Source organism: Erythrolamprus reginae, chromosome 3 (assembly GCF_031021105.1).
Source record: "Erythrolamprus reginae isolate rEryReg1 chromosome 3, rEryReg1.hap1, whole genome shotgun sequence".
Lineage (NCBI taxonomy): Eukaryota > Metazoa > Chordata > Lepidosauria > Squamata > Dipsadidae > Erythrolamprus > Erythrolamprus reginae.
Genome location: NC_091952.1, coordinates 116,547,003 through 116,691,181, shown reverse-complemented (window position 1 = coordinate 116,691,181; position 144,179 = coordinate 116,547,003). Strand labels below are relative to the sequence as shown.

Genomic DNA, 144,179 nt, shown 5'->3' with positions numbered 1-144,179 from the left:
TACTGGTTCTGTGGGCGTGACTTGGTGGGTGTGGCTTGGTGGTCATGTGATCAGGTGTGTTGCTAAGCAATACTCTTGCTTAGCAACCAAAATTTTGGGATCAATTGTGATCATAAGCTTCCTTCCTTCCTTCTTTCCTTCCTTCCTTCCTTCCTTCTTTCCCTCCCTCCCTCCCTCTTTCTTTCTTTCTTTCTTTCTTTCTCTTTTTCTCTTGGCAGCGGGAAAAGAAAGAATGTGCTCTGGGAGGGTGGCCTGACCTAGCAGCAGCACGTCTTCTGTCATGGGCTGGTTGCAGGAAGCAGAACCCAAGGCGAAGGGGAAGGCAATCAGATGTCCCAGGGCTGCACATGTGCGCATGTACAGCAGCCCCGGGACCTCTGCCTGCCGTCCCGGAGCACCGCCACTGCTGCTGCTTGCCCTTGCCTCCTCCTCCGCCTAGGGGGTGCTAAACTCCATTCTAAATCTTCCAAAGCAGACCATCATGGCTTGAGGTGAGGTCATGGCAGCCACGCCAAACAAACACAGATTCATTTATGGTTCTTGCAAGATGGACTGACTCCCCAAATGAGCTTCAAAACAATAATGTGGAGGGAGGCGTGGCTTTGGAAGGCAGCTGTAAGTCTGACAACCAATCAGGATACCTGCCCTTATACAGCAACAGGAAGCTCTAAGGTGCAGCCTTAGATAGAGGGTATCCATCTATCTATCTATCCTATCTATCTATCTATCTATCTATCTATCTATCTATCTATCTATCTATCTATCTATCTATCTATCTACCTCGAGCACTTCGCCAACAAGAAATTGTCACATTGCTGATCACAGGCTGATCGCTTGGCTGGCTGGCAATCATTCTCCCCTCCTAGGTTCTCACTCACCCACCCACCCATCTACCTTGCAACAGGGCTGGCGGACAGTCAACAATTCCCACACACTTGCGGGAGAGAAGAATGAGGGCAAAAGGAAAAAGAAAGGAGGTGGGGGAGAGAGAGAAAGGGAGAAAGAAAGTAGCCATTTAGCTGCCTTTTTAAAGCACCATGATCCATTTGAGTGAGACGGATGCACATATACACAGGGCCACCATCAGGAATTTTGGGGCCCCATACAGCCTAAGTGTCTGCCCCCCCCCCCTGCCATTTTAAAACTATTTTAAGTCGCCAAGCCACTCCATCCCCCGGGGATCATTTCCCGCTTCACGCCAAGCGAGGCGGTCCCATAGGCCAGTGTTTCCCAACCTTGGCAACTTGAAGATATCTGGACTTTAACTCTGGGGAATTCTGGGAGTTGAAGTCCAGATATCTTCAAGTTGTCATGGTTGGGAAGCACTGCCATAGGCTATTTCAGGAACTGGGTTAAGCCGATTGTGTGGACTCGTCCAGGAGAAAGAAAGAAGCGGGAGTGACAAGGGAAAGAAAGATCCTCCTGGCATCGGTCAGGCGGAGCGAGGCTTATTTATGGCTCCTTGGCACTTCTCCTTTCTTGTTGACAAAAAACCATGTGCTTTCTAGCGAGGGGAGGGGGATCCCACACCCGGCAGCCACCGGCGAGGAGCTGGAAAGGACAAGGGGAGAGAAAAAGCAGGGTACCAGCAGTCAGGCAGGTGTCTTGAGGGGGCACTCCCATCTGGAAGGAAGGGAAGAAAGGCGAGGGCGAGCTAGGAAGGAAGGAAGGAAGGAAGGAAGGAAGGAAGGAAGGAAGGAAGGAAGGAAGGGTAAAAGGGGCGAGCAAGAGAGGAATGGGTGAATGAATGGACGGAGGGTGGGAAGGAAGGAAGGAAAGAGGGAAGGGACAGGAACAGAGGAAGGGTGCAAAGGAAGCAAGGAAAGGTGAAAGGGGAGAGTAAGAGAGGAAGGACTGAAGGAAGGGAGGGAGGGAGGGAAGAAGGTAGGAAGGAAAAAGAAAAGAAGAAATAGAGGAAGGGAAGGTAAAAGAGAGAAAGAAAAAGAGCAAGCAAGAAAGAAAGAGAATGAAAGAGAAATAAAAAGCCTCCCCTTAAAACCTTAAGACGAGACAGTCTTTTGGGGGGGGGGGCAAACGCCTCTGCAATCCTGGAATAGGTCGCTCGCTTCATACCGGTCCCTCCGTCCCACCCCATCCCGAACTCCAGTGGGTGTAAGAAGCCGGGAGGTAATCGCCCCGTTAGCCATATGCGTTTGGAGAGGGCAGAGGGCTTCATCTATCAATCTATCAAATTAAACCCGATCAGAGGTGCCTATTCAAGAATCCTAACTACGCTCTCCCTCCCTCCTCATATATGGAGATTCAAAGCCTTCCCAGACCTTTTTCCATCACGTGCGGGCGGCCACCCTCGCGCAAGCTAACCCAGTTCTGAAAATGCGCCATAGCCTCGGATTTCAAAACACGCACACGATCGGGGGAGGGGGGATCCAGATCTCTCCCTCTCTTTCTCCTTCACGATCGATCCCTGGGGGGAGACACGGGACTGGCAGGCAAGCTGGGTTTTACTTCGTGACGGAATATAAGCGAGAGGCGCTGGGGCACGGGGCGAAAGGTGCCCGCCCCGCTCTCCTTTCGTCTGGACGGCCCGAGGGGAAGCGACGTGCGAGTCGCCTTCTCGAGAACGGTCCGGGTTGGGGAGTTTTTGACGGGCGCCGCCCCCCCCCCCCCCATTTTCCAATTTGGCCGGGCCCGGTACACCACTCCCAGTAGTACCGCCCTATCGGTGGCCCTGCATATACACACATATACACATTTTCACTCCACAATAGGCGCAAGCAGCATGGAATCCAAGCATCCCCCCCATGCCCAAAATCTAATTTAAAGAGTTGTAAGGAAGGAAGGACCTTTAGGGCCGGAGGGGGCTTCCAATGCAACCTCCCCATCTCCACTCTCGGGCATCATCTGGCGCCAAGAGAACCAAACAAAAAGGGACTCCATGAAGCCATCCACATATGGTTTGCTTGACGGAGTGGGAATGGGACACACAGGTGTTCATGCCCCACACTGACCATGGCCAAGCAAAGCTTCACTGGGCAGCTCAGCACAGCTTAGCGTGGCCCCTGCAGCATGCCCCAGCAAAGCAAGTGGGTGAGCAAACGGGTGGATGCTCTGTCATTGTTCGCTCTCATTTGGCCCCCCTCTCAGCTCTTCACTGCTGCTGCTGCTGCTGTTGCTGCAGTGGCTGGGGGAATGTTAGGGTGACCTTGATACAGGGGAGAGAGGAGGGGGAAAAGAGGGACTGGAGAAGAACGCCAGTTTCTTGGCCCCGGGAGGATGGCACACTGGCAGTTCAAAGCAAGAGTTGCTGCCCGGTAGAGTCGGAGCAATGCCAGTGGAAAAGGAGGGAGTATCTCTCAGTCTTGGCTGTGCCCCACTCCTGGTTTCATCCTCTGAGGTTTCCTGCAGGAGCGCTGGTTAGTGGTTAGAGGATAGGCAGGCAAGGTTGGATAGGGAAGTGGTGCAAGGCACCCAGGGAAGAGCCGAGGTTTGAAGGGGAGGGTGAGAGACAAAGCAGCCTCCAATGCTGGCACTGCACTTATCTTGACCCACCAGGCACATCAGCAAAATCCCTGCTGCAGCTGTCAAAGGTGAGTGCCTAAAGCTCTATGCTGACTGCATCCTGCCACACTCCCTGAGATTGCATGTGCAGCCCTAAGACATATGCTTCCCTCCCAGAGTGTCGCCACCCCTCTCAGTCCCAGAGCAGCAGCAGCTGCATCTCCATCCACCCACTGACCGGGCAGAGCTGGACGCCAACCTCAGAAGGCAAGTGGGCATGGGGGACCACTGGGAAGGCTGCTAGCTCCCTTCTCCATAGCTAGCCACCCCCAACATGCTTGCCTGCCTTCCATGCAACCTTCTGCTTGCCTGCCTTTGTAAACTAGCCACAGGACACCAGGAAGGCCGTGTGAAAGATAGGCAAGCATAACAGGGTTGCAAGCCATAGGGAATGGAGTAGGAAAGGCAGGCTGGAACAATTGGGGTGGGGGGACAGGGGCAGCTAAGTAGGCTGCACTTTGCAGGCTAACCTGGCAGGCAGATCAGGGTGCAGCGCTTCAGGCAGGCAAGCTGCAGAGCAGAGACTGGGTGGGGCAGGAAGAGTGAGCGATGACCAGGGGGACAAGTTTGGGAGCAAGACTAGTCAGCCATCTCTACCGGTTGAGCAAACCAGGACACATGTCTGCTAACAGTTCTCCTGAACCAGTCCGAACTAGTAGCATTTCACTCCTGGTTTGGGGATATCCTGGAAAGGAGATTGCAATAGACTGGTTGAAGAGTTGAAATGCCAAAAGTACATCTCCAAAATCCAATTTCACAAACCAAAGCAGTTTCCTGAAACTTCCCTTACAATTCACCATCTGCCAATTAGACCCTTTTAATGTAGCAGTAGTAGCAGTAGCTTGGAGTTCCTGAAGTATAAAAGAATAAGCTTTGCAGTGATCATCAGTTAAGCCCACACCATGCATCTCGTGAAGTGAATTGCAGTTTAGCAAACGTATGGTGTCTAATGGCATGTGTTAGTCTTAAAAGGTGCTATTGTGCTCTTTCTGATGTAAATTAAGCCTACCATTTCTGACAATTCAGTTGTTATAACTTCATTTTGATTCAAACAATCATTATAAGATGATTCTGTTGAGGTTATCTGAAGATCCTACCTATTATCCTACTACCCAACCTCAGTCTCTCTTCAAATATTTATTGGGGTAATCCAAGTTCCTGACTGCCCAATTATTCTCAAGATTGGACATTCCTTAAATCCCCCTTGGTTTCTCAATTTTATTTTATTTTAGGAAGATAACATTTGGCTTTGAACTTTTTTCAGGAGGCAATTGGACTTCTTTGTTTTTTTTCTTTTGAAGGCATTTTGCTTCTCATCCAAGAAACTTCTTCAGCTGTGACAGGATAGTGGGGAATGGAAGGATTTATATTCCTTACATCCTTTTAGCACTTGGAGGTCTATCTGTGTGTTCAGGGTCACCTCAGTAGTGCTCCTGGTTCATGTAGTCTGCAATATTTCCTCTGGAAAGTCATTCTTACTCCCACACTATTCAAAGGGTGTGCATTCCAAATTGTATGGTTAAAAGTCTGTAGAGATCCGCAGTCATCTCAGTCATCCAGGTCCAGGATCAGTAGTGGGTTGCTACCTCCCAGAGACCAATAAGAGCTCAGAGAGTCGGCCTCCTCTGGGTCCTGTCGACTAAGCAATGCAGGTTGGTGGGACCATGGGGGAGAGCCTTCTCTGTGGCCGCCCCGGTTCTATGGAACCAACTTCCCCCCCGATATCCGTACTGCTCCCACCGTGCTGGCCTTTTGCAAAGCTACGAAGACCTGGCTTTGCCGACAGGCCTGGGGGTCATAAATTCGCAGCTTGATTGCCAATTGTAAGAATGGTGTGTATGTATATGAGTGTGATTTTCTTTTTATAATGACTTTTTAATGGTTTTTTTTTAGTTTGTTATGTTTTAACCTCAGTTAACTGTTTGACTTCTTTTACTGTTTTGTAGTTATTCTTATTGCATTTGTACTGCTGTTGTAAGCCGCCCTGAGTCCTTCAAGATTGGGCAGCATAGAAGTCGAATAAATAAATAAAATAAAATAAATAAAATAAATAATAAAATAAAATAATAAAATATAATAAAATAATAAAATAAAATAATAAAATAAAATAATAAAATAAAATAATAAAAGTAAAGTAAAGTAAAGTAAAGTAAAGTAAAGTAAAGTAAAGTAAAGTAAAGTAAAGTAAAGTAAAGTAAAGTAAAGTAAAGTAAAGTAAAGTAAAGTAAAGTAAAGTAAAGTAAAGTAAAGTAAATAAAGTATGCCACACCGGTATTGATCGCGGTGATGTGCACGCAGCTTCGGTTATCTTGTGTGGACGCATGCACATCCCAGCGTGTTTTTGCTTCTGTGCATACGTAGAATGCGAGATTTCGATGATTTTTTACTTCTTTGCATGCATGGAAGCAAAAATAAATAAATCACTGAAATCTCTGTAGTGCGCATGTCCCCTCATGAGATTTTGCTTCCTGCATATGCGTAGAAGCAAAAACATGCTGGGATGTGCACACACACACAAGCTAACCGAAGTCCCCTGCGCAGCGCACAGCTAGCAACAGTAACATGAATCCATCCCTGTCCAGGATTTATATTACAAGCTGTCTACAAGGAATATAAATCTTTCCATTCCCCATTATCCTTTCAGAGCTGAAGAAGCTTCTTGAATGAGAAGCGAAATGTCTTCGAACAAGAAAAAAAGAAAGTTAAGTTGTCTGCTAAAAAAGTATGACCTGCATGACTCAGAATCTCTATAGACTTGTGACTTTCAATGCACAGATTCCAGAAGTCAATTCAACTCAGCGTGTTAGAGAATAAATGTAAAGGAAAGGACTTTAAAATGTGTATGTGGATATGTGTTTAATTGGATCCAATCAGGATCCTTGGATTCTGTAATTACAAGTACACCAAATAGAATCTTTTTTCCTCTGAGAATAATTTGACATTAGGAGTTTTCGCACATTGCTTGCTTATAATAAATACATGGTTTGATAGTCATTACTTGTTCTCTTTGATTTTTGTTTTATTGCAGATACTTACGGAGAATGGCAGTTGAGCATTAGTATTAATAGTGTGTCTTTTTTGTTTAGTTTTCAAATGATTCTTCACACATTCCAGGAAATTATTTAGCAAGCTGCTAGCCAAGCTGTCTAGAATAAAATATACACATGTTTTAGTGTCTTGCATCTGTTAATTCTCTGAAATCTCATACTAAAAATGTTTTTGCACTAGCTCTGTCAGAAGAAGAAAAAGGTGAACTGAATGTATTTAATCAGATCTAGGGCTCAGCTGCCTTTTTTCATAAAAAATAATGTTAATCTTAGAAACGTCAAAACCTACACTTGGGGACGAGGGTGTCTTCGTTCCTGCGATTGTGACTTCATTGCTCAAGTTGGACAAGTGTTGGTTAGTACTATGAACTTTCCACAATTTTTAAGCCATTTGGCCCCCAAATGGTTCACAATTATATGGAGCTTTGGATTCGGATTCTACAGTCTAGTCATTTTTTCTAACCACATATGAATTTGTATTCAAAATTTCCTTGCCTTTATACAGGTCCACCACATGTGATTATATGTACCAGGCAGTGATGGGCTCCTATGGGTACAATCAGGAACGCAGTACCGGTAGTAAAATTTGGAGCTTCACCCCAGAGCACCCAATTTGCACTGAAAGATGTTGAAACAAAATGCATAAGCCACGCCCAGAGTGTGGTAGCAAAATTTTTGATAACCCATCACTGGTGCCAGGTATTTGTTTACATTTCCAACAGTTTGTGGATATCTTGCTAAACATTTTGGCCAACAAAATAGGGCATTTTATTGAATTCATTGCAATTTTGATACAGCTTGAGGCTACTGTCCAGTAGAAGCTTCCTTGGACTTAATTCCCACTGAGTCAAACTCAATTTTCAAGTTAAAATGACACTGGAATGTACTGTATGTTGTGGATTTTTCCCCAGAGGGCAGGTAGAATATAAAATATTAAGAAGAATCAATACAATGAAAGGTGTTTATCATATTTTATATTTTAAACCTTTGGTTCATTACTAGCTGGAAGGTATTCCACTATTATGCATATTTGTGGGTAAAGGATCCTTGTTTACTTTGTTTCAACAGGATTACGTATATGAATTCTGTTTTCAAACAATCATCATTGTTTATAAAAAAAAAGCATACCAGTGTGCTATTCAATTTCCATTTTCTTAACCTAATTTGGATCTAAGAGCACCACCATATGAAATCTAAGTATGTGTAAATGGTACTTTCACCCTCTCCTTCCACTCAAATATTTAAGTATTTATTTCAAGGATAATATTTGTAGCTCGGGATTGAAATGAGAGATCCTTGGTGCTCTCCTAGCTTGGTTTCTTTCTTGAAAACTTTTCATTACCGAAACTGGGTAACATCATCAGTTGAAATGTATGTAAGAAAACAACCAAGCATGGAAAGCACCAAAGACCACTCCTTACTTACTTAAAATAAGTATAGTCAGAATGTCTGGGATTGATACAAGTGTTTTGAATGACTCGTCTACCTCTTTTGAAAGGGAACATGTACCGTAAGGTTTTGCTGTTTTAAAAGATGTTCAGACATCAGTGTCACTTATGAAATATATCAGTCAATTATTTAAGCTGAGTTGGTGAAAATATTTTTGAAAACTCTTTCTATTATTTGTCATTATTCTATCAGTTTTAAGAACTAGCAAAGTTTGCTTAATAGCTAAGAAAGCACATTGTCATTAAATAAACTCTTGATTCAAGTGACACTTTAGACACACAAAAACACTTATAGAATACAAAGGTAATAACTTTTACTACCATCACTGTCATAGCAACTTGATAATATTTAATAGAATATTATATAATTGTATATCAACTGTCATATAATTTACTATTTATTTTTGAATATATAGTATCAGTATTGAAAATTCAACTGAGTGGTGCCAAAGTTAAGAGTCTGTGGCTCCCAAAATCTTTTGTTATGTTCCTCATAACCCCTGCAGTTTCAACAGCAAGTCACAGAATGGATGGATGAAAAAAATTACTACTGAATTTCTGCAAGAGCAGCAGGAAAACAACATATGCCTCACTTTTAAAGAGACTTAGTATACATGTACTGGTTTTAAATCAGAAAAAAAATACTTTGCCTAAAAGGTCCCTACTCCTGCCCCTTCCAAGGCCTTCTTGACCAATAAAACATTTTAAAATAATAAAATAATAAATAAAATAAAAATAAAACTTTTACGTTCAGTTGCAAAAATCTTGCTTGTCTCTGTTATGTTATGCACAAAGATGTGTTAATGCCCTAATGTATATGTGACCTTATTTGTGTGCTTATTCCTCTTGTTTGCCGCAGGATCCAGTAATTTCAGTCTCATTGAGTGGCAGAAGCTCTGTGCTCAGTTATCCCTAAATAGAATAATTCTAAAATACACTGTAGTTGCTTTGCTATTCCAGCATATAATAATTCACCTCTTTGTAAATGATTGAGTGATGGCCAATGAGCTTTCACTTGGTTGTCTGTTTTCTTGGTTTCCCCCTTGTGGTTTCAAGCATGGTAAATGGTTGTTTGCCTCTTTATTTGTAGATCTGAACATCAGTACAAATAGCTATTACTATCGGTAGCCAGTTTAATTTAATGGTTAAGTTTAATGGTTAGTGGTTAAGGCACTAGACTAGAAACCAGGAATTTGGGAGTTCTAGTCCTGCCTTAACCATGCCAGTTGGGTTACCTTGGACCCATCACTCTTACTCAACCCAACTCACTTCACAGGGTTGCTGTTCTGGGGAAAATAGGAGGAGAGAGGTATGTTGGATATGTTCAGTGCCTTGTGTCATTTGTTTAAAAAACCCTAAAGATGGGATACAAACAAAGACATAAATAAATATTGCTTGAGCACTGAGGCTGATTTTTTAAAAAAATCAGATTTATCCAGGGTTGTTTTTATTTTCTTTTTTAAATGACAAGTTGACATTAGCAAATGAAAAGAAAACTTCTCTTCAGCCTTTCTATTGCTTACAGATACACACTTATTTCCAATAAGCATCAGAACACCCACTTTTGTTCTTACGTTCTGTGATTCACCTTCCAAGTTGACGTTTCCATGTTATCATCATTCTGATGATTAAAAAGCAGGGATAAGGTCCTTAAATATTAGAGATGAGGCCAGGGAGGCACCTATTGTCCAGCAAAGGAAATAGACATTTTGAGGTTTTCCTTGGGGAAGGCTAATTGTTGCAACTGGGAGCAATTTAGTACTAACTATAGAAAGTAGTTCTGGAAAAAGAGGTTTGGCTCTGTAACTAGGGTGGGACCATCCAGGAGTCACAGGGAAGTTGGATGTGAAGCAGGAAGGGTTTAAGTAAACTAAATGGCTAGATTTCAAGATGTGGGATTACAGGTAAAAGTGCATATTCTGGAAAGAGGTAGCAAATTCATCCCAGATCTGCTGGCTCAGGTTGAAATTTTACTAACTGTAACCATAAATGCCAAGCATTGGAAAGGAAGATCAAATAATAAAAGCTAGTTCAGGAGGGGAAAGAGAGATTTAGCTTGGAAACATGTGAGACTCCGAATTTTAGATACCACATGTTATGGTTCAGCCTGAGGCTGCTCAGGGACCAGCTGTGTCTCTGCTGGCTCCATGCCCGGAGGAGGAGGACAGCGAAGAGGAGGGGGCTGAGCAGTCAGACGGGGAAGGGGAAAGTCAGGAATGGGATGAAGGAGAACAGCATGAGAGCCCTGGGGGGGGCTCTCCCCAGCCAGTAGCTTGGAGTCATTAGGGGATGAAGCACAAGCCGTCACTGACTTGCGACAGAGACGTTCAGATCAAAGAAAGGAGCAATTAAAGAAGTATTATCAGCACTGAATTAGGAACAGCTGGGCTTGGGTGTGGTCCTCCTTAGCAGGGTTTAAAAGGCAGGCAAGCCCTTGAAGCCATGTGGAGTGTTATCAATTGGAGTTACGGTGTCCTACTTTGTTCTCGGCGTCTCTGTTCCTGGCTTGTGGCCCAGCAGTTTGGAAGACCCATGGGAGGTGTAGGTCTGCTATCTACAGCCTCGTCTTGGCAGCAAGAATCCTGTATTGCTGCATGGACTTTTGCCTTCGTGGATATATTTGAAGATACAGCGTTTTCCTGTTTGTAAGGACATTTTCTGTTACCTGTGTTTTTCTTGAATTTTATAAATTGCCTTTGCCTTTTACCGGTGTGTCTGGCTTCTCTTTTTGGGTTGGTATTGGCTTCCGGAGTGACCCAGACAGAACACCACATGGGACAGGAAAGCAGAGAAAAGAAGACAATTCACTTCTTAGAGCAGTGTTTCTCAGTCTCAGTAACTTTAAGATGTATGGACTTCAACTTCCAGAATACCCAGCCAGCATGAATTCCTCACCATGTTTGAGAAACACGCTTGAACATTCTACTGGTATCAGTGGGGGTGGAAAGATTCTACTTGTTGCAGTTTTGATGCTGATATGCAAAGTATTAAACATATTGCACAAAATTGCTCATGTTGTGCATTCTCTAGTTCCCTAGAAGATTCAGCTTGATAACTGAATTGGACATCCAGGTATGAGACCATTGTCATATCCCCGTTGAGGTTTTGTATATAATTGTCAGTTTACTTCTCTTCTGTCATGTTCCTAACATGTGCTAAATAATAAAACCAAAGAATTACAGCTGTCCCAGTGAAATAAATTACAAATTTAAAAACAGAAAGTAATACAACGGTATTAGTCAATTGGAAATATTTGAGCTAATGTAATGTCCACGTAATTTATTATAATTAAATTGAAGTTGTAACAAAAGAATCTCCCATGATGAACTTTCAACCTTGTCTTATTTCTATCTGATTAATAGATAAAAAGCTAAGTTTCTTCATTGTGGAAGAATAAAATTAGGAATTGGTTGATTGAATGAATTAGAACAGGGGTATCAAACTCGCATTGTCATGTTGTTGTGTGATGTATCATGACTCCCCCCCCTTTGCTAAAATGGGGGTGGGCATGGCCAGTGTGTGAAGCATCAAGAAGCATAAGAATTTGTTTAGTTTGTTAATTTTTATGAGAAAACTGTATATAGACATTTATACATTTCTTGTTAAAGAGTAGAAAGATTGGATGTTTTTTTAAAAAAACAAACAGAAAACCAAATGTGGGATGAATCAAAATTGATAAAACTGTTCTGGGCTTGGGAAAGATATAATTAAAATTACATGGATAATGTCAAAAGGATACCCAAAAAGGGCTCTTTGTCCCTCTGTAAAGGTTAGCTTTTTTTGGCAGAGCATATATGCACATGGTTTTATATGTACAATATGGTTTGTCATACAGCACAAGGTCTTGATTTTTATGAGAGGGGTGAGTAATGTTAAACAACATGAGTTACATCATTTCTAGCAATATTTCTTTCCTTGAAACCAAATTAGCATTCAATAGTGGATACACAGTTCATATTTATGATTTGTTTTTCTCTGCTGTGAGCCGCCCCGAGTCCTCGGAGAGGGGCGGCATACAAATCTAAATAATAAATAAATAATAAATAAATAATAAATATGATAATACCAAAAGAACTCAGATAGGAGAAAAACAGCAGAAGATATTATTTCTGGAGCAATTTTGCTTTTTAGAGTAAAACTTTAGGGTAGAGTTTTAAGTGTAAGATTTAAATTTACACTTCAAAACATAAATAATGCTGTAAGCCACACAGAATCACTGAATACCAGATGGGCGGCAAATAAATTTCAGGAATAATTAAAAAACAAACAAACAAATAAATATTCTTTTAATAAAAGGCTGTGTGCCTCATTTTAAAAATGTGAAAAGGGAAACAAATATGTTATTATAACGCAAGCTAATGCAATTCAAGGACAGATTATATATAAAAGGACTACAGGTATGATTGAAGTCTAGTGTTGATCATATCTGGAAAAGATCAAAAAGAAAATGAAAGAAAATGTATTAACAGGGCTCAATGAATAACATCGTAACTTCTTAAGGAGTGTGCAGAATAATCCTTGAGTTATCAAAGGCACAAACAGAGGAAACATGGAATTCCAGCAGATATCCAGGAGATATGAGCAATTATTCAGTCATATGAAACAGATACATTAAAGTGTATAAAGTAGTGTTTACTTTTAGCACACTCCAGTCATACACATTCAAATCAGTCAATATCTTTCAATGCAATAATAATATTACAAGTCTGTCTTTGTCTTACATATCAGACATATATTACAGCTTACAAATATATAAAAATAACAGCTTACTTCATCAGTTGCAGTGAATCAGCAGAAAGAGCAGAGAGAAGGAGAGAGAATCATGCTTTCTGGCTCCCTCTTATGGCAATTTGCAACACTACCTCTTAAAGCTATGGTACTTCAATATATATAAACATGCATTGTTAGCTTGTTTATATACAGTATTTCAAATCAAACTGTCTTGTACAGAGTACTAATGATTCTTAATTAGCAGGTAATGTAGCAGAGGTGTATTCTACCAATAAAAACATGAAAAGCTAAAGAATTACAATCTGACAGTTGCCATTTCCCTCCATGATGAAAAGTATAATCTAGATTTCCCCTTGAAATAAGATTCCACTGTTTGGAAATCAGAGGCCTTCCTAAATACAGAGAAAGCAATCTTCTTAGATATTTCTTGTATGTAATGGATGGGAACTTCTTTTTTTGAAAGGATAAAGTTAACGTTTTTAGATTATTCCAAACCTTTCTAATTATACAGTCTTCCTAATATCCCACTTTTGGCCAAATAAACCAGATGGCCAACAAATTCGAAAGATTTCTGTCTGCATCTTCATTATTAGCTTTTCCCAGCAGAGTCACCATTTACATTGTCTTATGGCACAATTAAAAAGAATAAATAATAAATGTAATAGGAACAAAAGCATTTGGTAGTGATAAGTAGGGTCTGCTCAGCACCCTTCCCATGGAACTATTGCTTTGATTTCTGTAGAAACATCTTAACCTAATGCAATGCTTCTCAAATAATGAGGCGCGGCCCCCTCAGGAGCCACAGCGTGATGCCAGGGAGGGAATGTAACCCCAGAAAACTTACTCTCTCTTATTTTTTGCTGTAGGGAGTAGGACGTGCATCCTACCTGGCACTTGTACTGGTACCTCTGTCGCATTCCTTGACATTGTGTCTAGGGAAGCCCATTCTAAAAGAAAATGTTTCATGAGTTCAGTCAAACTTCTTGAACTTGTGAGTTGTTTTCTTTTAGAATGAGCTGCCCTGGACACAACACTGAAGAATGCAACAGAGTGTCAGGTAGGACGCATGTCTCATGGTGGGGCACAATTTGGGGACTATTTTTTATTTATTTTATTTATTCATTCATTTGTCCAATACACAAATACATAGGAAGAAAAATAGACATGTGATAATATAAAAGAGGATGAAAGTGAACTTAGAGGAGAGGATATATGAAAGGAAGAGAACATATAAGATAGGTGAAAGAAAGGAAAGACAATTGGACAGGGGACAAAAGGCACACCAGTGCACTTATGTACGCCCCTTACTGGCCTTTTAGGAACCTGGAGAGGTCAATCGTGGAGAGTCTAAGGGAGAAGTGTTGGGGGTTAGGGGTTGACACAATTGAGTCCGGTAATGAGTTCCATGCTTCGATAACTCGATTGTTGAAATCATATTTTTTACAGTCAAGTTTGGCCCGGTTCGTATTAAGTTTGAATCTGTTGCGTGCTCTTGTGTTATTGCGGTTGAAACTGAATTGACTGGAAGGACATTGCAGCATATGATCTTGTGGACAATACTCAAATCGTGTTTTAGGTGCCGTAGTTCTAGGCTTTCTAGGCCCAGGATTGTTAGTCTATTTTCGTAGGATATTCTGTTTCGAGTGGAGGAGTGAAGGGCTCTTCTGGTGAAATATCTTTGGACATTTTCAAGGGTGTTAATGTCTGAGATGTGGTATGGGTTCCAGACAGATGAGCAGTAGTTTAGAATGGGTCTGGCAAAAGTTTTGTAGGCTCTTGTGAGTAGAGTGAGATTGCCTGAGCAGAAGCTGCGTAGGATCAGGTTAACAACTCTAGAGGCTTTTTTGGCGATATTGTTGCAGTGGGCTTTAGCACTTAGGTCATTCGATATTAGTATTCCAAGGTCTTTTACAGAATGTGGGTTAGCAGTGAGAGATTGTTTATTCAGTTCGTATGTACAGTTAGGATTCTTTTTGCCAATGTGGAGGGTAGAGCATTTGTTGGTTGATATTTGAAGTTGCCAGGTGTTAGACCAGTCTGAGACAAAGTCCAGGTCTTTTTGGAGAGTGAGTGTGTTGTCAGTGGTGTTGAAAAGTTTCACATCGTTGGCAAAAAGTCACTGCTGAGAGTTGGGGGCATGTGAAATATTTACTTATTCCTTGTGGGGGGACGCAACGGAAAATAATTGAGAAGCACTGCTGTTATGGAAGAGATGATCTCTAGTGATTACAAATGATCAGAAAACTGAATGGTCATGGGTAGCTTCAAGCTGTTCTTTGTCTTTTAGCTTAGACTTGGACTTGAACTGGAAATTCCTTCAAAGATCCATGCTGTACTTTTCTTTGAACATTAACATATTGGAACATAAGATTTCCCAAATGTGTTGTATGACAAGGAGTTTGTTTGCTTCACAGCCCATCAAAGCCATGTGTGTGGCCTGAAAATCTCTTCAAAAGTTGCTTCTGGGTTTAATTTTAAAAATGACAGATAAGATAAATTATTGAATATATTCTATTAACTGTTTTTTTCCATTTAATCACATGAACAGGATTTCATTTCACTCAAATGTATGTTTAAATTAAATCAAAGTCAGTTTTTGTCCTTTTCTCTATCCATTTTTTTTTTTTTGGAACAGAGCCCGAAGCATCCCGGATGGAAGGATGAGGTCGACAGATAGATAGTTACTAGGACTGAGAATAAACATGGATATATATATAAACATATAAATATGTTCTCAACCCTAGAAAATGTTGACAATCCTGTCTTTTGTCATGTGAACTTGAGAGTATTACTTAATTATGCAATATCCATAATATGGCAGAATATGATAACCCGTGCCAGTTCTAAAAATGGCAATGCATGTGTATACCTAACATTTATATCCCTATAAAGATTAAAATTTACATGTTACAGACATTCACCTCACAACACCTGTCAGGTGTTCCAATAAACACCCCCAACGAAATAAATCTCCGAGGCTAGAAGTTCCTCAAAGTTCTAATTTATTAGAAATGTTGGCAACATGTGGGAAAAATTTATCTCCTTTATCTTTTCTTCCTTTCATATATCTTCTCTATTTTTATATCTTTTCTTCTATCCCTTTCTTTATATATATTACTACATGTCTATTCTCTTCAATGTGTATTGGACAAAATAAATAAATAAAAATAAATGAAACCCCAAATCTTTTATTTATTTATTTATTTATTTGTTTGTTTGTTTATTTATTCCTTCCAATACATAATGAGGGTTTTAGTGGGTATATATCTATATACTGTATATATAGTAAAATACATGATGAAGGTTATAGAGGAGATACTCATAGTAAAATATATCTAAGAAATAATAGAAAAGAAGATATAGTAATAGAACATATCAATAGAAGAAGAGATATAGGAATAGAAGAAAGGTATAGGAGATATAGGAGAGCAATAGGACAGGGGACGGAAGGCACTCTAGTGCACTTGTACTCTGAAAGCTTGTAATCTGAAAGCTTCCAGGGTTTTTCAACCCAAACAAAAGTTCAAGTCCCTGCCCAGCACCCACGTGTCTATCACATGATCCAATCCAGCACCATCCAAAAGTGAAGATGCCTCCCCATTCACTTCTTTGCAGCTGCTGGGCACAGTGGCCTTGACTTTCTGGAAATTATGTTATTTAGACTATTACATATCACCTAATCCATATAATCCCTCCTCCCATTTTCCCACCGTAGAAAATGTGGCAGGCCTGAATACAAAAAATGTAAAAGATGGCTTGCAGGCCCGAAAACACCTTAACTTTTGATGGGCTCTTCTCTGTCTCTGGATAGATTTCCTAACTCCTTCATGGGTATGCCAACTTTTTCTCTAAGGACTTCCAACAGCTTCCTTTAGTGTGGTGCCATCATTCCCACCATTACCCTAGTTATGCAAGGTAATGCATCTCTCTCCCTCCCTCTCTCCATCTCTCTCTCACTCTTTCCATCCGTCTCTCCCCCTCCCTCCCTTATTTTGTTTACAAAGAGCTCAGGGCAGTGAACATACTGAATATGCCTTTCTCCTATTTTCTCCACAACAATCCTTGAGGTCAGTTGGGCTGACAGAGAGTGACTGGTCCAAAAGCATCCATGTGGCTTTTGTGCCTAAGGTAGAACTAGAACTCAGGGCCTTAACCACTACACCAAACAGGTTCAAACTGGTTATTAAAGTGTTGTGAAGCACTCTTTTCTTTTCTTATTACCTTCTCCCTGCCTCCAAGTCACAACTCCTAGAGTAAAATCACTTTTAAGAGGATGGGGGGGGGGCAAATTGGAAAGCCATCCTTGGAATGTCCTTCCTACTGTGTATACAGTAAGCAGAATTAATGTTATTTCTCTTATTTTTTAAGATTTTTAAAATCCCACCTTTATTACAAGTAACCCGATGCTTCAAAAACACCTAATATTCCTTCCTCATCCTATTTCTCCCGAAACAACAATTCTATGATGTGGGCCAGGCTGAGGGACAGAAATCGCCAGAAGTCATCCAAATGGCTTCCATATGCATCATTTCTTAATTATTTATGATTTGCTTTTTAGTTGTGTTCTGTCGCGCTCTCTGGCAGAATCCTCCCGAAAATTCAGATACAAATTTCAGACACACACACGTTTGAAAATTCAAAACAATGTTCTTTATAACGAAAATTCACTTAAACTAAGCCCTCTTTTTGTATAGAAAAGAGCACTTGTCTCCAAACAAACTGGTAATTGGTACAAGTCCTTTATCAGTTCTGAGATACTTAGCTTGCAGCTGTGAGGCAATTCACAGTCCTTCTTCTTTCACAAAGTGAAACACCCTTTGCTCTGCTTTAGTTTCAAAGCGGGGAAAAAGCAACACACCAAGGTCGAAGTCAGCAAGGCAGGCACGAAACACAACGATCAGATAATCCTCCACAATGGCCAAACCCACACGCTGCTCTTTATAGCAGCCTCACTAATTACCACAGCCCCACCCAACCACAGGTGGCCTCATTTTCTTTGATAATAATCTCTCAGTTGTTGCTGCCTATGAATCGCTCTCCACATGCTTGGCAGTATCATTAACTCTTGTTCTGAATCCAAGGAGGAGAGAGATAATTGATCTCCTTCTGAGCTGTCTGTCACTCTCTCCTCCTCCCTGTCACTCATGTCTTCTTGGTCAGAGGAGCCTTCATCAGCAGATTCCACCGGGAGCAAAACAGGCCTGCGGCATGTGGATGTCTCTCCCACATCCACAGTCCTTGGGGCAGGAGCTGGGCCAGAGCTAACCACAACAAGTTGTAAGTTTTAAAAAAAATCTTTGGATGTTTCTTTCCAGCGATAGTGCTATTTTTCTGTAAAGAGAGCAAAAGCCATGCTCCCCCCCCCAAGAAAAGATGTTTGAATTGTTTGTGTTGAGGTTCTTATATGGGGGATTGCAAATCCTTGTCACAGAAGAGCTTTAGAACATTTTTTTAAAGGGCCACACCTTTTTCTAGGCTGGCATGGCCACTTTGGATGCCGTTTTGGCGGGCTTTTTATTCTGAAGGAAAACATTGTGTGTGGAACAGCTAGAAGCAGCTTCCAAGGTAACTCTGCTAACTCCAAAAAAGACACAGCTGCTTTAACAATTTGGGGGGGGGAGAGAGAGATTCTTTGTATATGTTCAGGCATGTTACTATGTGTTTTGCACAGTGCCTTTATGCTTAGGAATTCTAAGCAGTATTCATTTGCTTTTGAAATTATGTATAAATTCATTTACTTAAGTGAAAATGCAATCTGCCAGCAGCAGAAATCTGATATACAGTAGCTTAAAAAAAAAGAACTATGGATTGTTCCATATTGGTTCTAAAGTCTTTCAGCTTTCACTGAGCCCAATTCTAATGTAACTGCTGGTTGGATTAAAAATAATGGGTCTTCTCTTTTTTGAGCAGTCATGTGTAAGATTGTACTGCAGGCTTCTGAAGAAGATAGGAGAGCTTGAAGAGTGACTATTGGAAATCTATTATAATATTAATTTAGGGGCTTTTAATAATTAATGCAGAAATAGTGGTATGGTCATAATTTGCTTCAAGAACTCCTGCTTGAAAAACAACAACATGCTACCAGCACTTCTTTTCTTCTTCTTCAGAGCCCTACTAACTAAAAAAAAAGAGACACATAGTTATGCAAATTGCAGGGTTTTGTTTTGTTTTTTTGAAAAAAAAAAATATAAATATGGCCGTAGTTTCTATGGGCCTTGACATCTTTTTTTCATTCCATTCAAGCAGAAATGCTGACTGAAAGGAAAGCTTTGGCTGGGTGGAGCAGTGACCTGCAAGGCAGCAGTTGTTACCATAGCCAGGGTGAGAAGCAAGAGGTCAGTAGCAACAAAAGAAGGAATGCAATCTTGCACAAGCCTTCAATCCATACAGCTGTAAGCACAAAGGCCTCTGAATGGGTAGCACAGATTTCAGGAAGCTCAATAAGACAGCTTGCCTGACATGGGGATGGGCCTCTTCCTCACCACATCAATCCTTACTCATGCATTCAGCCTATCCTTCAGCAGTTGGAGGATGCCATACTCTTTTAATTTAATTGCCCTGGGAGGGGGGGAACCATTTCCAAATATTATGTCAAACATATTTAAAGAGCAAAGCTTGAAGGTTTCGAAGGATGAACTGCCAGCCTTCGGCCTAGTGCCGGGAATGAGGGAAAGGTCCCAGTGGTGTCTCATTACTAATCTCATAATCCCTGATGAATGATCACTGGGTCTCAATACAGTATACTTTACCCTCAGAAATGGAAAGAATTCACTTGCAAGGGTGAGTACTCGGAGAGGGGTGGCATACAAATCTAATATGATAATAATAATAATAATAATAATAATAATTGTTCTGTCGAGCTCTCTGGTAGAATCCTCCCAAAAATGCACAGATACACACACACATTTGAAAATTCAAAACAATGTTCTTTATAATGAAAATTCACTTAAACCAAGCCCTCTTTTGGGATAGCAAAGAGCACTTGTCTCCAAACAAACTGGTAATTTGTACAAGTCCCTTATCAGTTCTATGATACTTAGCTTGCAGCTGTGAGGCAAGTCACAGTCCTTCTTTTTTCACAAAGTGAAACACACTTTGCCCTGGTTTAGTTTCAAAGCGGGGGAAAAATCAGCACACAAAAGGTCCAAGTCAGTAAAGCAGTCACGAAACACAACGATCAGATAATCCTCCACAATGGCCAAACCAACAGGCTGCTCTTTATAGCAGCCTCACTAATTACCACAGCCCCACCCAACTACAGGTGGCCTCATTTTCTTTGATAATAATCTCTCAGTTGTTGTTGCCTATGCATCGCTCTCCGCATGCGTGTTCGGAAACTTCAGATCGTGCAGAATGCAGCTGCGAGAGCAATTATGGGCGTCTCTAAGTATGCCCATATCACTCCAACACTCCGCAGTCTGCATTGGTTGCCGATCAGTTTCCAGTCACAATTCAAAGTGTTGGTTATGACCTATAAAGCCCTTCATGGCACCGGACCAGAATATCTTCGGGACCGCCTCCTGCCGCACGAATCCCAGCGACCGGTTAGGTCCCACAGAGTCGGCCTTCTCCGGGTCCCGTCGACCAAACAATGCCGTCTGGCGGGACCCAGGGGAAGAGCCTTCTCTGTGGGGGCCCCGACCCTCTGGAACCAGCTCCCCCCTGAGATTAGGATTGCCCCCACCCTCCCTGCCTTTCGTAAACTCCTTAAGACCCACCTCTGCCGTCAGGCATGGGGGAACTAAACATCTCCCCCTTGCCCATGTTGTTTTGCCATTGATTGATTGACTGTGTGTCTGTTTTTATATACATTGGGATTGTTTTATAAATTTATTAATTTTAAACTGTAATTAGATTGGTGGGCATTGGATTTGTTATTATGTACTGTTTTATTGTTGTTGTGAGCCGCCCCGAGTTTGCGGAGAGGGGCGGCATATAAATCCAATAAATCTAAATCTAAATCTAATTGATCTCCTTCTGAGCTGTCTGCCACACTCTCCTCCTCCCTGTCACTCATGTCTTCTTGGTTAGAGGAGCCTTTAGCAGATTCCACCGGGGCAAAACAGGCCTGCAGCATGTGGATGTCTCCCCCACATCCACAGTCCTTGGGGCAGAAGCTGGGCCAGAGCTAACCACAAATAATAATAATAATAATAATAATAATAATAATAATAATAATAATAACAACAACAACAACAACAACAACAATAACTACTCCTACTCCTACTACTCTGCATCCTCATTACCTATAAATGATGTGATGAATAAATTTTAAAAAATGAGTCAAATATGTAGTGTATCTAGATGGTTTTCTCAAGCATTGTAACATATGTTTAAGTGCCTGAGTAAGAGGACTTAAGACAAAATTGAAATAAATTGATCATGGTGGAAGGGAAAGATTGCTATATAATTTCCCCTGGTGTATCAATTGAGAAAGAGAAGGCTATAGATTCTCAATGCCCTTTTGATATTTATTTTCCCTGAAGAGTGAATACTGTGGTGAATTTTCTATTTACGTTTCTTCAATTTCTGGCACTGATTTTTTTTTTCTAATAAAAAGAGGATTGTAGCCAAGCAAAATAGAAATGTGGTGAGCTCCAGCAATCAAGTGAGAACAGCTTTCACACGTACATAGAGGCTGTCTGGCTAATTTTACTCTTAGAAACAAGGTCCTCTACTGTATTGGAGGTTTAACACCTTAACAATCTATTAAGAGAATTAATTCAGAACAATCAAAGTGAAGAGAAAGTCTTCTTATTAAAACTGTGGGACACACTTTTCAGTCTATATTGCTATTATTTGGCTTTATTATGGTTTGTAGCTAGACATTTGAAAATAATGTGGATTTACACGCCGATGAATAAATTCCACTTAATGACTGCAAGTTATTGCCAAATAGCATTATTTGGCAAGATAAAACACACATTAAGATGCTTCACACATCTACTGTCAGTTTTTGCACTTCGTATGGGCAAATTGTCTAATTCATACATTGTATCAGCAACACCAGATACTCTGGGCAGGTGTAAATGCTTCCGATACTTAATAACACTGAAACCTATGGTCTAAGTTGCATCTGTTTCACAATCTTATGGGAACATCTTTTTATTAGTATAATGAAAACCTTTCTATTACTCTATATTTTTTCCTAAATCCATTAGATAGAAAGTAAATTTGAAATACAGATATAGGGGCAAATGGACGAATGGAATCTGATGGTTCTATTAGTAGGCAGCTTCATTTGGATTTGTTCTTACCCAAATGGATGGAATCCAAAACCTTGTATATTTCTGCGCAGAGTGGTTTTATTCTGACGGCAGAGTCTCAAGTTATCACTACAAGTGAATGGCATGGGAGCTTTATGGCATAGTCCTCTGTGTATCTCTACTCAAACATAAGTGCACACAATGTCACAAGACTTAACTTCTGACAAAAAAATCTCCAAAGCTGCAGCCTCTGGCTTTTTCACATTTGAAATACCTGTACAGTTCACGGAAAATTCCCCCCACCCCAAGAAACAACAAATATAACTTGTCTGCTATAATATATTTCAATTTGAAGTTGGTCTAGGCTTGTTCTTGAGTTTTGTTCAGTACTTTGGAGCCCTCTGCTGTTGCTCCTGTTTTGTTTTGTTTTTAAAATTGCTGTAGCTTTTCTGGCGTTCTGCTCATGCTAAGGTTGTGAAGCTTACTACTACAAACAGTTAGATGTGGCATTTATTTTACACAGAGTAAATGGAGATTATGGTTAATACCTGCAAGATTTGAAGCAGTGAAATACTTTTTAATATTTTCAATTAAGTTTGGAATAGTCAAGAACTTTGACTCGGGATGGTTTCTCCTCTAATCTGTCACCCTCATCTTCTTACACAATTTTTCTTCTAAATCTAAACCAACTTCTTTTGAGAAAATGGTTGATATCGCAGGCAGTAAAACCGTGAACTCAAATTTAACATCCCATGTTTGATATATGAACTTTAGTGTTATTTTTAATCCTTCTTTTAATTATTTCCTTGTACTTCAGATGCAACTTGGCTTTTGATGCATAACTTTCATCTTGGATATATATTACAGAAGTTTAAGCCCTGTTCTGAGAATATATAAATGCAGATCTGTGTATTATAAAGCTGTACTGGAGAAAAAGACCAGGCCAGGAAAATCTCTCTCTTTCTCTCTCCCTCCCCCTCCCTGTGTATGTAGCATTATCTCTCCTCTTACTTTATCCAATTCCATTTGCTTTATTTGTTTACTTTCCCAGATATTTTCCAAGCTGCAAATCCATTTTCCGACTCTTTGTCAGTTATGCCTGATAGGCCCTGTCTTCACTTTTTAAATATTAACAGCCTTCTTTTGCGTGGGATCAAGTGACTTGCCCTGTTCTCTTCACCTGTAAAATTTCAAAACTGACATGAAAAGAGCCATTGTTTCTGGGGAATGTCAGGCCTATCTTAGGAAAAGAAAGTTTTCATTTTTTAGCAGGAATTTAGTTTCTCTGTGTGAGAAACCCCTCCTAAGTGAAGCCAATGGCATTTCTGGGCTAAACCTGGCTGTTAATAGACAGCCGTCTTGGACTGTTGTTGGTTTTATTCCTTCCCCACTTTTTTTGCACTTCAGCTGCTGGGTCGGATGGAAAGAGAAGGAAGGTTAACTGTGGCTTGACTATGATTCAGTCATTAAGACACAAGTTCCTCTGTTCTTGCTTCTGTCTTGCACATTGATGGTACTTGTGGGCACTCGTGTGAATAAGTTCCTATGTTTAGCAAGCGTTTTGAAAGAGTCTTAAGCTTTCAAGGTGGGAGTCTTCGGAGAGGGGTGGCATACAAATCTAAGTAATAATAAATAAAATAAATAAATACAAAGCAAAGACACAGTGTGTGAATTGAAGTTTGACAGAAGATGTCTATTTCCAACAAGAATTTCTGAGGCTAAAAAAAAATTGGGAGAGAGGTAGGCAAAACCTGCTTATGGCATTTTTTGATGCTTAAGTTGACACGGCAAACACAGCCATACTTTGTAAGCCACAGCCACATCCTGTAAGCCTCTGCTTATATTAACCACAGGGTGGGCTTTTTTATATATAAAATAAAGTTTTGCTGTTTCTTCAGAGGCTTAGTTTTCTTTAGAGCTTTAACTTTAGAACTGAATAATGAACAATTTTTGCCAGACTCTCTAAGAGGCATTTTTTTACCTACTCTACTCTGCCTGTGCTTTAAAATTTAATTTATATTAGACAAACTATGAAAAAAGCAGCTGTGTATGCTTTAATAAATCACAACCAGGAGCCAGCTACAGATGGGGTAAAAAAAAAATCACAATATCAAGCATGACCATGTGATCAAATCTCTGTTCCTTTTGAAATGAATTATATGTGAGATGCATGTGAAAATAGATGAGATTGTACAACCTTATGGTTAAGATTGATTTTTTTGACCTAGTTTTGTTGTGGTTAGCTCTGGCCCAGCTCCTGCCCCAAGGTGTGGATGTGGGGGAGACATCCACATGCTGCAGGCGTGTTTTGCTACCGGTGGAATCTGCTGATGAAGGCTCCCCGCTTTGAAACTAAACCAGAGCAAAGTGTGTTTCACTTTGTGAAAGAAGAAGGACTGTGAATTGCCTCACAGCTTCAAGCTAAGTATCACAGAACTGATAAGGGACTTGTACAAATTACCAGTTTGTTTGGAGACGAGTGCTCTTTGCTATACCAAAAGAGGGCTTAGTTTAAGTGAATTTTCATTATAAAGAACATTGTTTTGAATTTTCAAATGTGTGTGTGTCTGAAATTTATACCTGTGAATTTTCGGGAGGAGTCTACCAGAGAGCCCTACAGAACAAGTTTTAACAATCTGTTGGATGGCCCTGGTATTGAAGAAGAAGAAAAAATATATTTGATATCTGAATAAGCCTGATCTGATTAGGAAATAATGACACTACTGATGTTTTAAATGCATTTAAATGCATTTTATTTTTGTTTAAAACTTCTTAAATCTCTAAGCCATCCAAAAACAGGATCAAATATCCATGGTATAGTAAATGACTGATAATTATTTTCAAAAAAAGTTTATTTGTGTAAAGAAGTTTTCTAAACAATAGATCAAACCATATATCAGTTGAAATCAGTGCATTTATTGCTTTGTATTTTAGTAAGCTGTAATAAAAGCATATTTCAGGCAGATGCAATATATTAATAAGATCCAATATGGCAGGCAGTGATTGATATGGAAAATGAAGGTAGAGTCATGAGAAAGTTCATTGAAAATGTCAATATAGTCTAAAATTCATGAAAAGAAGTAGTAAATTCCATTTCTTAGTACCATTAGGAGAGGTATAAGATAAAGAAGCCATCACTGCCCAGGTCTATGTCTTTTCATAGGCCTTGGCAGTGATGGCTTCTTTATCTTATGAACTCCGAATTTCCCCTCCCCTTCTAATCGCTGGATAATCCTACCCTTGGTAAGACTTATATTGAAAACTATAGTGGAATCACATTTAGAATACTACAGATAGTGCTTGATTTACAACAGTTACTTGACTGACTATGCAAAGCACTGAAAAAAATGACTTATGCACCAGGCTATAGAAGCTTTCCTTGAGCCTCTGGGAGGGCAAAAATAGCCTCCTTCAGGAATTAGAACCTCTGTGAGAGCTCTGCACTTGCATTCAAAACAGGCCACGTGAAGACTTCTGGGAGCAGAGAGATGGGATCTGCAGGGCCATCCAGTCCTTTCAACTACCAGTTCAGCAAACCAAATGTAAAATTAGCATCCAGTTCACCCAAATCAGTCTATACCGGCTAAATCCCATCCCTGCTTAGGGCCATTTTTCAGACTTTTGATCACTGAAGCATTACCATGCTTACTTGATCAAAATTCAGATGATTGGCAACTGGTTCATATTTATTGTTCTGCATGACTGGGCTCAGGCAATGCGTAACAGTCCAAGGAAAAGAAATCAAACACGCACGTGCTCTGCTAATCAGCAAACTTGTATTAGATAAACAAAAAAGGGTTACTCAAAAACAGTTCTTAGTGTCCGAAAACAATGAGAGTGCAAGACTTACTTCAGCCGCATACAAAAACACAGGAAAAAACAAACAAAGACAACCTGGAATGAGCAAAGACGTTTCAGGAGTCCTTTTGAATCTTTGGAGCAAACAGCAAGTCCCAGAGTTTTCACCTCCCACTTGTCTGAAAAAGCTGGGTTGAAAACTCCAACGGCACAGAACAGAAACTTCAGAGCAGGAACCACAAAATAACACAGCTAAACAGCCACAGTTTGCCTTGGCCTTTGTTCCCTTTTATCCCTTTAGCCCTCATTAAGGGAACCACACCCAGCTCTCAGTATAAGAACCACACCCAGCCCAGGTGCTCCTATAATGACTTGTAATACTCCTTAAAGCGATCCCTTCTTTGCATCGCTCTTCAGCTACGCAGATCAATATATTGATCTGCAGAAGAACCCAGGGATGAAAGAGTGTCTGAGGGACTGCATGCCAAATCCCCTGGGCTGCCTGCTGAATCCTGCGTCCCAGTGGCCTCGTCCTCCTGGCTGTCTGCCACGTCTTCCTGGCTGTCTGCCACATCTTCCTGGCTGTCTGCCACATCTTCCTAGCTGTCAGCCAGGCTTTCGCATTCACTTTGTGCCGTGTCTCTCCCATCTGTGGGAGCAACGGCTGGCCCAGGCCCAAACACAACATTTATGGAGGTTGCAATGTCTGGGGGTCATGTGATCAGCTTTGACAGCTTTTTGACAAGCAAAGTCAATGGAGAAGCCAGATTCATCTAACAACCATGTTATTAACTTAACACATAAAATGATTCACTCAACAACTGTGGCAAGAAAAGTCATAAAATGGGGCAAACTCACTTAACAAATGTTTCTCTTAACAACCTAAATTTTGGGTCAATTGTGTTTGTATCTCAAAGGCTTCCTGTATCTGGTCGCTACATCTGGAAAAAAATGGTAAAGCTAGAAAAGGTACAGTAAAAAGAGAAAACAAGTATGTTAGGGGATATTGCAGGTTACAGTACATTTTTGTTAGGGCCAAAGATGTATAAAGGAATTATGATCGATATGGATCATAGGGAATCCATTTCCTATGCTCATCTCTTGGCCGAGGGTGTCCAAAGATGCTTCCATGGTCATGTGGCCAGTATGATTATATGCCAATGGTGGACAGAGCACTGTTACCTTCCTACTGTCCTACTGACGTGGTACCTATTTATCTACTCACATTTGAAAGTTTTAGAATTACAAATTTTGGGTCAAACAATGGGAGCACACAGGGATGGGTTCCAACTTACCTCGCTGCTGGTTTGCTTCCTCCAGTGCTATGTGGGCGCACCTCATGAACATGCATGTGCTTCATGCAGATACGCATGAGCAGTACTGAAAAATTCCCCCCAGAATAGCCAAAAACAAGATGGTGATTGCATGTATAGTGTTGGAAACTCAGCTTCTGTGCATGCTCAGAAGAAAAAAAATGCAATTAAAAAAAATAAAAAATATATAAAATAGATGATGGCACCTATAGACGACACTGACTAAATTGGGTCAGTGATGTCATCATGCTATCACCAACGGGTTGCTACCTGTTCAGGTGAACTGGCCTAAACTGGGAGGAACCCACCGCTGGAGCACATCCCATTGTTTCTCGAACCCAGGCTGTCAGTTTTCCACTTAACGAGCTCAGTGTCTTTAAATATAGAGCCATCACATGTCCAATAGAAACATAGAAACATAGAAGACTGACGGCAGAAAAAGACCTCATGGTCCATCTAGTCTGCCCTTATACTATTTCCTGTATTTTATCTTACAATGGATATATGTTTATCCCAGGCATGTTTAAATTCAGTTACTGTGGATTTACCAACCACATCTGCTGGAAGTTTGTTCCAAGGATCTACTACTCTTTCAGTGAAATATTTTCTCACGTTGCTTTTGATCTTTCCCCCAACTCAGATTGTGTCCCCTTGTTCTTGTGTTCACTTTCCTATTAAAAACACTTCCCTCCTGAACCTTATTTTACCCTTTAACATATTTAAATGTTTCAATCATGTCCCCCCTTTTCCTTCTGTCCTCCAGACTATACAGATTGAGTTCATTAAGTCTTTCCTGATACGTTTTATGCTTAAGACCTTCCACCATTCTTGTAGCCCGTCTTTGGACCCGTTCAATTTTGTCAATATCTTTTTATAGGTGAGGTCTCCAGAACTGAACACAGAATTCCAAATGTGGTCTCACCAGCGCTCTATATAAGGGGATCACAATCTCCCTCTTCCTGCTTGTTATACCTCTAGCTATGCAGCCAAGCATCCTACTTGCTTTTCCTACTGCCCGGCCACACTGCTCACCCATTTTGAGACTGTCAGAAATCACTACCCCTAAATCCTTCTCTTCTGAAGTTTTTGCTAACACAGAACTGCCAATGACTAAGTTTTTGTGTTAAATGTTCACCAAGCTGGAAGAGAACAAAAGTAGAATGTGGTAGAAGAGACTACTATGTCATTAGCATCTAGTGTCAGCATATTTTCCCCAACAATCGGGGTCTTCATTTTACCGGCCTTGGAAGGATGGAAGACTGGAAGACAACCTTGAGCCAGTCAGGATTGAACTCCTGACAGTGGGCAGAGTCAGTCTGCAATGCTGAATTCTAACCACTGTGGCAATATGGGGTTTATGCTGACATTGTAAACCATTCAGAGAGTGCTGTAAAGCACTATGGGGCAATATATAAGTCTAAACGCCATTGGCGTTGCTAGTATTTCCCATAAGAAATTATGGGAATTGAAGACCTGGAATGTACTAGCCAAGAATACTGCTTTATGGAACACATAATTCCTGCATAATACATCCACATATGGCAATTATTTATCTAAAAATAAAAATATATAAATATAAGTAATCTGTTAAGTTCAAGTCTGGCCCTCAAAAGCACATTCATGTGCAACCTTTCTATGGAGTCAGAAATGAGTTCCCATTGCCTTCTTTCAGACATACAGTATACATATAAACGTATATAAGGTATGGCTAGCTGATGAGGCCAAAATAAGGCCGAAATAGATCTATTCTAGTCTATCTTAATTTTCAAATTCAGCAAAAAAACATGACACACACACACACATATGACGGTCTCGGTATATTCGGGTTTCTTCCCATGTAGGATTTGGAAATTTCTGGCGATGTTTCGACGAGGTCCCACTCGTCATCTTCAGGCTGGTGTTTCTGTCCTTGTTCTAGGGCGAACACAGCGAGACCTGAGCTGCCAGCCCTCAAACGTAACCCAGCCATAAAAACTGAAACCAGACTCAGAACACACATTGCAAAACAATCAAGTAGCCTGCAAGCTCCAACTACTCAGGATATCACGCCTAATCAACAACCATTAACTAATCAGCATACCTCAGCTACATCAACGAGCCCAGGTGTTACCCCACTGACTCACCAGGAAGTTTCTACACAGCAGGCAATTGCTGAGCCATCAAACCACACCCAGCCACCAGTATTTATAGAAGGAAGGCAGCTCAGGTCTCGCTGTGTTCACCCTAGAACAAGGACAGAAACACCAGCCTGAAGATGACGAGTGGGACCTCGTCAAAACGTCGCCAGAAATTTCCAAATCCTACACGGGAAGAAATCCGAATATACCAAGACCGTCATCTTCAGGCTGGTGCTTTTGTCCTTGTGCTAGGGCAAACACAGGGACCTCGTCAAAGCATCGCCAGAAATCTCTGAAACTTACACAGGAAGTAATCCAAATATGCCAAGACCTTCATATACGTACATACATATACACATATACTCATGTACACTTACACACACACACACAAACACACACATATATTCTAATGCCTAGGCTGATCTACAACTTCATAAAAGCAAAAATATCTTATCTTGTATTAAACTAAATATAACCTTATGATAGGTCTGAAATTAAATCTTATTATGAAATAACAACAGCAATGAGTGAATGGCATCAGGTTCACAAAATTGGGAAGGCATAAATTACCCTGATAAAAATGTTATTCAAGCTCAGGAAGAATGAGATATTAACTGAAAAAAGGCACAATGAAAAGGCTCACTTCCTCAGGCACAATATACGGTGTCTACTTCTGAATATTTCTGTAGATGAATCAACTTTTTTAAAAAAATGTGCTGGAGAGCTTTTCAAATATCTGGGACAGTGTATTTTGTGTTTAAACATCTGAAGCAATACAGCCTCAAAAATGAAGATACTTATCTCGAACTTCTATTATGTCTATTAAAATTGCTTCTTATTCATTAGTCAATTGAGTAAATTGTTATGCTAGGTTTCACCAGCCTGACATTATCCAGCCTGTACAATAGCACACAGAAGTGGGGGTTGATGAGGGGGGAAGGTAAAACTGGCAAAATGGCAGAAGAAGCGTTGTGAATGTATCTTTTGTGTTGAGGCATGGATGAAAAGACTTGCATTAAAATCGCCTGGCTTTTTTCACCATATTGCCGAATTTGGCACTTCCCTTGCAGATGCCACTGGGACTCCAGAATTCCTGCCTAGCATGATTGACTGTATTAGCTGATTACATTTTACATTCTTACTGGATGCAGTCATCTGTCTCTTCATCTTACATGATATGTATTTTTTTTTTTTGAAAAACCAAACCACAGGATTTTTGATTATCTGATCAATAATAATAATGTAAATTTACAGACTAAATCGGGAAGTCATCCTTCTGCATGGGTGGATTTAAAAAGAGACAGCAAATGAATGAGCATAAAAATTAGAGCACTCAGCAGAATAGCTGATCTTTTTAATCAGAAACATTAATTTTATTTGATGGGAATTTTTCTTCTTGTTTATGTTTGAACTTACTGGCTGATGACAGCAGGAAGTTGATGAATGGTTCAGCATGGGTTTTGAATCTGTACATGGTTGTTTACAAAATGAAACAAGTTAATACAAGTTGAGGCATTCGGTCTGTTGTGACTAAATATCCAAGATAACACATTGACGAATGAAACATACACAGATAGAATCAAACATCATACAAAATGCAGGTTGCTTTAATCAGATTGGACTAAGCCACAATGACTTGGTTCATATTATACTCTCAACCAAACATAAACAAATAACATTTGTATTCATATAATGTTTGAGTCCATCCGTAATGACAGATTTCTGTTTATATTTAATGAGTGCAGCATAAAAAATAGTGTGCTGAGATTTCAAGCGCCAAGAGGATGAATTTTAATTTTATTTTCTTTCTTCTCCACCACAGCCTGATTAAAAGAATATTCTAGAGAGAAAATCCCGCTCTGGTGTCCTATTTCATGGAAATTGGTCCTTTAGCCGAGTCCAGGAGCCAGCAGCCTGCGACTCTGGAGCCGTACGTGGCTCTTTCATCCCTCTGCTGTGTCTCCCTGTCACTCAAAATATGTGTCACAACTGCCAATGTACGACCCCTGCTGGCACATAATTTATTGAGCTTTTCGACCTCTGGTAGTCCAACCATGGATAAATCCAAGAAAAGAAAAGTTTCAGAAGAAAACAGAATCTTTAATTCAATTGTAAATGCTAGTTTTGTGGCCCCTCAGGAAATAGTCAGGCACAGGAAGAGTTTTGTGGCTCCTGGTGTTATCTTTTTTGTGGGAAACGGGTCCAAATGGCTCTCTGGGTGTTTAAGGTTGACGACCCCTGGCCTAGCCCCATTCACCCTGGCAGCATACCCCAGTCGTACTTGGCATCATACTTTGGTATCCAAAGCTCAATTTCCCTGGGTTGAGCTATAGCTTTTCCTTGGAAGAGCTATAAAGTATGCATTCATTCATTCATTCATTCATTCATTTATTAGATTTGTATGCCGCCCTTCTCCGTAGAATCGGGGCGGCTAACAACAATAATAAAACAGCATATGACGAATCTAATATTTAAAATAATTAAAACACCCTTATTAAAAACCAAACATACACACAAACATACCATGCATAAATTGTATAGGCCTAGTGTTCTGTCTGGGTTTTCCCAAACCTCAACACCAACTGAAAAAACAGCCAGACACTCTGGTAAAAGCCAAAAGTATTTTATAGCTGGAAAAAATAAGCACAAAGGAAAACCTGTCTTCACAACAGACAGGCTATAATACATTACAGCAGGGTCCTGATGTCCAGTCAATACCACAAGCTTCTTGCTGGCACCCCCCCCCAAGGTTTCAATAGTCCAAGGCACAAACCAGGATTGTAAGCCACCAAAGTTCACAGACAGGTCTCACGAATCTCCAAGATAAAACTCCACAAGCCAGGAAGGGTGGGTCCGCCTTTTATCCTTTCCCAAGAGCACCACACCCAAACACAGCTGTGACCTCTAATGCTGGAAATACTTAGCCAATTGAGTCCGTCTCTGATTAGCTCTCCTTTGTCGCATATCTATGATGTCTTGAGCATTTTCCCCTAAGGAATCCAGGCTGCTTGCTGGGGAGAGCTCCCCCTGGTGGGACTCTGGCTGTCCTTCTTCTTCAGCCTGGGATTCCTCGTCAGTCTGCACCTCCTGTTCCTCAGCCTCTCCCTCTGAGCTGGAAACCGACAGAAGGTCAGCCATTCCCGGAGGGGTCCCAGACTGAACCACAACAGCCTAGGGGGAAAGGAATATCTCAATTCCCCCATGCCTGACGACAGAGGTAGGTTTTAAGGAGCTTATGAAAGGTGAGGAGGGTGGGGGCAATTCTGATCTCTGGGGGGAGCTGGTTCCAGAGGGTCGAGGCGGCCACAGAGTAGGCTCTTCCCCTGGGTCCCGTCAAATGACATTGTTTAGTCGACAGGACCCGGAGAAGGCCAACTCTGTGGGACCTAACTGGTTGCTGGGATTCGTGCGGCAGAAGGCGGTCCTGGAGATATTCTGGTCCGATGCCATGAAGGGCTTTATAGGTCATAACCAACACTTTGAATTGTGACCGGAAACTGATCGGCAACCAATGCAGACTGCGGAGTGTTGGTGTAACATGGGCATACTTAGGGAAGCCCATGATTGCTAGCGCAGCTGCATTCTGCACGATCTGAAGTTTCCGAACACTTTTCAAAGGTAGCCCCATGTAGAGAGTGTTACAGTAGTCGAGCCTCGAGGTGATGAGGGCATGAGTGACTGTGAGCAGTGACTCCCAGTCCAAATAGGGCCGCAACTGGTACACCAGGCGAACCTGGGCAAACACCCCCCTTACCACAGCTGAAAAATGTTTCTCTAATGTGAGCTGTGGATCGAGGAGGACGCCCAAGTTGCGGACCCTCTCGGGGGGGGGGGCTCAATGATCCCCCCCCCAGGGTAATGGACAGACAGATGTGATTGTCCCTAGGAGGCAAAACCCACAGCCACTCAGTCTTATCAGGGTTGAGTTTAAGTCTGTTGACACCCATCCAGACCCCAACAGCCTCCAGGCACCAGCACATCACATCCACTGCTTCGTTAACTGGACATGAGGTGGAGATGTAAAGCTGGGTATCATCCGCGTACTGATGATACCTCACCCCATGCCCTTGGATGATCTCGCCCAGCGGTTTCATGTAGATATTAAATAGCAGGGGCGAGAGGACTGACCCCTCAGGCACCCCACAAGGGAGAAGCCTAGAGGTTGACCTCTGACCCCCCACTAACATGAAAGCAAAGCAACTAGAAACATTTGAAGATAATTTATAATTAGTTTTAAATCTTTACAACTGAATAAAAGTAGGTTGCACATTAAATCTTTTGTCTTTTGTTTAGCTCCCCAGCTGATTTTCTTTAAGAAAGGTAGATTAAGATGAAGTGTGCATTGGTTTATCCTGCATTCAGATTATGATCACCAGCCACAAAATGTGATTTTCATGTAGTAATTTTAATCAAGTAACCTGAATTTATTTTAAAATGTATGTAAAAAGTGGTTCAGATAAGAAAAGAGAGAAGTTGTTCAGGCTAAGATCCAGTCTGATTCGTTGGTTTTTAAACTCCAGGAAGAAGCAAGTGACAATACACAAAATAGTGTAATTTTTGAATAGATTGTATTCTATATGTGCATGGAGGACTATTTTCCAACATGTCTACGTTTTCAAAAGAGGTGTTTGCTTGCTTGTTTGTTTGCTTATTGATTGATTGATTGACTACAGATCTCCAGCAAATCTCCAAGTGGCTTAAATAACAAAGCCAGTACATAAACAATAGCAAATAAAATCCTATTGCTTAATGATTGCAATCCTGGCAGACACCAGGAGATACCGCTGGGTGAGATCATCCGAGGGCACGGGGTGAGTTACCGTCAATATGCTGATGATACTCAGCTATACATTTCCACACTGTGTCCACTCTTTGAAGCAGTGGAAGTGATGTGCCGGTGTCTGGAGGCTATTAGGGTCTTGATGGGTATTAACAGACTCAGACTCAACCTCGATAAGACGGAGTGGCTGTGGGTTCTGCCTCCCAAGGACATGTCCATCTGTCCATCCATTACTCGGGGGAGGGGGGAGGAATTCTAAACCCCTCAGAGAGGGTCCACAACTTGGGTGTCCTCCTCAATCCACAGCTAACTTTGGACCATCATCTTGCGGCTTTGGCAAGGTGGGTGTTTGCCCAGGTTTGCCTGGTGTACCAGTTGCAGCCCTATTTGGATAGGGAGTCTCTGCTCACAGTTGCTCATGCCCTTATCACCTTGAGGTTTGACTACTGCAATGCTCTCTACATGGGGCTACCTCTGAAGAGTGTGCGGAAACTTCAAATTGTGCAAAATGCAGCTGCGAGAGCGGTCATGGGCCTCCCTAGGCATGCCCATACTCCAATACTCCGCGGACTGCATTGGTTGCCAATTGGTTTCTGGACACAATTCAAGTGTTGGTAATGACCTATAAAGTCCTACATGGCATCGGGCCAGATTACTTGCGGGACTGCCTTCTGCTGTATGAGTCCCAGCAACCGATTAGGTCCTACAGAGTTGGCCTTCTCCAGGTCCCGTCAGCCAATGTTGCTTGGTGGGGCCTAGGGGAAGAGCCTTCTCTGTGGGGGGCCCAGCCCTCTGTAATCAGCTCCCTCTGGAGATTTGCACTGCCTCCACCCTCCTTGCTTTCCGTAAGAGTCTTAAGACTCACCTATGTCACCAGGCTTGGGGCAATTAGGTCTCAGCCCCCTGGCCAACGAAATGAGATATACGTTGTATGATTGAACTGGTATGATTGTTTTTAACTATTGGATTTTTAGATTGTAATTTTAAATTTAATTAGATTTGCGTTGTACTGTATTGTTATATTATATGCTGTTAGCCGCCACAAGTCCTCGGAGAAGGGTGGCATACAAATCTAATTAATAAATAAAATATATAAATACCATTACCATTGTTAACTAAATTCTAATTGATCTTTAGGTTAGGCTCCACCCTGATCCAAGCCATTCATGGCTTGACCTCTCTCAGCTCCAAATCTCAGTAAGGTAAGGGACTGTCTCCTCTTCAACTTTCCCCATTTTCCTATCCCCCCCTCCCAGTCCTGCCTTTTGGCTGCTCTCATTTCTTTCACAGACTTTCAATATAATGTATACAGTTTTCTTTTTCAATTAAGCCCCTCCTAAGGGTAAATGAAATGGTATATTGCTCAGTATTTTTTTTAAACCCAGTAATTTCACATTCTTCATCTCATTACTATGATTTGTTTAACATATTCAAGACATGGTATGCTTTCAGCTGAGCTTCTAAGGTAACTGCCACACAGTTAGAGTTGGCAACAATTTCAGTAATGGTAGTCATAATGTAGAATTACAGCTGATTGCCATACCTTGGGCACATCACTATTGATTACAGAAGACTATTTTTAGCTGAGATTTGAAAGAACACCAAGGACCCCTCACATTACTATTGGTTGTTCACATAGGGTGGTAAGGCATGCTTTCTTTTTGTTGCTGAATAGGCCATAGTGGATTAATTCACATGCTAAGCCAAAGACTGTAGCTTATATATTATGCCAAGCAAACATCAGCCATTTTAATTATAATATCCTTAAAATCCATTCAGGGATGGGCTTCAGATGTTTTAGCAATGGGTTTGCTGCCTCGTTGCTGGGTGGGCGCGGCCATGGTGGGCATGGCTTAGTCTGCCACCTACACCATTGTTGTACATACTCTTGATCAGTTGGAGGATGATGAAGATATTGAGGACTCAGATTCAGATAGTGTTTATGAAGTAGTGGGGGGGGGGGGGGTTACAGGTAGTAGAACAGGTGGGAGGCCAGCCACAGGATGGGGCTATGAGTTCAGGATCTAGCGAGGGAGAATCAGATGCACGCTGGGTTAATCCTAAATTCAGAAGAATTCAGAAACGTAGAGAGCAAAGGTCTGGAAGAAGATATTAAGGAGAGGAATGGGTTAAATATTGTAGTGAGGTAATTGGCACGTCAGGGGGCTAGTGGAGAAGAAGGGTGGAGTTTCAATGTTGCCGTAAAGAAATATGGAGGGGTTTTTTCGCCACGCTAAAGTAAGCCAAGGTATTTTGTATTGTATTTAGTCCGAGTGGCTGTTTTTATAGCTATGTAGTTAGGAAATAAATCTTGTCTAAGTTAAGCAGGAAAAAGAATGTGAGGAATGCAGCTAGAAGAGAGATAACGGACCGATTGATGTTGGAAATGTGTTGAAGTACAAGAGAGCAGAGAAATAAAAGGAATTGCTTTATTCAGGAAATGATGCATTTAATGAGAGTTATTTGTAATTACTAAACTTCTACCAGAAACCAGAACAACCATGGTGAGAGAGGGGACATTTTTCACCCTCCTCAGGCTCCGGAGGCTTTTCTCAAGGGTCCAGGAGGGCAAGAACAACCTCCCCTGGGGTCCAGAGGCCATCTGGAGGCTGGAAACAGGCCATTTCTGGACTTCCAGAACCTACAGTAGACTCATTCCAGACCCTCTACATGGCCCTGCACTTACTTGGAATGAACGGACCGTGTGGAGACCCCTGGGAGGGGTTGGGATGGGGTGGGCATGGCCTCTATAGATGGTAATACTGACATATATTCGGCAATTCACAAAACACTAATTTACATAACCAGGCATTGGCATATCCCTAGGCATGATAGTATCAGCATCTCTGAAAAGTTCTTCCATTAGTTTATCTTGTCATCAGAACAAGTAGGCAACAATTTCTGGAGAACCAAACTCATCCTCGGTTGAGCTTCCATTCATTCAACTTAGACACGTTTTTTTCTGTTCTGCTTCAAAATTGCATGCTGTGTTTCCTTGAATGATAGAGTCCTGTGTCGGCTAGTCTATTGCACTCGTGCCCAAAGTGGCACATGAGGCCATGTTGTTTGGCAGGCGTGGCCTTGCCTGTTTGTCTTCCAGGTTTCTAGTGCACATGTGCCTGCTACAATCAGCTGTCCTTTGCGTGCATGGCAGTGCCCAATACCGATGTGTGAATGTGCACCAGTGAGCTGATTGTCAGGTGTGCAGGCACGCCAGAACCCAGAAGTTCAGCTTTTCCGCAGCGTGATCACTTTGTGTGAACGGCAGTGCCGAAAACTGGCCTGTACATGCACACTGGCCAGCTGATAGTCAGACACATATGTGCACTGCAGCCTGAAAGTTCGGCTTTTCCGGAGCAGTCCTGATGAGTGAGTGTGTGCAACATTTCCACTCAATATTTTCGACACTTGGTGCTGAAAATATTTGCCATCACTGATATAGTCTATTTGGGCTGGAACACTCCAATTGGTTTGAGTGCTCAGAAGTTCATTGGCTACTTGTAAAGGATTTAGATGCAGTCCTGACAAAGGAGAGACAAAACTGTGACTCAGCCTTGGGGAAAATAGAAAACATGTGAAATTCTCTAAAGAGGTCCTGCTTTGACTCTTTGGTTCTTAAAAAGGAGCAGTGAAACTTCTGAATAGACTTTCATAATTCGGTTAATATCCTCTACAACAGTGTTTCCCAACCTTGGCAACTTGAAGATACTGTATTTGGACTTCAACTCCCAGAATTCCCCAGCCAGCGAATGCTGGCTGGGGAATTCTGGGAGTTGAAGTCCAGATATCTTCAAGTTGCCAAGGTTGGGAAACACTGCTCTACAACATATAAAGTAGGATTCCGACAATCCATGAGGATTCCGACAATTTCCACTTGGCGTGAAAATTCTTGACCTGGTCACCTCTCATTTCTATAAAAAATGAAGATCTTTCAATTGAGACAGTGCTTATAGATTTGGGCACCCCTAGAAACATTTGAATGTTTATCTAAGTGCCTCATTTATCAATCAGAATTGGGATTGCCAGCTCAGTCATTAAGCAAAGGAATTGCTAAGTAAAGCCACTGACTGCTAATTATTCCACTTTGCTTTACAGAGTTCAAAAGGCCATAAATGCAAAGATTGGTCACAAATTTACTTTTTAAATCACCACTATAACTGCAATCCATGGTTAAATGAATCAGTCACTAAGCAAAGGCTACCTGTATATGTTCTTTTATCAGCACTAATGAAATAGCATAGTGTTCAAAATGCTGGCTTAGAATAGAGAGGATTACCAGCTCAAACAGGGCAGAAACTTTTGGCTTTGCTTTAAATCTCAATTTTTATTTTATTGAATAGATTTTCTTGAAAAACAAAATGGCATAGGGCTGCAGCTTAGTGATTTATATTTGTCTGCCCGCTTGACCACCTACAAAATAAAGGTAAAACGATGTGCTAAAATAAGCTGGAGGTTGTAATGGGACTAGACCTCATCAATTTGCCTTTTGGCACCCCTATCATGGGAGATATTTTCTGCAGGCTCACCCATAATACATCTTTAGTATTCCAAATGCGCTCTGAGTGTCCCCCTAAGACAAGGGGTTATTATATGCACCCGTGCTTCTTAGGAGGGGCCTCACATTTGTTTCCCCATCTAATATTACCATCAGCAATTATATGCAGATTGTTAAAATTGACTCAAGACCGATATCTAACTAACACAAGACTAAGATCTTTCTTAGTTATAAAAATGTACAGTCTGACAGCTGCATCCCAGGTGGTCATGACAGAGAAAATTACTCACAGAAGTCATGTCAGCATTTCTGGAAAGAAATCTACCATACAGGAAAGACTTATAAATGATCTCCCTTGCTACAGTACGTCCTTTATAAATGCTTACGGGGGCGGGGTGGGGGGGATGGGACTCAAAAGGGTTGAGTATATTTAGAGCTGAAGCTCTGTGGTTAAAGCGTTAGGAGCGAGTTGCCTCCCAGAAAGCAATCCAAAATAATTCATGTGTTAATGGACACCAGAACACTTGTTAAAATAAAGTTTGGCAGAGTATACATGCTGCAAGAACTGTATGTGGAAGGGTGCATCTTGAATCAATTCTTAGTTATAATAAGTGGTCCTACCATGTGACATGCTACGAAGGGACCTAATCAGGGGTGGTTTCCTCCTGGTTCGGACCAACTTGCCCGAATCGTTAACGACCTGCTGGGGACGTGACAATTGCATCACGGATCCAGTTCAGTTGGTGCCATTCTGTGGGTGCCACCATCTTTTCTTGGGAATTTTTGGTGAATATCTATCTATCTATCTATCTATCTATCTATCTATCTATCTATCTATCTATCTATCTATCTATCTATTGGATTTGTATGCCGCCCCTCTCCGAAGACTCGGGCGGCTAACAGCAATAATAAGACAGCATATAATAATAATCCAATACTAAAAACAATTAAAAACCCATTATAATAAAAACCAAACAGACATACCATGCATAAAATTGTAACGGCCTAGGTGGAAAGAGTATCTCAGTTCCCCCATGCCTGGCGGCAGAGGTGGGTTTTAAGTAGCTTACGAAAGGCAAGGAGGGTGGGGGCAATTCTAATCTCTGGGGGGAGTTGGTTCCAGAGGGCCGGGGCCACCACAGAGAAGGCTCTGCCCCTGGGTCCCGACCTTTATTTTCCCGTGTTTGGATGGCTTCTCCTCTTCCGCTGCTTGAAAAAGAGTCCGCCCGCCTGCCCACGGGTTAATACCGACCTTTATTTCCTTGCCCAAAGCACAGCTGATCAGCTTCTCAGCTGTGTTTTGGGCTGAATCCTGCTATTTAGCATGTGTGAAAGCGAAATTGCATGAGGGCATGCACAAGCACGAGCAAGTAAAATGTCATGATGCGAACCTGTGGCAAAGGTAAGTGGAACCCACCCCAAGACCTAATTAAATAGAATCGTGACTAATTTAAAACATTCATTTGCTTTCCTTGCTAACTTTGTTAGATAATTATTATTTTTATTTCACAAGGGAACTGGACTGAAGATAGGGCCTCAGTTCATAGCTAATGCAAAGTTACAATAAGGGTAACTTCAGTTCTACAGTTGTTAAACTGATCCTACGTAGCTTCTGCTCCGGCAATCTCACACTACTCACAAGAGCCTACAAAACCTTTGCCAGACCCATCCTTGAATACAGCTCATCTGTCTGGAACCCATACCACATCTCGGACATCAACACCCTTGAAAACGTCCAAAGATATTTCACCAGAAGAGCCCTTCACTCCTCCACTCGAAACAGAATACCCCACGAAAATAGACTAACAATCCTGGGTCTAGAAAGCTTAGAACTACGGCGCCTAAAACACGATTTAAGTATTGCCCACAAGATCATATGCTGCAACGTCCTACCAGTCAATGACTACTTCAGATTCAACCGCAACAACACAAGAGCACGCAACAGATTCAAACTTAATATTAACCGCTCCAAACTTGACTGTAAAAAATATGACTTTAACAATTGAGTTGTCGAAGCGTGGAACTCATTACTGGACTCAATAGTGTCAACCCCTAACCCCCAACATTTCTCCCTTAGACTATCCATGATTGACCTCTCCAGATTCCTAAGAGGTCAGTAAGGGGCATACATAAGTGCACTAGTGTGCCTTTCGTCCCGTCCAATTGTCTTTCCTTTATCTCATATATCATATATATTTTCTTCCTTTCATATATCTTCTCTATTTTTACATATTATCTTTATATATATTACTTCATGTCTATTCTCTTCCATATGTATTGTGTATTGGACAAATGAATAAATAAAAATAAAAATAAAGTTTGCTCGAAGTAATCCATGATTCCAGAAATTGTGCAGCAAAGTGTAGTTTGTGGCTTAATATAACATGGAACATGATGTTTATATTTATGCTATTAGTTTGATATTTATGATATCAAACCCTTTTTACCAATAATGTTGTCCCCCACTTATGATCACTATAATTTCTTTTACAATTATTGTTCTTCCTTTTGGCATTCACTTCAGTTGAACAGCAGATTGTGGTCTGATCCCTGTACCTGGAAACAGGCTAAATGAACAGAGCATCTTGCTGCAGATGAATAAAGTTTTGCAAGTATAATTTGTCTGCTTTATAATTGGTTCCCTTTTATGTTCGTGCTACCAGTGGTCTTCCCAGAAATCTTTCTCCTATTATCCAGCTGCAGGGAAAATAGCAAGGCATCTCACCAGATGTACAGGAAGGAGTGGGCAGCTGCACAAAGGAATAATGTGGCCTGCACACTTTCCTTAATAAACATGGAACTGGGGACTATGTGCTTCCTAAATAAATTTTTCAACAATGGGATCGGGCATGAAGGAATTAAGAGGAAGTAGAAAGGTCATCTGACCGCACTGTACATTTTTTAGGCATTATTTCAATTGCCAAGCGTTGGGGTGAAGTGCAGGTCTAGGAGCTTATGGTTGCAACATATTCTGTGAATTTGCATATATGACTCCCACTTTAGTTCAACGTTTTGCATCAGATGCTGCTATTTTTATGATTAGTTGCACAATCAACCAGATGTTTAGACTGGATTTGTCATTTTTATCACTTTTTGGGTCCCTCCCAAAGACTTGGGATACGCAGATGTTCTTACTAATATTAGTTCTTCCTTTTAAAAGGTATCATTATGCACTGAATTTGATCCCTGTGTCTTAGCAAACTCAAAGGAAATGTGTTACCAAATTCTGAATTGTACTTCTGAATTTGCAGAAGGTTAAAGGTTCTATGTTTTCTAGATTAGGATAAAAATAAACATTATGTAAAGAAAGGGACTGTAGTGTTCTGTAATCTGAATCCTGATTGATTTAATATTTTATTCAGCTATACACCTGTAACTTATCGATGTTTCTTTTGCAAAAACACCAGCAAAATGCTCTACTGTTTTAAATAGTAAAACCCATTTACATCCATGAGTGAGCACGAAGACACCTTGGCTTTCCTTCTCAAATGAGCTCTAGTTCAGGATAAATGTGCACAAATAAAGTTCGCAGAAGCTGGCAAGAACTCAATATAATCCACAGGGTCAGCCTTATCATTAATCAGACTAAGGCAACCACTGGGGTTTTTAAAAGATAGCAAATTCTCATTTAATTTGGGCTTTTGGGATCCCTGTTTCAAGTGCCTAGTTAACTTGACTGGCAAAAATTTGAGTGGAGAGGTGACGTCTTTTGCTTTGCCTCGCCAGGTCACATGGATAATCCATCCAGTCTCAAACTCACTATTTGGGGGTCAGTAAATGAGAGAAGATTCTTAACAGATTAACAGAGTTGTTTTATTTTCCACCTCTCTTCTGATGTGACACGAATATGTTAAAACTGGAATAAACAAAGACTCAAAGATGGCAGGCAGGCAAGTAGATACTGTAGATAGATACTAGATGGATAGGTAGATATTATGTCTTCTGCCTCTTTTATCTCTAGCCTGTTCATGTTTCTCTCTCTTTCTCTCTGCTATGGAGGGTTTTTGATCCATATTCATACTTAACTGGAATTTTTTTAAATGTTTGCTGATGATTAATAAATAAACATCAATAAGTATTTGCTACCTGAATTGAGTAGCACATGCACTTACTTTGATTAAAACAAAATACAACCCAAAAATCAAAATGCCAACAGAGAAAGGACAATTCAAATGTCTGCAGGAAGCTTTTCTGAAAGAGGGGTGCAGCAATAGGAGAGGCATGTTTCTATGGTTCCTAGAGAGAGGTACTTTCTGAGCAAGTAGTGTTCAGAGCAGTGGTGGGTTGCTCCCGATTTGGCCCGGTTCTTAAAACTGGCAGCGTCAGCAGCGGGAGGCTCCGCCCACCCACCCGGAATTCTCCTGTGCATGCAGAACCCACTACTGATTCAGAGAGACTTATTGACAGGCAGATGTTATTGAGAATGCAGTCCTGCAAATCCACAGAACCTGAATCAAGCAGGACCTTGAAAGTGACAGGCAAGTAAACCTTAATCCATACAGCTCCTGAAGTAGTAGCAACATATATAGAGCTTATTGGGCAATACTGACACCCCTCCACGCACACACACACATATATACATTGACTTCTCTTACAAAACTAATCAAATCACTGTGATTGCTGCTTTGACTATTGAAAGGGCACGGTATAAAGTAAATAAATGAAGAAACTAATTTAATTCACAATTTTTGAATCTGAAACGTTTTTGCTGTCCAGTGTTCATTTCTTTTCTAGGTCTTTTCTGTTTCAAGATATAGCAAATGGCTAGTATCAGTCATACCAGGATGCCATGAATCAAAGCTTACCCTTTACCAGGGGTGAAATGTTCCTGGTTCACTCGTTTCTGTGAATAATGGGAGAGTGCAAGGTTCCACCGACCTGCCTGGATACCGCCACTTGGGTTCTTTTACCCTCTGTGCATGCGCTCCCTTTGCGACCGGCTCTCCAAAGACACAAGCAAATCAGAAGCATTTCACACCTGCCCTCTACCTAAAATAATATTCCATCTTTTCTCCAATACTATTTAAAAGTTGCTTCTTTGCATGCTGTCAAAATAGCAAAGCCTGGCTTAATTGAATATACATCCCAACGCTTTCAATATACTTGCTGTAATTGTGACTAATGAGTTTTGGTATTGAAAACTTACAAGTGCTTGACTTGACTCCAGGGATAACCCAGTTGGAAATGAATCCTGTTGAAGAAATACCGTTCCAGATTTCAACACCTTCCTCCTTGTTGGTCATGATGGTGAACTGATGATCTCTCTGGACTGTGTAAAAAGAAAAAGAAAACACACTACTGTTTTACACACACACACCACTTAGGGTAGAAAGGGAAAATGGGAATACTCATGCCAATTTCACTTAGGTTCAATATTTCACTGTTTCATTAACATGAATTCCAGCTTTTCAGAATTCTAGTGAAGAGTGTGCGCGCAATCACACGTGTATAGTACATAAACAAACAAACAAACAAACACACATACACTATCTCAATAGAGATAAGGTACCATACCATGATAAAGATGTGGTATTAATATTACAGTGCACAGAAGCCAAACTAAAACAAGAGGGGTTTATTACTTTGAAGTAAGTACATTTGACATATACAATTAAAGGTGGTGGTGGAGAGGTTGTCTTTCTGGGAGGCTGGGTAGTGACTGGTGCTTACAATTCTGCCGCCAAGAAGTAGCCATTGGCCGGTAATGGCCCCAGGGCAAGAAAACTGATTGTGTGGATCATCCCTAAATCTATAACTGTCTGGTTTGGTGCTGCAACCCAACAGGACCGACACAGACTTCAGAGGATAATCAGAATTGCAGAAAAAACAATTGCTGCCAATCTGCCTTCCATTGAGGACCTGTATACTGCACGAGTCAAAAAGAGGGCGGGTAAAATATTTACTGACCCCTCGCATCCTGGACACAAATTGTTTCAACTCCTACCCTCAAAACGTCGCTACAGAGTACTGCACACCAAGACAACTAGACACAAGAACAGTTTTTTCCCGAACGCCATCACTCTACTAAACAAATAATTCCCTCAAAACTGTCAGACTTTCTACTAAATCTGCACTTCTATTCTACTAGTTTTTCTCATCATTCCTATCACCCATTTCCTCCCATGTTGACTGGATGACTGTAACTTGTTGCGTATATCCTAAGATTTTTATTAATATTGCTTCTTCATTGCTTATTTGACCCCTATGACAATCATTAAGTGTTGTATCACATGATTCTTGACAAATGTATATTTTATTTTATGTACGTTGAGAGCATATGCACCAAGACAAATTCCTTGTGTGTCCAATCACACTTGGCCAATAAAAATTCTATTCTATTCTATTCTACTTCTAAGCAAGAATTTCAAGATTTGCTTTTTCAACTACAATAGCCCAAAGCTGTATGGATCATAGTGTCTACTAGGAATGCCATATTTTTAATGTCTAGAAATAAAAAGTCTCCAATCGTTTGGGGTAGTGCCCACATCTGAAGCCATGTTATGAACACTCACAAAAGGCTTGCAAGTCTTGTCACTGGTTGCAAAGCACCATTTCCTAAAAGGTAAGTTAGTGAATTGGTTTCCTCTCAAAGCTCTGTAGCTCCTCAGGATGCATATCTCTTCCCCCACCCACAACTTCCCCTTCCAAACAGATCTCTGGACCATTTTTATTATCTTAACCCTGCTGTTGTGTTTGCATTTACTATACACTTGTACTGTTTTGGGTGAAACGAAATGTAACAATGAGCATGTCGAAAAAAATTAACAAAATGAGAAAAAAAAACCACACTCATGGTAAGAACCCCTCAAATGAGGAAAAGTCAATTAATCACAAGTTTCAGATCCGCATGGCCAATAATTTACAGGGTCTCAAATTTAATTTTGAGCATAGGAGCAGATTTAAAAATACTTTTGAGGCTGAGTGATAGATCACATGACTATTTTGGGGAAAATAAACTTATGAGTTCTTAAATGGGAAATAATCAGGGAATTCTAGCATTGATATACTATTGACCTCACCCCATTTCTAAGAGGTCAGTAAGGGGCATACATGAGTGCACCAGCATGCCTACCATCCCTGTCCTAATGTTTCCCTCTTATTAGTTCCATCTCATATACATAAATAGCACTATATCTGTGTATACTATCAATATGTAGTTGACAAAATAAATAAATAAACTTGTTCCCCCCCCCCCCCAATCCGTCGGGGAGATTTTTTTCCAGGTTATATTGCCTACCGTTGACCTCCCCCCTTTTCTAAGAGGTCTGTAAGGGGCGTGCGTAAGCGCACCATTGTGCTTACCGTCCCTGTCCTATTATCTTTTTTATCATTACTTTCTATGTTATATTTATATAAACTACTATCCTATACTTGATTGACAAATAAAATAAATAAATAAAAAAGATACAGGAAAACAAAGTAGTGTAACGACTTCAATTTGAGGAAGCTCGCTACAAAAGAGCACAGAATGCCTGTGCAGAGATTGCTGTCCTAATAAGCAACTGACAGCCAGACATTCTTTTACTCCACTCCATATTCAAACTTTCCCGGCCACGCTCCTTACTACTTCGTTTGAGAACAGACTGCAAATCTTTCGACTGAGAGGCGATTCGCTATAGGGTGTCGCAATTCTCGCGAGATTCCTAGATACTAAGCGTTTTGCGTTTTGGTCTACGAGATTTCAATCGCAAGCGGGGCTTGCAAAACGGAGGAGCATGCGCACCGTTAACCTCTCCGCTATTGAGTGGGAAACATGGCGGTGCCCAGTTCGGAGATGGACAGTCGGCAGGTGCGGTCGGGAAAAAGCAACCGGATCCTGTTGGTGCGACATTTGCCCGCCGTATTGACGGCCTCGGAGAAGGAAGAGTTGCTGAGGCACTTTGGGGCTTCGTCAGTGCGGATCCTTTCGGACTACGGCCGGCTGGTAGGGAAGAGGCACTTTATGTGCATGCAGGGTTGTTTATCTCTTAAAAGAGTTTATCTAGTTTTCAGTAGTGTAAGTCATAGGATGGCATCTCCTGGATTGGATGTATACTTGGGATGTCACCTCTGTTCTACCTGAAGGAAATATATTTATTTTAACGTCGTTTATTGTATCCCACCCAGAGTCGCGCCTGTATGCAACATAAATCTGATAGATAAATGTCTCCTATAAGTTGCAGAGATACAACTGGCCCGAAGCTAACGAATGGTCAGATAAAAGCAACAAATTTGATGAAGAGAGAGAGAGAAAAAGAGTGAGGCTGGGATTCTAGAGGGTGACAGATATAAATATATTCAGAAAAGGATGGTGAATTAAAATCTTGATTATATAGATTATTCGAAAAAGGAATAAAACAACCTGCACTTTGGTTGTAGCATGTTGTAGTGCATAGAATATGTCTTCTCTTTGTACAAAAGCAAATTTATGCCTGCTTTATTTTTCAGAAACATACAGCTTTTGCAACTTTCCCCAATGAAAACGCAGCTACTCAGGTGTGTGTTGGGCTTTTAAACTATTTTACCCCATTGATATTTGAATAGCATTGTGTGTCCATATAACAGGTTCAGGTGCCCTGGTGTGTTCCTACAGGGATGCTTATACATAAAATCTAATGTAAAAAATGATTGCTTGACTTGTGAACTTGATATGCCTTCCAGATTGTACTGAATTTTAGAAGTTAACTGTCATAGTCATCCATGGGATATTGGAAGAGCTATTAATTACTTATTCTAACAGTATGGTATACAGGTAGTCCTTGGGTTATGTTAATTTTGTCAGTGATCATTTATAGTTATAATGGGCTGAAAAGATGGTCCGGGGACCAGTCCTTCAAGTTCCAGCTGTCCTATCCCCACATGATCTCGATCCAGGCATTTAGTGCCCGGTTTACGATTATGACATCAGAGTGAAGTGCATCAGATGAATGCTATCAGGAACTTTCCCTACCAGTTTCCCAAAGTCAGTAGGAAAACTGGCAGGGAAGACATAAGTTGCTCCCACTACTCAAGCATCCTGCCTGCAGCAAGTCTCTCTCTTTCCTTGGCTTCCCATACTTCCTAACACTCAGTCTCGGCACCCTCCCAACTCGGCACCCTCCCAACTATTAACTAAGACTCCCACCTGTTCCCACTTAATGACCTGCACATTGTGGGGTTACTATGTTAACATGGATTTCTTTAAGGGATAACAGTCATATGTTGTCACACTTTACAATTCCATCACTTAGCATCAGCAATCCTGGTCCTAGTTGCTGTCATAACCCAAGACTACTTTTATTCAATATTTGTCTGATTTAAGAATGCACAGTAGCACTAATTTTGATATATTTATTTTATTCATCTCTGATTCAACTTTATTGACATGAAGCCAAAATATTGCTACTATTTTCCCCAAGCTATCTCCATTAGTTATGAAATAAGATGAAATTGACAAAGGTAAATGGCATTCACCAATCTTTACTCCATATTGTAGTTATTGCTTCAAAAAGATCTGCAGTACCAGTAATTATGTTCTTGCTATTTTCATTTGCTCCATTATTTACACAACTATGTTAAATCATATATCAAAAGTAAAGTGTCTGTTATATGGACTATGGAGAAAAAATGTGGATGTGATTTACTTGTGTCAGTTTCAACATATTTCAGAGCAAATTAGGATTAGAAAGTGGAACAGTATCATTGTTTTCTCTACAGTGTTTTTGCTACAGTGCTCCATTCCAGGCTAATTAGTAGAGAGAGAAAATGAAAAGCTTGAAAAACCATTGATTTTTTAAAAATAAAGATAATATTGGTTCAATTAGCTTATTGTTGTATTCAATTTATTTAAGGCTTTATCAAAACTACATCAGCTCAATCTTCTAGGCCACACTCTTGTAGTTGAATATGCAAAGGACCAAGAGAGTGGTCTTGCAATTAGCCAGCCTTCTGAAAAAGACAAAAGGTATGTGAACATTTTAAACTCAGTAGGTGTATAAGAGCTTGAAAACAAAATACTGCACTTAGTTAATAATGTGTCCCTTAACACACACAAACACACACTTCATGTGATTAATATGTAGGGATCTAAAAATCATATTTGCATTATTACTAATAATAATGTAACTAGTAATGAAGTTAAAATTGTCCTGATGATACCTGCAATCATTCAAAGGATAGGAATATTTTGCATTATTGATGAATTTAAATATTTGAGCATAAATTTAAATATTGATTCAGATATTTTATTAGTGTCTGTGAGTCAACCTCAGCTAATAATTTCATAGAAATAGCATAACTTACTGCTCTATATGTATTTTTCCAGCGTTGCCTTTTGTTTGATGTGTTTCATTAGAGGGGAAAAAATCAGGCAGACTGGAGTAACATGAATGAATAATTTAGAAATATTGCTTGTTGAATGAATATTAGATTAAATTCCTGCCACATAATGTTTTCATGTCTTCATTGTTTATTGCTATTATTATTTAGTCTTGAAGAACCTGTCAAAGAAGAGAGGGGACAAAAAGACCTAAGCTGTCTCAGAATTGAAAGTGGAATTGCTCCTAGCCATGGGTTAGTACCTGGTTGTGATTATATGTTAAGATATCTCATCATAACCTCAAACTACTTGCATGAATGTAAATAACTTGGAAATCCGTGAGAGACCCTTATTATTAGCTTTGCAGATCAACCACTTTCCCTTATGCCTTTAGAACTACAATATTTTCCAGAAACATTTACGTATGATGAGGGGGTTTTCCTCCTCTTTGGATAAAACTTGTATTAGATCTAAAACCTGGAATGTGTACTTACTGAAAACACAACTGCACCTCACCATTCTAATATTCTAATGCCCCCAAGTTTAATTTTATCAAAGATGTGTTAGAGTATGCTGGTTTTCCCCCCAATATGTTTTCTTTTCAGTATTGCCATTTTACATGGGTTGAGTCTAACTTACCAGTGTTTGTGTACTAGAACATATCAACTGAAGCATGCATGCATGCATTTAATTGATTGATTGATTGATGGTGGTTAATTAATTAATATACCGCTAACTCCAAACAGATTCTGAGCAGCATATAAATGCAATATTATATATTGCACAGTATGGGGCAGTGTTTTAGCTTCTGAAATGATCCTTCTTTTCAAACATAGCTTCCATGTGCTATTAGAAAGACAAATACAATGTTCCCAAAACTAACAATGCAACTTGTAATGTTTCTTTTAAGTATGTTGGTAGGCTATTGGCTGTGAATTTTAACAGAGTCAAAGAAAATTGGTAAAATTGCAATAGAGAGATACAGCATCAATGAAGCAGATAAATAAATAAATCGAAGCCTATATGGGGCCAGACTGATCTTTGAGAATTTCTCAGCGTCTGTACAAATGTATAACCTTGAATACTTAATGTGCTTAGTTAAGCTAAGACACCAGTCTAGAAACCAAAAGACAGTAAGTTGAAGTCCTATATTAGTTATGAAACCAACTGGGTGTCCTTAGGCCAGTCATTCTCTCTCAGCCCAACTCTAGGGATTGTTGTGGGGAAAATAGAAGGAGGAAAGTGTGTTGGATATGTTTGCTACCTTGAATTATTTGTAAAAATAGAAGGCAGAATATAAACAAATATCTCATTATTTTTTCCTACAGGTTAACATTCCCTATAAATTCATGCCTCAAATATTTGTATCCCCCACCCTCCAGTGCAATCTTAGCTAACATAGCAAATGCCTTGGCAAGTATTCCTAAATTCTATGTACAGGTAAGTATGTATAGCTTCTTTTATTTGAATGTAATATTCATCAGTATTAACTGTGCTTATTCTTAAGTGGCAAAAATATTACTTCTGGGTATTAACTGCTTAAATGTTAGTTATTAATGAATTATTACTTTAAGGGACAAATTCAATTGATGGAAAAACCTTTGGCTAATGTGTATGTTCAGTATTTGATAGAATTGACACACCTATTTTCTTTGGGAACAAAGTAGAGGCCATTGTATTCCTTTTACGCCTTTGTATTCCTGCTGTCTGTGGTCTTCCAAAATGAAGGTTTTACACTTGGCTATAACATTATCATCCACACAGATATTGGAATTCCTTTTCAGACCCAAAGGAATCTTTCGTAGGATGCTTTTAATCTACAGTCTTTATCTCAGTTTCTATTTATTAGTTGATGCTTCCTAATTTATTGATCAAAACACTTCTTTCTTTTTTTCCAGTATAGATTAACAGTATAACTTCCACATTTATGCAAAAGGAAGATGAATTTGAATTTAAAATTATCCCTTCCAAAAACAAAGGGTAGCCATTCCCTCTCCCACTAATAAATAAAGAGAAAAAAAGTTATCTATTACCCAGCTTCTCTGTTCTATCAACCTAAGATTACCAAGGCTAACCGAATCCAATCCTTGCAGTTCCGCACTCACTTAAAAGCTAGGCATGTTTATGAGGCCAGAAGACAAAAGGAAATACCCCTTTTAGGCCTTACAGAAAAGTTTAAAATTTGATAGGAAACAACCCCTTTCATACATCATCTTCAAAAACATTCAAAGTCACACTGTCTTTTGGTATAGTTTCATTTCAACAGGGAGGTCATTGTTTAAAATTACATAAACATAAGTAGCAATAATATTGAGCAATAATATTTTGTTTTTCAAATTCTTTATTATAAAATATAACTTTTAGGCAATTATTATTAGAGTTCTTTAATAATCCTATTTTGACTATTTTAAAATTGCAAATTTATAATAATTATTTTTAGAAGTTTGGAAGCATCCTAGGCACATTTTTTGGTGTGCTCAAACCATTAATTTGCTTCATTTTGAGCCATTGTTTTTGGAATGATAATAATTGGAACTTACTGCCTTCTTCCTGAATGATTGCATCACATTAATACATTATTGTGCTTTAAAATATGTCTCTATAAATCTTCCTTTGAAAGATGCTTAAATGAGGTAATTGAATAGTCACATGAACAATCTTCCCCTACCCCCAGCCCGGTCCAGAACGTGCTCCTCAAATGCAAAGTTCCATTTAGTGGAGTGTGAAATAGTTGTACAAATCTGTAATGTGTATGCATGTATGTGCATACAGGCACACTGCTTGAAGTAATATGGCAAGCTTTTGCTCCAGATATCATTGGCATAATTACATGAAACCCCTGGAATATTTTTAAGAATTGAAATTTGAATATTATGCTACTATTCCATTTCAGGTTCTGCATCTTATGAACAAAATGAATCTTCCACCTCCTTTTGGACCAATTACTGCACGACCACCCATGGTAAGGAACTTTACTGTTTACAATACTGGGAGCAAAAGCAATTGCGTATCTAGAGTATAATTTGAATTTACATTTCCTTCCTGAGGTCAGAAACCAGAGTACTGCTAGCTTTCATTTAAGGACCTAGATGAGCATAGTAGAGATTTTTAACTTCTTAAAATGGAGAGTACAGTGATCCCTCGAGTTTCGCGATCTCGAGCTTCGCGAAACGCTATATCGCGATTTTTCCACCCGATGACATCACTCTCTTCCTTCCTTTCTCATCTTTCTTTCTCTCTTTCTCTCTCTTGCTTCTTCCTCTCTCACACTCTCTTCCTCCCTCTCTCATCTCTTTCTTTCCTTCTCTCTCTTTCTCTATCTCTCCCCCTCTTGCTCTCGAGCGGCGGGCGGCGGGTGGGCGAGCGGGGGCATCAGCGAGGAGCCGGGGTTTCCCCTTTGCGTGGGCGGCTGGGAAACCCCGATCTTCGTCTGCTCGCTGCTGCTGCGCCGAGCAGATCAGCTGCTGGGCGGCCGAAGGAACCTTCCCTGGGTCTTCCCCCTCTTGCTGGCGGGCGGGCGAGCGGCGGGCATCAGCGAGGAGCCAGGGTTTCCCCTTTGCGTGGGCGGCTGGGAAGACCCAGGGAAGGTTCCTTCGGCCGCCCAGCAGCTGATCTGCTCGGTAGCGCAGCAGCAGCGAGGAGCCGAATCGGGGTTTCCCCGAGCAGATCAGCTGCTGGGCGGCCGAAGGAACCTTCCCTGGGTCTTCCCGGCCGCCCACGCAAAGGGGAAACCCTGGCTCCTCGCTGATGCCCACCGCTCGCCCGCCCGCCAGCAAGAGGGGGAAGACCCAGGGAAGGTTCCTTCGGCTGCCCAGCAGCTGATCTGCTCGGTAGCGCAGCAGCAGCGAGGAGCCGAATCGGGGTTTCCCCTTTGCGTGGGCGGCGGGGAACGCAAACTCCACCATCTACGCATGCGCGGCCATAGAAAAAAGGGCACGCATGCGCAGATGGTGTTTTTACTTCCGCAACCCTACATCGCGAAAAATCGATTATCGCGAGGGGTCTTGGAACGGAACCCTCGCGATAATAGAGGGATCACTGTATTGTGAAAATGTATTTCAGTAGGTTGTGGTAAAAGATTTGCCACAGACCCTAAAATGGAAAATATGTTTCAGATTAGCTCAAATTTGCAATATCTTGTTGAACTTTTTACCACTTTTAAAATATTTATTTCTGTTGTTCTTCCCCGTGGTAGCGCAGTGGATGAATTACTCTGGAGCATCTCTCAAATAATTGGAAGAAATTTTGATAGTCTTCAAATATTAGATACATATTAACTATGTATTGTTAGTAATGAATAATCCAGGATAAATGAAGAATATGTATTTCCTGTTTTAACTTCTCATTGCATTCAAATAGTTTCTTTTTAAAGTTGCATATACAGAAGGACGTTTTGCTTAGTCTCCTTTCAGGCTTCACTCTAATCTAATTGTTGACTTTCCATTTGGGAGTGTATTGCAAATGTGATGCAGAAACATTGGCCTTTGTCTTTATGATTGCAATGTGATGTAGTTTGTGATAGGGAATATGACTCAATAGATCATAGAATGATATTGTATGTGTGTATGTTTATATACTGTATGTGTGTGTAAGCATTCTTACATTTAAATGATTACTTAAGAGATTTAACAATGAGACATTCTGTTTTACTCTGTTTAGTATGAAGAGTATATCCCTTTGCCACCTCCTATTCCTCCTTTGCCTCCTGAGGAGCCTCCATTGCCTGAAGACGACGACAGCCAAGACTCAAATAAAGATGAGTCTGAATATGAAAGTGCCGATGAAGAAGAAAAAGAAAGGTTGATAAAACTTCAGTGCTATCTTTTGGGTGCAGGTTTTAGTTTCTTTTAGCCTATAGATCAGTAATGATGAACCTTTTTTGGTTTGCGTGTCAAAAGGGTGTGTGTGTGTGTATGTGTGCACGCTTGCGTGCCCACACCCATGCCTCCGTGCATGCACACAATCTCTTGCGTATGCACACTCCCCCTGCTGCCCTTGCGCACAGGCCTCACAACAGACTTCTGAAGCCTGGGGATGGCGAACACTGGCCAAAGGCCGACTAGAAGTTCATTTCCAAACTTCCAATTGCGATGTTTTTCGCCATCCGTAGGCTTCATGAGGCTTCCCTGAAGTCTGGGGAGAGCGAAAACAGACAAAAAGAAGGCTGAAAATCAGCTGGACAGTACACGTATGCGCACTGGAGCTTACATAGGACAACAGCTCGCATGCCTTCCGATATGGCTCTACGTGCAACCTGTGGCACACATGCCATAGGCTCGCCATCAAGCTATAGATAGTAAAATTTGGACTTAGATTCTTTTATTGAAATGTCTGAATGTATGTCCAGACAGCATTATACAACCTTGAAAGCAGTAAAATCAACTTGTTTCAAATATATGCATATAACTGCAGTTCAGTGTTTACCTTTAGCTATGGTGAACGTAAGTCATATGATTTACAGGGTGCGTTCCAAAAGTAATGCAATTATTTTTTTAAAAAGTGATTTATTGAACAGATTTGCACAAACACTTAAAATTCTTCAAAGTACTGTCCTTGGGCCTCTAGACATTTTTTCCAGCGATTCTGCCATGACTGGTACGCGCCCTGGAAGGTGTCTTCGGGAACTTCTTGCAAGGTCTTTGTCACGACTGATTGGATCTCTTCTATGGACGAAAAACATGCCTTGCCACAACGCGCTACGAGTCCGCGAGTTCCTGGCCAAACACCAGCTGCCAACGCTGCCCCCCCCCCAATAGTCCTGACGTCTCCCCAGCAGACTTCTTTTTGTTCCCAGCCCTGAAAGGAACCCGGTTTTTTGTCCATGGAAGAGATCCAATCAGCCGTGACGAAGACCTTGCGAGAGGTCCCCGAAGATGCCTTCCAGGGCGCGCACTGGTCATGGCAGAATCGCTGGGAAAAATGTATAGAGGCCCAAGGACAGTTCTTTGAGAAATTTTAAGTGTTTGTGCAAATCTGTTCAAGAAATTACTTTTTAAAAAATAATTGCATTACTTTTGGAACGCACCCTGTATGCTTTCTTTGCCCTTCTTGAGCATGGCAACATAGAAACCCAATCCTGCTACTTAGATACCAACTTTGGTTCAATATCCAGACTTCATAACTATTGAGGCATTCTGTTTCTTTTGGGACCCTGCACTGAACTGAATCAAGGGATTTTTCAGAATCATTTTGGTAGATTTTTCTGCTATCTTGGGCTTTCAAGCATGGGACAGACAAACCTATAGATAAACATCAAGCTATAATTAACCATTTTAGTATCTGAGCTATCGCTATCTGTTACATTATGGGATCTCTTGAAATTCACATTTTACACAAGAATCAATCCCTTCTCCAAAATGTTAATATCTATTTAAGAAGACATTAGAGAAATTCATTTTGCTGTACAGATATAACAAGTTAACTATATATTCATTTTTTAGATTTACAAAATTGATGGAACTAGCAACACTTCAGCCAAAACGAGCAATGCCAACAAAGCAGCGTCACACAAGAAAAAAAAGAAAGATAAAGGACTTATTAAATGTTTCCCTAGTTACTCCACCCAGGTATGACACAAAAGTTAATACATAACATTGACAATTAACAGCAAAACCTCATTGTACCCTTGTAGATGTCTTGAATGAAAGACTAATTGCTTCTTGATCTTTGAATAGCAAATTAAGGCAGTTTTGCCTGCTTATATTATAGATCATGTTTGGAGGTATGTTCATCATTTAATGTACATATCCTAGGAGAAAATATGCTATTTTCTATACAAAAAAATATAAGGCTGTGCAATACTGTGCCTTATATTTTTATATAGAAAATAGCATATTTTCTCCTAGGATATATACATGAAATGATTAAGAAAGCTGTTTGTTGATTGTGTGCATAGCCATATTATTGTGTAGCCAATAAGTCCATGTTTAACATGAGATTGTAGCTCACAGTTTTGAAGAAAGCATTTGAAGGTTAATTTAACATACAGTGGCTTCTGTTCGGACAGAAATACCTTAATTTAATTGCTCATGAAAAACAATGGGTTGAGATTTGACTTCTCTCGCAGTATTAAACTTCTGTCTGCCTGTAGGTACACAAGGGAACTAACACTAAGTTAAATTAGTTCTTTAGTCAACCTGCTTGGTATAGACTATTTCTTCAGCTTCTTGGCTCTCTGAATCGAGCAAATATTCAATCAGAAAAGTTTCTCTACAGGGGTATACAGAGATGATAATTCCATATCTTCTGATGAGCAACTTTATTTACAGGTTTTAGAATTCTTGATTATAATGAGACCCTGTCTGTCTCAGGAGTTAATAAAATTGCTCTAATGTTTGAATATTTTTTTCTCCAGATCGGTTGTGGGACAGTCCAAAGCATGGGTTGATCCTTCCTGCATAGATTAAGTCAACAGATTTTTCTAGCCATGCCCTTCCAATTCCTCTTTCTCCCCAGTTATTTGACTCTGTCCTTGCAGAATGGATGTGTTCAATAACAAAGGAAAGTTTGGACTCCCGTGAAATTTTAAAACCTTTTTTTTCTTCAAATTTGGACTTGCCTAGCAACTGGAGGGGGATAGAGTAGAAAGGCAGTGTTCGCGTTGCCATGGTTTTAGGTGGCAATCAGCTTCCAATTGACCGAGGGCATCTAGGGTTTGGCTGTCCTGAAAATGCCCCAAAAGTGGTACGGGCTACCCCAGACTTGCTGGGAAGGCCACCGACATCAATTAGGGTGCATTGGGTCCACAATCACCAAGTGCAGCCAGGAGCCTACCATTCTGTTTTTCCTGCAGGGGATGCGAGCTACCCCACACCTGCTTAGGAAGGCCGTCAGATTAATTTGTAGTTTGTCAGTGATCAAGCCTTGGTTGGCTAACCCGAGTTCGTCCCGGCACTGCTGTCTGAACTATGGACTTCTGGAGAAGCTGCCAGCATGTCAGCAGGCTAACCCAGGGCTTCCCAGCACTGCTGCCACTGCTTTTGTTTGCCTTGTCTATATCTCTTTAATCCCAAAGCATCTGTCCAGAATAGCGCAAGATTAGGATGGCTGATAGGGCATCTCCAGAGCAGGACGATCACACCCCTGCACTTCCTGGAATGTCTGCTGTGTCCCCAGCAGCTAGTAAGGCCCCAACAACTAGAAGGGGCAAACATTCCTCTTCAAAGAAAATCTCCAAAGCTTCAGAAAAAGATGCAGAGAAAAGGCAAAGAGCTCTGGAAAAATGGATTGCTATTACTGAAAAATAATTGAATTGGAAGCAGGGTCGGTTCCCTCTCCCACACTTCCTGCAGCCTCCCACCCTTTTTCAGCTAAAAGGTTGGTTGTTACCAATGCTGCAGCTTTACAGGTGGACCTCCACGGCCCTTTTGTCCTCAGTGCCATCCAGTGGACAGGTGGACCTCCAGGGCCCTTTTGTCCTCAGTGCCATCCAGTGCCATCCAGACTCCTGCTATGGCTTTGCCACTGGCAAGCCAATGTAAAATCCAAGTGGAAATTGGCCTCCACCCCTTATACAGGTAATAAACTGTTTGTGTAGGCTCTAGACCAAATACTAAAACAAGGACAGAAGGAAGGTATTACCATCGTTGTCCAAGAGAGCAGACTGGCGATCCTCTCCTTATTTGTGCAGACCCAATTTTTGCAGTTATTTCCACAACAATAAAGATATTTTCCCCAGAGGCCCAATCATCAGTTAGATAGGTCTGGGTTTCATGACAGCCCAGACAGCAGTTCCAGGTTGCATTGTTAGACACTACAGGTTGGTCGCTTTTGCATCTGCAGAAGCATCCTTTGGTAGGAGGGTGTTGCAGAGGGTCCATAGGACTGGGGGATCTCCAGACCAATGGGTGCTCCCCCTGAACAGTAATCAGCTTTGGTATATCTCACACATTGGATACTCCCACAACCGATCTGGAGAAGGAGCATTGGTCTTACTGAGACACACCTTCTCTGACAGTTGTGGGAGAGTCCAAAACCCGGAATGGAGATTTCTTGGTCTGGATCTTCTCTGATGGTTGCGGGAGACTCTAAAATCTGCCCTGGACATTTCTTGGTCCAGACCTTCAGGGACATTAGGTGGACATTGGAAAGACAATTCCTTACTCAGAGGAATTGGAAGGATGTGGCTAGAAAAGTCTGTTGACTCAGTCTATGCAGGAAGGAAAAGTCAACTCATACATTGGACTCTCCCACAACCGTCAGAGAAGCTAAGTCTCAGATAAGACCAATGCTCCTTTCCCCACAAGCATGTCTTTCTGAACTATAACTATTTAAAAGAGTGATCAAAATCATAGAAAAAATATGTTTTTCTTAATAAAACGTGTCTATAGAGGTTCTCAGTTATCCAAGTCATGGTTGTCCCAAAGGTGTTGTTTTCTGGCTGAACAGACAAAGCTGCTTACATGAGAAGTGAAACATTTTCAAGGAAAAACCCAAGAAAGTTCAGTTGCCTTTGGAACAGCACATTTGGGTTAATAAAAAAATAAAGTTGCCTCAATATTATGCCCAATGAATAAAAGTTGAAGATGAATTTTCAAGTAGTATTTGCATGGTTGCTAAAGAGTCGCTTTGTGAGTGAGATAGATAGTCTCTAAATTTGATTGACAAACAATTATAAGTAAGTCCTCACTTAATAACCAATTCTTAATAACTTAAGAATTTACAATCAAAATTTGGGATACAATTGTAGTTGCAAGTCAAGGGCTACCTGTGTAGCTTAAATTTTTCAAATTGCATTGTTCCAAATAACCTCTAGCACACAAAGCTAGTTCAGAAAGGAATGTCTGCTGAAAGATACTAGATTGCTTAATTGCCTGCTATTGTGTAACAGATCAAAAAAATGTTAACTGCTTAGGAAATACCATTTAGTAAAAATGTTTCAAATTAACTTTATGTTGCATTTGAACAGTAATTTGCACCCAGCATTGACACCTTCAGATGTATTTGAGCAGCCACAAACCATAGGCCTCAAGAAGATTGAATTTAACATTTCTTCAGAGACACCTACTATTCTTCAGAAAAGTCTGGAAAAGGATCACAATGCCGGTACAAAACATGAGTGTTTGCTTACTGACAACATACAATTTAAATTTTTTGTAGTGTGCACTAGTGTGTGAAGAATGAGTTAAATTGCTAATACCTTTGATCTTTTCTGAGAAACCAACGGTATTGCAGCCGCCCCCCCCCACTCCCTACAGCTTGGAGCGGAAGGGTGTAGGAAGGGTGGGGCGGCTGCAATACCGTCAGTTTCGGGGGGGCTCCTTTCCTTTAAGCAGTTACACCAACTTTCTCTTTCCCGAAAGTAGCGACGGCAGCAGAGGCTTTCCTTAGAGCAGCAGCAGCGCCTGGAACGTGAGATGAGAAAGGGAAGCCTCTGACGTTCCCGGCGCTGCTGCTGCTCTAAGGAAAGCCTCTGCTGCCGTCGCTACTCTCGGGAAAGAGAAAGTTGGTGTAACTGCTTAAAGGGAAGACGAACCACTGAGGAAAGGAGCCCCCCCCCCGAAACTGCCCCCACCCTAACTACAGCTTGGAGTGCTTAGACCTCATATCTTTATCCCATAGGAAATAAAGGAAATAGGGGCTGGAAACCAATTAAACCCATTTCCATTATTTCCTATGGGATAAATTAATTCGGTACTCGACCAAATCGGTTCTCGACCACACTTTTGGAACGGATTATGGTCGAATACCGAGGTACCACTGTACCTGTAAATAAATAGATTATCTGTATTTATGTGGAGTTGGCACAAATGGTCTGAATTGTTTAGTTATTACTATAGTATTTTTAGACATCGTATCTGCTGTGAATTTCTATTTCTAGAAATTACTATTTCTGATGATAATGGCATCAATTTGGAATACTTTTAAACTTTTTTAATTCAGTGAGATTAAGGATGCTGAAAATTACCTTACATTTTAAACATTTTGCATCTTTTTTAAAAAAATAGATTCTTACTCGGCAACTGATGATACCGCTAATGAAGGATTTGGAAAAATTTTCCCAGCTCCCAGTTCTAATCATAAAGAGGACACAGAAGATGAGGAGGATGAAATTCCTTCAGAATTTGTTTCTAAAAGAGAGTTAGAAAAAGGCAGAATCTCAAAAAAAGGTGACTGTACCCCACCATGCAAACTGCAAATAATATTCTGAATGTTATGTATGTTCCAGAAATGAAAACATTTTCTGTCTTCAAAAATTATGACAAGCAAGTTATCCCACAATGCAAACTACAAATAATATTCTGAATTTTTGTGTATGTTCCAGAAATGGAAACATTTTCTGTCTTCAAAAATTATGATCCTGGAGATCCAAACTGTCGAATTTATGTGAAGAATTTATCGAAACAAGTTCAAGAAAAGGTAAGTGGAAGTGGAACAGAATGTTTTGGCTCTTTGAGTATGGTTACTAATTTTTTTGTTATGTTTTTATTTCAATCCCAGGATTTGAAATTTATTTTTGGAAGATACATTGACTTTTCATCAGAAACTGAACGAATAATGTAAGTGGCTGGCTACTTCCAAAAATTGTGTGTTTGTGTATGTGCGTGTGTGTGTGTGTTTGATATACCACATTTTTGGAATATAAGACGCAACTTAGTTTGGAGGGAGGAAAACAAGGGAGAAAAAAAATCTGCCTCTGTCTCCTAGCAGTTTTCCTCCCAGCAAACAGGAAACAGCACAGATGATACACTGTTTGCTGTGTATTTCTGTGCATGTGTGCCTAAACCATAGAAATAGCAAAGAATTGTAGAAATGTACATTATGGCAGTATATTAATCTCAGAAAGTTTTCTTAAACTATTTCCTCCCAATTATTTAAATAGATTGTAAAACATGGGGGTCTATAAAACAGATAATTTGAAATAATTTAAAAATAATTTTAAGATAAATTTAAAAATGAGTACTTGCTGCAGGCATAGATGTTAGAAATTGGAGGTGCTAGCAAAAAGCAACCTGGCAGATACAAGGGGGTGGATGAATAAATGGAAACACTTGACTTTTTGGCATCATAATGTTTGAACGTTCAAATCAATAAAAACGTGACATATTTTAAAGTTTGTTTTTTTTAAAAAAAAATCTGTTATTTGATATGTTTTTTTAAACTACCTTTTTTTTGACAGAAATTTAAGGAAATTGGTTATAACCTTCTAGAAATGGCATACCTCTCAGACTTTAAAAGAGGCCAAATTGTTGGTACTAGAATGGCAGGCGATTCCAAATTCATCCTATGGTTAAAGAACTGTTTCCAGAGGGGGATGCCATCTTTGAAGATGATAATGCACAAATGCATAGAGCAAGAATTGTTAAAGAATGGCACGAGGAACATTCTAATGAAGTTCAGCATCTCATCTGGCCACCACAATCCCCAGACATCAACATTATTGAGCATTTATAGTTGATTTTAGAGATTCAAGTAAGGTCGATTTCCACCACCATTGTTTCTAAAAGAACTGGAGGGTGCTTTGACTGAAGAATGGACTAAAATTCCTTTGGAAACAATTCACAATTTGTATGAATCAATACCTCGGAGAATTGAGGCTGTATTTGCAGCAAAAGGTGGACCAACACCATATTAAAAGATATTTTGATGATTTTTCAAGGTGTTTCCATCTTTTTGCCCACCTACGTATATTTTAACATAGAAACATAGAACTGCCAATGCAATACTCAGATTTAGGATTCCTTTTCCCCAAGTCCATTATTTTACATTTGGAAACATTAAACTGCAGTTTCCATTGCTTTGACCATTTATCTAGTAACGCTAAATCATTTACCATATTACAGACCCCTCCAGGAATATCAACCCTATTGCACACTTTAGAGTCATCGGCAAATAGGCAAACCTTCCCTACCAAACCTTCCCCTATGTCACTCACAAACATATTAAAAAGAATAGGACCCAGAACAGACCCTTGTGGCACACCGCTTGTAACCTGTCTCTGCTCAGAATACTCGCCATTAACAATAACTCTCTGATGTCTATGCTTCAGCCAGCTTGAAATCCACTGAACTATCCAGGGATTAAGTCCAATCTTCACTAATTTATCTATCAGCTCTTTATGTGGAACCGTATCAAAGGCTTTGCTGAAGTCCAGATAGGCAATATCCACGGCACCACCTTGATCCAACACCTTTGTGACATAGTCAAAGAACTCAATGAGATTAGTCTGACACGATTTGCCTTCAGTAAAGCCATGCTGATTTGGGTCCAATAAGTTATTGTTTTTTAGATGCTGATTTATCCTCTTTTTGAGTAGAGTCTCCATCATTTTAACTACAACTGATGTCAAGCTAACTGGCCTGTAGTTTCCAGCTTCTTCTCTACTGCCCTTCTTGTGGATAGGCACAACACTGGCCATTCTCCAATCCTCAGGAACATCTCCTGTTAACAGGGATTGGTTAAACAAATCAGTCAGGGGGGTAGCAATGACAGATCTGAGTTCTTTAAGAACTCTGGGAGTTCTTAAAGAACTACATAACCATTATGTATCAATATAAGTCAAGGTTAATAGGGGAAATTCAAGGCTTTAGGAAATACCCTTTACTTTTATTCTAAGTCTTGTAAGAACCTGGTTTAAGTGGCAATTTTTGTATAGAATATAATCTTACAAAAAAGCTGCCCTGTGTTGGGCTTTTTGAAAAGATAGTTAGATGAATGGTATATGATCTGAAACCGTTATTAAATTGCATGAATGGTTCACTCTGTTGGATATTGAACAAATCAAAAAATAATAAATTGCTTTCTCTTGGCATACCCTAGGTTTGATATACGCTTAATGAAAGAAGGCCGCATGAAAGGACAAGCTTTTATTGGCCTTCCTAATGAAAAAGCAGCTGCAAAAGCTTTAAAAGAAACAAACGGATATCTCTTATTCGATAAGCCGATGGTGGTTGTATCCTTCATTTTAAAAGTTCAATTTCATTTTAGTTAACTGGTCTGAGAATCCTCCATTTAATAATGTCTAATATTTGAACACAAGCAAGCCTTACTTATTTTCACATCTACCACTCAGATAAATTCAAATATTATTTTGTGGAAGTATAAACTCTTCCTGGGCTTTATTCTGTGGGAGTCTCTCTGAGGTTCAGGTGTGAGGATCATACATTACATATTGTGTCTATGGATAGTTCTCGATTTACAGTTGGTCCTTTAAGTGACTGCTTGATGTTACAGTTTATACATTAAGGACTGTTTGAAGTTACAACTGAATTATTCTCCCCCCACCCAAAAATGGTTCTTGCAACCTGGATTCAGAATTCTGACAGCTGCGACCCTCCTTTACTCTCTGGGTCACATAATTGCATTTTGGGTGCTGGGCAACTGTCCCGCATTTACAGCCATTTGCAGCGTTCCCATACAGGTAATACTCAATTTATGACCACAATTGAAGCCATAATTTCTGTTGTTAAGTGAGATGTTTGTTAAGTGAGTTTTGCCCCATTTTACAACTTTTCTTGCCAACTTTGTTAAGTGAATCCCTGCGGTTGTTAAATTAATAACAGGGTTGTTAAGTGAATCTGGCTTTATCATTGACTTGGCTTGTTCGAAGGTTGCCAAAAAATGATCACATGACCTTGGAATACTACACCTGTCATTTAAATGAGTAAGTTGTCAGGCATCCAAATGTAAGGGAGGGGCGGCATACAAATCCAGTAAATAAATAAATCACATGACCATGGGGATGCTGCAGCGGTCATAAGTGTGAAAAATGATCATGTCACTTGTTTCAGTGCCATTGTACCTTTGAAAAATCACTAAGCAAACTGTTGTAAGTTGAAGACCACCTGTAGTCATATAACTGATTTATGCACTTTCTTTTTCTGGAGACTGGCATTTGCTTCTAATTTCCGGCAAAAAAAACAAAACAATTGCTGACAATGGGTCGCTTGTGTTCACTTAATGACTGCCATGTTTGCCTAATGGCTGCTGCAAAAAAAAATGTTATAAAATGAGGTGTGGTCACATGGTGATCCAATTAAAGAGCAGCCCAACTATAGTTCTGGGCTTAATTATGCTCATAAATCAAGGACAATCTGTGTTTAAAATGTGATTTTTGTGGCATGTTACAATGCGTGAACACAGCCGTTATATTTTCTAAATAGTTTATAAATGACTTAGCATTTGACTCTAAATAATTATTGCTTATTTAGGAAAATAATGGCTTCATATGTAAGCCACGACTCTGACTAAATAGTTGGGAATGGGTTTCCCCTAGAATGGTAAGTTGTAATGCAGAATTTTATTTCTAGTAAAAAATTCTATTTTGCTAAGTTTTAGATCAATGGTTAAAGTACTATAAATTCTTTGAAGGGTTTAAAGAACATTTGATTATATCCACTATACCTACTAAGAATGAAGGGGGGTGGGTGGGTCCATTCTGTGCTTATTTTTTTTATAACTCCCAAATAATCCTAAAACAGAATGATCAGCTGCCTAATTACTGAACTTATTGGGACCATTTGTGACTAGTGAGATAAAGATTACAGTACTTGCAACAGTTACAAATAAAATGTGGCAGAATCAGAAAGTATTTGGATTATTTGTTAGCAAAACCATTGATGATTATTTTAAATTAATTCTTCATGCCTTATTGTCAGTATTATAGCATTTTAATTTGCCTGTCTTTATTATCTGAACATTTTCTGTGGTAATTGGTTGCTTTTGGTAGGACTTGCAATTAGGCTTTGTTCCTTAATAAATACCTAGCAATTCGCTCGATCGGCAAGACCAAAGCCAGATTCCAAAGATAAGCGAAAAGATAGAGGGAGGGTAAGTTACATTCTCACAACCCATTTTGTCTATGAAAACATTTACATAAAGATTGCCCGGGTCATCTGAATTTGGAAGGTGGCAAATAATTGCCGTTTTATTTTTAATTTTTTAAATTCACAGCTACATTTCAGGAAAAAAGTTGATTAGACTTTTTCTATTGATAAATTTTATTTTTTATGTATGGGTAGCTTCCCTCTCCTCCAAAGGAACATTATAAGTGTTATCTGCTAAGCAGTTGTATACAAAGCTCCTTGTCCCAGAAACAGAAAGTGAGTTCTCACTGGGAAAATACATGAATGGTGGATTGGTGCAGTTTGGAAGACAAATTTTCTTATGAAAATCAAAGTATTTTGTCCTAGGAAGTGAGTTTTGCATATACCTGCTGTGGAGTTTGAAGCGATAGCCCAGACACAGTTAGCCAAAGAGATACTTAGACCATAATCTTAATTTTATTTAAACAATGTTGATTTCTGGTGAATCAATACATTTTTCCATTTATTGGGTGTTTGTTTGCAGGCTTTTACAGTGTTTTTAAATTACATATTTCACTAATGAAAATCAGCCTTGAATGAATCCATTGCTAACTGTGAAATACCTTTCACTAATGAAAATCGGCCTTGAATGAATCCATTGCTAATGTCTGATTTTTGACTGGTCTTCCTGAACTGTGAAATATCTAGCTGTGTTCTCAATTAAATGGTAGAGAACCCCTTTAGAATTTGGTCACAGAAAGGTTAATCTGATTTTTCATTACTAGGCAAAGTCCTTTAATACCTTTGTATTTGTTTAAAAACTTAAATGGTTGGGTGTTTCATTTATATTGTTTATATTTGCAACAATCCTGAATACCGAATCTGTAGGCATCCAATCACATCAAATGGCACATCTAGCTATGTTGGATGCACATTTATTTATCAGATTGTTTAAAATTCCACCTTTATTACTTTGTAAATAATCCAAAGCAGCAAACACACATAATACTCCTTCCTTGTATTTTTCCTACAGCTACCCTTTGAAGGGTTGGTGGCTACGAGAGAGTGGCTGGCCCAAATGCATCAGACCATCTAGACCAGGGGTAGGCAAAGTTGGCTCTTCTATGACTTGTGGGCTTCAACTCCCAGAATTCCTGAGCCAATCATGCTAGCTCAGGAATTCTGGGAGTTGAAGTCCATATGTCATAGAAGAGCCGACTTTGCCTACCCTGGATCTAGATACATATCAGCAAGCAGGAGGCTGTCTTAGCTTATTGTATTGGATTATAACACCAGTCATTCTTAATCACTAAATTTAAGATTTATTGAACTTTGGGAATAGCAAATGTTTCAGTATCAGATACTCTCATATGATATTGTACAACGATGTGCATACCTAAACATAAATAACAGTTTTAAAAAATCTCATGAGATTTCAATACTCACCATCTTTCATGGTTTTAGTGTTTAGCTATTTCCCGAACTTTCTCTTTAATGTTCTTAATATCCTTAATGCTGAGATTTCACAGATGTTTAATGATATCAGAGCCCAGAGGGTTTTTTTTTTCCATTTGGCTTGAATAGACTTGTTTTCATCCTTAAAAAACGAATAATATTTTAAATAAAAATGTTAAATATATCTTAGCTAATTAAACATTCTGCTAACATTTTTTTAAAATGTTCAATTTTTTTTAGGCTGCATTATTTTTATAGGTATCAAAATAATGATTAGAAAGAGTTTCAGATTTTTCTTTTCATCTCAGAAAGGGTGGAACACTCCACTGTATCTCAAAAGTGTTTGGAGCTAAATTTAAAAGTTGTTCTTGATAAACCTTTTTTGTAAGCATACATGTTCATCTACTGCTTGCTCTTTCAAGTAGTTAGGATGCTCACCTAGGAACAGTGAAATTTAGCTTTCAAGGCCATCCTCAGTCATGGAAGTTTCACCAGGTGACTTCACACCAATCACTTCTCAAATTGATTGTAGGCAATTTGTGGGCAAAATGGGAGGAGGGAATGCTTTGTATGCCGCTTAAAACATACTTGACAGTGAAATAGAAAACTGACAATAAAATAAGAGATGTTCTGCTTATTGCTGCTCAATCGTTTCACCAATTATGAAGAAATTTTCAGAATACAAGGATTAAACCGGCATTCTCCAGCTTCTCTACTGCCAGATTATTTAGGTAATAGCTGAGCCGTTATGAAGTACAGTGGTACCTCTACTTAAGAACTTAATTTGTTCTGTGACCAGGTTCTTAAGTAGAAAAGTTCATAAGTAGGAGCAATTTTTCCCATAGGAATCAATGTAAAAGCAAATAATGTGTGCAAACCCATTAGGAAAGAAATAAAAGCTCGGAATTTGGGTGGGAGGAGGAGGAAGAGGAGGAGAACAGTCGCTGCCGAAGGAAGAAGGTGAGGTGAGGGGAATCAAAAAAATCTTTTTTTTTAAAAAAAAGGGACTCTGAGGTGCCGAGGAGGAGCACAAGCCTCCCATACACTTGGCACGAGGCTGTCTCCCATACACTGCACCAGAGAGAGAAACCCCGGGGGAATGGCAGGAAACTGGCCGGGCCTTCGTGCCGCTCTCAAATTTCCTAGGAAATTTTTCTGGCCTTGGGTTCTTAAGTAGAAAATGGTTCTTAAGAAGAGGCAAAAAATGTGGAACACCCAGTTCTTATCTAGAAAAGTTCTTAAGTAGAGGTACCACTGTAAATAAGTTCCTTCAACAACCTGGTCAGCCCTATAGATCTTCAAAAAAAACCAAACAAACAGCAAACCCTCCACCACCACCCACCCTGAGCATTTATGTCCTTTAGCTCTGTTTCAAAAAGACAAAAACTAACCCAGCCCTGCAGGAAAAAAAGCCAAGCTTGGTGACTGAAGCCGTTACTAAATTCATAGGTTAGGGCAGTGCTTGTAAGTAGCACACAAACCTTCATTAGTTATCCATTGTGCCATTCTCATGAGATCATGAGGTCTCAAGAGATTTAAGCAATCTTCCATTCATTTCATAAATTTAGAACCATTTTTTGTAGCTGTTGAGATTTAGTGCTTATTGCCAGTGTCACCCATTTGTTTGGTATAAAAGGCTACATACACTCTGACAGTCTTGCTTAGATGTTCTGAACTTCTAAAGTTCTAAAACTTCTAAGATCTTCCACAATAACGGAACTCTAGTTCTGTTTCTTAGCGCCAAACCTCTCCTTTCCCAAGGTTGAGAGTTAAATTCAAGGAGAATTCTTGTGTCTGTTCATACCGTACTTCTCATTCTATTTCACTACTAAAATAATCCTTATAGGTAACCTTAAGGAACACATTTCTTCATTGTGCCTGCATGTGGTGCTATGCTTATAGTGTCTGGAACAAACTCAGAAGATACACGTTGAACTGCAGAGTTGAGGGAAATGTATACAGTATTACAAAAATGTGCGCCCCCCCCCCCCACACACACGTTATCTCTGGGTTTATAATGAAGAAGCACAGAGTAGTTTACTAACACTTGTGACAAGAGTGGCTTCCTGCTGTGTAATTTCAATGAATATATTTTGAACAAATACATTTAATGTACTTGTGTAAGCAGCATTTAGATTGGATGATAGTTACATGTTATACATTGCTTAGCTTCTGCGAAAGATTGTCATCTGGGAAAACAGCACAAAAAGTGAGGAAGCTTAACAAAATTGACATTGTGCCTTTTTTCGAAAACAATGTCAGGTAACCTAAAATAGTGCAAAATATTTGTTGTAGATGTCAGATGTTGTGCCCATTTCTTTAAGTTATATCTGGTTACAAATTTTTAAATGATGATCACTATTTCAAAATTGGCAGTCTAGATGAAAAAACACCCCAAAGAATAAAAGGATTAAACCACATTCTGCTGTTCTTCTTTAGAAACATTCCTGCGTAAATACTGCAGTAATACTGTGTCATGAAAAGTGTATCCTTTCTTGTTGTATCCTTTTTGTGTATCTTTTTTGGGAAAAAAATCTTATTTTTTACTATTGACATAGACAAAAAAAGTAGTAATACAGGTTAAAATAGTAAACCATTCTTCTTTCATTTAACAGGATACCCATAGAGGTTTCTAGCCTTTAAATGTGCCTTTTAAAATCCCAATTATGGCTGCCAGGCCATCAGTAAGTGTAAGTGCTCTGCTTACGTTGGTAGAGCTTAAACGTACTGTATACTTACTGATGGTCTGGACTAAAATTACATTAGAGAATAGTGACTTCTAATATCGTGGGGTCCAGGGAGAAAAACAAAGTCTTCATATGCGCTTCTTATGTGCTTGTTTTGTTCTAAAATTTAGCTGTTGCTATCATTTATTTATTTATTTATTTATTTATTTATTTATTATTTGATTGATTGATTTTTATATCTGTCCATCTCAGCAAGGTTGGCAGTGAAATGAAAAATAAAAAATGCCCATCTTGCTTACGATTTTTTCCCCTAAGTAACAGAATAAAGCACAACAGCACTTAAAGACCATTGCATTCAGAACTGGCCTTCAACAAATAGGACTTCTTCCTTCAATAAAAGGGACTGTAAGCTAGAGGATACTTGTAGTGAGAAAGGAAAGAGACACAGTTCTGGCTGTTAGACTACTTCTTGCCCTTTAGGGCGAGTCTTCCAGTTTTCAGCCGTAGATTTGGAAGAAGGAGAATGAATGAAACAGTTATCTCCTTTCCTCTAGTGGAAGCATCTTACTCAGTAGAACTTCACTCAAAAGAATGGGTTCAAGTCTTAGCTTGGCTTTTTTTTTAATGAAGTCTTTTCTGTTGAATAATATACAGGTGTTTAATGCATTTTTAAATTATTCCAGGTGCGTTTTTGAGTTCCGTGTCTTACAAGTGTGTTCGAGCTCTGGGAAGAAGATGCATGTTGAAGAACTGTTGAATAATATGTAAAAGTACACAAAAACCATACAACATTCTGGTAATTATAGGTGCATCTATCTTTTAAACAGACTCTTCCAATGGTTCACATAGCATTTGTGGAAAATGCTTCATTTAAAGCTCTAATAAAATATTCTGTTTTGCATTGTTATTAATGGTTTCACCAAAGCACTTTTTTTGTTTGTTTGACATCAACCCGGAAAATGGTAATACAAGAACAAAATATCCAAGGGGGCCTCTGGTCTTTATCTTTGAAACTTCTTTGAAGAGGGGTTTATTGACTTGTGGAGTGGAGAAAGAAAAGAGGTAAAATGAGCTGTACCCTGTTGCATAGTTTCCTTTTGTGGGTGTCTTCCCACTTTGCTCCTTTTTCCTGCATTGTCAGAGTGTCTGCCCTTCGTCTGTACCATGCTGCCATAACAACATAAAGGAAGAGGATCAAAAGCAAGAGGATTTTATGAATTGGGATGTGACTTGTCATCAATTCTGTTGGAATGTTTAGCCTGTTAAGTTATTAAACAGGGTTAAAAGCATTCCGGTGATCTCCTTGGGGCTCAAGCCCAGTTCAGTAGATAAACCTGATAGGTTATAGATCCTACAGTCTGATATGATCTAATCTTGGGGGGGGGGGGAGGGGAGAGGGAGACTCAAAAAGATTAGCAAAAATCAGGGATCTGGATGGGTGGGTGAGCTACAGCAGTGTTTCCCAACCTTTTTTGAGCCGCGGCACATTATTCATATTTTCAAAATCCTGGGGAACACTGAACGGGGGTGGGGGGGGGTGGGGGGGGCGCGGGGGGGGGCTAAAGAAAAGTTTGGACAAAAAAAATATCTCTTCCTCCATTTCACTCTATTTCTCCCTCCCTCTTTCCCTTCTTTCTCTCCATCCCTCTTTCTTTCTTCCTCTCTTTTTTGCTCTCTTTCTCTCTCCCTCCTTCCCTCCCTCTATGTCTTTCTCTCTCCCTTGCTCTCTCTCTGCCTCTCTTGCTATCTCTCTTTCATTCTCTCTCTTTTTCTCTCTTTCTCTGTCTCTCTTGCTATGTCTCTCTTTCTCGGGCGGGGGGTGGGGGCTAAAGAAAAGTTTGGACAAAAAAAATATCTCTTCCTCCATTTCACTCTATTTCTCCCTCCCTCTTTCCTCCCTCCCTCTTCCCTTTCTATCTATTTCCTTTCTATCTATCCCTCCCTCTTTCCTTTCTATCTATTTTCTTTCTATCTCTCCCTCCCTCTTTCCTCCCTCCCTCTTTCCTTTCTATCTCTCCCTCCCTCTTTCCTTTCTATCCTTCTCTCCGTCCCTCAGCGGCGGCAAAGAAGAAGGAAGGCAGGTTGCAGAGGGCACCGAGGACAAGAGCGCTCGCTCGCTCCCTCGCCCTCTGACTTCCCTCCCTCGCTGCTGAAGGGACGAGCGCAGGCACGAGCGTGCGCGCGGGCCCGTTGCAAGAAGTTTTTGTTTGTTTTTTTTCCCCTTTCCCCGGCTCACGGGAGAGAGAGAGAGAGAAAGAAAGAGCGCAGCCAGGGAAAGCGGCCTCGAGCCGAGTGCGAACTGTAGGATGCGGCAAAGGACTCCTTGCCAACCAAAAAGGGGGTGGGGGTGGTGAAGGCAAAGCCTGGGAGGCGAGGAAGGGAAGAGCGGGAGACCCCCAGACAGAACGGCTGAGGGAAAGGAAAGAAGGAAGGAGGGAGGGATTGAGAAGCGAAGCCAGGGAGAGCTGAGAGAAAAGGGGAGCGGCGCGAGAGAGAGAAGGGGGGGGGCGGGCATTCCCGAAACGGACGGAGAAAGCCCTCTCTCGCAGCGAAAGCGCTCCCAGCCAGGGGGCTGCGAGAGAGGGCATTCTCCGTCCGTTTTGGGAATGCCTGCCCTGGCACCGGCAGCGCCCCGCCCAGCTGGAGCTTCCCTAGGAGCTCCGCGGCACACCTGGCTGTGCCTCGCAGCACACTAGTGTGCTGCGGCACACCGGTTGGGAAACGCTGAGCTACAGGGTGGACTTGCTTGTTCCTATGTGCAGTCCTTCAGAGTTTCTAGAAATGGATGGAGATGAAGAAGAGAGTTATTCCAGCAAAACCAGTTGGAGGATAAACGAAATGTCATGAGGATTCTTAACAGCAAGAAAAGCTTGGGAGAAGATTAAAAATGGGAAATGGCTGGTCCTGGCCTAGTCCAAAGAATTGCTAAAGGTCTTGCAGTCCTAAAAAGATTTTTCAGACTCCTTTTGATAATTGAGATTTCTGGGAACAATAAACACTGACAAATTTATGCTTATATATCTGATAAGGAAAAAATGGTATAAGGTGGATCCATGATTATTATCTTACAAAGATATTTTTTCCTTTCCTGTAGTCAGCAGTGCAAATTAGAAGAGCTGGGGGTTTGGGTGGTGTCAGTGCAATCTTAGTTCTTTACTGGGTCTTTTTAACATTTCCTGCTGCTAGAATAGCTGGGCACAAGGTATCATGTAAGGAATTACTGACCAGAGGCATCTTATTTTTCTTCCAATTGTGAGTTTTGTCAATCTACTGCAAAAGTTTATTGACATTGACTGAAAAGATTTGTTCCCTGCAATAATGATTTTGACTACTTGGCTTGTAGTGTTAAATTTTTACACATACCTAGATTAAAGAGTTATCTATATCGAAATGATAGAAACACAACAATTTTTGGGAAAGCACTGTTAATTTAAGAGTTTGGAATATATTATCAGTCTGTTAAACGAGATGAGTTAGGATAAGAAGCACTTGGGAAAGGCAAAGGTGTAGGAAGAGGAGAAGGAGTAGAAGTAGAAAGGTGAGAGAAGGAGAAAGAAGGTAATAAAAAGATGTTGATGGAAGGGATTGTGATGGAAAAAAGAAAAACATACTGAGTTAGCAGTTGGAAGACTGGCAAACAAATAAATATGATTATGATCCTCAAGAGAAAACCTAAATAATAGCAATAGCAGATATATACAGCTTCACAATGCTTTACAGCCATCTCTAAGTGGTTTACAGAAAGTAAGCATATTGCCCCCAACAATCTGGGTCCTCATTTTACCAACCTTAATCTGTCCACCTATTAAATTATCTCAAATTATGACGTGGGACCCTTACTCCAGCACAACTCAAGTACTGTACTTGCAGTCCTGTGATTAGAGGGATTTTTTTTTTTAAAAAAAGTATACTAATTACCTGGGTAACAGTTACAGACTTGCTGGCAGCTAAAAGTTCCCAATGCTGATGTAAAGCAGGTTGGGAATTTGAAAGAGATTTGTCTCAAAACATCTGGAGGTCACTAGAAATGGGAAATGAATTCAGACAAGAAATCAGATTTTATTTCAGCTATAGTGTCAGAATTCCTTAATTTGACCCTGGGCTAATTAAAAGTAATATTTTTAAAAATCAACAATTCCCTGTTTATAGCTTTGAAAGTAGGAGTTGGAAGAGAATTTAAAAGGATCTTCCTATAGCAGAGAATGTGTTTTATTCATATTTTTGTATGGCTTTCTGCCACATAGACTTAATACTTGTAGATACTGATGAACCTGATTCTGAGGAAAAGTGGAAAATAGTTCAATGCCCGCAAGTGAAGTGAGGCATGCTAAAATATGACTCACAAGAAACAAGAAACCACTAACTTAATTTTATATACATCAGTAGGGGCTCAGGTGGTGGTCAATTACCAGGAATCAATTTTTGCATTGTAATATTTCTTAGGAACGGGTTAAAAATCCAAACTCACGTTTGCAGAAACCCGTGGCATACAAATAGTATATATGCGCTACTTGCCCATCCCGTCCGTTAACTTTTCACTTTCTACTTTGCTCGTTCCATTTCCTCTTTAGGACTTCTATTCACACAGCAAACAAGCTTGCAAAATCCATGTTTGTTTGTTTTTAATGTGCCAATGACTTTAATTTTAGTCCACGTGGCTCTTTTTTGGACCTATAGCGTCTGCTGGAAAATAGGATTTTGCGATGAAAGTCGGGACCATAGGTCGGGGCGAGTCAATTTATTTGTATTTTGTAATACGAGGAAGGAGGCTAAATGCGAGGGGCCTGAGCTCGCCGTGGGAGCAGAAATCATTCTTAAGGAGGGAACGGTGCGTGGCTTGGCTGCGTTGCGGACACGAGAGGGCAGCAGACAAATGTTTATGGTCTGTTTAAGGTTTAGGAAGAGTGCGGGGTGGAGGAGAGCGTTTGAACCGTGGAAACCCGGCGCAGGAAAGAGACGCCATTCAACCTCCTTTTCAAGGATTGGTGTAAACGGTCTGCCTAAATTAACGGCCGGCCGGAGAACAGCAGAAATTACAAAGGACGGATTAAGCCACCGAGTCATTTTGAAGGGTGCTTCGCGAGGCATTCCGCTACGCTTTCCTCAAAAAAGACCCGAAGCGTTTTCTTTTTTTGAGGCGGGCATGTTTAAATACAGCGCGCCATTTTATTTTGGGACCAATTTGGCACAGTATTAAACACAAGCGAAGCAACAGTCCTGTCAGGCGGCCGGTTTACGTGGCTGACGAGCAAAAGAGAGCGACAGAAAAGAGAATGAAGGACCGCGGCGCTTTCCCTAAACCTTTTCCCCAAAGTTCAGCAAGCACATTTTAGAACGAGGCCCGGTTTTCGAAGCGCTGCGAAAAGTCCGGACGACGGTGGCAGCAAAGCTAGGGATAGTCCGGATACTTTGCTGCCGCGAAATGACAGCGAGAGGCGGGTTTTTTGTTTGTCTGTGTCTGTCTTGTTTGTTTGCAGAATTGACCTCCCTCCACCCTTGATGGCTCAGGCAGGTCTGCGTTTGCTCCCTTGTCCATGCCCAGGCACGAGAATCCCACGCGCTTACTCATATTTAAGGCCCAAGGTCAAGGTAATGTGGAAAGTGTGTGGAGGTGCATCCCCCAGTGATTTATATGTTTGGAAATGGAACATTGCCCCTAAACCAGTGTTGTTGCTTTTTAATACGAACCTAGGCCTCTGGAGTCTCCAAGGACCTTTTGCAGAGTTCCCAAACAGTTCAAATTTATGGTGGAACTGGTGTTTTTAATTTACAACTACCCCATAGCCACATAAGGCCAATTCTGTTCTTCATTGCCAGCTTTCAATAAGTAGAGTCAATAGGAGAGCTAGCAGTAAAATGGGAAGTCATAGAATTGTTGGTTTCAATTGTGGTCAGGATTACATATAAGTAACCATCTTAATTCCTGGATGAGAGGACTACTTATCAATATTTCTGTCTTGCCAGGATTTAGTAAATACCAACTATTAATCCAGATGAGCCCACACAGCCTTTGCTGATTCTCATTTATAAAGAGGACTAAAGATGTTATCAAGCATACTGATTATCAGTTTATCCCCACTCTTAGTAGCCACTCTGAATAGATTCATAATATATTAAGTCGTGCAGGTTGTCCTTGACTTAAGACCAGTTGCTTAATGACCAAAGTTATGACAGTCCCCCAAAATGTACTAACAACCTAAATTCCAAGTTCTGATGACTTCCTGTCCCCGCTTATCACTTGATTGCATTTTTGGGTGCTTGGCACCTGGCCCACATTTATGGTCATCTGCAGTGTCCTAAAATCATGTGATTGTGGTGTACATTTTTTTGCTGGAAATTTTTCTCGGGTTTCTGGCAAAAAAAAATAAATCCCATTGCGGACAATGAGTTTGCTTAACAACTGCAGCATTTGTGTTACAACTGATACATTCCTTAAGAACCACTGCAAGAAATATCAGAAAATTGGGTCAGTCATATGGGTGCCTCAACTAAAGACCAGTGGCAAAAAAATCTGAGCTCCATTAGAGTTGAAGATTACCTATATTGGGGACAAAATAGAGTCCTGGGAATCCTCACAGTATAAGTACCTGAGGGCCAAGAGACAAGGATAGAAAATATAATAACTTCTATATGTGGAGCTGTGATGTTCTTGGACTTAATTGCAAAGGCTGTCTTGATACAATGAATGTGGTAAATGCCCAGAAATGTTTACTAGTCCCTCAAAACATTCCTTCTTTGCTTAATTCAAGAAATAGCTTTCAACATCCGATGGGAAAGTATAAAACACAACTTAATCTTGCAGGGAAAACAATTCTGAACTGAGTTGATTTAGATTTACAGCGGATAAAGGCTTGTAGACTCCTGTTCTGCCACTGTTTGACTGGATTTACTGCAGTTCCAAAGCTTGATTTCCTCACTGAAAATGGGTCTGTGTCACATTTATTCCTTCCAAGTAGCTTTGCTTCCAGTTATGATCATAAAATACAGGGATAGCAGATGGTAGCTATCTGACAACTTGGACAATATAAACTAGAGTACTCTGTAGTGTAACATATTCTTAAGGAAAAGATCAGTTCAACTTTGCCAATCAAACTCCTTTACTTTTCTGGGGGGGTTTTCTGAAGCAATAGTAGTATGGATTTCTTTAAAGTGCCAGCAGGAAACTGTTTAGTGCATCATACAACTGTGAGGTAAAGAAGTACAGAAAATATTTTTTGCAAGTATCACTGGCTAAGAACCATTTACAAAAGCCAATCCTCTGTAAAGTTCTTCTAAATCCAAACTATATGAATGATTTTTAAATGACTATCTGCCAATCTCAAGGCAATATTTTTAATCTTCTGTCTTCTATAAATACTGAAGATTAATGGATGAGCCCCGGTTTATGGAAAGACATCACATGTACAAATTGTCTGTTTCAACTTTTAAACTAACATGTAAACTTAGGTGCTTACAATGCAGTTTAGTGCTTTTGGGCTCCTTAAGTGGTATGATTTAGCAGAATTTGGTGAAAAACTAAGCCACTTCCTTTGATTTTGTTTTTTACTTTAAAAAAATAAAATAAAAATGTGTATAGTGAGCTTTGGTGGTTCCGAGTTTGAAGGATTAAAGAACATTTGCTGATGACTAGGATTAGCATCTGTGTTACATAACATAGCTTTTCTTCCAATCTGACTGGCTGTGAAGCTATGGGGATAGGTGATGTAATGCATGTGTAGGTTTCTCTTAATGACTTGCTTAGGGAAAAATGTAAGTTGAAGTTGTTATACAAGCAGTTCTCTGCTTACAACGGTTCGTTTAGTGACCATTCAGAGTTAACAGTCGCACTGAAAAAAAAGTGACTTGCATGTAGCCCTTGCACTTACAACTATCACAGCATTTCCATGGTCACATGATTGAAATTTGGGCGCTTGGCAACTAGCATTTATTTTTGAATGTTGCAGCAAAAAAAATATATTGTAAAATCAGTTGCAATTCACTTAACAACAGTCTGGCTTAGCAATGGCAATTCTAGATCCAATTGTAAATTGAGGACTACCTGCATTATTCCCTTAAAATCCCAAGGATGAGGCCTGTTTCCTTGAACAATTTTTCCAAAAGAAATAACTAGAATAAAGGGACAACAACAGCGTCAGGAATAAAGCTTGGGTTTCTTGTGTGTATTGCACTTGAGCTGGCAAATTCCGTTACAGGATCCAAGTCCACCTACCACTTTCTTGGCAATAGGTATTTATTAGGTTATAGAGAATCTGGTTTTACCAAGTCAGCAATACATATTCTAAGAGAGGTTCATAGAAGATGTTGCACCATTTCTTAAGCAATATGTCTATTCACATACATTCCAGTTCATAAACAAGTCTAACCCATTCTAAATCCTTACCTAGAGTATGGCCTTTCACACTCTGGCCCATATTCCAGTTCTGGAAACAAGAAGCCAATGTTGATGGAATTCAAAATCATTGCTGTCCCAATTTACATTCTCATAAACCTTGCAGCAGGGGCCCAACTGGAGGCTATTTATTTATTTGCAGGACCTATATGACCCATATCATAGGGTCATAACCCATAAGAGGCTCATAACAAACCCTAAAAAACCCCAACAGAAATACCCTCCTCCATGTACCAGTCCAAGTAGCTTCCCAAACCTACAATAGAAAAGCAGCAAATTGGATCTATTAAACAGTGAATTAGCTTTGATACAAAGATGCAGCCCAGATTATTTTTACCTACTATTAGCCCATGGAGAAAGACAATGAAATGCTAGCTCTATCTTTATTGCAAGGTTACATTAACATAATCTTGCAAGTCAGAAAATCCTTCCCAAACTTTTTATTCTGTGAGTTAATGGTTCATTTTCCTTTCAAATATCATTTTTTTCCTGTTATCTAGAGTGCCTCTCTTGATGCTTAAGTTGAATTTCATGCTTTCCATTGGGACCTCATAGAAACAACTAAGTGGCCATTAATTTTAACTAAAAATAATTTATACAATGCCTTTCCCCCCACCCTCTTCAAGCCTCTTTTTAGCATTGTCCTCTTACAGAGTGTGGCCCTTCCTATAAAAAGGATTACTTACATCAGTAGTGGCTTCTAAAACCCATTGCTACTGGTACTCTTGCGCAATACTTCTGCACATATGCAGAAGCACCCCGGGTGGGTGGAGCCTCTCAATGCAGCCGCTACTGGTTCATAGAACCAGGCCAAATCGGTAGTAACCCACCGCTGACTGACATTCTTGATATCTACCTACCTACCTATCCATCTATCCATCCATCTATCTGCATTTATATGCCGCCCATCTCCTCGTGGAGTCAATCTACAATTGAGGGTGTTGCTTAAGAGAGAATTTTTAAAAAAAATCAAATTCCAGAAACATCCTCTATCAAATAGCATATTTTTTGTTGGGCATTGATTAGAAGAGCAAAGGATGTGTTTTTAAAAGTCAGGGGAAACAGGATTCTAGAATCTTGGATAAAATCATCTAAGAATAGAAAATAGTAGAGTCAATCACTACTGTATATTGAGGTTAATAAAACTGCCAAGGGAGAAGGACTAAACAAGGTTGTGTTCTCTTGGGAACCTTCTGTTGACACCACAGCTTGAGCTAGCTTCTTAGGTGCATAATTAAATTTAATGAGTTGCCACGGGAAACCTTGTTGAATCATTTGCCCATAGATATGTTTATCATGGGAGGCTTCTCAGATATAAAGATAATTAGATAGTTTTTACATTACTTGGAGTTGGCAAGTTCCAACTCCCAGAGTTTTCTAGAGTCCCTCAAAAGTGTAAGTTGTCCATCTTATGGAACTTTGCAGAGGTGATGCTTAGTGAGTTTGAATACACGGTTCTGTGAAGATTGTGTTCCTATTTAGCTGAAATGAGGTCTCTGGAAACCTGGCTCTTTTTTTGGAATGGTGGAAAAGTAAATACAGTTTCTAGTTGCGTTATTCACACTTTTTGCAGAGCTTCCTGAGTGATCTCAGTTACTTGTTTTTCAGAAAAAGCCCATCAGCAATGAAATATATACCAAAAAAATAAAAAAGAATATTTTGTGCATGCCCTGTTGAAATGTAAGATAAAGGAATATTGAGAAGCTTTGGGAGGCAGGGAATGTGTTTGAGAGTACTCTACTACCTTTCTCAGCCTGAAAATGTTCAACTAGGCTTCATATCAGCAGCAGAGACAATATGAATAATGTTCACATGAGGTTCAATATAATGAGGTTACCAAGTTGGTAATGAAATGTCTGCAAGCAAGCAGTCAAGTTCAGAGAGCACCAAGGACTCCACAGTTCAACCCCCGAGCTCCAAATATTCTCTTCTGTTATCACAGCAGAGAGCAACATAGAAAGACAGCAGATGTTACTCCTATTTTTGAAGTACGTCAATCATGAACAAATGTAATCGTTGCTATCTGCCTGTCCAAATGGATCTGACCCCTCTTGTTTTTTCTTTGCTCTGCTATGCAAGTATCCTTTTTCTTTCTTTCACCCATTTCCATTTTTATCATCTTTCTCTTTTAAACTCTTTATTTCCATCCACTCTGGAGATAATTACACTCTTGGCAGCTCCCTCACTCCATTAGTCCATCCTCTTGATGGTTTCTGCAGCCAGCTTGAATTGCAATCTGCAGCAATAAAAGATGTAGCATCTACTTTGTTCCAGGGCCTTCCTTCAGCACCTGTTCCAGGGTCTTCCTTCAGCAGTGTAATTTTCAGTGTCAGCTCTTCCAGTTTTCTGGGAACAACTACAACAAAAAAACCTCCTCCCTTGGCTCCTTTTGGAAATTATTCTCTAACTTTTCCAACCATTCACACGGTATCCTTATCAGAAGTTGCATTTAAAGATTTCTTTACATTCTCTTCCACATAGCAGAGGCAAGTGAAATCTTTTGCTCTTTTAATAAATTAGGAAGGATCCTAAATTTCGTTACTTGTTTCAGAATCACACTTGTTTTCTTGTCTTTGTTGCCTGCTGTTTTAACAGCTATCTGTTAGCTATGTATTTAAATGTTCTCCACTACAGATGCTTTTTTTTCAAAGTTATTGAATATCTTAGGTATTTTTTAAAAAAAAAACTAGTTGAATTTATTAAGGTGTTGAAGTGCTCCATTTAGTTACATTAGAGCAGATTTTGAGGATTTATTGTACATATTATTTATTTTCCATTCATGTTTTCAAAGAAGGTTTGTGCAAATGACTGCTTTGGATTTCAAATATTGCTAAATGTTTAATTTTTAGGAGTTTATTCATATACAGTACTTATTGCTGTTATTTAAAGCTATCCTACAACTGCATCATCAGACATAACATATTTATTTTAAATCAAATCACTAGGTGCAATGAGTGTAGGAAAAGAATTGGCAAAGCTTGGGAGGGGTGGAGTTAAAAGAGAGATCAGCCTAGAATCCCTATGTATTAAGTGAACTAAGTCCAACCTTCCTTAAATCCATTCAACCTTATTAACTCCAAGCAGATACTATTAGTTGAGAAGTTCCATGTGCACAGACATGAGTGGCAATAAATCAGTTTAATTGGACCTTCATGTGTGAACCAAATTGTTTGCACCTGACAATGACAATCTGCTTGCTCCCTTCAAACTATGCTGGATTATTCCACCTGTATTTCCCAAACACCCTGATTGGTTTTCTTGTTAATTGGTCATTCACTGGTCTGGTTTCTTATTTATTCATATGCTGGATCTAGATCAATATGCTTGTTAATTGCTACTATGATAGAAAACCAGGTTTTAATAAAGTCACATATGGGGTGGGTTTTGCCATGACCAATGATTTTTCTCCTTCCCAATTGAACTGGTGTTGTTTATTATCAATGTGGCTCAAGATCAAGGATTTTTGTTCATGCCTTTTAACTGCTAGTTGATGTTCACAAACTCTTGTTTTTAATTGCCTTCTTTATACTTAGACTTTGTTAAAAGCATGTAGCTGGGATCACATTGATTATGATTCCACAGGTATATATGATTGAAGAGTTGCACTAATATTCTGCATCAATCAGAATTTGAATAAATGTTAGAAATCTGACTGTCTTCCCTTTCCTGGTCAACAGGAGTACAGTACTTCTAGCAATGGATGCCTAACAAAGAACCCTCTCTTTAAATTAATCTTGACTAAGTCTATGCACCTGAATCTGATAAAATATGTTTTTATGCCTGTTTGTAGTTAAAGTGTATACTGTAATTGGTAAAGGTACTGTGTTCTCCTACAGGAAAGCAAAAGGCTACTGAGGAACATTACACTATATGCCAAAGCGAACATGAAGAATGTTATGCTGCTGTTTCTTTTGATAGCTTTTGGACTTTATTGGACCCAATACAAGTCCAATCCCAAACCTGTAAGGTCCTCCATTGTCCATCTTTTTGAATGGCGCTGGATTGACATTGCTCTTGAATGTGAAAGATACTTAGCCAAACATGGATTTGCAGGTGTTCAGGTGAGTATGTTTCTTTAGTCATGGCTAAATACCCACTGATAGATTCTAAGCATCCATATTTCCTTCTGCCTTGAAAGTTTCTAAGATACAATCCCAGTGTATCTTACAAGCAACTAATTAAAGTGGTTGCACCACTCTGAACAGATAAGCGACAAGCATCGTGCTTAATATAATAGCTCCAGTACTTCCTGAATGTAATAGCGCAGGTATGTCAAACCTGATTTCATTGAGGAATGCATCAGCATTGTATTTGACTTCAGGGGGCTGGAGTAGACATGACCACCTGGACATTTCTTGTGTTGGGGCACCTGTGATGGCCCAAGTGCTGTGCCAATAAAAACAGGAGCCTAAGTTCCATTTTTTATTGTGATGACTTCCTGCAACCCTGTGTCAGCAAAAACAGAATTTGGGAGGGCCGCAGGCAGCACTTCTGAGCTCCATTTTCCTGCCAGAGACACCAAGGGCCAATTCTTTGCTGTTTCCATGGCGGCTCTATGGGATAGAACTAAACACCACATGGGCCGAATCTGGCCTTGGACATTCCTGCAGTAGGGGAACCAGGAAATTTGACTTGCATATATAAAGGTAGTTGTGAAGAGCTCAGAATACATGATCTACAGCCATTAACAACAGTTCTAAGTGACAATGCTGCCAAATGAATTGTGGTTATGACCAGTCCTCAGAACCCTGGCCATCCTAACAACTTCTTGGTTATCTGAATGGAATCCATTTTGCTTGGCAACCAGGTCATATTAATGACTGGTTGCAGCATCCTGCAATCACATGTTTGCCATTTGTAAACTTCTTTACCAGCACCCAAGAAAGTCAGTGAGGTAGGGAAGATTACAAGTTACTAAGGTATGTCTCCCTAACCCAGGTATCTCTCTGCATTTGCACAAATCACTCACGCACTCCAGCATCACCACTGACTTGCACTCCACACTGTCTCATATTCTTCCTCACCTGTGCCACATATTATCTCCAACCATAACCATCCACCCTCCCTGATTCACATTATAGCCTCCCTGACTTTTTTCAAACCCAAAATATGCTGCAACCTCATGCACCTTCCCAAACTCACATCAAATTCTCACGCAACTCCTTACATTCACAAAGGGTTCCCAATTTGCACTGCATCTCATTCAACACAATCTTGTGCTTCCTTGGAAACACAGATCCTGATAACTGGGTTAGTTAAAGCAATCTATGTCAGCATTTCAATTAGCATCCAAGAAATAAATGAGAGTTCAAATCTTGGCCTTCTTCCAAGTTCCAATTTATTAACAGAGCCATGTTGGTTACGAACTATAGTCAAGCCAATACTAACTTTTCCTACAGTTCTCCACCCAGGTTAAGGTTCATCCCTCATGTCCACACCCACAAGTTCATCACATGGACCACTCCAGTTCTCTCAATGTCCACTACCCTCCCCTGTACCTCCGGCTGGTGCTGAACAAAGATGATATTGAATCGTGGCTAGTATATTTTTCCCTCTCGTGCAACCACTCCTCCTCAATTCCCATAGTACTATTCTATTTGAAGCAGGCCAAAGTCTCTAACTCAAAACGATTCGGCCTGACAATCTATTGTTATCCTCATTGGCATTTTATATGAAAGAGAGATGCAGGAAACAATCAGGTGTAATTGCCTGAATGTATCATCCTCTGCACTTGGACTAACTGTTTTGTGGAGTCGTGAATATTTTCCTCAAAAAGTTGGGGATTGCTCCTCAGAAGAAGGCAAGAGAATAATCTGCTTTTTTTCTCTTCTGCTGCTTCTTCTGAGTCCAGCTTCATAACATCAATGATAAAGAATGTGTAGGAAGGGGGTAGAAAGAAGAGAGGGAGACAGAAGGGGATGTTATGAAAACAGACTGACAATAGAAGTATAATAGGTGCAAAATTAGGATATAGGTTTATGATATATTGGTACTGCTTATGATATAAACTTGAAATGCTTTGTATGCCTTTCATTGACCATTGCTATTGTTACTTTCATATTTCTGATATTCTTTTTTAAAGCTATGAATTGGTTGGAACAGATAAGATTAATAAAATTGATTAATAAAGATCTAGAGTATTTGTTCCCTTACCTGCTCATTCTCTTTCTGAATATCTAGGTTTCTCCTCCAAATGAAAACCTTGTAATTATGAATCCCTGGAGACCATGGTGGGAGAGATACCAGCCAGTTAGTTACAAGTTATGTTCACGCTCTGGAAATGAAATTGAATTCAGAGATATGGTGACTAGATGCAACAATGTTGGAGTAAGTTGCCTTCACTATTTTAGGACTTAATTGACAGGAACAGAAATGAGCAGGGCTGGGCAATTAATTTTGCCATAGGGCCACATGAGAAATTGGGATAGTTTTAGAGGACCGGACTAATGCTTCGTCAGGGAGGGGGCCCGCGGTGCACCTGCACAGAGGAGGCCTCCCTGGCGGCCCCTCCCTTTGGGAGCCGGCTCTTCCTGGCCCACGGCTGTTGCTGCCCCCCTCCGTTGCCGCCGCTGCTTCTTCCTCTCCTTCCTTTGCAACTGCTACTTCCTCCACCCGCCCGCACCCCAATCGCTGCCGCTGCTGCTTCTCTCTCTTTCGGCTGCTCGCTCTGCTCTGCCAAAGCGTCTCTCTTGGGCTCCTGACGTCACCCACAGTGACCTCATCACCTAGTGCTTGCCATTGTCAATGTCCTGAGCCTCCCTCGGGCAAAGGAGCTTCGTGGCTGCCTCCAGACCACCGTTTCCAGGCTCCCGCTGCAGCCCCGGGGGAGGAGAACCTTTTTAAAAAGCGGAACATTTTTCATAGATAGCGGGCGGGCCGGTCACAGACAGCAGGCGGGCCGGATGCAGGCCACCCCATGCCCAAAATTGGACAAATATTACTTCCACTTATGGTTGCCTTTAACCTCATATCCAGAGGTTAAAGGCAACCATAAGTGGAAGTAATATTTGTCCAATTTTCTAGATCAGAAATTCTTATTAAATAACGTTGTTTCTATATAATGAAACATTCTAGTTCTTCAAATTTTCTTGGGGAAAATTTAAAGTAAAAGAATAATTTTTGTTACACATTTTTTAAATAATTGAACAATTTCCTGTAGTCTGGATGACACTGAAGTTGTTGGACGACACAGTCTAAAAAGGGCTCATCAGCCAAGTCAATTTCCAAGCTTGCTTGTCACCAAAATGTCTTCATCAATTGCACTTTTTCTATATATGTGTTTTCAACCCTCATTAGTAGTTTTATGTCAAGCATCAATTTTATCCAAATGTCATTTTGGCATACATTAGTATAATGCTAACACCAAAAATCACTTCTAAATTGCTCTGCATTGGTATTGGCACAACTGTGTATTCTGTTGAGGGAAAACAATCATGTTATATTGTCCTGAAAGAAATGAAGGTTTGAGTCATTGGCATTGGGCTCATTCTCCAGCTATGTGGATGTGTTTTCTTTCAATCCTTAAAATAAAGGGGAAATAATGTTCTGAAAATGCTGCCCTAGTCGTGGGAAAGAGAGAAGTTGACAGAGAAGAATGTGGTGGGTAAGGCATTGGGATCTTAATTGGAATAATGACTGCAGTTATGCAGTGCCTGTTAAATTACTTTGTTACATTTTGCTGGCAAAGACCATAGGAAGAGAGGCAGCTGTAGAGATCAACTTTCTGTTCAGTGAGAAATTGAGCTGAATATGTCAATATTATTTATTAAAAATAATACATATTCCCACTTCTGAAATGTGCATCAATTTAATCAATAAAACCAGAAATTAGTAACAAAACTGTTGGTTACTTTTCCCACAGTCAGTATGCCATGCATGTGAAAAACTTACCATGGGAAATCTAGTCAAAGACTATACCTGGTTTTTCATTATATTGATGGTCCCCTGACCAAGCCACAAAAGTCAGCAGCTCTGACTTTGGTGGGAGCTGGTCTGGAAAGAAAAAAATAGCCAAATTAGGCTGGACTCACCCCACCCAGGTCCTTCCGAACGGGTCTCCCAGTGTTTGCCAACCCAAAAGGAGCCCACCTTCTGATCTCTTGCAAACACCTGCTCTTTCCTGCACGAATGAGCTGAAGGTGCGAAAAGCACTTCCCCTCTACTCGTATGATATTACCGGCTATGCAAAACACCCCCCTCCCCATCCCCCGAGGCTAACAAGATGCTGCTAGCTGGGGCCACCAGCCGCTACCTGGGTGCAGAAGGAGGGTGGGAAGAGCCGGTAATAAACAGCATGCAGGTAGAGGGGAAGAGCTTTTTGCACTCCCAGCTTGTTTGCTGCAGAAAGTGAGCACTTAGAAGACCTCAGAGGGTGGGCGTCTTTTGGGTGGACGGTCAATGTCAAGCCTGATAATTCAGAGGAACCTAGTTGGGGCACGGATAGGCAAAGTTGGTCTCCTATGGCATGTGGACTTCAACTCCCAGAATTCCTGAGCTAGCATGATTGACTCAAGAATTCTGGGAATTGAAGTCCACAAGTCAAAGAAGAGCCAACTTTGCCCACCCCTGGTTTTGGGCAAGTACCGGCTAATTTTGCTACAACTTTTCCTTTTCAGACCAGCTCCAAGTAAGCGGTGCAGGCAACGTTGTAAGAGCTGCTGACATTTGTGCACCGCCTGCTTGGAGCTAGTCTGGAAAGGAGAAAAGCGTCTGGCGGGGGGACGGGGACCCCAGCCTGCTAATCCTGCCATCTCCACCCCTTCATGCCTAGCGGTGACTGTTCTCCCACTGCCGCTTCCCCAGAGACTGCAGTAAGTAGTAGAAGGCACACTGGCCAGGAATACACATCTAAGGAACCAACATTTGCTGGCATGAATGGCCATGTTGGCTGGCAGGAGGATGAGGAACAGTGGTGGCAGACTATTCACGCTGGCAAAGTTTGGTGCAGGAGGCATTCCAGGCACAAAACGGGCTGGGAGGCGCATGTGAGATGTGCATTGTGGGTGCTGGCACATGCATATGCTATCGTGGGCACAAACACACTTTTGGCACACAACCAGAAAAAGGTTTGCCATCACTGACCTAATTTTTCATAGAGAAACAAAAACAAATGAAAAAAAATCCTTTAATATGTTATTAAAAATAGCCCAGATGCCCCCAAAGAATGTTCAAGATTCTGAATTTTTTGGATTTTTTAAAATACAACAATCTGGATGAACAAGAAAAATAAATAAATTTAAGAATGTTAAGATTCTTACAGATTGAATGAATGAATTATTGAGAGATGTTGCAAGAATCGAATTATATTTAAATATAATGAGTGAAATTTACACAGGCTAATACACATTTTCTCTCATTTCTGTGAACATGAGGATGAAAAGACCTAGATTTGTATCTTGCCTTGGGCAAAGTTCATGTTCCTAGCTTCAGCAGAAAGCTCATGTTAACAATACCAGACTGTGTATTTTCTGTTTTGCTGGGTATGTAACCATTAGTGTGCTGATTGCTGATTATTAATGGCTGAAGATTGTATTAGGTCATCAGTTCTCAACCTGGGGGTCGCGACCCCTTTGGGGGGTCAAATGACCATTTCGCAGGGGTCACCTAAGACTATGGGAAAAGACAAATTTCCCAAACTTCTATTCTGGCGATTTGGAACATAATTTTACAGTCCGACCAATCAGGCATTTACAATGGGGGCTTCCCTCTGACCTTCCCGCCAATCAGCTTAAAGCTCTTCTGGGAGAATTGGCGCATTAAAGCTCTTCTGGGAGAATTGGTGCGAGACTCAGCATGCTGTGTTTCAAGGTCCCACATCTTAGTCCTGGCAGCATGGGCTGTTTCCCCACTGCTGCTGCTGCCCTCTCCTGCTCCTGCTCCTCCTTCTCTGGGGTATATGGTAAGCTTGAGGCGTAATTTAACAGTAAGAGAGGAAAGGGCCACCCAGGTCCTTTTTCGCCAGGAGCAGGTAACTCAAGTGTAGCACTGAAGAATAGGATGGGCGGGGGGAATGAAGCGCACAGAGGGAATTAAGAAACTTGAAACTCTGGGATGGTGTGGAAACTGGCGGCAGCCCTCTGGTTTTCTGCAGTGTGCTATTTTGACTTAACTTTTGTGCTTTCTAAAAATCACTTTGGGAAGTTCAGAAAGAGCAAGCCCAAACACATCACACTTTGCCAGAGGCGAATAACCCTAAATAAATTACTAATCTCCTTTACTGACGAGATTCTGAAAAGAAGGCAAATTCCTGCATACATTAGTTTCATGGAATGGTGGAGGAGAGCAATAGAATTTAGATTTATGTACTGCCTCATAGTATATTAAAAATTACTGCCGTTTTTGGGTGGTTTGCAATGTCAGCATATTGTCCCAACAATCTGGGTTCCCATGCTGACAGGAACAAGGGAAAATAACCTTGAAAATACACCCATGATTTTATTTCTTACTTTCATACGTATGGGATAATATTTACTTTCCGTGCTACCAAGTTACATTGATTGGAAGAAAAAGGCCATGAGTTTGACCAGTGATCAGGCTATTAGGTGAGCAAGTTTCATTGGAAAATACTAGTTTTGCTTTCTGGGTACCTGTATATTGTGTGTACTCAAATGACAGAAAGTAACTGAACTGCCACAACTGCAGATCCCAGTAGTTTTCCAAATGGCCATTCAGTGATTAAGTGACATCTGGTTTAGAAAGAATTTGGGTGGGATAGTAGCCTCACTGAAGAATATAGTTGCTAATAATTTGTATAAGGCGGAAAACAAAGTCTTCAAATAAGTGTGAAGTAATTCCAAAAATTAATTATATGCATATTTTAGAAAATGTATACTGCATGCAGTATCCTGATTTTACCAATTGTCAGATAAGGGCCTACTTCTATAGGTTCTATAGGTCAACTAAAGAGTTTGCTTTCCAATTGTATTGGTAAACCAGATCAGAAATTGTAGTGACAATGCATCATAATGATACAAGGTTGAAGACTTATGCTGTAGAATAAATCAAATGTTGAGTTTTAAGTTCAGTAACTGAAAGATATTATAAACCTCAACAATGCCAAGCAGACACCATGCTACACCATGCTTTAAGTCAAAATTTCATTTATTTGTAATTAGAAATAAATATTTTACAATATATAATTACATATTGTTTTTGTGATTAATCACTAAGCTTTAATTATGTTCAATTTGTAACAATGAAAATATATCCTACATATTAGTTATTTACATTATGATTCATAACAGTAGCAAAATTACAGTTATGAAGTAGCAACGAAAATAATTTTATAGTTGGCGGTTACCACAACATGAGGAACTGTATTAAGGGGTTGCGGCACTAGAAAGGTTGAGAACCACTGTTAGATGAAAGAAGATTGTGTTCTAAGTAAAATGTACCTGCTTTTCTATTTTGAACGAGATTTTTCTCATTAAGGCTTGGTCATTTTCAAATTCAAGCATTTCACTTGAGACCACATGTTTAAGTATAAGGAAAGTCTTTGTATTAAAAGAAGGAAAGAGATATGATTATGATCAATTATATATATATATTTCTCTATAATCTCTAATAGGTCCATATTTATGTGGATGCTGTATTCAACCATATGCTCAACTCTGCAGCTGGATCTGGCAACCGTGGAATCTGTAATAGCTATTTCAATGCAGAACACCATGATTTTCCTTCTGTCCCATATTCGAGATTTGATTTTAATGATCCAATATGTAAAACGCCCAGTGGGGATATTGAAAACTACAGTGATCCTATTCAGGTAGACTTTCCCGTTTTGATGTGTTCTGTGGTTGTCTAAGTTTTATTATTACAAGTGGTGGTTTGCTATAGATAAGTGCAGTTTTCCATTTTTGAAGCAAAATTGCTCTTGAATATGAAAATGCCAAACCGAGCACAGGTTTGTGAGTATTATTATGTATTTTGTATCTTTATTTGCCAGAGGGGACAAAGAGCACTCTTAAGGCAATTGTGCTTGTCAAGATGGCAAACGTTTAGGTAAATCTGTTGACTACTTCGTAGAATGCATGAAAGGCAATTTTGTGATATGTAGCAAGGACTTTGCAAAACTCCTGCACCTTTTGAGACATGTGGATATTGAATGAGAGAAACCAATATGGGTTTGGACTTTTTTTAAAAAAATCAGGAGGATTTTTTATTGTTGGATATCATCTGATATAACCAGTTTTGTGAATGTGTTTGAACTCCTTGTTATGATCAGTGTGTGAATAGTGCACAGGTGTCAAACTTGCCACGTCACATTGCCGCCACATGACATGGCGGCATTTCAATGTTGGTTCACAGAACTGGGGTGGACATGGCTTGTGCATGACTCATTCAGCCCTCGGGCTGCCAGTTTAACTCCCCTAGTCTAGCATCAGGCTAGAAACCAGGAAAGTGTGAGTTCAAATGCCACCTTTTCCATGAATGATCTTGGGCAAATCACCCCACACCATTTCACAAAGTTGCTGTTATGGGAAAATAAGAGGAAGAAAGAATATTATGTTCACTGTCTTGAGTTGCTTATAAAATAATAAAGGCAGGATAAAAATTAAACAAACCAAACAAATTGTACTTTAAAAAAGGAGGAAAAGCAAGCTTTTATTCTAGTAGAGGGCTGTGTTGTAAATGGTTGAAAACAGTATGACAAGTCCTGTTGGACATTTTGAGATTCTCAGCTCTCATTTTGTGGCATCTCAGCATATTTGAAGAGGTTGAAGTTTGAGTCATATATCCAGTTAATGGAGAATTGGCTTAAGGGGCTTTGGAGTCTTTTTTTTTATTTTCACCTGTTCAACATTTTCCCAAATCAAATTGATTTTTTTATTTTATTTTGAATGGTCGTAGTAATCATTCTTCTTCCCATATGTACAGGTCCGTTACTGTCGACTTTATGGACTTCTTGACCTTTCCCAGTGGAAAGACAATGTGCGTTCAAAAATAATAGACTTCTTGAACCACCTGATTGACCTTGGCGTTGCAGGGTTCCGAATTGATGCTGCTAAGCACATAAGGCCCGAGGACATACATTTTATTTTAAGCAAGCTAAATAACCTCAATGCCCGATGGTTCACCAAAGGTTCACGACCTTTCATCTATCAAGAGGTAAATAATAATAATAAAAGGAAAATTCCCAATATTTGTCCATTGTTCTAAAACGTTCATGTATTTCAAATGTGCTCTCTTGCTGCATCCTTTTAATTTGTGGACTGGGGTTCCTAGGAAGAGTAATATGCCAAACATCAAAAATCTGGTCTGTCTGTCTGTCTGTCTACCTACTTCTCTATCTCTCATCAGTAGCTTACAAAGTAAGGAACTGTAGTAATACAATATGCCTGCTCAGTATAGTGGTATCGCTACTTACGAACTTAATTCATTCCGTGACCAGGTTCTTAAGTAGAAAAGTTTGTAAGAAGAAGAAATTTTTCCCATAGGAATCAATGTAAAAGCAAATAATGTGTGCAATTGGGGAAACCACAGGGAGGGTGGAGGCCCTGTTTCCTCCCAGGAGATTCTTAGAGAGGCTCCACAGAGGCTTCTCCCCACTTTTTCCAGCCCTGTTTCCTCTCAGAAGATTCCTAGGGAGGCCCCACGGAGGCTTCTCCCCACCTTTTCCAGCCCTGTTTCCCCCCCAGGAGATTGCTAAAGAGGCCCCACAGAGGCTTCTCCTTGCCTTTTCCGGCCCTATTTCTTCCCAGGAGATTACTAGAGAGGCCCCACAGAGGCTTCTCCCCACCTTTTCCGGCCCTGTTTCCTCCCAGGAGATTCCTAGAGAGGCCCCACAGAGGCTTCTCCCTGACTTTTCCGATTACAGTTTCGGGGGCTCGGGTTTGTAAGTGGAAAATGGTTCTTGAGAAGAGGCAAAAAAATCTTGAACACCCGGTTCTTATCTAGAAAAGTTTGTAAGTAGAGGCATTTGTAGGTAGAGGTACCACTCTATTAATTTCATATCAGATGACAGCTCTAATGATTTTAAGATCCAATAGATGCTTGGTCTGGTTCAGAAAAGCAATTCTTTACAGATCAATTCTAAGGCATTAACCTAAATGACTAGAATATATAATAATAATAATAATAATAATAATAATAATAATAATAATTTATTGGATTTGTATGCCGCCCCTCTCCGCAGACTCGGGGCGGCTAACAACAATGATAAAAACAGCATGTGACAATCCAATAATAAAACAACTAAAAACCCTTATTATAAAACCAAACATACACACAGACATACCATGCATAACTTCCCTAGGGGGAAGGAATATCTCAACTCCCCCATGCCTGGTGGTATAAATGAGTCTTGAGTAGTTTACGAAAGACAGGGAGGGTGGGGGCAATTCTGATCTCCAGGGGGGAGTTGGTTCCAGATGGCCTAATGTGCCTGTTGGTATTTATGTAATATCTAGGATCTAGATGTACAAACCTTTACTTTTTTCTTTAATTAATTGATTTGAGGAGAAATTTAGATAAAAACAATGGAAATTTGGATGTTTGTCAATTTAAACCTTGAGGTATTTACATTATTTACAAAAAGGTAAAATTTCAAAAGAGCAAGAGCTAAAACGTAGGAGAAAGTAGTTTTTAATGTATAGCCCTTTTTTCTAATCATGATGAAGGCAAGTTGAAATTAATAGAAAAAGATGTGATTAAGTAAATATGACAAGATAGATAAGTGTTATTACAGAGTGCTGATTCTACCTTATAAGAATCTACTTTCTAATAGCTTTCAAGCTGCTTGCCTAAAAGGCCAGAGGTTAATCTAATTTTATTAGGAAAAGGTCTCCATGTTCAAGAGTATGCAGCAGAAACACTGTAATGCTCCCTAGCCCTATTCTTTGGTTAGTGATGAGGCATTTCAGACGGACCACCAAAGCATGCCTGACACTATGAAAAGTTTGTATGGGAAGAAGTATAATTGCAACTACTACGTTTGGTGCAAATTTTGCCTAAAATAATCCCCAAACTACATGCCAAAAACTAATTCAGTGACTAAACGTTTGAAATTTGTAAATCATTTTTAAGAATGAGTCATTACACAGTATAATAGGAAGTGATCACTTTGCCAGATATGCTATCTCTAGGTATCTTTCTCTTATTTCCTTCTATACTTTTTCCAGGTAATTGGTTTGGGCGGTGAAGCAGTCCAAAGCTCTGAATACTTCAGAAATGGCCGAGTGACTGAATTTAAATATGGCATGCAGCTGGGGACTGTCCTTCGCAAATGGAATGGACAAAAGATGGCAAATTTAAAGTAATTATTTTTGACACTAACTAGGACCAAATAGATATTCCAGGTGTAATTAGGGGGGGGGGGGGGTTTACAAGTACCTTTGCCTCTCCCCCCAAACATTTTGTGGTGCAGTCAGTGTGGGCTTTTGATGGAAAGCTTGGCAACTGTGTTTCTCAAATTGGAAAGACTGGATCATTTCCTGCTAAACAGGCCTGATTTGAAATGTCTTGTAAATACATTCTTATTTTTTCCTGATATAGGAGCTGGGGAGAAAGCTGGGATATGATGCCATCTAATAAAGCCTTCGTCTGTGTTGATAATCATGACAACCAACGGGGACATGGAAGTGGTGGGTCCTCCATTCTCACCTTTTGGAACCCTAGGTAACCCTGCTCCTATTTTTAGAATAGTTTATAAAAGCTATTTTGTAGTTGTAAATTAAATTTCAAATCCAAATGGTGCATATTCCATCCCATTAGAAGTTTTAAAAAATCTTCTCACTAATAATTTACTATTAAGGTATGTGCAGAGTAATCCTTGAGTAATAAGGATATGCACACAGAAACGTTTATGAGGTAGTTATGAATAAATACTCAGCCACACACAGATACACTAACTTGAGTTAAAGTTTACTTTAACAAGTAGCACAATCCGATGAACAGTCCAGGTCATACACGTAATAGTCAGAATGACAATTCAAAGAATATCATATTACAAAGTCTTCTTACCAGTTTTCTTCATCATGAACAGCAAACAAACATACCAAGCTTAAACACAGTTTAGCTATAACAGAGACCAGAATGTCTAACAAAGCACGGCAGAGAGAATATCAGAGGGAGAAAGTTATGATCAGAGAGAAAGAACTGTGATTTTAGCTCCCTCCTATGGTGATCTGCAACACTATCAGCTAATCAAACATAGAATATAATTAAAGCTACATTACATACTTTGTTGGTTTACATGTTGCCAACCCCAACTGTTTGGACAGAGTCCTAACATTTACAAATTAATACTATTTAGAGTTCCAGTTGCAGACATCTAGTTGTAGACATTTCTGCTTCAAAAGCTGACTTAAGTAATTCAGTGAAGAGCTGGTGAAAAGCAATAGCAGTACCATCTAGATACCACTTGACAGTGCTTTACAGCCCTCTCTATGTGGTTTACAGAGTCAGCATATTGCCTCCAACTATTTGGGTCCTCGTTTTATGCACCTCAAAAGGATGGAAAGCTGAGTCAAAGGTACATAGTTTAGAGAGGAAGTAGTGCTCACATCCAGCATATATGCTTTCTGTTACAGGAGTAATCATACTTTATTTTCAGTAAATCTGGTTATTATTTCATATGTTTGCATGGAATGCTTTATTGTATTTTGTATTCTACATCTACAGTCAAGATTTTTTAAAAAAAAATTACATGGCTTCAGCAGTGTTGAATTTTGTTTGTGTCCTTTGATTTTGAAATTGGTAGTTTTCTCATGTCCAAGTGAAATTTTTGCAGGTTTCATTATCAAATTGTAAACCTCTATTTAAGACTAGATATGAAAGATTTTCTCCGCATTGGCAGAGACAAAGCCTAAAATGTATAGTTTCCATAGCTACTGAATTAGAGGCATTTGCTTTTTGAATTTTGATTCTACGTTCCAGCTTGTGGCCAAATTGTAACACATCCATTTTTTTATTTAAAAAAATATTTCTCCAAAAGCAGTTCCACAAATTAATAATATTCAAAAAATTTAATGTATACTTTTGTATCATGTATTTTTTGGTATTAACACGCTTAGGAATTCATTGATTTGCTGCTGCAGCCCTTAGCAGCCTAAAAACAAACACGGAATATATCCTTTCCTCCATTTTCCTGAACGTACTTATATGAAAATATATCACATTGTATTCAGTTGGGTGTAATCTCAGGAAATTATGGGCAGAATTTCATCCTTGACATACCACAGGAAAATCTTTGTGGTATGGACATGTTCCTGTTTTTTTGAATGGAAGAGTGAGATGGTATTAAAGATGGTGGTGATGTTGACCAAGTGTAATCTAAATCTTTTCATCTTCATAAATGGAAAGTTCTCATGCTACCAAGGAAAGCTTGGGCTTCCACCATCATCTTTTCGGAAATATCTCTGGAATCTAAATAAGCATTTTTAGAGAGTACAAGTAGTCCTTAATTTATGAGTAATTTAATAATTAATAATTTAGTTTAGTTTAATTTTAATTTAATTTCAATTTAATTTTAATTAATTTAATAATTTTAATTTAATTTAGGAAATTTAATTTACCATAATTGAGCCAGTAATTATGGCTGTTAAGTCATGTCAGCCATTAAATGTGTCATTACATGCTGGTTTGATTTTACAACATTTTCTTGTTGAAGTGATTGTTGAACAAATGCAGTGGCTATACAGTGAATGTGGCAGTTGTTAAATGAAACCATTATTTGCAATGGGTGGTTTTGTGGGAAATTGAAAATGAATGCCAGTGTCTTACAAAAAGAGTTGTAAATTGCAGTCATGTGGCCATAAATGTTGGCCAGTTGCCATGGGCCTAAAATGTGATCATGTGACGGGGGTGGGTGGGTGGAGGCTGGCTATTGGAAATTTGAATCCAGGTCATAAATAACATTTTGTTGTAATTCTGTATAGTCAGTAAATTGCTGGTTATTCTGTGTAGATTACTTGTAAAGATTAGGGGCTACAGCCAGATGCTTTATTTGGAAATGAGCTCTGTTGCCCAGAAAACCAGATAAAAATAAGCTATGATTCTTGGGAACATCAGAGGCGGAGGGAGATAATAGGGAGCAACCTTATTAATTTATGTTTTGGTAAGATGAATGCTCACATTCATGATTGGAGTTCCTGTCAACTGCTTTCAATATTCCATTCAAACAACTTATTTCTTCTGTTTGTTCCATTTCTGTGTCTGAAAACACATTAATACCAGAACTCTTATTTTATGTATTTAATAGACTTTATAAGATGGCAGTAGGATTTATGCTTGCTCATCCTTATGGATTCTCACGAGTCATGTCAAGCTACTGGTGGCCTAGAGATATCCAGAATGGAACGGTAACTTTTTGTTGCTTCATTAAAAAATAAATAAATAAATGCATTCCTTTTATTTCTAAGCCACTGTATATGCAATCACTTTGAAAACAGATTGAAATTGTTGTTTTCCTGTCTCTACTAATGTTAGTTTTACTGCAACATTTTATATTTTGTATTTTATATTTTTATCCTTTTATTTTATTTGTATTCATCTTTAAACAGCTGGGGGGATGTTTTGATGAGAAACTATTTAGATTTTAGCTTATACAAAATATGAATGTATAATTTTGCTTTAGAAATATTTGAACAGAAACATTCACATACAGTAGGGAAATTAACTTTTGCAAGTATTTTAGCTTAACCAACATTTGCAATGTCAGCTTAATTTTTTTTAAAAGTTTAACTGATTCTCAATCTTTTGCATGAATTATAATAAGAACCTTGTTGACATTACAGAATCTAGGACAGCTGCTCCTTGAAATGTTTAAAAGCCAGATATTATGAAGGAATGCAAGTACAGTGGTACCTCGAGATACGAGTTTAATTCGTTCCGGACCTGGGCTCTTAAGTCGAGCAGCTCTTATCTCGAACGACTTTTCCCCATAGGAATTAATGTAAATAATTTTAATTGGTTCCAGCCCTCAAAAAACTCACAAAGTTAGTCTAAATTATGCAGAAAGACATGTTTTTAATGAAGAAATGTACATGTACATATAAATGAATAATGAAGTTTCTTTCACTTAACTTGTAAACTTTCTTAAACTTTTAAATTTACATATGTTCAACTTCTCTGCCACCCAATCCTGTAGGACAGAGGTCCCCAACCCTTTTTGCACCAGGGACCGGCTTTAAGCGATCAAGAGAGGAATGGGTGAATGAATGGACGGAGGGTGGGAAGGAAGGAAAGAGGGAAGGGACAGGAACAGAGGAAGGAAGCAAGGAAACTTATGAAAGGGGAGAGTAAGAGAGGAATGAGTGAAGGGAGGGAGGGAGGGAAGAAGGTGGGAAGGAGAAAGAAAAGAAGAAATAGAGGAAGGGAAGGTAAAAGAGAGAAAGAAAAAGAGCAAGAAAGAAAGAAAGAAAGAAAGAAAGAAAGGGGGAAGGGACAGGAACAGAGGAAGGAAGCAAGGAAACTTATGAAAGGGGAGAGTAAGAGAGGAATGAGTGAAGGGAGGGAGGGAGGGAAGAAGGTGGGAAGGAGAAAGAAAAGAAGAAATAGAGGAAGGGAAGGTAAAAGAGAGAAAGAAAAAGAGCAAGAAAGAAAGCTGCAAGCACCCCCCCGAGCCCCCCAGGCCGGCTGCAACCTTTTAAAACACGCGCGCCGCTTCGCAGCTGTCTCCTGAAGTCGAACGCGGAAGTTAGCGTTTGGCTTCAGGAGACAGCTCCTTGGCGCTTGTATCTCGAATTTGGGCTTGTAAGTAGAACAAAAATATCTCTCCCCTCCCAGCTCTTATCTCGAGTTGCTCTTAAGTAGAGCAGCTCTTATGTCGGGGTTCCACTGTATTTATGTTCATATCGTGCTTCTTATGGTTTAGTAATGATGTGCCATTTTTTTTAAACAAGGACTTGAATGATTGGATTGGGCCACCAAGCAATAGTGATGGATCCATTAAACCTGTGATAATTTATGCAAATGAAACTTGTGGCAATGGCTGGATCTGTGAGCACCGTTGGGATGAAATTCGGTAAATGCTATGAATATGGAGCCTTCTGGAGAGTAAATTTGCTGTTCTATATGATTGAAGAAGACCTTCACTGTGTTTGCAGAGGACCTTGACATCTAATGGGTTGTGGGCTATACGTGATGTGTACGCAGGTGGTTGGTAAGGCTGGTAAGGGCACAAAATGTTCTGCCACATATTGGACAGACATGTGTGAGCACCATTGTCGCAGCATTTGCAGCTCTGGCTTTGTGGACTGCTTGTTTCTCTTCTGCTATGAATGTGCTTCCGATGTCTGGCAGCCTTGGTGGATCAGCATGTGCCATGTTGGTCGATCTTGTGCCAGGCTTTCCCAGGAGGTGGTATCGATATCGAGGGACTTGAAGGAGGCTTTTAATGTGTCTTTGTATCACTTCCTTTGACCCCCAGGTGATCGCTTTCCTTTAGACAGCTCACCATAAAAGAGCTGTTCTCCATTGCATCTGGAAGGAGAGTCCAACATGGGTAATACTCCAATTCTATTGGTAGAGACTGAGTTAAAAATTTACATATTATTTTAGCACCGCCCCCTCTGCTCTTCCCATGAGCCAGTTTTAAAAACTCAGTCTAAGTGTAGAGACATACTGAGTTGTAGCTTAGAGAGTTTAAGAATATTTAAAATAAGGAAAATAGGAATAAAATGTTTTTAGCATGTTGTTACCGTTTTAATCCTCTTCTTTGTGTTTCAGATGCAGAAGACTGAAGAGGATCAGACGGTCAGGGGTCTCTGTCCTCAGCGGACAAACACCCCCAACGAACCTTCTCAGGGGTTGTTGCCTTCCCCCAGTGGGAGCACCCCGTAGAGAAGCACCCAGCCTGGGGGTCCCTGGTCTCCGAGACCATACCGGGGCTGTCAGCCGAAGGTGGGGGGGTCCGCCCCCCCCACTGGGAGGCTTGAAATCCGAGCGCACGAAGCGGACGGAGCCGAGCGCCTCACAGCTGACTGGGAAGTCAGCGGAGCGGCCGTTAGAGCCGTCGCGGTGGCCGCAGCAGCTGAAACCGCCAAGCGCCCCGAAAAGACCCACAACGGGTGCGGGCACCCTCCGGAGGACAGGACGGGGCAGGAGGACACCCCCGGTCAACGGAGGGGCCCGAGAGCGGCCGGAGAAGCCGCGCGAACTGGGCGCCGCCATCTTGAAGGCGGCTGGAGCTGCAAGACGCGTTTTGGCGCATAAAAGCCTTTTTTTCGGGCGGCAAACAAGCGCGAACGGGCGAATCGGCCCTAGTGCGCAGGCGCGGGCCCAAGGAGGCTAAAGACGCCATTTTTGGAGCACTTCTGACGAGGATAGCGAGAGCCAAGCTACCGGAGGTCAGAAAGCCATAATCCTGGGCTATTATTGGAAGGAAAGTTTCCATATTACACAGCAGCCGTGAGTACTATGGAGGAACATCAAGGGAAGGAGGCCCCCAGCTCCCCAGCCTCATCTAAGGACAAGGCAAAGGGGAAGGCCAAGGAGAAAGCAAAGTCACACTCTTCTGCCTCCTCCTCCTCCATTAAGGAGGCTGAAAAACGTATTAAAGCATTGGAAAAGAAGCTGGAAGCAGCATTACAGGCATCCCCAGTGGGTCTCCCTCTAACTCAGAGGCAACCTTCAGACCCTATGTCACCCCCATCTACCTTTGGGCCTACAGGGGTTACACCAGAAGGGGACTGGTCACCAGATAGGCAGTTTCTGCCCCTACCCCAGGCCATGCCTTCGCCCAGCACATCTTGGGCCAGACCAGGTTCGGCAGCCCAGACAACAAGAGGCCCCCAGGGGCCAACAGCCACCTTTACACCCACAGCGGCGGGCTTGCGCTCCCAGCCCGGGGCGTGGCAGAACTTGCCCCCAGACCTGCAGGACCTTATCGCAAATGCGTACTCGCAGGGCATGGCGCCAGGGGTGCAACAGTATGGTGGGCCTCCTCAACAAGCGGCAGGTTCGTGGTCGGCACCGCCCCCCTCGGGTTTTGGTTCCTTATTGGAAGAGCAGGAGCAATTTGAGGACAGTGAACCGGAATATGGTTTCTCCGAGGATGAGACTACCCCTGAACAGGTCCCCTCGGTCGGCCTGTTCAAACTGGCGCTCTTCAGAACATTACTGTCTAAGGCCAAGCAAGTAATGAATCTACCGGGCTCAGAAAAGGCTACAGAAACCGCTGAGTCGGGTCAGACTTCGGCCTCTCTCCTAGATGAGCCTCAACCCGAGTCCGACCATTTTCCTGCATCAGGCATTTTCGTAAAGGGGGTAAAACGACCTTGGCAACAGCCAGCGGCAGCTCAAGGGCCATCCAACCTTGAGAGGAAATTTTATACCTTCGACGAGGAGGTGGAAAAGCTGCTCGAATTCCCCCCTATAGACCAGCCGGTCGTCACACTTGTCTCCAGCGCATTGGTCCCCTCGGAGACCGGAGAATGTTTACGGCCAGAGGAGAGAAAAGCGGAGACACTGCTGCGTAAGGCACACCAGATGTCTGGCTGGGGATTCCGGGCAGCGGCGGCAGCGTCGTTCATCAACCGTGCATCGCTCATGTGGATCAAGGAAATGCAATCCCGCCTGGGGCCCGAGGACGGGCGTCTCCGCCAGGACTTGAGTAAGCTATTGGCGGCGACGGAATTTTCGGCGGACGCCACTCTTCATGCGGCCAAGTTCTCCGCCAGAAGCATGGCAACCACTTTGTCATCGCGCCGCCTGCTGTGGCTACGGAACTGGCAGGCGGATCTTAAGTCTAAATGGCGCCTAGCCTCCGGCCCCTTTCAAGGCTCCACACTCTTCGGAGACCTGTTGGAGAAGGTCCTAGTGGAGGACAAGGATAAGAGGAAAGTACTGCCTAGGGCTAACAGACGGCCGGACAGGAGGTTCACTCCTTATTCAAGGCGTCAGTCCTTTCGTTGGGATTCCTCCACCGGAGCTCCTCAAAACCAACGGTCCTTTTCCCAGGGACAATATGGCCAGCAGTCCTATAGGAGTGACCGCGGCTCCTTCCAGGATAGGACAAGGAGCTATCACCAGTCTAGGAGGCCCTTTCGAGGAAACACCCAAAGGGGGTTCAAACGCACCAAATGACGCGACCGGCCCTCGGCCAATCGGAGGGAAACTACAGGAGTTCTGCACGGCTTGGCAGGCAACATCCTCCGACAAATGGGCCATAGCAACAGTCACATATGGACTTCGACTAGAATTCATCCAACCACCTCCCAGCCGTTTTCTGCGCTGTCCCATACTAAAGGACATGGCAAAGAAACTGCAATTACGCCAAGAGATCTCACACCTGTTGGAAATCCAAGCCATAGAGTTGGTTCCGCCACAGGACGAGGGCAGGGGATTTTACTCCATGATTTTCATCGTCCCCAAACCCTCAGGAGGCTGCAGGTTGATCCTCAACCTAAAGCAACTGAACCTATTCATAAAATACCGAAGGTTCAGGATGCACTCCTTGCAGACCATTCTGGCCTCCATACGACACCGAGACATTTTAACATCTATCGACCTCAAGGAGGCATATCTGCATGTCCCTATCCATCCGGACCATCGCAGATTTCTCAGATTCTTCACCGAAGGCAGACACTACCAATACAGGGCCATGCCATTCGGCCTGTCATCGGCCCCAAGGACATTTACCAAGCTCTTGGACGTACTGACCGCCAGCCTAAGAGCAAAGTCCATCAGACTGATGGCGTACCTGGACGACATAGTCATATTATCCAGGTCCCAGGTAGTGGCGGAGAAGGATCTCAGCGAGACAGTTCGCACGTTAGAACTTCACGGTTTCACGATCAACGTGGCGAAAAGCCAGTTAGTACCTACCACCAAGCTTTTACACTTAGGAGCCATTATAGACACACTGGAGGGCACAGTGTCGTTGTCTCCAGAAAGACAGGACAACATCCGACGGTTGATTTCAGACCTCCATGCGGGACCAATACCATTGTCGCTGCTGTCCAAGATATTGGGAACTCTGGTGTCCGCCATTGGCATAGTTCCCTGGGCCAGGTTTCATATCAGGCAACTGCAATGGTTCCTGCTTCCTGCTCAGAGGATCAAGGTGAGCCATTCCCACAGGCGAGTCTGCTTGCCACGAAAGGTCAAGGAGTCCCTGAGATGGTGGGCATCGGCTGCCATAAGCAGGGGATCCCCCTTCCGGATAACGGATCAGGTCATTTTGACCACCGACGCCAGCCTTACCGGATGGGGAGCTCACATTGGGGTCCACATGGCTCAAGGTCTGTGGACAACGGAGGATCTTTCAGCGGTCAACATCAACTTTCTGGAATTAAAAGCTGTGTTTCTAGCACTAAAGGCATTTGCTCCCCTGGTCCAACAACAGCACGTGCTAGTGCTCACGGACAATGTGGCGACCAGAGCTCACTTAAACCACCAAGGGGGCACACGGTCGCAGCGTCTCATGGAGGAGACGGAGGCACTATTCCGCTGGGCCGAACAACATCTGCGGTCCCTGACAGCGGAGCACATTGCGGGAGTATCCAATACGCAGGCGGATTGGCTGAGCCGCTCCACCTTGGATCCATCGGAGTGGAGGCTGGATCCGGTCCTGTTTCAACAGGTGGTGAGGCGGTTTGGACTTCCATTAGTGGATCTGTTCGCCAGTCCCCTGAATGCTCAACTTCCGAGATTCTACACAAGGTTTCCGGCACCGGGCGCAGAGGAGGTCAACGCTCTCCTAACACCCTGGCCGCCAGGACTGCTCTATGCGTTCCCACCAACGCCTCTTCTCCCAAGAGTGGTGGAGAAGATCCTGAGGGAAGGAGCGGAGGTATTGCTGGTGGCCCCACACTGGCCTCGCCGTCCGTGGTTCTCCGACCTAGTGGCATTGTCGGTGTCAACCCCTTGGAGGATTCCGGACCAGATGGTCTCCCTCAGCCAGGGGAACCTACAACATCCAGATCCACAGTGGCTTCAACTGACCGTTTGGCACTTGAACGGGTCAGGCTACGAGGGTTGAAGCTACCAGAGAAGGTCATTGACACCATGCAGGCTGCAAGGCGTCCATCTACATCCCGAATTTATCAGACGACGTGGGCGGCCTTTTGCGGTTTCTGCGACAAACAGCAAATTGACACGGGACAGGCCTCAGTGATTACGGTTCTGGAGTTCCTGCAGGCGGGCCTCGATCGTGGCCTAGCCCCAAATACACTAAAACGCCATGTGGCAGCCCTCGCAACTATGATACAAGTCGAGGGAGTCCGTTCCTTGGCTTACCATCCTTGGGTTAAGGATTTTTTAAGGGGTGCTACAAACCAACATTCACCACCGATCCAGAGGTTTCCCTCATGGGACCTTCAATTGGTCCTCAAGGCCTTGACAAAACCACCGTTTGAGCCTTTGAGATCAGTATCGTTACGACTGCTATCAATCAAAACAGCCTTTCTAGTGGCTATTACGTCGGCACGGAGAGTGTCAGAGTTGGCTGCGTTATCAGTACGCCCTGACCTTTGTATCTTTTACCCAGACCGAGTGGTGCTGAGGTTGGACCCTTCCTTTATACCAAAAGTAAATTCTGAGTTCCATAGGAAGCAGGAGCTCATCCTGCCTGACTTTTGTACCCATGGCCATCACCCATCGGAATTGCGATGGCATAAGATCGATGTACGCCGGGCGGTCAAGATTTACATTAGACGCACAGAGACCTTTCGGAAGACGGAAAGACTGTTTGTGTCGTTCTCGTCAGATAAAAAGGGACTTGGACTTTCATCTGTTTCCATTAGCCGTTGGATCAGGGACTGTATTGCGGAGGCATACAGAGCTCGTGAGCAACCGGTTCCATCGGGAGTGACTGCTCATTCGACGAGGAGTGCAGCGACCTCGGCAGCCTGGGCCACCCAGGCGTCCATAGATGACATCTGTAGGGCTGCAACGTGGTCAGCTCCATCAACCTTCATCCGGCATTATAAGTTGGACTCCTTCGCCTCTGCAGAGGCGGCATTTGGGAGACGTGTGTTACAACGAGTTTGTTTATCTCCAACGTCCCTGACAAGACCTTCTCCCTCCCATGGGCAGTAATCTCTGGTATATCCCATGTTGGACTCTCCTTCCAGATGCAATGGAGAAGAACCGTTGTACCTACCTGAACGGTCTTCTCAGTGCACTGGAAGGAGAGTCCAAACCCACCCGGTTTAGTTGGGGTGTAGGGACGCCGGAGTATGCAGTTAATCAGTTATTAGTGTTATCAATAAAAATTGGTTATCCTCTTACTATAGTTCCTTCGTTTTTAAAACTGGCTCATGGGAAGAGCAGAGGGGGCGGTGCTAAAATAATATGTAAATTTTTAACTCAGTCTCTACCAATAGAATTGGAGTATTACCCATGTTGGACTCTCCTTCCAGTGCACTGAGAAGACCGTTCAGGTAGGTACAACGGTTCTTTAGGGATGCGATGGTCTGGCATCCTAGCAACATGGCCTGCCCAGCATATCTGGGCTTTCATCAGTAGGGTGGGAATTGAGGACAGGCCTGCTCTGGAGAGGACTTCCATGTCTGGCACCTTATCCTGCCACCGGATGCTCAGAATTCTACAGATGCAGGTCATGTGGAAGTGATTCAATTGTCTAGCATGTCTTGTATACAGTCCAAGTCTTACTGGCATACAACAGAATAGTTGGCACTACTGCTAAGTAAACCTTGAGCTTTGTGGCAAGACTTATTCCACCTCAGTCCACACCTTGGTCGTTAATCTGCCAAGTGCAGAGCTAGCCTTGGCAATTCTGTAGTTGACCTCAATGTCTATTGTCACTGCACGGGAAAGGGTGCTGCCAAGGTATGTAAATTGGTCCATTGCTTGTAGCTTTTGTCCCTTTACTGTGTTGGTGGGCTCTTGGTATTTGGCTTTCGGAGCTTGCTGATGCATCACTTCAGTCTTTATGTTGATAAGGAGACCAAAGTTGTTGCATGCTGCTGCAAAATTATCCACATTGGCTTGCATTTCCTGCTCTGATCCAGCATTCAGAGTAGAGTCATCAGAAAAGAGGAGGTTATGTAGCACAGGCTCCTTTATCTTGGTGACAGTCTGGAGTCTTTGCAGGTTGAGCAATTTAACTGAGCGGATGAAATCTACTAGAATAGGACAACAGTCATGAAGGCGGTCTCTGCAAGTGACGTGGTACGCTAAGAGCATAGCAAGACACAAAAAATGCCCTGGCCAACCACTGCTCCCAACCCATCTCCAACTGTCTTGACTCTTGTCCTGCTATTGGAGCAAGATGGAATCTGGGAAGAGAGAGTTAGGCTGACTTTGTGCACCTCTCCCTCACTTTAATTCAATTCAAGCGCAAGTCTTGACCCTGCCCCCCACTTCCCTTCTATATAGCTAGGGTTCAAATAACCCCTTTTTTTCTAAGCAAGCAGATAGATTTAAAAGATGCCTTTCCCTGCAAAGTTCTGTACAGATGCTTTGAGTTATAATTCCCTTAATTTGTAGACTTCGGAGCAATAGGAATTATATTCAAAAGTTAGGCAAGATCAGTTGTCAAAGTAGCAACGGTAAAACATATTTTAAGTCCACAACAGACATATTTAAAAATAACAGATACCTCCTTAATTCACTTTTTAAAATATATAGATTTATATTTTGAAATTTTTATTATTTTTTAAAAACAAGACACAACACACATACATAAAAATGCAAAACAAAACACATAACCAAAAAAGGAGCTACAATCGCTCCGCTCAGAATAGAAGTCTACATGGTAAGAAAATAAAACCTTTTGTTGATTAGATCATTTCATTTTATTCAACCAAATATAGACCCTATCCCAGATTTTATAGAATTCCGACTCTTTATAAAATTAATGTCAGCACTATTAGATAGTGTGGACATGAAAAATCAACTCCACATGAAAGCAAGCATTATTTTGATTAAGATTGGCTATAATTTCAGACTCTTGCAAATCTGATTGTGCTGTAATTCTTCCTCCTCCTTATACTTGATTGAATTAGGGAGGTGTCAGTCTGAACCTAATATTATCTATCTGTTGTGGACTTAAAATATTTTTACCCTGGCTGCCCTAGCAACTGATCTTGCATATAGAAACATAGAAACCTAGAAGTCTGACGGCAGAAAAAGACCTCATGGTCCATCTAGTCTGCCCTTATACTATTTTCTGTATTTTATCTTAGGATGGATATATAGAAAATAGTATAAGGGCAGACTAGATGGACCATGAGGTCTTTTTCTGCCGTCAGACTTCTATGTTTCTATGTTTCTATATCTCTATAAAGATAATCTTCTGGTACTTACTACAATTATGAGATTGCGTAAAGGTTCATACATTCCTTACATTGATTTATTTGCCCCTCTCCCCATTTCAGGAACATGGTGATATTCCGAAATGTTGTCTATGAGGAGCCAATTATAAACTGGTGGGACAACAATAACAATCAGATAGCATTTGGGCGTGCTGGCAAAGGATTTGTTCTCTTTAATAATGATGACAGGTAGGCTTATTTAAGAATTGAAAGGAGCTTGGATTCAAGATAATTTGGGTTGCAGATTTGGATCAAAACTAATTAATTGTTCCATAATTCTAGTTTGTTACTTTTCTATTGTATTATTGGTCATATTGAAAAGGAGATGAATGTTTGTCAATATCTGGATGTCACCATCAGTCACTCATATACTTGCCAGTTATCCAGAACACTGGATAACCCTTCTCTTTTATTTGTTTGTTTGTTTATTGATTTATTGATTTGATTTCTATGCTGCTTTTCTCCTGAGACTCAGAGCGGCTTACAACATGTTAGAAATCTACATAAAACTGTATACTAAAAAACCCGCAGTTAAAACTAAACAAACAAGTTCACACATCACAATCTAACATTCACTCATTGAGCGGGGCAAGATGTCAAAGTTTCAATAGCCCCAAGCCTGCCAGCAGAGGTGGTTCTTCAAAGCTTTGCGGAAGGCAGGGAGAGAGGGGGCAGTACGAATCTCTGGTGGGAGCTCCTTCCAAAGGGACGGGGTAGCCACAGAGAGGCAAGTGATGGCGAACCTTTTTTTGTTCAAGTGCCAAAAGGGTGAACGTGCATGTGTGGCCACACCCATAATGCAATACCCTCCCCTCTGCGCATACATGCCCAAATCCTCCTTCACTGCCTTCCTGTGCATATGCACCGACCTCACTGATGCCTCCGTAATTCTGGTAGGCCCGTTGAATGGAGGGAGGCCGTTTTCGCCCTCCCCAGGCTTTAGGAAATTCTCCAGAGCCTGTGGATGGTGAAGTTTTCAAACTTTCCATTGAGAAAAAAGCCTCCTGAAGCCTGGGGAGGGTGTAAAAAAGCCAACCAGCCCAACAATAACTTTGTTTGTGAACTTCCAGTGGACTGTTAGGTCCACAAGCTCCGGAGGCTTTCCTGAAGCCTGGGAAGGGCAAAAACTGCTCCCCCCGCCCACTGGAATGCCGAAAGTCAGCTGGCCAATGTGCACTTGCGTGCTGGAGCTGACATAAGGCAACACTTTGCATGCCACAGGTTCGCCGTCACGGTTATAGGGGGGGGGGATGTCACTGGGCAGGTACATTCTAGCTTTTCAGCATATCATGCTAGGTTTTTAACAAAGCTTCCATGATCCTCCAATCATTGTATTGCCAAAAATATTGTAAGGAACACAGATAAGAGTAGAATTCATTTGTTAGAACAGTTTGGAGTATTAAATAATATGGGCTGATCTTCTTCAGTGTTAGATATCAATGCAAATTTTGTTGCTGTTACTGAGAGTACCATGTTACTATAATGTTACCATTATAGTTAGTTGATATAAACCGTCATTCTAGAGATAGATAGTCTGGTTGTCTCCAGAATATCTTCCAGCATAGGAAGTGGGAAAAGGGAATTTGTGTCTATGTTGTGTAAGCACCACAGTTGGGTAGAGCTTCAATGGAATGATTTGATCAGAAGATTATTTAAGTTAATTATCCCATCAAAGGAGAATTGTAAAAGAGACATCCTACTTTACTTATCAGTCTGGAGCAGCCAGACAGCTTTTTGTCCCTTTGCTGGAATTCTACATGTATACAAATCACTTTACACAAAGCGTTAGACTTAATTGACATTTCACACCAAAGTGTCTGCAATATTTGAAACAAAAGTTCAAATTGGAATATGCCATTTCCTTTAGCAATGTCCTGCCTGGCTATAGTGGCTTGGAATAGTAATTCAACATTATAAACTAGGCTGTTACAATAAGGTGATTTCTACTTTTGTTATATAATACTATGGATTTAATTCCAAGAAAACCCTTCAGCATGGGAATGTGGCACCTGTCTTAGTACTTTTTAAAGCAGCTGTGACTTTTCTGGGTATCACAGAGTATCTTACATGTGCTGATTGCAGGCCATGTTGATTCTAGTAAGATAAGTTTTCACATGTATTTTTATTTAAATGTATTGATGAAAGTAGAAAAAGTAGTATGTGTATAAATTCCATATGTCCGATCATATAAATAAGATAAAATTTGGGAGATACTTTGAGGTAAATGAAAGGTAATTTATTTTTTCTGGTAAATGAGGTGCACCATGCATCCCTACTGCAGAGAGGGCTGTCTTTGGAGATGGAGACATAGGTAGCTTCAATTATTGCAATGCAAATTTTTGATGAAAATGTTATGGAAGACAGTACAAGAAATTCTGCTGGCCCAGAAATTGGAGGTGTTGTCAGTGAATATTTTGTTGGAACAGCTACATGAATGGCTAGTTGCCTTTGAAGGTCATGACAACTTACAATACATTAGTTTAGAACAAGGGTCTCCAATCCTGGCAACTTTAAGTCTGATGGACTATTATTATTATTTATTAGACTTCTATGCCGCCCCTCTAATAAAAACAAATGTAAGCCTAAATAAAGATAGCAAAATAGAAACAAAAATAGAAGGCAGAGAAGAGAAAAGGGAAATTTTAGTAACTTGTCAACTCCTCTTAAAATACTCTCTTCTTCTCACATCCCATCTTTTTATCTATAATGATTCCATAAAGCATAATAATTTCAGTCCCAGTGTCAGCAAAAGTCCTTTCAGGCTAACCCTTTATCAAATGAATTTAATTTTTTCCCCCCTTTTATTCCTATCAGTCTTAATCTTTACTCTATTTAAATAGTGTTGCAGAACTTGATTTATTTTTTCATTATCCCTTCTCATGAGATTGTTCACAACTTTAACAAACTCTTTTGTAAGTCCAATATAGGAAAATTATCCAGGTCACTCTCTTGGTTTATTATTTGTATCTCTCTTACAATTATTAAAACAAATGTGGGTTCTTTGTTATGTCAATATAATATCTTTTTTCCATGTCTTTCTGTATGTTCAAGTGTAACCTGTCATTTGTAAATCCACTTTCAACTAAGTCTTGATCTTGGCAGGTAAAACATGTTCCTCTTCTATAGCATATTTTAGACAGAGGTAGATATGTCTGTTGACATTATTAATATTAACTTTGGAGTATATTTCCCAAAAATATCCTTTAATACAGCAGCCCCCAAGCTTTTGGGCACCAGTTACTAGTTCCGAGGAGAGAGATCAGGGAGGGCAAGGTTTCACATGCTGCCTGTATCCCATAGATGGGGCTTCGTTTGTTTTCATGGCCCGGTTTCTGGCATGCCACAGCCCATTGCTGGTCCATGGACTGGGGGTTGGGGACCCCTGACCACTGAGGCAACAGTCATCCAGTCTCCTTGTGAGGGGCAGCTGTCTGGAGTATATCTGGATAATCTCAAATAATCTTGTTGTCTAGAGAGGTTCAAAGAACCAGTCCATTTGCCAGCTTTTCATTTTTCATTACCATTTTCAATCTGAACTTTCTTCCTCCAGGAGTCAGTTACTTACCGATTTTTATTTATTATTTATTTTTATTTATTTATTTATTTTCTGCAATGCACAATGAGGGTTTTAGTGGGTATATATCTATATACACATAGTAAAATACATGATGAAGGTTATAGAGGAGATACTCAGTAAAATATTTCCATTCTTGTGTATCCATTCTAAAAAGGGATGTATACTTGTTGCTAATTTTGCCATGGATTGGTGTATAAGAGCAATTAATTCTGCTTTTTAACTTTTCTCTAAGTTATAAAACCACATAGTCATCAAAGATGAAAAAAGTCCCCTTCCCTATTAACAATTTGGGAATAAGCTAAAAACATTCTTATTTATTCAGGCTGCTTAATGTTTTAGTAGTTTAATGTTTTATATTTCTTGATTTAATGTGTTACCATTTTATTATACATTTTATGAGATATTCATAGCAATGGGTGGCATATCATTTTCTGAATATAAATAAAAGAATAAAATTATCTTTTATTGTACAGGAACCTGTCAGTAATCCTACCAACTGGACTTCCTGCTGGGATTTATTGTGATGTCATTTCAGGACGAAAGGAAGGCAAGACTTGCACAGGAATTGAAATCCATGTGACTGCTAATGGCATGGCACATTTTCACATTAATTACCAAGCAAAGCATTCCTTCATTGCAATTCATGTTGAAGCCAGATTGTAATATATACTGATGAACATTTTTCCTATTTGATTGGTTTCTGTTCCCTGTGTATTATAAAGCTGATTTTATATGTGATTATTTATTACTTGTACAGGTTGATTCCATCGTAACTCATAATGGTATACAACGTAAGACAATTTATAGCAATGCAATTCAAAACAATACCAAAAATGTGGAATAAAATATCAACTTTTAAAAGACCAGTTATCCTGCAAGGAATCCATTTCCATCCATTTCTAATCCAAGACCTGAGACAAGAGCCATGTTTTTAAGGATAGTTTAAATATAGTTAGTGAAATCAGTGTGACTATTTTGGGGAGAATATAATTTCAAAGAGCAATTGCACTTAGACTTATATACTGCTTCACAGTGCTTTATGGCCATCTCTAAATGGTTTACAGAATCAGCATATTGCTCCCAACAATCTGGGTCCTCGTTTTACCAACCTCGGAAGGATGGAAGGCTGAGTCAACCTTGAACCGGTGAGATTCGAATTGCCAAACAAGCAATGCAACAGAGAAGGTTTACTTCCTGACTCTTACCAGGTGACATTGCCTGATTGTATGGAATAGATAGGAATTACAGAAGATAGTTGGGCCCTCAAACAATTAGGCCCCATGTCATGTTTTATAAATGATAACCAGTGCCTTGAAGTGCAGCCTGAAGCTTACTACCGGTAGTAACTAGTGCAATTTACAAAGCAGATTCGTTCTGTGAATAGATTGTGGCATGTCCATAACCATCTACCATTGTGTACTGGACCAGCTGCAGTATCAGACATGGTATTCAAAGATGGCCATATGTAGAGTGCATTGCAGTGGTCCAAATACAAGGTAAACAAAGCCTGAATGATTGTCCTCCCAGGCTAAGTATGGACACAATCAATTGACCATTAGATGAATTATGCAAGGAAGACCTTCAAAGAAAACACCCCAAATGTGTGCCAATGCTGAAGGGAGAAATAAAACTTTTGGAATAAAAACTACTGCATTTTCAATTCTGGGTAGTCCAAATACCCCACAGTGTTAAGAATTGAGATTGTTCCTCCCCATTATACCCACACAATCTTCAGTCACCTAGATAAGATCTTGTTAACATCACTTATTCAGCCTGTGTTTGAGATTTATCACTAAGTATCAGTGTCCTGATGATATCATACTCCAAACTAATGGATGATCTCATCCAGCATCTCATATAAATACTAAAGCCAGGTGCAAGAACATAAGGCCCTGTAGCACTGGCTTGATTCCCCCCCCTCCCTCCCGCCCTTTGTCAATACTGATTAGACAAAAGAAAGGAGAATAACAACAACAACAACAGGTTTCCCATGCCTAATCCCTTTTGGTGGTTCAGAAGGATATGTTCTATGCCAATGATACTTGCTCAAAGATTGAGAAAAACCAGGATAGTTGCAATAGCCCACCTTGGCTGCCTTACATATTATCAGTAAACGTAATCTGTGCCACTTAACATTCTGTGAAATCTGTCTGGAAGTTTATTAAAAAAATAAATCCCATTTATAGTTCAATCAGCTTAATATTACCCTGTAGAGTCATTCTACCATTGGATCCAATTCCTGGTAGCTAGGTGTTCTTGGAAAAACTATAAACAAGATATGAAGGTGGTTATTCAGCCTCATTGTTCATCTCCCAACAAGCCTCAATAAAAAGTGCTCAAATTTTATCTCTCATAGACTTTAAATATGCACCAAAGACAAATTCCTTGTGTGTCCAATCACCCTTGGCCAAAAAAGAATTCTATTTCATTCCATTTCATTCTATTAAAACAGCCTTGACTGATAATTGTGGAAACTATTTTGAAGCTTTGGAAGACTAATGAAAAAACTTAACTTCCTGATAAGAATGTTTATCACTCGTCTAGCTGCTTCTGCTAATCAATGGGTATCAATGGAAAAAGGATCAAAACAGAAAAATGATTATCTCCTTTCAGCACTCGACAGGAAATAATAGTCCCCCCACTACCACCAAAATAATAGTGTTTCTTGCCTAAACCAAGTTGTGCATCACAAATTTAAAACATGAAATACTAATCACTGATCTCATTTTGGCTGCAGGACTGGTGACAGATAAGCAAGAGGAAAAACTCATCTCTGCCACTTCACTATATAGTTACAGCACTTCATGCAGAATTTCCCCAGTGCAGAATAAATCCAATCTGCGGAACTCAAAATATCCCCCAATTCAAGAGAGGTGTTGAGGTAAAGACAAGGTATCAACTCCCTACCTTTGTGTAGAGAAGGGTAACTGCTTCAGCCCACAGGTTTTGATGCCATAGAAAAGTAGCAAGACTTTACGCCTTACTATATTCTGTGTTTATTATTAGGATAACAGGAGAGTTATGTGGGTTTTTATTGATTCAGATGACATTTCTTGGTTTAGGATGCTATATACTTTTTGTCATTTAATCTCAAGCAGGCAAAGGAATAGAATGGAATAGAATAGAATTCTTTATTGGCCAAGAGTGATTGGACACACAAGGAATTTGTCTTGGTGCATATGCTCTTAATATACACACAAGAAAATATACATTTGTCAGTAATCATAAGGTACAACACTTAATGATAGTCAGGGTATAAATGGGCAATCAAATCACATTAGGATACAGTCAATATAAATATAGAAGTCAAGGAAACCATCCATTTCAGGGAGAAAGTGGCAAGAAGGTGACAACAGAGAAAGCAGAGCTACTTAACTTGTTTTTTGCATCTGTCTTTATGCAAAGGGAAAAAACAGTCCAACCTATCAAAAACATCACAAAAAACATCAGGAACACAAGTTAAATGTAGGGAATGGTAAAGGAACACGTGTCTACCCTAGACGAGTTCAAATCACCAGGACCAGAGGGATTACACCCCAAGGTTCTGAAGGAACTGGCAGAAACATTGAACTATATCTTTCAAAGATCCTGGAGGACTGGGGAACTGCCAGAGGACTGGAAAAGAGCTGATGTAGTTTCTTCAAAAAAGGAAAAAAAATAGATCTAGGAAACTACAGATCTATCAGCCTGACCTCAATACCAGGGAAGATTCTGGAAAAGATAATCAAGTAACAAATCAATGAAAACCTAGAAGCAAACAAAGTAATCAAAAGCCAACATGGGTTTGTTAAAAACAGATCATGCCAGGCTAATCTTATTACATTTGACAAAGTGACAAAATTAGTGGACCAGAGGAATGCTGTTGATTTAATTTACTTGGACTTCAGTAAGACATTTGATAAAATAGACCATAACCTACTACTAGATAGTTGAAAAATGTGGGTTAGACACCACACTACCAGATGGATTCAAAACTGGCTAACCAGCTGCACTGTAGAACTGCATCTACATAGAGGAAAGTATACAGTGGAATACCCCAAGGCTCTGTTTTAGGCCCAGTGTTCTTCAATATCTTCATCAATGACTTAGACAAAGGGGTAGATGGGGAACTCATCAAATTTGCAGATGACACCAAACTGGCAAGAATAATCAACTCTACAGAAGATAGGCTCAAGGATCTTGACAGACTATCAAACAAAATGAAATTCAATGGTGAAAAAAAGGTTTTAAATTTAGGCAAGAAAAACAAAATGCGCAGGTACAGTAGTGGTTCCTTGCTCAACAGTAGTAACTGAGAGGGATCTTGCAGCCCTAGTGGACAATTATTTAAATATGAGTCAGCAGTGTGCAGCAGCTGCCAAAAAATCCAACAGTTCTAGGCTGCATTAACACGGATAGAATCAAGATCACGTGAAGTTTTAGTATCGCTTTATAATGCGTGGGTAAGGCCACATTTGAAATACTGCATTCAGTTTTGATCACCACGATGTAAAAAAGCTGTTGACAGTCTAGAAAGAGTGCAGAGAAGAGCAACAAAGATGATTAGGGGACTGGAGGCTAAAACATACAAAGAACAGTTGCAGAAACAGATTATGTCTAGTTTAATGAAAAGAAGGACTAGGGGAGACATGATAGCAGTGTTCCTATATCTCAGGGGTTGGCACAAAGAAGAGGGAGTCAAACTTCTCCAAAGCACCTGAGGGTAGGACAAGAAGTAATGGGTGGAAACTAATCAAGGAGAGAAGCAACTTAGAATTAAGGAGAAAATTCCTGACAGAACAATTGACCAGTGGAACGGCTTACTTCCAGAAGTTGTGAATGCTCCAACACTGGGAGTTTTTAAGAAGATGTTAGATAATCATTTGTCTAAAGTATTGCAGGCTCTCCTACCCAAGCAGGGGGTTGGATTAGAAGACCTCCAAGGTACCTTCCAACTCTGTTATTATTGGAAATCGTAACGATACAAACCAAGTTACAGTTATACAGTAATAAATGGGTGGAGATAGGTGATAGGAATGATGAAAATATTAATAGTAGTGCAGACTTAGTAAATAGTTTAACAGTGGTGAGGGAATTATTTTTTTAGCAAAGTGAGGGCATTTGGGAAAAGCTGTTCTTTTGTTTAATTGTTCTGGTGTGTAGTGCTTATATTAGGATGTGCACATGGTTTAATGCTAGGCTAAATTATGTATCATTTTCTGCTCTTTGGAGGAATAAGTGTTATAAAGAACATATTGTTATGTGCTGGAGGCCTCTTAAGGTTTTTTTTTTTTACTTGTAATTGTCCTTGAATAGATAGCACACTATCTAATACAATTTGCAAAAGACATGGATGTGATTAATTCGTCTGAATCTTATCTTGGTTTATGCATTCAAAGTTTCCCCCAGGGAATTCAATTCTTTATCTTCACCTGTTTCTCTTGATTAAATCATCAAGTGACATGACCTTTGCTTGAAGGAAATTTGCTAAATGTAGCCAATTGTGTTGAATGTCTCATGACAGATGTGTACTTTGAACTGTACCAGAAATATAAATACAGTACTGAAAACTGCAACTGGGAGCAAAGAAAGATCCATTACCTAAGGCAGAATGTGGATTTTAATTCTCCTTGCTGGTCTGGAACTTTGCTGGGCTCAGTACAACCCAAATACATTGCCTGGAAGGACATCTATTGTTCACCTCTTTGAATGGCGTTGGAATGATATTGCTCTTGAATGCGAACGTTACTTAGCACCTAATGGATTTGGTGGAGTTCAGGTAGGTACATTTTGGTGGTAATTTCTGGGAAAGATGTCTATGTCTTTGGCACAATTTCTCTCTTTTACAATTTTTTTTATTTTTAATATTTACACCACAAATATACCATTTCATTTTCTCAATAATAATATAATACTCTTATACATATTTTCTATTTCATTAATACAGTCATTATATTTTATACCATTAAGGCTGCTTTTGCCATCCCTAAATTCCTTTTTTTATTTCACACAACACTCCCTCTAGTCTTCATACTTTCCTTTTCCCTCCCTCCCGTCTCTCTCTAAATTGGCACAATTTCTCTGATTCCAAGAAAATAAATATTTAATTTAATTGAAATTCAACAACGTTAGCAATAGTGAAGGGCTGTGGAAATGTTTTCATGATATAAATCAGTAAATCATCTTTCAAGTATGCTGACTCAACTTTCAGGATTTCTCAGAGTGGCAATTACTGAGAATTCTAGGACTTGAAGTTTACACATCTAAAGAACAATGGAAATTGATCTATTCTCAGTCATTCAGGTCATGGTTGTTCCAAAAGTGCTTTTTTCAAAAAGGCAACTGGACTTTGTTTTTTTTCCTTGAAGACTTTTTACTTTTTATCCAGGGAGCTTCTATAGCTTGGTTTGGAAAGGACTGGCCAAAATAAATGAACCTTTTGTAAAGATGTGGCAGTGAAATTGTTGCATCAGCCTATTTGTGATGTAAATTCATGTTTTGTTGTTACTGTAACAACAGTTACTGCGTTTCAACTAATTTATCAGGCATATAATTTGCAATTCAGGTTTTTTTCCCCCAAGCATCCAACTATTTGGTGAAATGAAGGCAAATTAATAAGTAGTGAGGTGGCTACTGGTAGAAGAATTGTTGCATCAACAATCAGATTGCTGATTTATTCAACATTTATTTTCAATATGGCAATCTCAGTACCTCAGCTGCTATTTAATTAAGTACTTCATCAATCATAAGGACTCTGTCACAACAGAAAAAAGCAAAATCATGTTATTATATTTTTAATGACTACATCGTGTATAATGTGGATTGTGGAAACGAAAGCACTGTAGAATATTAAAGCTGAGGAATTTTTATTGATGACCATTTTGCTAATGGTGATACTCTTTCAGATTATTATTATTATTATTATTATTATTATTATTATTATTATTAGATTTGTATGCCGCCCCTCTCCGCAGACTCTGATGCTGATTGTTATACCTTTCCATCCTATGGACCAGTATTTTATTTACAGTTTTCAAATCAATGTATAGCAAACAACCTACTTTAATCAGTAACATCTAATTTATCATTCTGTCTAACATATATTCACTAGAGTTCTGGTCTTCTATATACTGTACACTGAATGTTCTTCCAGTAATTTGTTAAGAAATTATATACAATGAAGACATAGTAACATTTCCAGCTGGGTGTAGCTGACATAAAAATATAATATAATTTATTAGATTTGTATGCTGCCCCTCTCCGCAGTCTATATGTTTCATGTACATTGCATTATGTTTATTTTATTAGCCAAGTAGACGTTTTTATTTACATTGAAAATAAGGCAGTCAATCTTACTTCATATTCAAAATTTATTGCCATCTGGTAGAAATCAATGTTTTGTCAAATGGGCAAGAAAGCCTACTGTCCAGTTATGATCAAATAATATTCTGAGCATCAAATGGATTATGTGTTCTTCTTGTGGAGTAATAGAGGTGAATTCAGAGTGCAATTCACTCCTGTAGTGGATTAGTCTTCTAGCTAGTTTTCCTAGTTTTCTCCTAATAAATATTTTATTTTGAAAGGATGGGGAAACTGATTGTGTGAGGGACAGCTTTACAAAGTGAGAAGGCTTTTTTACTGGTTTTTGGTTAACTGAAGCAGAATTCATAGGATTTCTTGTCACTCTTTAAAGTTTCTGATTTCAAGAAAACCCATGAACTTGAAAAAAATTAAGGAAAGACTGGGCTTTCTGCATTCTGGGCTTTTCACAACTGTTTTTTTTTAAAGTACTGTATTTCTTAAGAAACCCAAGTGCTTTCAAATCAAGATAAGGATTGTACCATAGAGAATCTCTATACCGTGTTTCCTTGAAGATATCTCCTGAAAATAAGTCCTCCCCCCAGAAAACAACCCCTCCCTGAAAATATTTAAATGCATGCACAGCCAGTCCCTGCCATTTCCTCTAGTTAGGGTTAGGGAGACAGAGCTGGAAATCAGTTAAAACGGCAAGAGGATTCCCCCTTGCTCCACACGCCCCAAAATAATAACACCTCCCCAAAAATAGGGTCAAGTGCTTATTTTGGGGTTCAAAAAAAATCTAAGACAGGATTTTATTTTGGGGGAAACACAGTAGTTCCATGGACTCTGTAAAAAAGGATTTTCAGCCTACCTCTGAGCTACTGAAATAATGTTCTGTGTTGTTGGGTGATGTTATTCAATTCATAGATCTCTCCTCCAAATGAAAATCTTGTCATTACAACACCATGGAGACCTTGGTGGGAAAGATACCAACCCGTCAGCTACACGCTCTGTACACGATCTGGAAATGAGACTGAATTTAAAGACATGGTGAACAGATGTAACAATGTTGGTGTAAGTGATCTGATATTCTGTTTAAGACCTTTGGTTCAAAGTAATTCTGCTTTCATACAAGTGATATGGATTCTTAAATTATAGCTTGCATTTTCTCAAACTAGTGGTGGGACCAGCTCCTTTTAGTCAATTCAAATGGAATCCATTTAATTGGATTAATTTAGAAAATTGTTCTGAATATCCTAGTCATTAATTTAAGATTAGACCTTCCAAATAATCATATTTCAGAAAATACAAATTTGAGTGCAATAAAATCTAATCTCCCTGATGCTAATAGAATAGAACAGAACAGAATAGAATAGAATAGAATTCTTTATTGACCAAGTGTGATTTGACACCCAAGGAATTTAATATAAATTGTAAGGATACAACCAACAAATTACAGTCTTAAAGCCATAAGTGGGAGGAGATGGGTGATAGGAATGGTGAGAAACACTAGTAGTAATAGTAATGCAGCCTTAGTGAATAGTATGACAGTGGTGAGGGAATTATTTGTTTAGCAGAATGATGCCATTTGAGAAAAAACTGTTCTTCTGATTAGTTGCCTTGGTGTGCAGTGCTCTATAGCAGTGATTTTCAACCTTTTTTGAGCCACGGCACATTTTTTACATTTACAAAATCCTGGGGCACACCACCAACCAAAATGACACAAAATGACACTCTAATACAGTACATACTATATTATACACATAATTAATAATATAGTTTCTAAATGTATTTATACTCACTTAGTGTGAAACCTGGGCTGAGGCTTCATCTATTGGTGGCAACATTTACCTCCAGTCCTGACCAGGATTAGAAATCGGGACCACGGGGAGGAGCAGCTTCAACTACTTGCCGCGGCCACACAGTGACAAGTGCGCAGCAGCCCGAGCTGGGTGTGGATGAGAGGCGGCCTGCTATTGGTTCATCACTAGTGGTCGGGATGAATCCTAGAAGGTGATTGGTCACTGAGCGTTCCCTGTGCCTCTACTCTTCCTGTCGCTGATAGCTGGAGGGATTGTGAGGGGAATGTTGATGTTCAGATGGAGGCGGCTGGCGGCGGGCCAGATAAATGGCCTCCACGGGCCGTATCCAGCATGCAGGCCGTAGTTTGGGGACCCATGTTTAATTTCCCCACGGCACACCTGACCATGTCTCACAGCACACTAGTGTGCCACGGCACACTGGTTGAAAAACACTGCTCTATAGTGATGTTTTGAGGATAGAAATTGAAACAATTTATGTCCAGGATACCAGGGGTCCTATTTCCACAGCCCTCTTTTTGACTTGTGCAGTACATAGGTCCTCAATGGAAGGCAGATTGGCAGTAATTGTTTTTTCTGCCATTTTGATTATCCTCTGAAGTCTGGGTCTTGTTGGGTTGCAGAACCAACCCAGACAGTTGGACTGCCTGAGGTCCTCTTTTCTTTGATTTAACAAAATGAGGACAAAAGCTACTGGCTGGGTTTTTGATATTACTGCTACAGTATATGATACAATTACATATGCACATACAGAAACACTCAGTTGCAAAAATGATAAGAAATGTAATTGATGGGACTCTCAGTGCCTAAAAATGTAGGGAATTACATAAATTATATTTGACATAATTATCATTTGACATCAGACACCTCAGTCGATGTTGACTTATTAGTGCTGGGAATTGGGAGAGCTATGTTTTGCATCATTCCTAGTCAGCTAGGAGCCTGATGTACAAGCTGGGTCTAAATAATACAGGTGTAGTAATAGGAGCTATTTTGGGAACACAAATCAGCCACCATCCATCTCTAAATTTGGAAAGGAGAAAAGATCAGCAAGGAGCATTCAAAAAACACAGCATGGGAAAGCAAACTTCATCTCGACTGTGAAATCATCTACTGGTTTTCGTAAATTGTTTCATTGCTTCTCTTTTTATGTCTGTCCTACAAAGGTGAAATGTAAATTAGGATTGGATAGGTTCTGAAGGGACGGATTGATCGCCCTCGCAAGCACAAAATCTTTTATTTGATATCCTTTGGCCATGATGCTGTCAGCATACAAAGCTCAGAATGGTAGTTTGGCAAATTTCAGTGTGGGAAGGAATTTCATCACTGGGAAGAGGGAACTTGCCAAGAACGTGGCTTCTGTGCCTTTAACTGAGGCTGGTGCACAGATGGTATCATTCAAAGGGCAGTTGGGTAGCTTCCAAAGGTAGTAATAGAAGCCCAAGGGAAAAAGTGTTCCTAAGATAGATTGAATATAAGCAATTTGCAAATGTTGCAGCATCTTGCATTATGCCAGTAAGAGAGAGGGAATATGCAATTATAATACCTTACAATTGTGTAGCAACACTTCTAAGCATTTATATATGTGTTGTCTTTCTTAGTTATCTTTACAATCAATTAGCTACTGCATTAATATACCCCTATTGTGGTAACTTTGAGAAAATGATTTTCTAGTTAAGGCCAAATTGTGAATGAATTTAGAGACTTCCTGATCTATAGTTTATAAGGGGATTTTGGTCTTATTTTTGTAAAGCTACACTTCTAATTCCAATTGGCTAGAAATCAATGCTATTTGTTTGCACAAACCAGAGAATATCTTTCTTGCTCGTGACTGGTGAAAAAGATGAAGGCTGTGTTCATATGACATTGTCACAGAGCAGTGTTATGATGTCACAGGATGGTATCATACATCACTGTGGGACAGGCATGGATTATATAATATGCACGATGCTCCCAGGAAGTATTTAATGGTGTAGTGGCCTACAGGTGGAGCTCTCACCTTACAGTGAGAGGCTGTGAATTCAATCCTAGGTAGAGGCAGATATTTCTTTCTTTGGGCACGATGAGGATATATCTGCTGAATGTACCTCCCCATTGACGAAAGGAAGAGCTTCTGAACAGTAAACACTCAGCTCCATTCAGTTGCCCCGACTTGGCCCACAAGGGATTATGGCAGTGATAGCGAACCTATGGCATGGGTGCCACAGATGGCGAACCAATGGCATGCGGAGCCATAGCTGCTGGCATGCAAGCTGTTGCCCTAGTTCAGACCTGTGCAAGACGGGCCCACGGAGGTCGGACCAACTTTTCTAGATAAGAACCGGGTGTTCAAAATATATAATAAATAATATATAATTTAATATATAATATATAATTATAATTTACAATTTATAATTATAATATAATTAACTCAGTTCTACCCAATAATATACAGTATTGGATAGAACTGAGTTAATTATATTAGTCTGGCCCTCTAAAACCATTCCAATTTCTCATGCGGCCCTATGGCAAAATTAATGGCCCACCCCTGCCCTAGTTCAACTCTAAGATGCATGTGTGTGGTTTTTGGCACACACAGAGGCTCTGGGAGGGCATTTTTTGTTTCCAAAGAGCCTCCGGGGGGATGGGTAGAGCGTTTTTACCCTCCCCTGGCTCCAGGGAAGCCTTTGGAGCCAGGGAGAGTGAAACACAAGTCTACTGAGCCCAACAGAAGTTGGGAAACAGGCCATTTCTGGCCTCCGGAGGGCCTCCTGGGGGCGAGGGAAACTGTTTTTGCCCTCCCCAGCATTGAATTATGGGTGTGGGCACTCACGCATGTGTGATAACACATGCCCACACTCTTTTGGCACCCAAGGAAAAAAAGGTTCACCATCACTGGATTATGGGGTCATTAAAAGAATATGATGTCCCAGGAAGCACTTGATGTCACTTCCCTCCCATGCCCATAGAGCAAGGCCTCCTTTCAACTTGCTGTAACCTGATTGATTATTCTCTGTTCAGGTATACATTTATGTGGATGCTGTTGTCAACCATATGTGTGGAACTGCTGCTGGATCTGGCCACCATTCTACATGTGGAAGCTACTTTGATTCATACAAGCGAGATTTTCCAGCTGTACCGTACTCTGGATGGGATTTCAATGACGGGAAATGCAAAACCGCCAGCGGAGAGATAGAAAATTACAGTGATCTCTACCAGGTACTTTTCTTAATTAAAAGGTAGTCCTTGACTTACAACCCTAATTGAGCCCCAAATTCTGGTTGCTAAGTGAGAGTTAAGTGAGTTTTGCCACTTTTAATGACCTTTCTTGCGGTAGTTGTTAAGCAAATCATTGGAGTTGTTAACTTAGTAACACGGTAATTAAGGGAATTTAGCTTCCGCATTGACTTTGCTTTTCAGAAGATCGCAAAATATGACCACATGATCCAGGGACAGTGCAACTGTGATAAATATGAGTCATTTGCCAAGTGGTTGAATTTTGATCACTTGATCAAGAGGGATGCTGCACTGGAAACAGCTGTGTAAACAATCCCAGGTCACTTTTTTCATAGCCTTTGTAACTTCAAACTGTCACTAAATGAACTAATTTGATGAATACTTGTATATATATGCATTCTGTTCTTTACTTTTTCATGGTTGAAAGAGTCATGCCCAATGAGACTACATATAGACAACCTAATTCTTATACCAGGTTTATGGCACTTGTAGATAGAACATAAACACCCTGGAATAACATGCTGATCTTTCATGAGTTAGTTATTTTAATGTTATTTATTTTTTAAAAAATTATTTGTATCCTGCCTTTATTATTTTTGCAAGGCAGCAAACAACAAATCTTTCCCTTATGATTGTCCTCACAGCAACAATTCTGTTAGGTAAGTTGATTGAAGAGAGACTGTCACCCAGCCGGTTTTCATAACTAAGGCAGGACTTGAACTGACGATCTCCTGCTTTCTAGCCTGGTGACTTAGCTACCAAGTTAGCTCAGTACTTCACAGGATTAAGGTCTAGTGTAAGCACAACGTTGAGCACATGAAAGTGGATACAAGTAAAATTCCTGTATGCATGTGCGTATGTGTAGTTTACTAGAATTATATTTAATCTGAACCGAAGAATAAAATCTGCACAAAAATCAATTAGGATTTCTTAGGCAGAATTTTACATCTTGGTTGTGAGCTGTATAGAACTATAAGCATTTCTTGGACCCATTGCCTCCTATCTAAAAGCTGTGGCTGGTGGGTCAGATCCTCAGTGGACCCTGGGTTTGGAAGGATGTGTCTTTTTCAGGACAACTGCCAAAATATAACTCATCTTTTTGCTTTCATGTCTGCTTAGCCATAGCTTCTTCTGTCATCAAAATTGACAACATATGATTAATATGAATGACAGTTTGAGCCATGAAAGTGAAACTTAAAATAGTAAATACTGACCACAGTTTTTGATTTAGAAGCAATCCTAAATTGCGGTAAATGCATAGATAAGGGTTTCTTAAGTTTTGTTTGCTGTGATCAAGATGATTAAAGGTGCAGTTAAGGCTTAGCTAGACTGGAACTTCCCTTGCCGAAATAGGGGTCAGCAATCTGTGGATTGCATGTGGTCCCTCTGCCACATTAGGACTCTTGACAAAGTAGAAAGGGCAGATATTTGCACCTGTGTTGGTAATGTCTAGAGGAATTTACAAAATTTATTATTTCAGCCTTGGAAGGAGATTAATTCCAGGTTCCTTTTAAAAAACACTCTATTCTCACCAATGCTCGACTATTTTTTAAAACAAATGTTAAGGGAAATTTAAGGGGCAAAATGTGTTAAGTGTCTGCCAGCTTGCATATTAAATCTCCCAGCACTGCCTCTCAAAACTAACAAAACTTTTTTTCCTCCTATTCATTCTGTGACATTTTTTTCCAGCTCCAAGTCTTACATAGAACATTTCTCTCTCTCCCCCTCCCTCTCTTCCTCCCCCCCTCCTTCCCCCCCACTCTCTCTCATACACACACCATATATATACACACATGTATGCTCACACAGACACATAATGTGTACGTCTACTCTACGGTATGGCTTGGTGTGATCTATAAATGGGGTAGAAAGAGTTGTGGTGGCACAGTGGTTACAATGCAGTATTGCTAGCTAATTCTGCCGACTGCCAGGAGTTTGATCCTGACCAGCTCAAAGTTGTCTCAGCCTTCCATCCTTCTGAGATCAGGAAAATGAGGTCCCAGATTGTTGGGGGCAATATGCTGACTTCCTAAACTGCTTAGAGAGAGCTGTAAAGCACTGTGAAGCTTTACAGTCTAATAGACTTTACAGTCTAATAAACTTAGTCTATAAGTGCTGTTGCTACTGCTACTCAACATAAACATTGTTTATGTTAGTTCAATACTTTCTGCTTCAGCAGTTCTGGAGTTGTATGTTGCCATGTTGTAATATGTTCTATTAAATGAAATCATTAAAACATTAACACTCTGGTGAGTGCATGGTAATTCTACCCATAGAGAAGGCCACCTGCTGAGTCTCCACACGATCCTTTTTTTAATCATGTGCCATTAATGAGAGGACGCTGTTCTATATCCTTGCATTATATTTTATGCTAGGCACAGAGAAATTACCTGCCCACAGTGAGTGAATTTTCAAAGTCAATTTTATTTATGGATTGCAATAAGCAAGTTTTTGTAACTGCCGAACAATCTCTCTGGACTGTTTCCTAACTAAACTTTAAAAAAAGCAAAATACAGATATAATACTGATTGCAAAAGTCGTGTATCAACTGCAGATAATCAGTTCAGTAACAGGTAATGAACTAGAAACATATTATAGAAAACTGGAGATATAAACAAAAGATTGGGAGAATAGAAACTCTTCTCATCCCTCCCAAATCCATCACGCAAGGTGAATCCGTTTTGGGATGACTGTCAAGAGCTCAGCTACAATGACTCCTCTGAGACTAAATACTGTTTTTAATATGTTACAATTTGTTTAAAAAATGTATAAAATATGCTTTCTATTTTAAGAAAACAGCATGTATCTTAGGTATTCGAACTTTTGGTAATTTCATCCTGTTCCAATTTTGTCGGCTTGGTGGGAAACATCCTTATACCTTCTTCATAAGATACTTTGAAATTAAAGGGATGAGGATGCCTGAAACAGAGCTAGCATAATTAACTTCTGCTCTCAAACTGACTGAAGTTTGGAGGATGGGGCTGATTTGAAGAGTAGTGGGCGGCATGAACTGTGTGTTAGTAGCCCTAACACACAGTTCATGCCGCCCACTACTCTTCAAATCAGCCCCATCCTCCAAACTTCAGTTTAGACCTCTTCTATGAAGACCTGCTAGCTGGCATCTCCTCATGGACAGGATGGCAATGTGAATAGCATTTTGTTGCTTGAGGAACATCATGAAGTCTACATTGAATCCTATGATTTCCTGAATAATTGTCACTGTTCTCCTGGAATATTGCTGACTATGAAGTCATACAAGGAATCCTGCCTTCATGACTTATATTACTTAGTTTGATATTCTTTTATCTCAGAAACATGGCAGCTTAATCTGTATCCTGAAGGCTGTAGGCCTTTGTCCTATGTGGCAGTCCCTGAGATAGGATGAGAGAGATTCCAATGTAGACTTGAAAATCCATATCTGTCAATTGTAACACCATTATTTAGGATTGGAACTTCTTATTTTATTTGGGCTTATTTTAGTAACAATGTTCTTAATTACTTTTGGACATTGCTTATTGTTTTTCTCTTCTGCACATCTACATAGATATACATAGAAGGATGCAATACTTTTTGTTATGATGTAGTGGTTAGAGTGCATTACTGCAGGCTTCTTTGGTTGATCACAGCAGTTTGGCAGTTCGGTTCTCACCAGCTCAAGGTTGACTCAGCCTTCCATTCTTCCAAGTTTGGTAAAATGAGGACCCAGATTGTTGGGGCAATATGCTGACTCTGTAAACCATTTAGAGAGGGCTGTAAATTACTGTGAAGCACCATATATTGCTATCTTCTTTGCATTTGGCCTTGTGTTTGTAAGAAACAAATTTGAATTTGATTTGAGTCTTAATGTTGAGTTCACTCTTCTAGATTCTTTTAGCAGTCATCCATGAGAATTTCATCCTTGTAAATGTGTATATACACTCTAACGCCCCTATCCTTTAAATTGTAGAAGTCTGATCAAAAACACAAATCTGCATTAGTATTTCTTGGTTCTCAAATTGCTACAGCTAGGGATTTTAACATAAGATTATATCTGTTGTAATTCTAAATTTTATCATTGCAACCCATTCGAAAGCTTGACCCCTCAACTTGAGTACGTATGTATGTATGTATGTATGTATGTATGTATGTATGTATGTATGTATGTTTGTTTGTTTGTATGTATGTATGTATCAGAGGTGGGTTCATCACCTCACCTCACAATTTGTTATAGGGAATATAACAGGAAGAATGTGTGTTGGGTAAATTTGACGCTTTGAGTTACTTGTAAAAAATAAAAGCTAGGATACAAATAAACAAAAAACAAACAAACAAACATGTTCTTTGGTTGCCAGAGTCAAAGAATAACTGTTTATGTTGGAAAACGTGTTTTGGATATGTTGATTTCTTTAAATGAACTTTCTGAACAGGTTCGGGACTGTCGCCTTGTTAGTCTTCTTGATCTTGCACTAGAGAAGGATTATGTGCGTTCCAAAGTTGCCGAGTATATGAATCACCTAATTGACATTGGTGTAGCAGGATTTCGCATTGATGCTTCCAAGCACATGTGGCCTGGGGATATGAAAGCCTTTTTAGACAAACTAAAAAATCTCAACACGAAATGGTTTGCTGAAGGGACAAGGCCATTCATCTTCCAAGAGGTAAACTGCCTACATATCTGTTTTATGTTAAGGATCAATATCAAATATATAACAAAGATTGTAAAAAAGTCAAGGTTGAACATTTTCTTAGGCCTCCAGCTCCAGATAAAAGGCAAAGTTGGAAGCAGTAGAGGAACATGAGAACTTAACCTCATTTGTTATGATAAGTCACCTAATGAAAATAATTTAAAAATTGTAGATTAAAACATCATAATTTCAATTCTGGTGTGGAATATATGTCAACTTTAATTGATGCCACAAACTTTAGATTGCATGCTGATGGCTTAATGTTCGGAGGGGCCTTTTTTTTAATACACAAACTATATAGTGGGTTTTTTTTCATTTAAGATTGTATGCCACAATATCTTTTCTTCTAATTTTCACCAGGTCATTGATCTAGGTGGGGAGCCCATTTCATCCAGCGAGTACTTTGGAAACGGCCGAGTAACTGAGTTCAAATACGGTGCCAAACTAGGGACAGTCATTCGCAAGTGGCATGGAGAAAAGATGACTTATTTGAAGTAATTCAGCTTTCCATTTTTTAAAAAAAGATTCCTAACACATTGACATACTGCATTCACTTAATCTGACTCTTGCTGTCTTTTTTTTTTTTATTTAAGGAACTGGGGCGAAGCCTGGAGTTTTATGCCTTCTGATAAAGCTGTTGTCTTTGTGGACAATCATGATAACCAGAGAAGTCATGGAGGTGGTGGAGCTTCTATTTTAACCTTCTGGGATTCCAGGTGAGAAGCAGTTCTAAAGGTCCTTTTGCGAGATTTCTAGTTAGATGTAGACTAACTGAGACAGCTGCCTCAAGTAGGGGGAGATTTGTGATATTAGCAACAATTCTCAAAATTATTCTTATTGAGTTTTTCAGTTCTTTTTATTTTGGTAGGCAAAACTGTGTGTGCCATGCGGCCTGTTCTACATCCCTTAAACTAATCACCTACCCTCAAGTCCATTAAAATACCTGTATTGAAGAAAGATTTAACTATCAATCCAATTGCTTCTGCGTATATGGAATGAAGTTTGGTTTCTTTTTCTGTTGATCTCGGACACCAAAATCATTGAGCTCGGAAGACCTGATTGAGTCTCTCTGGCTAGAGAAATACAAATCTGAGTTTCTCTCTGTGGTTTTTTTTAAAATTCCATATTTAGGATATATAAAATGGGAGTTGGCTTCATGCTTGCACATCCATATGGCTTTACAAGGATCATGTCAAGCTTCAGCTGGCCAAGATGTTTTGAAAATGGAGAGGTCAGTATGTTTTGCAAACATAACAAACAGTTTGGGGAAATGAGTGGCATCTATTAATTATGTATTCAACATAAAGTAGTTGAACATCACCAGAACAAAGAAGGAATCTTAGATTATTATTACTATTATTCATTACATTTGTATGCCGCCCTTCTCTGAAGATGTCCTGTTAGGTGCCTTTTATTAGGACAATGATGTGACCAGGCTGATTCCTCTTCATCCTTGGCATTCATAATACCGTTCAATATCTGTACCAGAGATAGGCAATCTGTGACAAGAATTCCTATCATATAATTTATGGTTCTCAAGAACCTGTAGAATTGTCAGGTCAAACAGTTTGAACTCTTTTTGGGGGACTTGAATATTTTAAATGGATTTAAATGAAATATTCTCTCTTCAAAGCTTTAGGGATTTTTTTTCTGTTAACCAACCCATCCTACTTGCTGGGACCCTTAAAGTGACCAAGAGGCAGAATATGGCTGAGAAAGTTTGTTACCCTCACATGAAGCCTACAGTCAAATATATTTAATGAATAAATGAGATCATCCTTAGTTGGCACCTGGTCTGTAGCTCCAAGATTGTGACTCTGAACTCAGTAATGGGCTGGACAACAGCCAGTTAACAGAAGATAAGAGAATAACAGAGTTGGAGTCCAAATCCCTGCTCAAGCAGGTTACCTGGCCTATACCATTTCTAAGAAATTCTGAAATGGTATAAGTTTTCCTGCTTGAGCAGGGAGTTGGACTAGAAGATAAATTCTCAATTCTGTTACATTTCATAGAAACCTAGAAACATAGAAGACTGACGGCAGAAAAAGACCTCATGGTCCATCTAGTCTGCCCTTATACTATTTCCTGTATTTTATCTTAAAATTTATTTCATGAATTGATTTGCCTATATAAGTCTTCCTCTTGGGCCTGAGGGATAAATAGTTGGAAAATTGGAATTCTGTATACTATAACCATACTATATAACCATAGTGAAATTATTGTATGCACAAAGATAGAAATATTTCGGAGATGTGCAGCAAATAAGCTTAGTAAAACAAACAAACAAAGAATTAAACAAGCAAACAAACATAGGAATGGTTAGTGAAGATGATAGAATTTACTAAGACGTTTGATTCGAGAGAAAACATTTATTGCTGACTGGAAACCCTTTATGGACTTTTTGTATAAAAGAAAGAAAATGAAATTATGCTTGTCAGGCAGCATAGTCTAGTTTATATATTTTAATTTTGCTTTTTTTTACATTTTCTTTTCATGTCTAATTTTTATTTTACCACCAGGATATTAATTCCTGGGTTGGTCCCCCAAGTTATGAAGATGGATCAATTAAATCTGTAACAATTAATCCAGATACAACCTGTGGCAACGGCTGGATCTGTGAACATCGGTGGCGTCAAATAAGGTTAGAAAATTTCACAATTACTAGATACGCATGCTTCCCAGATCTTGTCATCTTCTAGAGTCATGATGGTGAAGCTATGGCACGCATGCCACAGGTGGCATGCGGAGCCATATCGGAGGGCACATGAGGGCTATATCAGCTCCAACGTGCATGTGCGCACTAGCCAGCTCATTTTTGGCCTTTTCGACTGTTTTTGCTCTTCCCAGGCTTCAGGGAAGCCTCCTGAAGCCTGGGGATGGCGAAAAACAGCCCAATGGGCCAATCAGAAATTCATTTCTGAACTTCCAGTTGGCTCATTGGACTGTTTTTTGCCATACCTAAGCTTCAGGCATCCGTTGTGAGGCCTGTGCAGGAGACAGCGGGATGTGTGTGTGTGTGCTTGGGGAGGCATGGATGTAGGCACGTGCTAGCACATGCACACAGATTTTTTTGGCACACGAACCAAAAAGGGGTTCACCATCGCTGTTCTAGAATCTAGACCAATTAGACTTTAATTTGTATAATTTCCAATCAGAACATGTAACACATCAAGCTGGGGGAAAGCTAACGAAGGTCAAGATTTTGAATAACTATTTTCCCTTCTCTTCTCCAAGGAATATGGTTATTTTCCGCAATGTTGTGGACGGGCAACCGTTTACCAATTGGTGGGACAACAAGAGCAATCAAGTGGCATTCGGTCGTGGTAACCAAGGATTTGTTGTCTTCAATAATGATGACTGGTAAATAAACAGGGATTTTACATACAGGAGACAGACATCTGGTTGGAACTTGGGACCAAGTTCCCAAATTGCAGTCTTGCAGCCTTTCCCAAACAAATGCCTTTCAGTACTGTGACTACAGACCCCATGACTTTCTTTTTTCTTTTAATATATATTTAATATATATTTATTGATTTTTTTTGGTTTTTTGAATATTCAAAAAACAAACAAAAAATATAGACCCCATAACTTTCATTTAACCTTGCCCTTGGTTTTTCTAGATAAAGAATATGGGATCTGTAGTCCAGAATTCTGGAATGTACTGGACTTGAAAAGGCTACTCTCTAGGCTACTAATTGATTGATTGATTGATTGATTGATTGATTGATTGATTAATTAATTAATTAATTAATTAGTATGCTGCCTGACTTCCAACAACTCTAGCCAGCTTTTAGCTGATCTTCGGGTTTGCACCTTTACCAACTACTATTGAAAAAAAAATATGGTCGCACACAACTCAAAAAATAATAGCAACAGTAGTGTATAAACTACTTTGCAAAGAGATTCGGTCCCATAAGAGGATTTTTGTGATTTCAACTCAAAACATTCTTAAACAAATGAAATACAGGAAAAGATGAAGTACATATCTATTATAGGAAAAATTAGAGATGTTATCAAAAAAAGGCTGATATAATAATCTACTTCGGGACTTTAAATGCTATAAGATAACACTTTGATTTGGAACTGGGAAATTGAATACCAATGTTAGGCATTGTATTGTGGATTTTGTATTACAAAATAGAGTCTCAAAGCAACAAAATTAAATCTAGGGAATAAAGGTGTATGATTTAAAATCTCTACATTTGCCTAATTTGAATACTTTTCTTTATTAATAGGAATCTGAGTGCCACGCTGCAAACTGGCCTTCCTGAAGGAATTTACTGTGATATTATATCTGGACAGAAGGAGGGTAGTAACTGTACCGGAATTAAAATCCAAGTCCATGGAGATGGCACTGCTGATTTTAACATTAGCAATTTTGCTGAGGATCCATTTGTTGCCATTCACACAAAAGCAAAATTATAATCTCAGCAAGAGAAACTTATTTCAGCAATTTTGTTTACCAAAGTAATGGATGTCTTCAAAATCATTTTTGTCTTCCAATAGTTTTTCCATTTGGTTTACTGAAAAAAGGTCTTTGTTTTGTTGTGGGTTTTTGTTACATTTAATTTGTTAAATGTACCTCAAATTGTTGCAGCTGAATGAGTTCACCAGTTTCGGGAACGAAGACCAAAAAAGGGATGGAGTAACTCAGGTTTATTGTGTACACAGGTTCAGAGTATTCTCATGACAAAGTCTGAACGTTGGGGTACGCCTGCCACAGTAGCCTTATACCTTACACAATGCTGGAATGACCAAGATGTGTCATTAGTCTGCCAATAACAAATTATAGTTGATAACATGTCCTTATACAGAAAAAGAAGAAGTAAATATAAAAACAAATCACATTCTAAACAGAAAAAATATACCTAATAATGTATGTTCTATCTGGAGTTGTGACATAAGCTTACACTGTCTTGTGACAATTCCTGTCCTTGTGCTGGTCCTGTAAGAAAGGAGTGTTCAAAACATTAGTGAACCATAAAATAGAGACATTAGTTACAGGTCAAAGTGATGCTACTTTATATGTGCCCTCTGGTTATAAGATTACCATAGTGATGAATATATTGATTAACATGCTTCTTCCTCAAATAACTTTAGATGGCCAGTCCTAAGAGAGAGCATAATAATCTATAAAATAGTCACAACATTTACTGTCCCATCACAGGTTGGTCTTCATCCCATCAGTAGCTAGTTCTGACCTCTATAATATGGGGTCTTTCTCTCCATATCAGTAATCCCCAATATTTTTGGCTCTGCAAACTAGCAACAGAGTGGGGGAGGAGATGGTTTTCAAGAAGCACCCAGGACCAGGGATTGGCTTCCTGCTATACATAATAATTCATCACAGAATTACCACTGTTTAGAACTAGTTTCAAACAACCACCTTTTGGTAACAATAATGCATGAATTTATCCTAGCTCTAGAGTCATTTTTTTCCAGTTGAATTGGTTTATGTCTAGTTTAATGAAAAGAAAGACTACGTGTGACATGATAGCAGTATTCCAATATCTCAGTGTTCCAATATCTCAAGGGTTGTCACAAGGAAGAGGAAGTGAAGCTATTCCCCAAAGCACCTTAAGGCAAGACAAGAAGCAATGGTTGGAGAGTACTAAGTACTAAGGAGAAATTTCCTGACAGTTAAAACAATTAATAAGTGTAACTAATTGCCACCAGAACTTGTGAATGCTCCAACACTGGAAGTTTTAAAGAAAACATTGGACACCTATTTGTCTGAATTGGTATAGGATTTCCTGCCTGAGCAGGAAAGTCCCTTCCAACTATCCTAATCTATTCCTATCTTATCTCATCCCATCCCTATTCCTACTCTACTCTACTTTATTCTTCACATGTATTTTGTCCTGACAACAAATGGAGTTCCATGACAAGAGAAAGATAGGGGCTATCCCCCTAAAATGAGTTTTCATTAGTTCTTTGAGGTAGTCCATACAAGAAACACAATCAGGAGTGTTATCTTTATTGTTAAGAGAATCTTGCATGAGCGAAAGTATTTCTCCTCTCCACTTTCCTTTTACTTTACAGAAAACTAGCGAGGGTCTCTTCTGAAACATTTCCCATAACTGTCCCTCCTTTTGAGGGCTGAGTTGTCTTTTACATGCTGGTTGTTTCTTGCAAGGTCATTCCCACATACCATTACAGTTTCCCACCATCTCTGCATAGGGGATGTCTATAGAGATAGGTAGCTTAAGCTGTGGGTAATGTTTGTATTGAATTGAATTTGTTTTTCCTATATTTAACTGATGGAGACCACAAAAGCTAGCTATGGTAGATTTTGGAGAAGGTAAATCCTAGCAATGTTTTTTAGCAGGATTTTCCTAGAAACAAAAATAGGAACAAAATGGGATTGCGAGGTACAAGAGTATGAACACACCCTTAAGCAACCAAGCTTGTAAGTCTGAAGTTGGCTCAATGCCAAGTGTAACAGGATGTGAAAATTATTTGCCATTCAGAAACATATGTATTTCTGTAATTATTTCACTTAGAGTAAAACAGTGTTATATACACTGTTAACATAAAGTTCTGGTATATATATATACATACACTCAAAAGACACACACACATACACACCCTTACCATTGCCAAAGATATGTTTAAAATGGTTGTAAATATTAGGAAGTATTACAGAATAACTTAACTTAAAGCTGTATCTTGTTTTATTTTGAATTTATAATAGCCAGAATCAGATTAAAGAAATTACTGGCTTATCTTGACAATAAACCAGTCACCAAATGAGAACTTTCTGTCTTTTGTTTAAATCCATACCCATTGTTATAATATTGAAATACAAAGAAAATAGAAAAAAAATCCCAAGGTGATAACATAAAAGGATTGCTTGGAATGACCAAGATGTGTCATTAGTCTGCCAATAACAAATTATAGTTGATAACATGTCCTTATACAGAAAAAGAAGAAGTAAATATAAAAACAAATCACATTCTAAACAGAAAAAATATACCTAATAATGTATGTTCTATCTGGAGTTGTGACATAAGCTTACACTGTCTTGTGACAATTCCTGTCCTTGTGCTGGTCCTGTAAGAAAGGAGTGTTCAAACTTTCTGTCTTGTTTAAATCCATACCCATTGTTATAATATTGAAATAAAAAGAAAATAGAAAAAAAATCCCAAGGTGATAACATAAAAAGATTGCTACATTTGAATTAAACAGGATATAGTGAAAAAAGAAAAAGTAACTTTTTAATACCTTGTCCTTCTGTTGGAATCCCCAACCACTAGCAGCTGTTTAAATACTTGAACATTGCATCAAATACTAATTGTTGCCAGTTTCTATTTGAAACAAAAAAAAAACATATTCCAGGATTCTGAATCTGCCTTATATTTTATATAAAAGAGCCATTTCTGCTTCAACTTTTGTGGATGTGTTCAGTCAATGTTGCTATTGTGGCATATATCCAATTTTAGTCTCGCAGTCTGATATCATAGCAAAGTATCAATTTTCCAGTGTTGTGCTAGGTTTATTCTTGCTTCAATCTTACTATATTGTTTCTTACCAAATTTAATACTTTAATATATGGTACCTGGAATTATTACTGATAGAACTACCCAAAGTTTCAATTCATATTTTTTTTATTTTTACAGTTCTTTTAAAATTCTTTTTATGTTTGTCTGTCCAATACCTTTGCATTTTTGCATGACCACTATGTTTAATAAAACATGTTTTTTTATTACAACATTTTCAACATTTGTCTGTTTTTATCTAACTGTGTAGATATTATAATTAATATGTCTTCTATAGAATATTTCTTGAGAATATAAATCAAATTGTGTCTTAGAATATGTTTTATTGATTTTTTCCCCATCATTCTTTTCTTTGGTCCATTGTAATTACTTTTCTCAAATTTCGCATTCATTTCATCTTCTAATTATTTAATTTGTTCTGTCTCTGTATCGTATTTTAGCATATTTTATGCATCCATCTTAATAAATGATCTTGGTTTTGTAGAAGAATTTCAAATTTTCTCATCTTTCTCAAAGATCCTTCTTTTTTAGATTGTTTTTTATTTTTATGGTTATTTATAAATTGATTAACCATGGTAAATTAACTTTATGCCCTAGTTGCTCATATATTTGACGTAATAGGGAGATGAAGTGTATTTCAAAGACCTGAACATTTATCAGAAAGAAAATAAAGATTTGTCATCTGAGCAGAAGAATATAAGATAATGGATTTTAGTATAAAGAGAGTTGATTTCAATTGAACAGTGGCTAAAATCTCTTGTCCTGTATTATTACAAATCCCAAGAGACTTTGCAAAAAGGATTTTGGACAAGGTGTGAGAAATGTATGTGAGCAAGAGACAAAATGGGGAACTGATAAAGCGTGCCAAATGTCTTATGATTATTAAATAATAAAAACCCAGCACTATATAAGCCTGTGCTATTTAATTTAATTTATTTTACTTATTAAATTTATTTGCCTCCATCTTCTTTCATGGCGCCTCTGAGTGGCATAAACATTAAAATCATCAAATATAAATATAAATCCAATAAAATCACAATACAAACAGAAGACAATTATTGACTGAAGTTGGAGAAGGAAGCAGACAGAATAGATGGGATGGTATCCCTCTAAAAAGAAACACAATAATTCTTAAGCTCAACTATGGGGCTAATGTCTTACTTCATTAATAGGTAAATAATTAATTCATGCCAATAGGCTATGCAAAGTTTTGGACCACAATTCTCACCAAGACTTTCTCTTTGCCATGTTTCTTGGGAATTATAAAAGTTGAAGCACGCATGGAGAGGCTCCATAGTTATCTAGACACTGAGATGGGCAGCATATAAATTGAATGCATTAATAAATCTGACACATGCTTCCGCTTTGCATCTCTCTGACCTGTAAAACACCTCCAAAAGTATGATTGTGTTAATTCTGTTCGTATACCAGGCAAAACACTTGTGGATATGTTTGAGCCTGCCTTAGTGGACCCCGGTCTTTATTGTGATAGTAAAATGAGCTTCTGCCATTACAATTTCTTCTGACTTTCTTCATTATCTTCATTTCTAAGTGGTTTGCAGCTTGTCATGGGTTTTGCAGTGTGGAAAACAGCCCAGCCTACATCACAGCTCAGGGTCAAAATGCCAGCATCCTAGGCAGAGAAGGGCTGTAAAAATTTTTACTACTACACTGTGGGTGTGGGTTATTTTGTGGTGTGGCTTTCCGGCCATGTGACCAAGTGGGAGTGGCTTGATCATGTGACCAGGGGTGGCTTAAAAGTGGCCAACTTGACGTCACTCACGTCAAGGGTTTGGGTTAGGGTGCCTGGCCTCTCCTCACCTCAAAGAGATACAATTTCCCTATCTATTTATTATTATTGAACATCCAAAATATACTATTTAATTCTATGTATATATGCCATATGTGTACATATGTATTATACACAGGCACACAAAAATATACATTATTTACTATATAAACTGTATGTGTATGTACACACAGACACGCACAGATCTTCTAAAATTATACACATTCAACCTCATTTACTGCAATAGGAAAAACATACCCAGAACCCAGAAGGGGAAAAAAGAAAAAAAATTCAAAATTTTTCTACAGGTTCGGCATAACTACCAAAATTTTTCTACCTGTTCTACGTACCCGTAGGAGTCCATCACTGATCCTAGGGATAAAGGAGGCCAGTCTGTTCTGGTGACAGACAGCCAATGAAGGTTTCTCTGTGGACCCATTGGAATGTGAGCGTTTTTGCCTGCAGATTTTAAAAATCTGCAAAGGATTTTTAAAAAAGCTAAAAAGGTTTGGCTTCTTGTCCCTCTTTGCCCCCATACAGCTGTAAAAAGGCAGGCTGGTGTTTGTCAGGCTTAAAATAATAGGGGGAGGCAAATGTAATGGGATCTCACAGGCATTTGCACTCTTTCAAAATGAAACATAAAAGAGGACCTTCAAAGATCTTTGATTAGGAAACGAACAGATGGGGAAACCATGCAGTGTGTTTGTTCTTTCTGTCCTTGAATATAAATTCGGGGGGGGGGGGAAGGAAGTGTATGTATGCCTGTGTGATTCAGCTTATTTTGGAAGTATGCACAAGTACAAGGTACACAGAGTAAAAATTGGTGATGTGGTTACTTTCTTTTTCAACGCCTTCACTGCGTGACTGATAATTATTTAAAACCCCACAATTTTTTAGGTTTCTCTCTCTCTCTCTCTCTCTCTCTCTCTCTCTCTCTCTCTGTGTGTGTGTGTGTGTGTGTATTCAGCCCCCCCACATCTCCAAAGGTTTATTTCAAACAGTTCTATAACCGTCATTTTTGAAAAGAATCTTTATGCGAAGAACATTTCATGGAACAAAATGGATACATGAAATTATTTTTCTCTGTTGACCATATAAATGCTTTTCCAGGAATGTTTATAATACTTTTTGTGCATAGTTTAGTGGGCATTCCCCATGTTAGCCAATGGTCCAGTAAAGGAAAGTTTTTACAGGAGGAGAAGGAGGAAGAAGAATAAAAAGGAGGAAGAGGGAGAAGAGATAGAAATGGAAGGATAATAAAATGCAAGATTTAACCGATTGCAAGAAACTAAATATTTTATTGTGAACACTTTGTTGCCATTCCAAATAGCCAAGTGCTTTCTATATCAGAAGTACACTGGGTAATTATTGGAAGCTCACTAAGAGGTCAGTAAGGGGCGAGTACAAGTGCACTAGAGTGCCTTCCGTCCCCTGTCCTATTGCTCTCCTATATCTCCTATATACCTTTCCTCTATTCCTATATCTCTTCTTCTATTCTTTCATTGATATATTCTATTCCTATATCTTCTTTTCTATTATAGATATATTTTACTATGAGTATCTCCTCTATAACCTTCATCATGTATTTTACTATGTGTATATTGATATATACCCACTAAAACCCTCATTGTGTATTGGACTTTTATATCCTTTCTTTATATATAATAACTCATGTCTATCCTCTTCAATATGTATTGTGCATTGGACAAAATAAATAAATAAAAAATAAATAAAAATAAATAATTAGTAAGTCTCCGAGTCTTGGGAGAGGGGCGGCATATAAATTTAATAAGTAATAATAATAATAATTACAAAGAATAGGCCTTTTTCAGTGAAAGCCTGTGACATTGGGATGAAGGCAGTGGTGGGATTCAGCTGGTTCGGGCAAACCGGATGTTAATTTTACATTTTACACCCTGCCCCTCCTCTCATAGGAATCTTCCTTTACTCAGCCCGTTTTGGATGCCAGGTAAGCGCAAAGGCTCTGGGAGGGCAAAAAACAGGGCTACCAGAAGTATGGGAAGTATGGAAAAGGGCCTGTTTCTAGCTTCTGGAGCCTAGGAGAGGCCAAAAAACGGGCTACCAGGAGTCCGGAAATGGACCCGTTTCCAGCCTCTGAAGAGCCTCCGGAGCCCAGGGGAGGCCATTTTTGCCCTCCTGGAGGCTTGAAGAAAACCTCCAGAGCCTGGGGAGGATGAAACCTCCCCCACCTGCCTTGGTGTAAGAGGCCAAGTAGCCCACACCCCCATGGACATGCCCAGCAACCGGGCAGAGAATCGGTTGCTAAAATGCTGCAACGTCCTGCCTGTCGGTGACTACTTCAGCTTCAACCACAACAACACAAGAGCACACAGCAGATTTAAACTTAATATTAACCGCTCCAAACTTGACTGTAAAACATATGACTTCAGTAACCGAGTTGTCGAAGCGTGGAACTCATTATCGGACTCCATAGTGTCATCCCCAAAACCCCAACACTTTACCCTTAGATTATCTACGGTTGACCTATTCAGATTCCTAAGAGATCAGTAAGGGGCGAGTACAAGTGCACTAGAGTGCCTTCCGTCCCCTGTCCTATTGCTCTCCTATATCTCCTATACCTTTCTTCTATTCCTATATCTCTTCTTCTATTCTTTCATTGATATGTTCTATTACGTTATCTTCTTTTCTATTATTTCTTAGATATATTTTACTATGAGTATCTCCTCTACAACCTTCATCATGTATTTTATTATATGTATATAGATATATACCCACTAAAACCCTCATTGTGTATTGGACAAAATAAATAAATAAATAAAATAAAAATAAAAATAAATAAATGTTTCAATCCCACCCCTGCTGGTGGAGATAATTTTCTGGGATTCTGAGATGAGATTTAACAAAATAAATCAATTTAAGCAATGTACAGCCTAATTTTACTTATCCAGATGGTGGCAATCCTCAAGTGGCAATCTGTTTAGGTCTGGGTTCCCTATCTCAGAAGACAGAATGATTAATTCACTGTGGGGAATGTGGGGGATCTCCTTTTCAAGAAATCCCAATCCTGAAAAGGTAAAAAGATTAGCTTGACCTGTTCATCCAGGTAGCTGATGAAAACAACTGATCTGTTGGCAATCCAACAAGATAGAGCCCGTCAGGAGAGTGAGTTTCACTTCTCAGGTGGATTTTCCTAATGAAGAGAGCCCCTTTCATTTTGTTTTTCTTTGGAGGGTGAAGGGCTTATGTTTCCCTCCTTCAAGGCCAAATGAGAACAAGGCAGAGCTGAAATTGCTAGGTAGCAAGGGCAGCAGCAGGGCTGAGCCTAGTCAAACCGGACAGCAAGCTAAGATCAATTGCAATACAGCTTCTTTTTTTAATTCATCTGGGCTGTGTGAATTTGTTCTGGCGTGTGAGTGAATGAGGGATGCTGGGTCTGAGATTGAATGTAGCTGGAAGGTATTTGTATATTTCTTCACCTTTCTTCAGTTTTCCTGCAGGTCTCCCGCTGTATTCTGTACAATAAGATTTAAGCTCCTAATGAATTCTGGAAGGACCCCCTCACCTTTCTTTCAGGCTAAAGGCACCGTAGGATATCCCTGCACTGCTGAATTCTCCACTGTGAAGCGAAATGCAGTATATTGAAGAAAGGATCATAAGTGCATGCTGGTCATGTCCCATACATTTTGCTTTACTACATGTTACCAGTGTAATAAAGAGGTGGGAAACCCAGTGGGCTTATTTCCTGCTTTTTATCTCCTACTGGTAAACTATATCTTTGTTTCCATCTGGTGTCGAATTATCCTTTATTACTCATGAGACCATCACCAGAAAAGCAAATAACAAGAAGGAGCTTGTTAATCTGAATTTGTAAATCCTCTTCAGGCTTGAGCTTCTAAACTGAGAGGCAGCATGAGAAAAGCAAAACCCGCAGCATTTTTAATTGCAGGGAGAGGAGACACAGAAGCAAGAAATAATCAGTTTGCATTCCTGTTCTGTCAGGCTCTCTGGTAGACTCCTCCCAAAAATTCACAAGTACAAATTTCAGACACACACACATTTGAAAATTCAAAACAAGGTTCTTTATAATGAAAATTCACTTAAACTAAGCCCTCTTTTGGTATAGCAAAGAGCACTGGTCTCCAAACAAACTGGTAATTTATACAAGTCCCTTATCAGTTCTGTGATACTTAGCTTGCAGCTGTGAGGCAATTCACAGTCCTTCTTTTTTCACAAAGTGAAACACACTTTGCTCTGGTTTAGTTTCAAAGCAGGGAAAAATCAGCACACAAAAAGTCAAAGTCAGTAAAGCAGTCATGAAACACAACAAACGATCAGATAATCCTCCACAATGGCCAAACCCACAGGCTGCTATTTATAGCAGCCTCATAATTACCACAGCCCCACCCAACCACAGGCGGCCTCATTTTCTTTGATAATAATCTCTCAGTTGTTGTTGCCTATGCATCGCTCTCCGCATGTGTGGCTGTATAATTAACTCTTGTTCTGAATCCAAGGAGGAGCTAGATAATTGATCTCCTTCTCAGCTGTCTGCCACACTCTCCTCCTCCCTGTCACTCATGTCTTCTTGGTCAGAGGAGCCTTCATCATCAGATTCCACCGGGGGGGGGGTAAAACAGGCCTGCAGCATGTGGATGTCTTCCCCACATCCACAGTCCTTGGGGCAGGAGCTGGGCCAGAGCTAATCACAACACATTCCTGTCTATTATTACTGGGTTTTAAGAAAGCCATGATAAACATGTCTCCTGTTCTTTTTAAAGCTGTCCATTCTATGGATCTACATTTATGTTTTTTAAATTGAGCCCTCTTTCAAAAGTATTGAAAGATGAAGTGAATTTGAACCTACTTGCAAATATGAGTAATGATATGAATGTCTCTATTTTTTTTCTCCTGTACAGCAACCAAATGGGATGAATTGGATTGAGGAATAGTGACTTGCCCGGAGTCAGCCAGTGAATTCCCATGAGTGAATTTGGATGTGAATCTGAATGTGATAACTCATTTGTTTTGTCAGCTACCCTTTCTTGCGGGCTATTTTAAGTGATAAATAGGAGAAAGAAATAAACCCTTGGGGGGGGGAGTGCCGATGTGAAAGACACACTCGGAACAATTAGCAATCATTGCTCAGAATGGAATTGGAATCAGAATGCTATTCAAACTTGGTTAATCCTGAACTAGGCAACATGTGGGGGCATTTGGGAGAAGTGAACTGCAATGGAAGGTCAATATAATGAGAATTTAGAGAATAAGTATACAGTGTTCCCTCACTTTTTGCGGGTTCGAACTTCACGAATATCCTATACCACGGTTTTTCAAAAAAATATTAATTAAAAAATACTTTGCGGGTTTTTTTTCTATACCACGGTTTTTCCCACCCAATGACATCATAAGTCATCGCCAAACTTTTGTCTGCCATTGCTGATTGGCCGAAATTTCAACCAATCAGCATTGTTATCGCAAATAAAAAATATTATTGTTAATAAATAATTATGTTTATAAATATCAGGATCACTAAGTATCTTATTCAATGGTGAGTACCAGTAATAATGATGAGTAAATGGTTGTTAAGGGAATGGGAAATGGTAATTTAGGGGTTTAAAGTGTTAAGGGATGGCTTGTGATACTAGTTCATAGCCAAAAATGGTGTATTTACTTCCGCATCTCTACTTCGCAGAAATTCGACTTTCGTGGGTGGTCTCGGAAGGCATCCCCCGCGAAAATCGAGGGAACACTGTATAAGAATGCCTTATTTTATGTCATCCTCAAGGAGTAGGCACATCTATTATTGGTAATCATACCTACCAGGAGATTTCTGGAGAAAATGAACATCTTTGATAGTAAGAGCTGTGCTATCTTAGCCATAAACTTAAAAAAGAAGAAGTAAATCTTGGTTCTTGGCTGCTGGTCCCTTCTCTGTGCACAAGTAACTCTCTGGATTCATTATTGTAAGGGCTATAGTATCTACTTCTAGCTACACCACTGATTTTAAAGGATTAAAAGGAAAGGGGGGCTAATTTAAGAGAGAACAGCTTGCTTCTTACAGCCAAGCTCTGTAAAGTCACACAGTCAAGGAGCTAACTTGTGAGTACCAGCAAACAAAGATGTACTTTGTTATGTCCAGAAGTTTCCATAAAATTCTGTAACTGGGTAAAGTTTAAAACATGAGTTGTTAAGCAAGATTCACTATTTATAATAAGAATTGTTTACCTGCTTCTCATTGGCTGCTGTGGTTTGGCGCCAATCTTGGAGAGCTGTCAGGCGTCGCTTGTTGCCGGGCGAAATTGTATAAATAGAAGTGCCTCCAGTCTTACGCGTCTTCTGCCGAGCACGCGCCAGAATGAAAGTGTTTCCGCGGCTTGTTAGTCTCCTGCTGAGAATAAAGAATTAAAGTTAGAAACCGTGTTTCTCGGTCATTTCATACTTGATGCAGTTTATTCTTTTCAGACCCTTCAGCCTTCAAAACCAGGCTCTTTAGAATGTCAGCAAACCAAGGATTTTCTCATTTTTTTTACTACCGGTTCTATAGGTATGGCTTGGTGGGCATGGCAGGGAAAGGATGCTGTAAAATCTCCATTCCCACCCCACTCTGGGGCCAGCCAGAGGTTATATTTGCTGGTTCTCCAAACTACTCAAAATGTCCGCTACCGGTTCTCCAAAACCTGTCAAAACCTGCTGGATTTTGCCCCTGCTTTCTCTCTCAACAAGTATCAAATTGAGGGAGAAAATGGGGCAAACAGCAGCAGCAGTTTTAGCCTCATTATCCCGCTTCATATCAGCAGACTCAATATTGGAGAAATCTCTGGCTCCTTCGTTTTTCCTCCTAAGTATTTCCAATAAGAACCTGACCAATGAGCCAAGTTGCTGGCATAAACAGGTGGGGGACTCTGTTTATACAGGCCTTGATAAATGTCATTTCCAGCATTTCCTGTGCCTGCTCCTGCCTTTTCATTTTAGCCAGTTTTAAGTTTAGCCAGCCAAAAGACCATTGCAGTGGGAGCTGTGGCTGGTGTTTTTCCTTTACCACATTCTGATTAAGTGTCCAAAGCAAGAGCTACACAATCAGAGAGCCCAACCTCTTAGCTATCATGTTAACAGGTCTTCCAAAAGTTGCTATTACAATTTGATTTTTTTAATATGAAACATTTCCAGATTGTTAAATATACAGGGCTGTCATAGTAACTGCATCAAATTATGTCACATAAACTTAAACTCAGTTTAGTTTTTGTCTGGGATATGTTCAGTGGGCAGGGCTGTCCTAGGCACACCACTCAAAGCTGAAATTGGACACATCTTGTTTTATAGAGTTAAATATAAATGCTAATCATTGTTACAATCTTTATATAAATTTTTAAGATGTCGGTTCTTAATATGTGCTTTGTGCAATGTCATCGGGGGTGTGTGTGTCCCTGAAGTTTGAAGAAATATTATGATTTAGTGAAGAAAAGGTTGAGATTCTTTAAGATTCTGTTTTGGACATCCCTCATTAATTCACACGCCAGAACAAAAAAAAAAAGCTGTAGAATGCAACTTTTAAGATCTGCAAGTGGACAATCCATGCCACCCAGATGCTACCATATGAGAATAAATTAGGCATTGGAGGTGGGCGATACTTCCAATGTTATCTACCAAATACCCTGCATGGATTGCCCTTGTACATATGTATAGTAAGCGAGTGCTCAGACAAGGCGATCCATGCTCATTGGTAGCCTCACACTGCAATCAATAAGGACATACATTCAACTTTGCAGCTACTAAGATTGTTGGCTGAGCAGGCACAAAAACAGCCAATGAAGTGATTGAAGCCTGGAAAATGGGCCTCTTGTCAGTCAAGAGGAGTGTGGATTTATTACTAGCCTATCAAGTTCTTAGAAGGCAAGGGTTGTGCTGCACCAGCACAGCTAAACATTTAAAAGTTGGCCATCAGTACACATCAATCAACATCTAGAAAACCACTTGCAACAGGCACTATAGATACAACACAGAGAACAGCACAACTCTGTTAGAGAGAGGTTTTCTGAAGATGGGCTCCAGCACGAGACCAATGTACCTATGGTAAGTCAGGATCCTAAGTCCTATAGCAGTGATGGCGAACCTATGGCACAGGTGCAACAGGTGGCACACAGACCTATATCTGCTGGCACATGAGCCATTGCCCTAGCTCAGTCCCAACATGCATGAATGTGCCAGTCAGCTGATTTTTGGCTCACACAGAGGCTCTGGGAGGGTGTTTTTGGCTGCCAGTAAGCCTCTGTGGGGATGGGGGAGGGCATTTTTACCCTACCCTGGCTCCAGGAAAGCCTTTGGAGCCTTGGGAGGGTGAAACACAAGCCTACTGGGCCCACCAGAAGTTGAGAAACAATTTCCAGCTAGCCTCCAGATGGCTTCCGGGGAGTGGGGGGAGCTGTTTGTGCCCTCCCCAGTCATTAAATTATGGGTGTGGGCACTCACACATGCAAAATAGCGTGCACACACCCTCTTTCAGCACCCAAGGAAAAGAAGGTTTGCCATCAATTTCCTATAGAATTTCACCAGAAAGAAAAGTGGAAAGAGATTAGAACCAGATTTCTACTAAACTCTCAGGAAACACATAGGCTCAGAAAGAAACATAATTGTGTTTATTTCTGTGCAATGGTTTGGAGTGCTTTGTTTTATTTGGCATTAAAATATATATAAGACCTTTTCAGTAAGGACAACATTTTCTGTATATTATGGTGGAATTGGAATGAAATCTTATGCCCACTTAATAACAGTTTACTGAGTAATAAAGTCTATTAGGAATAATTTATTATCACGGTAAGGTTTCTTCCTCCACTTTGGTAAATTTACCAGGGTTTAATTGTGTTATAAATAAAACGGTGTGCTTTCCTTTGTAAATAACTAAAGCAATAAGGTGCTTTAATTGAGCCAAGGTAGGAAATAGAAATATAAATGTTCTGTGCTGATTGAAAAGGAATCTGGATCTAGATGTTCATTTTAACCACAGAAAATGTGACTACAAATAACTGGAACAGGATGCCTATTGCAAATATGCTCCTTTTATTGGTACCTTATTATTATTATATATATAAAAATTTCTGGCAACATTGCTGTTATATTGAATCACTAGTTCATA

At 40.0% G+C, this 144,179-nt stretch overlaps 3 protein-coding genes and 1 long non-coding RNA gene across 14 annotated transcripts; 3 read left to right on the top strand and 1 right to left on the bottom strand.

Annotated features, from left to right (window-relative positions):
• Positions 1–46,167: 46,167 nt before the first annotated feature.
• On the top strand, positions 46,168–69,522 carry RNPC3 (RNA binding region (RNP1, RRM) containing 3). 3 transcript variants are annotated; one of them, XM_070746445.1, is made up of 15 exons: positions 46,168–46,378; positions 46,882–46,929; positions 48,264–48,376; positions 48,901–48,984; positions 50,059–50,170; positions 51,624–51,692; positions 53,390–53,529; positions 55,171–55,296; positions 58,638–58,774; positions 59,677–59,838; positions 59,994–60,088; positions 60,170–60,228; positions 62,489–62,621; positions 64,436–64,498; positions 69,299–69,522. In XM_070746445.1, the coding sequence occupies exons 1-15, from the start codon at positions 46,208–46,210 to the stop codon at positions 69,308–69,310; spliced, it is 1,524 nt and encodes a 507-aa protein (XP_070602546.1). In that variant the 5' UTR covers positions 46,168–46,207; the 3' UTR covers positions 69,311–69,522. The 3 variants fall into 3 exon arrangements, with proteins under 3 accessions (XP_070602546.1, XP_070602545.1, XP_070602547.1); XM_070746444.1 differs by having other exon boundaries at positions 68,368–69,522; XM_070746446.1 differs by lacking the exons at positions 62,489–62,621; positions 64,436–64,498; positions 69,299–69,522 and adding an exon at positions 60,849–61,321.
• Positions 48,238–65,979, bottom strand: LOC139164389 (uncharacterized). The gene is made up of 2 exons (XR_011558615.1): positions 65,920–65,979; positions 48,238–48,360 (listed from the first exon to the last, which is right to left on the bottom strand). It is a non-coding gene; the product is annotated as an uncharacterized lncRNA (long non-coding RNA).
• Positions 69,523–73,203: 3,681 nt separating the features above from the next.
• On the top strand, positions 73,204–109,662 carry LOC139164386 (pancreatic alpha-amylase-like). 9 transcript variants are annotated; one of them, XM_070746434.1, is made up of 11 exons: positions 73,215–73,443; positions 80,841–81,065; positions 83,185–83,331; positions 88,571–88,768; positions 89,881–90,111; positions 92,124–92,257; positions 92,497–92,619; positions 95,204–95,303; positions 96,846–96,967; positions 105,288–105,413; positions 109,275–109,662. In XM_070746434.1, the coding sequence occupies exons 1-11, from the start codon at positions 73,249–73,251 to the stop codon at positions 109,462–109,464; spliced, it is 1,791 nt and encodes a 596-aa protein (XP_070602535.1). In that variant the 5' UTR covers positions 73,215–73,248; the 3' UTR covers positions 109,465–109,662. The 9 variants fall into 9 exon arrangements, with proteins under 9 accessions (XP_070602543.1, XP_070602541.1, XP_070602537.1 ...); XM_070746435.1 differs by having other exon boundaries at positions 73,308–74,204; XM_070746436.1 differs by lacking the exon at positions 92,497–92,619 and having other exon boundaries at positions 73,211–73,443.
• A 1,876-nt stretch (positions 109,663–111,538) lies between these two features.
• LOC139164385 (pancreatic alpha-amylase-like) lies at positions 111,539–132,541 on the top strand. The gene is made up of 11 exons (XM_070746433.1): positions 111,539–111,682; positions 114,305–114,559; positions 117,007–117,153; positions 120,900–121,097; positions 125,522–125,752; positions 126,140–126,273; positions 126,373–126,495; positions 126,911–127,010; positions 128,299–128,420; positions 129,014–129,139; positions 130,015–132,541. Exons 2-11 carry the CDS (start codon positions 114,392–114,394, stop codon positions 130,202–130,204), a joined length of 1,539 nt encoding a protein of 512 aa, XP_070602534.1. The 5' UTR covers positions 111,539–111,682; positions 114,305–114,391; the 3' UTR covers positions 130,205–132,541.
• The last annotated feature ends 11,638 nt before the right edge of the window (positions 132,542–144,179 follow it).

Bases quoted from the DNA above. Each gene is read 5' to 3' on its own strand.
- RNPC3 (XM_070746444.1), top strand. From the start codon at position 46,208: ATGGCGGTGCCCAGTTCGGAGATGGACAGTCGGCAGGTGCGGTCGGGA. The intron at 46,930-48,263 runs GTGTGTGTTGGG...AATTTATTTAAG, and splicing joins ATGAAAACGCAGCTACTCAG to GCTTTATCAAAACTACATCA. The intron at 62,622-64,435 runs GTATCCTTCATT...ATAAATACCTAG, and splicing joins TCGATAAGCCGATGGTGGTT to CAATTCGCTCGATCGGCAAG.
- LOC139164386 (XM_070746434.1), top strand. From the start codon at position 73,249: ATGACTTTAATTTTAGTCCACGTGGCTCTTTTTTGGACCTATAGCGTC. The intron at 83,332-88,570 runs GTAAGTTGCCTT...AATCTCTAATAG, and splicing joins CTAGATGCAACAATGTTGGA to GTCCATATTTATGTGGATGC. The intron at 92,620-95,203 runs GTAACCCTGCTC...TGTATTTAATAG, and splicing joins CTCACCTTTTGGAACCCTAG to ACTTTATAAGATGGCAGTAG.
- LOC139164385 (XM_070746433.1), top strand. From the start codon at position 114,392: ATGTGGATTTTAATTCTCCTTGCTGGTCTGGAACTTTGCTGGGCTCAG. The intron at 121,098-125,521 runs GTACTTTTCTTA...CTTTCTGAACAG, and splicing joins ATTACAGTGATCTCTACCAG to GTTCGGGACTGTCGCCTTGT. The intron at 125,753-126,139 runs GTAAACTGCCTA...AATTTTCACCAG, and splicing joins GGCCATTCATCTTCCAAGAG to GTCATTGATCTAGGTGGGGA.